The sequence below is a fragment of the Ciconia boyciana genome, chromosome 4, assembly GCF_034638445.1.
Source record: "Ciconia boyciana chromosome 4, ASM3463844v1, whole genome shotgun sequence".
Lineage (NCBI taxonomy): Eukaryota > Metazoa > Chordata > Aves > Ciconiiformes > Ciconiidae > Ciconia > Ciconia boyciana.
In genome coordinates this window covers 71,911,212-72,027,848 of record NC_132937.1, presented here as the reverse complement: position 1 = coordinate 72,027,848, position 116,637 = coordinate 71,911,212, and the positions used below count along the sequence as shown (strand labels likewise).

General features: G+C 44.0%; 5 protein-coding genes across 9 annotated transcripts; 3 read left to right on the top strand and 2 right to left on the bottom strand.

The window, feature by feature from the left end:
* Positions 1 to 299: 299 nt before the first annotated feature.
* LOC140650656 (purpurin) lies at positions 300 to 5,046 on the top strand. The gene is made up of 4 exons (XM_072859287.1): positions 300 to 416; positions 1,897 to 2,033; positions 3,611 to 3,723; positions 4,820 to 5,046. The coding sequence occupies exons 1-4, from the start codon at positions 300 to 302 to the stop codon at positions 5,044 to 5,046; spliced, it is 594 nt and encodes a 197-aa protein (XP_072715388.1).
* Positions 5,047 to 9,325: 4,279 nt separating this feature from the next.
* On the bottom strand, positions 9,326 to 59,042 carry IDUA (alpha-L-iduronidase). Of its 5 annotated transcripts, XM_072859991.1 has the most exons (14): positions 58,630 to 59,039; positions 55,268 to 55,408; positions 24,512 to 24,594; positions 23,738 to 23,845; positions 22,985 to 23,080; positions 22,217 to 22,419; positions 21,612 to 21,791; positions 19,753 to 19,969; positions 18,941 to 19,156; positions 18,197 to 18,318; positions 16,763 to 16,888; positions 16,057 to 16,133; positions 15,162 to 15,262; positions 9,326 to 13,015 (listed from the first exon to the last, which is right to left on the bottom strand). In XM_072859991.1, the coding sequence occupies exons 1-14, from the start codon at positions 58,749 to 58,751 to the stop codon at positions 12,915 to 12,917; spliced, it is 1,893 nt and encodes a 630-aa protein (XP_072716092.1). In that variant the 5' UTR covers positions 58,752 to 59,039; the 3' UTR covers positions 9,326 to 12,914. The 5 variants fall into 5 exon arrangements, with proteins under 5 accessions (XP_072716092.1, XP_072716094.1, XP_072716093.1 ...); XM_072859993.1 differs by lacking the exon at positions 21,612 to 21,791 and having other exon boundaries at positions 58,630 to 59,042; XM_072859992.1 differs by lacking the exon at positions 23,738 to 23,845 and having other exon boundaries at positions 58,630 to 59,040.
* SLC26A1 (solute carrier family 26 member 1) lies at positions 38,096 to 48,620 on the top strand. The gene is made up of 3 exons (XM_072860173.1): positions 38,096 to 38,182; positions 45,113 to 45,760; positions 47,100 to 48,620. The coding sequence occupies exons 1-3, from the start codon at positions 38,096 to 38,098 to the stop codon at positions 48,618 to 48,620; spliced, it is 2,256 nt and encodes a 751-aa protein (XP_072716274.1).
* On the top strand, positions 58,889 to 97,678 carry CHRNA6 (cholinergic receptor nicotinic alpha 6 subunit). Its single transcript, XM_072859996.1, has 6 exons — positions 58,889 to 59,071; positions 88,333 to 88,472; positions 90,336 to 90,380; positions 91,508 to 91,617; positions 91,736 to 92,723; positions 95,553 to 97,678. Exons 3-6 carry the CDS (start codon positions 90,354 to 90,356, stop codon positions 95,673 to 95,675), a joined length of 1,248 nt encoding a protein of 415 aa, XP_072716097.1. The 5' UTR covers positions 58,889 to 59,071; positions 88,333 to 88,472; positions 90,336 to 90,353; the 3' UTR covers positions 95,676 to 97,678.
* Positions 97,679 to 102,320: 4,642 nt separating this feature from the next.
* Positions 102,321 to 115,533, bottom strand: CHRNB3 (cholinergic receptor nicotinic beta 3 subunit). Its single transcript, XM_072859087.1, has 6 exons — positions 115,491 to 115,533; positions 111,529 to 111,680; positions 110,430 to 110,474; positions 104,889 to 104,998; positions 103,781 to 104,663; positions 102,321 to 102,455 (listed from the first exon to the last, which is right to left on the bottom strand). Exons 1-6 carry the CDS (start codon positions 115,531 to 115,533, stop codon positions 102,321 to 102,323), a joined length of 1,368 nt encoding a protein of 455 aa, XP_072715188.1.
* Positions 115,534 to 116,637: the final 1,104 nt, after the last annotated feature.

Here is a 116,637-nt window from a genome sequence, read left to right as displayed (position 1 = left end):
TATCAATTTTACCAACCTTATCCAGAGTCTGGCTTGATTTATAATGTAAAAATATCATGAACTGCAATACTGCTACTGGCAAGCAAAATACTCTTGCAAAGTAATTGCTGTTGATACTCAGTTTTGGCTGGAGTTAGGCACCACAATGATCCAGTTGTTTCTCAGTGGAGGAATTGGTAGTCTACTCAGCATGGAAAGAAACTAGTTTTAAAATGAGGGGAATGTATCTGTAGGCACAGCACTAGCTACCCACATCAACTGCATGAAATAAAACCCCATGCTTGCTTTTGTCTTGCAGAATGAAATACGCACAGTATGTTTTCCTGGCCTCGATCTTCTCCACTGTTGAATATGGCCTAGCTCAGACCTGTGCAGTGGAGTCTTTCTCTGTGAAAGACAATTTTGATCCAAAAAGGGTAATTATGGTTACTTCAACAGTGTATGTGAAGAAGCTTCATATATACACTGTTTTTTCCAGGTTATGGGTTGTGCTAATCTAAAGGGGTTCCTCGCCAAGAAGTTAACTTCTTTTGTATGCTGTCTCTCAGACTCTGTTCTTGTAGTTTGCTTTTCTCACTACTGTTTAACCTTCTGAGTATTATGGTAAAACCAGCCTTGAAAGTCAGGGATGTTAGCCTGTTAGATGTCATCTTCTGTTAGCTCGAAGCTCGGTACAGATCTCAGCTTTGAGCAGTCCCGTGCATGAAACAATTTAGATCCCCATCAGAGAGAAAGCCCAAACACATGCCCTGGGGGACTAGCATCCACCACCAGCCATTCCTGAGAGTCATAGCAAACTGAAAATTTATCTAGTTGGGTGTCCTGAACACAGACTGACTCTTATTTAAACACAGCATTTAATCTGCCTGCCTCTGAGGAGGAAACTGGGGCTAACTTGGTGCTGGAAAGGTCCAGACAGGTGTGCCAGTACCTATTTTGACTGTCCCTCAGCAAACATCACTTCCAGTTGCAGCTGGGGTGGGGCCAGCACTTCCTCTGTATAAGACTGGCTTTGCTGGAAACAAACCCATGTCTGGGGAAAGCTTTGGGAACATTCCAGTTTTAAAAAGTCAAAGTTTTTCTCAGGCTCCTGTATTTGGGAATTAGGGACTCTGTTTCAGGCTTAAGCATGCAACGTGCCAAACAGATCTCATTAGCTTCACTGAAGAATCAAATTTAACAGAGCTAAATTCAGCTTTCCTCAATATTTCTACTAATCATCTTAATTTTTGAGGGCCTTCCTGTCTGTCAGTCACCTGTTTAGATCTTGTTTTCATTTTACTAGACACTGCTCGTACATTTTCAGGGACCCATTTTTTCCTAGAAATTTTCCTCCCCTTCATCTCATTTCATTTCCCCCTGCTGCTAGTCTCCCCAACACATCATGTCCTCTTCATAGTGCACAGAGTCATCACTTTCTGCTTCTCTGGGTAGACCCTTTTCACTGTCAGAGATCAACGGTGACCCCTGGCAGCCACAAGAATGTCTCCAGCCAGCTTGCTAAGCTCTTTGTGGCCACAATTTGGCATCGTTGATGGCATCTTCCATGGAAAAGCACGGGCCTGAATGGGAACAGGGAAGGACCAGCCTGACTCCCAGCAGGCATCTTAGGATGGGAGAAGCTTTTGGTGTGGGATCACTGTGACAGGAACGTCTGACATGACAATGAGTACGTGCACGCAGAAGTGCAGAGCTGCTAGACCCACTCCTCCTGGCATGGAGGCAAGGGTTCATCAGACAGCGCAGCAGGACCTGGGTGCTACATACCCACCCAAACTCAGACTTTCTCCATAGGCCAGGCAATAGGTAGTTAGAAGGGCACTATGTGGACAAAAATGCTTTTGTGCTAATCTTGCCATGGTCATTAATCCAGATATTAATAGTCTTTCATGTTAGTATGCAGGGAAATGGTATGCCCTGGCCAAGAAGGATCCAGAAGGCCTTTTCCTTCAGGACAACATCTCTGCTGAATACACCGTGGAGGAAGACGGCACAATGACAGCGTCTTCCAAAGGCCGAGTGAAGCTTTTCGGGTGAGCTCTCCTGACCTTCAGCTCTAGCTGCTGCCATGAGGTGCTAGAGGAGGGGGGCATGGATGGTGATCTATCCTGAGCACACAACGTGACCGGGTTTTCTTCCTCAAAAAGGGAAGCTCAGTCAAGGTAATATACTAGAAGCCAGAAGTTAGACACTTTTGAGTCCTGGGTTACTTCTCAGCCTGGCGCTGGTCTGGGTCCACCACAAAACTACTGCATAAAGTCAATTATAAAGTCAAATCTTGAATGATGGAGCAGTTAGGTAAATGAATTGCAACCAAGCGAGAGGAGCTAGCGAAGCCTGTGGGGCTGCGAGAGCTGGACAGCTCTCATTTCACTGAGAGGTGCAGTGGAAGGAGAGGAGTGTAAGTGAGCGTTACTTTCACAGATCTTTCAACACAGTGTTGGATGGACTTCTGAGGAAAACGTGGTTAACTCTTGGATGTCATTGCAGTGCCTGAATAGACAGATGGAAGGAAGCTTAAGAGTTTTGCCTGTTGGTCATGGTTACTGTGAGGAATTACAGCATGTAAAGGGATTAAATAGCTTTCTGGGTGTAGAAAGCAAAATCTGGGGCTTCCAGTAGGCTAGCACTAGTTCTGTTGTGCATTAACTACCAAAAACTGTCTAACTGCATGAATAATAGAGTAGAGCAGGTGGCTATGAACCTTTTAAGTCTTAACAGTGCAGCACTCCAGGATATTTTGGGATGGGGAAAATGAAGCTTTGTAGGCATGACACGCAATGCAGTTGGGAAGATTCCTGAAAGGACTCTTCAGAAACCGAGTGGGGTCTCAAGGCTGCTGGGAATTTATTTCTGCAATGGCAGGGTAAAGGGGAAGCGCAGCCTGTGCAAGGAAGGGAATGAAGACCCCTCCACTGTTTCAAAAATCCAGGTAACGCTTGACAAACTGTGCTAAGAGGCAGGTGGTATTCAAAGCAAACAGATGGCAACCAGAGAAGGGCATTAGAGGAAATGGACGATGAAGATGATAGGCTGTCCAGGCACCTACAGGGTTCCCACAGCCTATGTGAAGGCCTTTAACTAGCTTGGACAGCAGAGTGGCTGTAATTATTTCTGTGCTTGTAACAGACGTCCCTGTGCCAATAGAGCTAGGAAGGGTTAGAGAGAGGAGAGCTCACACCTCGCCTCCGCCCGGGGACACAGCAAATGAGCCCAAATGAGGCCAAATGCAGGTCAGCTCACTCTGCAAACTGCTATCAGGGACCCAAGAAATGATGTCCATCATTTTGCTTGGTGGCTGGCTGCTTGTACAGAAATGGGTGGTAAAAAGCCTGCTGAGCTGAAGGAGGGTCAGGGCACTGCCCCAGCTGCAGCGCAGTTGCACAGCAGAGGGGGGGACCAGACAGCAGCAATGCACTGTCAGTGATGGAGCGGGTGTCTCAGATTTGCATTACCTAATGACAAACAGTGACTTTGCATTCGGAAAGGCAATGCCCAGCAGTTGTCCTGAACCATAGCCTGGTCCTTGCCCAAGTCCTGAGTGAGGAACACCCATTGGAAGCTCACATGCCACAGGGTTTTCCCTTCAGTCTCATGGATCTCGTTGCAGGTTCTGGGTGATCTGTGCTGACATGGCTGCTCAGTATACAGTACCTGACCCAACCACTCCAGCAAAAATGTACATGACCTACCAGGGCCTGGCCAGCTACCTCTCCAGTGGTGGTGAGTGAACTTCTCCAGCCCCTGCAGTGCTGGTTGATAGCTTACAGCTGCTCAGATTTGCATGTTTCAGTATATGAGCAGGAAAAACAGTTGAGCTCAAATTGTTCCAAGTAGAGAAAAAGCATCCTTTTTTCGGGGGATGCTTTATCCAAGCAGAGCTTTTTATCTCCACAGAAGGGGCAGGATCCAGACACTCCCCAGAGACCCCACCTATACACCATATATATTAACAGGGAGGATGAAGCTTAGAGGCAATGGGCCACACATGGAGATTTTGTACAGCCAAGTGGGGTGCTGAACCTAGGGAAGCAATACTTCCTGGGCCCCGCAGTGGGCATTATAAAGGTGCTGAGGGTCAGTCATCCTTGTACTCCTCATAGCTAATGGGAGGCAACATGTGGACCCACACCTGCACTCCAGCAGCAAGGTGCAGTTCTCCTCAGACAGACACAGCTGGACTCAACAAAATGGAGCTGTTAACTGAAGTCCCCCTTGCAGAAACCGCTCATGCTGAACCTCAGTTATGCACCCTGCACACCCCATACTTTGTGCCTGAGCCTCCCATAGCTGTGGGACTCCAGCTGTGGAAGTTGGGCAGGACTTGGCCTGCTAATGTGTAAGAAAGTACATTCACTTAGTACTGGCAGATAAGCCAGACCGAAATGCACTTAGTTTAGCGAGGCTGGAAAATAGGAGGCATGTTTTCCTGCGGCTTCTTGTATAGGAAATGTAATCTGTACGGCCAAAATTTAATCTGTGTTCCCTGCCCTCCCATGCTCGAGTGAGAAACATAAAGTGATTTTTTGTCATTGAAAACCTGGAAAGTCCTAGTCCTCCTAATACTTCTAGCTTAAGAAACCAAAGGTGAAAATGCACTGAGCATCATGGGGAACAACATGGTCTCAAGATGCCCTGTGCTTGTCCCAGTTCTTCACTTCACGGTGTGGAGATAAGCTGGATGTGGGAGGTGACTTTAGATCCTTTGGAAAGCTATCCCTGCCATGTGCTGAAGTGATGCATCTCCCTGCAGGATGACTAGGTCCACCTCTGCTCTGTTCTGCCCACTGTGACAAACATGTGTGTTCTGATGTTTCAGGGGACAACTACTGGGTGATTGACACCGACTATGATAACTATGCCATTACCTATGCCTGCCGCAGTCTAAAGGAGGACGGCTCCTGTGATGACGGCTACTCCCTGATCTTCTCACGCAACCCCCGTGGCCTCCCCCCCGCCATTCAGCGCATTGTGCGTCAGAAGCAGGAAGAAATCTGCATGTCTGGCCAGTTCCAGCCCGTGCTTCAGTCAGGTACTTCAGGATAATTAGCAAACCCACTGAAATGGCTGCTGTGGCAGCTTGCAGAGTAGGTGATCGCATTTGCTGTAAATGCAACAGAACTGTAGCAAACTCAGTTGTATTCTTTTAGCAACTTTTTTTTTAATGTTATATCTAATAAGAAAATAGTTGCAAAGGGAAGTCCACACAAGGGAGAGAGCCTGTTACAGGGTGGTTCTGCAGCCTTAAGTTTGCCCTTATAGGAATCCTGTGTGCTGAAACTGGCACACTACCAAAGGAAGATCAGCTTTGTTACTCTAATAGATAGGATAGGGACAGGTGTAACAACCTGGTGTTTCTGCACTTGTAAATGCTTGTCTTGGCCACCCGGATAACAGCATCTTACCTTAGGTCTGTGCACTGTCCTCCAGGAAAGGAGGAGAAGCTGCCCCCAGGAAGGAGCATCCTCACTCTTCTTAGCTCCACCATGACTGGTGTCCTGGGCGGTCTGAGTAGCAGACACGAGGAGCTCTGAGCAGCAGTTCTGACTGTGTCTGCTGGCAGTGGAAGTCAGCAGCTGTGCCACATACATGCGAACAGAGCATGTCTAAAGCCCACTTTGAGAGAACTTTTTTTTCTGGAGGCATGGAAGCTGATCTTCTAGCTCATCTGCTGTCCATGAGATATAGGCAGATAATTTTTTAGGGCTATGCTGGAGGCAGAAATTCCTCTTTGCTGGCAGCTGAGTGCCCACACCCTTCACACACACACTGCCTTGCCTAGAGATTGGCCCTTTACTAAGCCAGGCCTGAAGACCTCGACTTAGGGATTGCTGCAGTAGCACACATGTTCTGCACTGCTGGGCAAGAAATAGCACCTAAACCTTCTGAACGGCACATCGCTGTGTGACCCAGTCCTCCGCTACAGAGCAGGTGCTGGCATCATCCAAGGTTATGGGACTGGTATGGGCATTCCGGACCCATGTCCCTCCGTATTGCTTACTGTAGCAGAGGGAGAGTAGTCGGTTTGTGGGCTCATGCCTAGGTGCTCACGTAAGCTGAAAACTCACGGCTAGCTGGGACTAGCAAAGGCTGCGCAAGTGCTATGCCAACAGACACAGAGCAATGCAAACAGCAACTTTTTCACCCCCCCCTCCTAATCTTGTACTGTGATTCAGAAGTACCCTAGGAAGGTTGTAGCTACAGCTTCACTGAAGACTAAAAGGTTGTTAACGCACTTTGCAAATTTACTTAAAAGGACTAAAGTTTACTTTTCTTTCTTTCCAGGGGCCTGCTAAAAGTACACTTCTGATCCTATCCTTAAGCACAGAAACCAGACCTCTTGGTCTTGCAGTTGTGACTCAGCTAATAAAAAAAGAAAATCATAGTATGGACTAGTGTGTTTTTCCTGAAAAACACATGAAAATATTGGGGGTTTTGTAAACTGTGAACAATACAGTATTGATATGTGAATTTTCAAGGGAATACCTAACGTGGCATTTGTCAATAAATGTTTTTAAAAAAAACACCTCTGGAACTGCTTTTTGTTACCTGCTGTGCTGTCAGGGAGCAGGAAGAGGGGGGCTGCTCACCGAGCGGAGGTGAGATGGCAGCCAAGGGTGAGCCCAGCACAGGTGGGACAGTGTCCCTCCCTGGCACCAAGCAGGGGGAGCAGGGCAGGGGTGGTGACAGGGACAGGTCCCCCAACAGTGCTGATCATCAGACAAATGCGTGGTGACACGGCAGGTCTGGGGTTCACCTGGGAAGTCCAGCCAGCGAGCAAGCGCAGCAAGGCACAGGGCAGGGCACAGGCATGCCTGCCAGGTGGATCTGGCCAGAAACAGGACTGGAGAGTGGGTCAGAGGCAGGGCTACCTGCAGCAAGGCTCCCAAGGGAGCAGGGGCCTGCGCTGAGCTGAAGAGGCTTTGTGGACCATGGCGAAGGGGTATGCGGGTGGAGGTCCCAGCTGAGGCTGCACAAAGCAACAAAGGCTTGTGGGTGGCTGCAGGGCCCTGGCATACACAACGTACCTCTCCCACCAACACTTCTATTTAAATTCTGAAGCTAAGAAATTCTCTCGAACAACAACTCTCAGATGAAGCTGATAGTGTGATCCTTGTTGCCTGGTAATATCTTATAGTTATTTCTGGTAGATCTGAACACTCAAAAATCTCACTGAGTATTTCTAACTAGCCCCTGAATCACAAATGCAATAAAGCAGATGTTCCTTTCAGTAACACTGAGACGTTGCTTTAAATGAGCAGTTACTCACATTTCTAATGGCATAAGCAGTAATTTACTCCCCACTGCCTTCACAATCCAGTCTCCCGTATCTGAGAGGTATAGAACTGAAAGATACAGAACCGACAGGTTTTATGGCCAAGAATTTCATAGATAGAGGGAACCAAAACAATAGTATCCGGACAACCCCATGTAGAAAAAGGGTAACCTGAGTCAGCATTTTTGACAGGTATTTCCCACTGCTCTCAGTAAAATCACATTCACTTTGAATGTTTCCCATGCATAAAACTACCAGTCCAGAACACCCCCAGCACCCTGCTGAACCCTGCAGTTTGTCAGCAACACAGATTTTTACAAGTCATGATTGGTAGCATAGAGGGAAGACCAAGCTGAACAGCCCCCACGCCCCCACTTTCAAAAGGTATGATGTGGCACAAGGTTGACACCGAGTAAAGACCTTCAGAGCACTACACTATAAAACAGCTTCTGCAAGATGCTTGCATAATCTTATCTGCAGTATCCAATGATTATCTACTCTTATCTGTTGGAAGGAGCAAAAAAAAGCACTGACTAAAGACTCTTCTCCAAGGCCAGAGACATTATCCCAGGGATGCAGGGAAGTCTCTCAAGCTTGTGTTTCCCAAGATTTCCAAGTGGGACTCCTAAGGCTCTCAGCCAGCATCGAATAAAGGTGTTCCTTGCTCTTCTGGTCTAGGGAAAGCTACCCTGATGGGGAACAAGATGGTGAACCACCATCTAAAGCTAAGGACAGAAACAGAAGACCAGCAGCAGGCAATGCAAACAAAAAATCACATAGATAGAGACTACTGAGTGTGAAAAAATATCAGCCTTTTGTGCTGGACTAAGTGCAAGGTCAGTGCATTGATTGAATGTTCACCACTTGCCCCACTCTCCCATGAGGAAGTATTGGGGTGGAGATCTGTGAACTTAGGACTTGTATCACAAGTGATTAGACAACGCTAACCCTTAGCTGAAGGAGACTGGCCTTTGGCCAGTCAGACATTCAGACCAACACTACCAGTCCTAGAGAAGTGGGATTTTTAATGTCTATGATCAGAATAACTGTATGACCAGAGCAGATGGGAGTTCTAGCAAGAAGGATCTATATGCAGGACAAAGTGCATCCTTCCTGTGCTTGGTATAGTCTGTCCAGACAAGTTAGGCAGTGAAATCCCTCCTCAGCCACACAAGCTGTGCTTCCAGGTTCGTAGCATTGGAGAACTGGATTCTAGTAGAATACACCATGGAGTTATACATGCCTCAGGAATCTGCCTTGTTCTTGGAGGAACTGGGGGAACACATTCCCATCAGGACCACATGCAGGCCCTCGTCATATGATCTGGTGAGTTAATAAACAGATGGGAGTTACCTCATATCCATTTCTCTCCACTGACTGCAGGAAATGTGAAAGATGAGGTAGGGTAGGGCAGGCAGCTACGACTGTATTCTGATCTGATTTACACTTCTCTTGTTATTCCATTCAGTTCAACATAAAACATCTAGGGTATGTCTGGAGGCAGACGCTTCTGTCTGCTGTTTGAGCTGGCTGATGAGAACCAGTCTATTATTCCTGGTTTTAGGCTTGTGCATAGGTCCCAAGTAATAATTTCTGTCCTGCACAAACTTTCCACTAACAAGAGAAAAGAAAAAGCTGTTTACGAATGAAAAGGACTGTTGTTTTGTCCTCAGAAGGTCCTTTAGTGCTGGCAGAAAGGCTACGACTGCGCAACAGCAGGAGGAACCCTGCAAGGATATTGTCCTTCATACACCAGTGAACCTCCTCCCAGCAAGGACTCTGCAAGTCCTGAGATCTGACGCTATGATATCATGTTGAGTTAGACCAGTTTTCCCCAGGCTGTGGTAACTGAAGCAATCTATGATTTAAGTTCCTACTTCAGCCTTGAAACTTCTTATGGTCACACTCCCTTCATGCTTCATTTTTATGTAATGTTGGAACTTGCACCAGTCAAGCTATCTGTTATACCTTGAGAACAGGCTTTACTTCCCAAGGGTAAGTTATTGACACAAGAGTTTTGAGCAGTCTCCAGAACACAATGATCAGATCCTGTTTTTACAGGGTTCACGTGAAAGATTAAGAACTGGTTTTATTGGGTAGCACAAAAGATGGTAACAAATGCAGTATATACACAATTAGACAATATAAACCACTCCTTTGAAAGGTTTTTCCCTAGCATTCGTTTTAACAAACAGTTGCAAAACTGTTACGTAGCCTCAGAAGAAGGCTTTTGCTTGAAGAGCAGGCAAACAATCTCATCTTGCAGCTGCAGTTAGATTTTCCTATTTGGATTTATGGCCAGCAAGAGATATACCTGAGCGCTCTGCAGTCTTGCTTTGGTTCTGATGCTACAGAACTACTAAGCACCTGCTACTCCCACTTAGCGCTATGCACATCTGGCACTTCTGAAAACTGAAACTGTGAGGGAGAGCTGATCACTGACCAGTAACGGAGGAGATGGTAGAGTTAAACATGCAATTTTGGAAGCCTTATCAGACAGAGTCAGTGACAGATGGTTACAGAAAACCCAAGTTTCCAGTATTAAATAACATTTCTCTGTAGACATTAAATTATAAAAAAGATAAGGGCAGCCCAAAACTTCTGCACTCCGTTGGAAATAAGTTCAAGCCTGGAAATACCAAATTCTCTTCTCTGCTGCAATAGTTTAGACTTTCTCATTGCTTAAAGGAATAAGTTTATAGCAAAGCAGCAAAGAAGAAGAAGAAAAAAAAATATTGCTGAATATTCAAAACTTGTTTCTGAATGGACAGTGCACCATTTTTGGTCAGCTCTGCTTTCCATGCGTATTTGCCACTGCTAGGAAAATATCTGAAAAAGCACTGTGCGTTACACGCTTTGGATGATGTTTAATGTAAGAGCCCTAAAAGAGGGATCTAGTGACAGATTTTCAAAGCGGCTGGACTTGACCCTAAGAAACTGGATTCTGTTTGCAGCTACATGTTAAGCACTGCCCTTGCAAAGAAAATTTCTGCTTTTTTGTGGCTTCAATAAGCAATACAATAATGTATGAAATTTTACCTTGAAACTTTAGAGAAAATAGCAGTCACTGTGTTTTTTAACAAGGCAAAACAAGTAAGCATGAGAATTACAAACCACTTCAGAGAGGCAGCTGCAAGCCTCATGTCTGTCACTGCTGAGAAGTAGAAATCCTGGGCCAGCAGAACTCCCAGCCTAAAATCTTCCAAAAGATGATAACTTGCCCTAAAGGAAATCAGTTGCCATAGGGAGAGACTTCAATACAGTGAAAGAGCAAGTGAATCACCATTCTCTGTTCTGCACCTTTGCAAAAGCCAAACATTCCACCAGGACTCATCAGCTCTGCATCATTTGCCTCATATACGCCATTACCGATCTCACTTATGTGAGGTATAACTTAAGTTTGTCTACTAAATAAAGCAAGGCAGTGATTTTTGATCTTCAATTTTTCATGATTTGCACACCTATACATTTTCTACTACATCCCTGCATAGCAAAATCAATACTCCTCACGACAGCTATGCTTCACTTTTTTTCAAACACCTGTAACTAGTGCATGGTCCCTGGTTTGATAAAGACTGCTATATATTCTGATTGCCAGTGTGGGAAAATTTTAAAGCAGAAGGCTACTCAAATAGGACAACCTATCAGGGTAAACTGTCCTCTCAAGCTCCTGTATTTTCCCCTGCTTCAGACGCACTGAAATCTCTCAAGAACCTATACTTGAATATTTCTAAAAGTCCTTTTTTCTGTGGTTCCACTTCATACTGGCAAAACAATATGTCTTAACTGCTAGATTTTATTTAACTGTGTATTTTGATTCTTCACTTAGGGGCAGTTATAACAACTTTGAAATGTATTTTTACTACCTCCATCCGAGTAGAACTTCTCACTAACTTCTTTGAAACTGAGAAAGTTATCAATTAAGTAGGCACCAGTGGCCCTTTTCTGTTCTGCACAAGCCTTTATGGGTGAGGAACTGGCAGATGAGGATGTGCCAAGCACTCTTTATTCAAACTTCAGTGAGGCAAGAAATATTTCATCTGAATTTTGTGACAAAATGAATCTTTTAAGGCTAACTTTCAGCATAAGCACATAAACAAGTAACCAGAAGGTAAGGAGATACAAGGCATCATCTCATATATACTGACTTTTTGTATATGTTTCTTTTCTGTGCTGTAAAAGTAAGGCCATTTGAGGTAGTTCAGCTCTCTCCTACTGTGCAAACTTGTTTTTTTTGTCTGAGACCTGAATGTTTCATCAAATACGCAGTCTTTGTTGTTATGTTGGTGAGGTGGCTGATGTCAGCAAAGAGAGCAGTAGGGGATTTGTTTGTGAGACAAAGTTGCTCCTCTTACGGAAAACACTCCAGCTGTTTTCACTGGCATTATCCTTCCCTCTACAAGCATTTTAAATGCACAGTTCAAACTGTGCCAGTTGTGAAAAGGGGAGAGTAAAAAAACACCCCTGCAATTTCAGGGAACTTTGCTGTTACATAAAGTGTTTGGCAGCCACAAGGACAGCCAAAGGTGTTCTGTAGCCCATGATCTGGGGCTATCACACACTTGTGCACATGCTTTGCAAAGCACAGAAGCTCAAACTGTTCTTGGTTAATTTCCAAACTGGTTGTCAGTAACAGCCCTGTTACATTCAAGAGTGTGCTCTCCTGTAATATGAAAACACAGAAGGCTCTAACTAGCATTTCAGCTTTCTCCTGGCCACCCAAAGCCAAGCCTCAGCTCATTTACAGTCTGAGAGGGGATGCATGGTAGGGAGAGACATTAGCTGTAAGGGCTGTAGAAGGCCAGGCTAGGTGACAGCAATGGAGAGAAAGAGGGGCTTTCAGGCCTAGAGCCTCCACCACAAAGAGGCAGTGGCTGACAGCCACAGTGCAAACAGGTGACTTGGGCAAAAGCAGAAAAAGCAGGGGAGTCTGCAGGCTAGAGCTTCCTGTGCCTTCTTTCCCTTTGAGGATGAGCTGCTACCCCTTCCTCTGCCTGTGTGAGGGGAACAGCTCTGGCATCAAAGTAACAGCCACAAATGCACAGAGAGCTGGGTGGAAATCCCTCTGTGAGAGCGTGAAGAACCTCATACATCTGAAGACATGGCAAGTGCTCTGAAATAACTCCCTGGAGCATGTGTGACTAACCGGCAGGGAAGCAGGGATCCTTCACTTCATGCTCTGGATGCATGTCACTGCTGTGCGCTCTTCATCAAACCATTATGTCAAGACAGCCTGGCAGCTGAGGCAGGCAGTTCACTCTCGGACAGGTCCTCCTGTTCCTGCTGCAGTTTGTGACCTCTACAAATCCTTGGTTGTCCTGGCCATTAGCTCAGTGTAGAATAGGGAATAATAAATATTTATTCCCATAATTCCTAGTTACCAAGCTGAATCCCAGTCCTACGGCAGCCTCTTATACTTGTACCAGTTGGGTTGTCAGTTGTGGCTGTTTGATAATGCTGTCTTTTGAGCTCTTAAGAGTTAATAGGGGCAGTTGCTTCTAACTTGCATTCCTAACTTGCTTCATCAAGTCCTTTCGGTACTCCCTCCTCAGCTTGGGAGGAGTTTATTTTTCTGGGGAGTTGTCATTTGCAAGGAGCATACACCACTCAGTCACCATCCAGGCACCAGTCTTCAGAGTCACTTGAAAGCTTCAACATACTCCACAGGAAGAGAGGACAGGCCTGCCTTCCCCCAGTAGTCAATGGCACGCACTCTGTAAAAGCCGGAGACTGAGCTTCCTGCAAATGAAAAGGTTAGAAATGGTCACTGTGAAAGGCTGCCACCTGTGGTGCTTGGAGGATGTGGAGCAGGCACTACTCCTATAAAATGTAGGTTTGTGGAATGGGCTGGGGAAGTGGTGAAATCAGTTCTGCACCCTATGTAAGTGTGTCTGTGCCTGTCTAACTAAAAATGATTATAGATTACTCATGGCCAAGTATTGGCTCTTTTTCTTTGTGCACCAAGGACCTCCTCTCTCCTCATTAGGATTTGCAAGTACAGCTACAGGACTGTTGTCCCAGCAGTCCCTTTGGAAGAAGGCTATGACATCTTCTGCAACACACATCTAGTAATTTCCTTTTCTCTGACTTACTTTTCTGCCTGAATTGTGCCTTTGGAACAGGTTCTGTGGGGACAGGATCAACAAAGAAGCGGAACAAGAAGCATGCAGGCTGACTGAAAACCCTCTGCTCAACTCAGGAAGCAGCACCACTTGCTCTAAAGGTATGTGAATTGATGTTCTGTGGCTCTGCTGGTTTTCATCCTTGATCCAGTTCGAAGAACATAGCCTTCACTAGCAGGGTCTTTAACCTCACAAGCAATATGAATGTTTTTTCTCATCTATTTACTTGATTTTTAAGTGTGCTTTAGTGGTTTTTTTTTTTCTAAAAGAAAAAGAATGCTATAAATTATAAGTGAGAAGGAAGCACTGAGCAATAAAGGATGCTGAGATGTGAGGTTTATTCAAGCAGTCTTTTCTTTTTTGTTTTTGAAACAAACAGTTAAAACTGGCAGGCTCCCCAGATGTGCAGCACTAGATGATAATGAATCCTAATTTCAGAGATTTGCCTTAGCCATGATTTACAGTCTTTGCTTACCTGTGTAGCCTTTACATTGCAATAATAGCTCTGAATTTTACTATGCACCCACTGTTGATGCTAAGCCTTTCTCAGGCTATGATGAGCTTGTGTTTCTGGCAAAAACCTCTCTGAATTGCTCTTTATTAGTATCACTTTGAGGCAAGGTCTGTCTGTGGTTCACACAGCTCTGATCAGTGCTTATTAGTAATACTTGTTGGCCAGTCACATTGTAGATTAGATCACATTTGGTTAAAAAAGCCCCAAAAACCAACAAAAAAATACCCAAAGAAACATCACTACCTTCTTTCAGCATTTTTCATCTGGGTATGTTTCTATTGCGTCTAGGCTGTACTTGAGGAGAAATGACCACAGGCTCTGGGAGAAGCTTTGCCTGTTGACAAAGATGAAACTCACTGCCCTCTAATGTGAAACATCTAAAATTTAGGCAGCTAGTCACGGCTAAAGAGAAAGCTCTAGGAAACAGCAAAGAGAGCAGTTTCTCATTGGCTAGGTGTTCAGATAGGACTAACTGTCCTACACGAGGACCTCTTCAGTTCTTACAAGGGAGCACCTCAGTAGCTTAAGACTGCCAAGCCATAAAAGAGTATGGGAACAGGGACAGGTGGCCACAACAAGAGCAGAATTGTGGCCTTCCCCTGGAGCAGCTCAGAACACAATAAATGCAAGACAACCAACCCCTCTGTGAAAGGTGGACACGACCTCCCACTTATTTGTTTGTTGATGCCATATTCTTAGGGAGTCTAACACCTCAAGACTCAGTGGTACAAAACAAGTGTTACCAATGCAGTTTGCTCCTACTGCCCTACCCCAAAAGCGTACAAATTCAGGCAAAGGCATGGCCAATACCTGTGGGACAGAGCCCAAACCTCAGACTTGCCTTGCTATGAGTCTACTACCAAGAGCACAACATCAAGCTCTGGTCATGTGGAGCAATTTTTTTTTGTTCTCATTTTTGCATGCTTCTACACCAGCTACAAATAGAGACAAAAGTGCTGCTTTGCCTCTCAGGGAGCTTTGGTGACTTTGGTGTCTGTGACAAGCAATTTACTCATGGCAATACTCCTAATAATGTCCTCATGACTATTTGTCAATTAGTGCTTGTCCTTGAGAATAAGGCTTTCGCTGAGAACGTGGTCCTAAAGGAAGGGATGTGCTCTTATTTGTGATGGGAGTGTATGTCACTAGCAAGATACATACCTTCAGTAGTTACTAAATGCTGCTTCACACACTCATGAGTGGTACTATTAACATGACAGATTACATAATATGCGTATTCTTGCCTTACCTGGACTGTAGACCCAGAGAGTGAATATTGTGTCTTTGGTGTTAATCCGCTGGTATGTTCTTCCATCTGGTGAGAACTCCACTTCAAATGTCTTTATACATCTAGAAAAGAAAACCAGACAGCTCAGTAAAAACAATTGATAATGTGGTGAGCAATCAAATCCTAATCTCAGGGCCATTTCAATAAAGAAGACCAAAACCAGGAAATACTCAGTTGACTCATTCCTACCAGATGTGGGATGGCATGAATTGTCAGTATTAGGAAGAACCACAGCTCCAACAGCCCACAGAAGAACACCCAGACTGACTTGCTATATTGGCTACTTGCAGCATCACAAACTGTTAAGCATCTTTTACTCCCAAACCAGGGTTATCACAAGGCTGAAGAGTCTAGGGAGACTGGCTTGAAAAGGAGCTAAGTCAGTGCTTCCTGAAGGAGTGTGGATGTATACTGCATTGCCTCTGACAGTTCACCTACAGAGCGTTTCCTGTCTAGTACAGCTTGCTGGAGCAAGGAACTGGAGATTTTCTCTTCCAGCTCACATCCCTTACAGGGATGTGCAAGATCCCATGTAGGCACCTGCTGCTAATATAACGTCTATCATGGATCTTCCTGTCTGCTATGCTGGAGGCAAGTCCCGCAAAAATGCCATTCGATGCTGGTGAGCAACAGGCAGATTCTCTTGCCCAGATCACAAATTAGTCAGGGTTGCTCTCCATAGTTACTGCATGTAGGTCCTACAGTTCACTTTGTCAGACAAATGCACTGTAGCATCTCTCAAGGAGCAAGTAGTCATTAATTTGTGAACTCGTTTCACTTTGTAGGACTGGTGGCAACTTACAGAGTAATGTGCGGGTAACTCAGTTATATCCATTTTATTTTAAAAGCTACTTACTTTGAATTTACGCAGCCATCGTCCCACAACACAATGACCTGCCCCTTTGTGACAGGGATCAAACGAACACCGGTTACCTGTCCAAAGACACATGCCCATGTAAGAAAACTGTACAAACCAATCAGCCAGGTCAGATTTCTGTGTTCATCCTTCCTTACTAATTATTTGCTTTGATTCTTTCCATTGAGATTAGGGGAAAAAACAAAATTCCTGGCTCTGTGGCTTTGTAGCCTATATGTCCAACCTGTCAACCTTGCAGAGGACCTTCAGAGGCTCTGGGCACCACTATGAACATGGGTGGGACTGAATGAGCAGATACAGATGTCTAATCTACGACAGCCATGATTCCATTTTATTTTTAGCTATCAATTATTAACTGGAGAGCTGTTGTCAAGCCTGGTAGCACATGATGTGATTTTTAAAAAGATACTGCACTTTCCAGTACTGCACTATTATTTTCCCACCATGGATAAACTTGCATTTACCTCAGTGATGGCTCCTATCGCTTGCTGTGGAATGCTTTATCTTGAATTATGCTTTGGAGAGCCTTCTCATCAAAGGAGAGAAGAATTGTTTATTTACTAAGTCTTAAATGGTACTTTCAACAAACAATAGGCCCAAATGCTAGTCTAGCTCTTTTTAGTGAGACTTAAAGCAGGAAGCAGTTTCTAATTTGGTGAATCTGACAGTAGAATACAACACATACTTGATCAGGAACAGATCTGGGTCTTGCACAGATATGGATAAGAAAGACTGAGGGAACAGGAAAGTCTTGCTTCAGTGTCAGGATGCCACTTTCAGGAACTGGGAATGGGCCTGTTGCCACTGGGTCCTGTGGAGCCAAGGAGAAGTGCTGTGAATAATCTTTCATTACAGCACCCAAAGGCCAACTGTTACATCAGTGTGAAGTGACTGTGTATTTACTTTGGTAGACTTGGTGCTGATAAGTGGCCTGCAGCCATCAAAGTTCTTCAAGCTGGGAGACTTTTTCTATCATCTCACCTGTTTTCCAGCTCTTTAGGAAACAGAGGGTTTGCCCATCTCACAAAGTGGGTTGATCACAAATGCCCTTCAGGCTCAATTTGTCACTCCTAGTAACCTCCCATGGATGCCTTCCAGGCTAGTGGTCTTTACAAACCACCCCCCTATCCCTTAGCTATGGATTCCCGGTGTGCAGTGAAAGCTATTGCTAGCTACAACAGGCACTCAGCTGGTCTCTGAGGATGAGGTTTCACCAGATGGCCAAGAATATCTAAAACCTTGCTGCTGCCCTGTTGAAGGAAGATCTGATGGCTCCTATAGTATCCTTAGGCCTTAGCAATAGGGAGTTATGGTGACTGGGAAGAGAAGACATAGTACTCTACACCAAAGTCAGAAGGCAATGACCGTCTTGGGCCCCGAAGGGGATAAAGGTGGCCTCCTTTATTTTAACCTATGGGTCTGAATGCAGAGGGAAACTATGGGAAAGGGAGCTAAAGTGACAGGCTGCTCATATATTCTCACATACAGTAAGTAATCTGGGCATGGCTTTTCTCAGTAGGGAGGAGAGGAGTCCTCAGAGAGGACGTACTCCTTAGTCTGCTCTGGCATGCATTCAGAACTGGTGAGGATGAGGGGAAACTGCAGGCCTCCCCATGAGCCCCTGAGAGATGCCAAGTGTCTTCTGCACTTGCACTGGGCAGTTTCCACCTCAGGGAGCTGTTTGTTTTCTGTTATTGAGGGGGGTTCATTTCAACTCTCTAATGTAGCAATTTGGCCCTTCTGTAATATACAAAGGGTCATGTGACTTATCTGGGGAGACAGAACAGAAAGGATCTCAAAGCTTATTGAAGTTTCAGAGAAAAGGTGAAACTTGCTCTGGAGCAACTGCCTCCTTAGTTAAGGGCTGGCCAGTAGCAAAGAAGTTGGTCATCTACATTTAGTCTCTTCTATAACATAAATGCAAAGATATCAGTTGTGTATCATCAGCTACATTTCTCTGCGTGACTGCAAGTGCATATTCATATGTGTACAAGATGTGCATGACTGTGGGCTAAGGAAATTTTGACTACCTGAGCTGATTTCTTGTCTCTTTAGCTGTAGGTAACCAATTCACAAGCACTTTACCCATAAAACTCTTCAAGCAAACACACAGTCATACCTCAGCATTCCTTATTTGCTGGAACTGTTCTGGGGAAGGAAAGTCAGGGCTTCCTAGCTTTTTCCACTTCAGGTAGGGATTGGTTTGGTTGTTATCCAGGTAGTATGTCACGTACACCAGCTCTTTAGGAACACAAATGAAAGAGAGTAAACTCTTTACTTGGATTTAAAGATTAACAAGAATAAATTTAGCAGAAGATGTTTAAGTCTACCTTCTCAAAAGTGATTTCAGCACTTCGGAGCCTGGCTTCCACTGGAAAGTCACAAGGCTAGCACTCTTACAAGGCTCTACAATTTATATTTGCCAAGTTTAAATTTCAAGCTATTACTTCCATAACCAGAATTGAAACCCTCTTATTTTTTGCACAGGTGGTGCACACATTTGTTGGACAACTGCATCAACTGTGTAATCATGTGGTCATGTTGGCTGTCTTGGAGTCATTCCTGTAAGGGAATTGTTGCCTGGCAATATCCAGCCAAGGACACTGAGATTAATAGCTTTCCAAAAAGGCAGCACTTGCAACTGCCATTAAAGGCAGGGTCAAAGTGCAAGCATTAGGAAAGAGCACCTTTCCTAGAAGAGCACCATGATACCTTAGAAAATCTGGGAGTGCCCAAAAGATAGGAGAGAAAGTTAGCAAATGAAACTCACTCTTGCAATGAAAGGCAACTCAGCAGAAGTGTTTCAGCAGATGTTCTAGCCTAAAGATCAATTCTGTGAGCTGCCTACATGATGTTTGTTTACCTCTAAGTTTGGGGAAGTGGGTGGCGTTCAGTGTGACGGTGCTGATGTTGGATGAAGTCCTGTTATCCTCACTTGAATACATCAGTAGAGTAGCTTGCCAGCTGTCTGAGGGTTGCATCTCACTTGGGGTGTGCACAGATGCCAGGACACCAATTGTGCTGTTTTGAGTGCTTTCACCTTCACTGCTATTCACTTCTGCGAAAATCTGCTTTTCTCCTTTAAAAAATGTGACAACACTGTAAGCATCACTGCTAGTCAGTCCTGTGTCAGCTTCTGATACAGGAAGGGTCCAAATATGGGGATCTATAGGTTGAGCTATGTTCTAGCTTATTTTACCAGGTACAGCATTCAGTCAGGCTTATTTTACAACAACAGAGCATGCACATACTACCGCAGTTCTCATGCTTAGCAATTCAGCTAGCAACATCTAAGCATGTAACAGTGAATTAGGATCTTCCTTTAGTATGCTGCTCGGGTCTTCCAGCTGTGGGGATTTCTTAAAGACATTTGTAGCCTGATGTGATGGCACAAGAGGGAAGTACCAGTCAACAAAAAAGGAGTGGCTGGCATACAGAGGGTATAAACAAAGCAGTAAATTAAATCAAATGTATAACAGACTGCCAGGAACATCTCCGGAGCTAATAATTTCTCAGAGGAAATTAAGTTTCATTTTCTTAACACAGCTGGTAAACAGAGGGTAGGAGAAATCCTGCTTTTATCAATGGTGAGATGGCTGCAATAATCTCTCTTAGGCAGCAAGCTTCTAGGTAGAAGAGGTTATTGATGTGCTCTTTAATCAGTGGTTACTATACCTAGCAGTGCCAGCAAGCCCATGACAGTCAGCACTGGTTTCCGCACCATCTGGACATGAGGTGGCTTTGTATTGTTCATCTGAAAACGTGCTGTCAGAGTGCGCTGTGTGAAGTAATGGGGGTAGTAGCTCAAGAAGGCATTGTCATTACTCAGCAGTGTGTAGTTGATGGTGTTGTTGGCTTTGGAAATGAGCAGGTTTTGATGCTGTATGATTACCTGCAAAGTCATAGAGAAGATGGAACTTCACCCTGGAGAAAATCCAACAAACACACAATGTCTGTATTTTTTTTAAATCTTTACAGCATATTGAAAAGAGCTGTCACTCTGCCATTTAGAAAAGTTTGAAGAACTAAACTGTTCCTCAGAACTCTTGGAGAAACTATTCTTTAGGTGATACATTAATCACTGCAAAGTTTGAAGTATCCACATAGTTTTGCCAGTAAAAATTCTCTGAAATAACTATTACTAGTAGTCTGCATAAATTATGAATATATTTCCTTGACTACTATTTCCTTGACTACTGCACTACAAATGATGCTCCTCTGTCTTGAATATTAAATTGGTAATCTGGATTTACTACCGGAATTAAATCTAAATGGTCCTCCAATTCCAGAGTTACTTCATAGCCACTACACGAGTGTCTGAGAGCTGGTCCTGGATTCTGTTCCTCAACAAGTCATTTTACCCACTTGGTGCTAACATGGAATTAGTTCTCCCTGTATTTCACTGGTTGCTCTACTGCTTTCCTGCAAAATGTCAGAGCTCCCAAGCTCTCTCTTTACCAGATTGTGCCTAAGTATCAGAATCAAACAGAACTTCAGAAGGCTGACAACTGAAAAGGTCTCATAATTGTGTCCCTGAAGGAATACAGGGCTCCACCTCCTACCCACCCCAGTGTTAATTTTCCATTGGATGTGTCTTTTTTTCTCCCTTCATATCACCATATCATTATAAACACTGTGTTTGCTCCCACAAACTCCCTGCAATGCAGTCAGTGACTTGCTGCTTTGGAGAAGACTGCTTCTGTATGCAGCCTAAAGGAGGTAGAAGTTTTTGTCTCCACAGGAGCAGCTAGTAAGACCTATCTTGTTTCTGGTGACATACGTGTTCCCAGGTTTGGGAATTACTGCTTTGCACAGGAGCACTTGGACTCTCAGTGCTGTATAAGGTAGTGGCTCACAAAGCAATAGGCCTGCGGTGAGAACTATTGCTACGCAGGGGCAAGAGCTGAGCTTGCTCTGGGGCCATGCTACAATTCCTGCAGGGCAGGAATGCTGAGCATTCTCTTCTCCTGCTTTTCTGATCAACAGCAGTAATTACTAGCAGTAATTAATAAGGCCACGTGTACAGGCATTATCCAAAACCAAAGAATGGGCTTATGCTGAGAGCTCAAGGGACTTCTTAATTATACCTGATGTCTCTTGATGAGACAAAACTTATGAAGGAGCTGGGAAGTAATGTCTCACATAAGTGAGGTGATATAGCAGTAGTGAGATGATAGCAGTAGTATTACATGCAGAGAGAATGTGTGGGTATAGTCTTATCAGGTGGATCTAACTTGGGGGACTGTATACAATATCTGACACATTCTCCAACACTAGGAGACATTCTCCAACAAAAGGCTAGTTCTCAGTTGGTTTTTTTTAGAGGGAAGATGAAGAAAACTAATACAAACTAGATAAAGCTCCTGAAAACAGACTATTCAGGTAAACCCCAGCTGTATCAATAGGGAGCTCTCCTTTTGTTTGATCTATTATTCTAAGTAGCTGCTTAAAAATTGACTGTAAGTCTACTTTTGCAACTGCATTAACGCATCAGGAGACCCTACTGTGACAAGACTGTCAATGAACTGAGTTACCTTTACAACCATAGCTGCATAGGTCACATCAGCTCGCCACAGTTGTGGAATGGACCATCCAACCATTGGATCTGCTTCATCATTGTATATGGCAATAGAAGCAAAATTTGGGAACAGCTTCTGAATTTGTTCAACTGCTTCTACCTCTTGTTGCAAGATGTAGAGAGAACTCCCACCTCCCTGCAACAATATTTCATATCTTCTTAGTGAAAGTGAGCAAACAGTAGTAAACACACAGATATAACATACAGACATAAACACATTCTGAAAACATGTTCCCGGACTCCCTGAGGAGCTGTGGGCCAGACAGTATTAGTATTTTTACCTAATCCATTACAGCATGTGCTGTTTGCATGAGCTCCTCCTAGAACATAAAATGGAAAAGAGGTAGAGGAGTTCTTTCCCCCTGGGAATTAGGCAAAGGCAAATTTGCTTTGAGTTGAAGTCCTGCAACTGAACATCTTCAAAGTTTCATTAGAATAGGTAGCCATGCTTCCTGCTACAGGCTGGACACTCATCTGGAAATCACTTCATAAATCAGAACAAAATGCAACTTGGATTGAACTGATTAAAAAAAGAGCCTTAAACTGAAATCTTGGACTGACCTTCTTATGGAGAGAGATGTAGTCCAGCCTTACACCAGTCTCCCCTGTGAAGAAGTTGGTTCCATTGTAGCAATGACACAGAAGACTCCAGCATATGGGTGACTTGGGTAAGGGGTGGAAGGAATCCCCAGGCCCTCCAAATTTTAGCAGAGGACTGGCTACTCTTAATCCTTCTGAGCAAGCATCATAATAGTTGAGAAACCCTGAAGTCCAAGCAGATGCATATATCAAAGATGATAACTCAACACAGAATCTTGATCTAGAACTACGGGGAGACGTTATAACTCTATTATTGCATTTATTGGCAGGATCTCACAAACTGGGGCTACTCTTTCCTGTGCACTGACAACATGAGAAGACATCAAAACCTCAGCTGCATTCACAACGTTCTTCCAAAAGTCTCGTGAGGACAGGTTCCCAAAGCATGCATCTGTCAATGAACAGTTCTCTCACTCCACCCTTCACCCCCTCACCCCCAGTAACCCTACTTTATATCCAAATAATGAACTGCGTCTTCTTAGTGTAACTCCTGTTCTGTTTTCCCTGTTCTACTATCCCTGTATTTATACTGATGTCCAACTAGGGAACAAAGTGTAGTCAGTAACATGACCTTAGCAAAACAGACTAGGTGTACCTTTCACATTTCTTATCTCTCTTATCTACCTTATTTATTTGCCAGCATCTCTCCTTTCTCACTGTCACCCCTCCACCCACCCCACACACCTGTCTCACTTTACTACACCAGTAAGTGCTCCAAAACATTCTTACCTTTCACTGTCATAGACACATTGTCAAAGTTGTGGTGGTCTGGCTCATTCCACGTTTCAAAATTCCATTTAGCAACATGCTCCAATCCGTACCTGTCTGTAGGAGAGGCCTCATTTATCAGTGAGCTGCATATTCAGACAATCCTATCAACTAGTCACTGATCCAGACAATGGTATCAACTAGGGCTGTAGGTGAGGTTCAGCACCCAGAGCGACAACAGGGTATAAATATTACCTACTTTTAATAATAAGGGAAATGTGATTTTGGTAGTCTCAAAATGATCTCTCATTTTCGATGAAATGCAGTAATGTTTGAAAAAGATGAAAGGTGAGAGGGAGGTGATGTGAATGACAGCCTTGTGCTTAGGGCACTCACCTAGCCTTAATTCAGGTTGAGGCTTCTGTCTCATTAGAGATATCTGAAGCTGGCATGTGGGAAGTATTCAGGTTATCATGATCTAGTGGAAGCTGGTGGTTTACAACCACAACAACATAACAAAGTTAAAAGTCAGTCCTCAGAGGCAGGCCAAATGTGCTACCCAGAACACACTACTCATTCAGGATGTTGGTCATGGATGAGCAAAAAAAGGGGCTATTATCCCATTGTCTGTTCTGGCATGGGTTTTTTCCTGTTCTGTCCCAAAATCCAGGGCCTTGAAATTGATCACAATACACAGAACTTTTTGGGGTAGTTAGAAGGGATTACAACAGAATAAATAACAGGACTTTTTTCTTCTTTTTTTTTGGAACTTACCTATGTATCTGCTGGCCAGAAGTGTAATTAAGTTTCTCCATCTTACTACCTGTTCTTTATCTTCAAAATCTAAAAAATATCCTGATGGATTCCCCATCAATTCAAATCCTAAAAAAGACACAAAAGACTGGTCTCCCTTTTTTGTGAATTCTATCTCTTTTTGATTAACAAAGGGGTTATTGCATTATCTGAAACAAACTTGTTAATGAAGAAGCATCATTAAATAGGCTTTCTTTCCTGTTTCTACATGTTCCCACCAGGAATATTTCAGATTTGAGGTTGCTCACACTTGTTACTTGTCAATGACTATAGTAATCAATACTAATACTTCTATATATATACGTGACACTATATCCTTAATATACTTGATACTATATCAATATATCATAAATTCAGAGCTCAAAGGGAACTTTAAACAGTGGATGTTTGCAGAAATTCAAGAGAAGCTATACCCTAAGAATCTGCTTCTCTGGCCCTTTTAGGTACATGTTAATGGGTACAAAGCTTTCTCCTCTTCAAGAGATCTCATTTCCCAATTCATACATCGCAAACTGTTGTTGAAAGCAATGTAAAACCATTTGTATTGTCTTAATTGACCTAATAGTGTTTTGCTCCCACTGTTTACATTTACATGGACATGAGGTAAAGGCAAGTAGGAAAAGAATGAATTTTTGTCAAAATCAGCTTTAGCAATGTTCTCTGAGAATTTTCTGATGATTGCACAATATGGGCAAACCGATGTAGCAAGTTATGGAGGTAGGGAGCTGCCCTTACCTGGCATTAGCTTATTTTCCCAAAGGCGATCCATAAGGTTATCCAAGGCAGTAAAATTGTACTGAAGTTTCCCATTCATCACTCTGAAGAATACAGGTAACAAAAAGTACAAATGTAAATATTATAGCAAAGGTGGCACTTGGTTGCAGATAATGGGTCAGACAGCTGCCTTGTTTTGGCTCTCAAAATTTACATGTAGCTAGGGTTCTTGGAATTGTACACAAACTTACTTCCTCTAAAGTAATCGGTGTTCACCATACGCAAGTCATGTTTCTTGTCCAATTCATGCCCTTTTTCTATTCCAGCAGCAGCAATAGAAGCAATATAATGAACTTGCTTGCTGGATTTTCAGTTTTTAACAGGATATTAAGATTTCTAACTCATTGCTGAAGTGAAATTTACCTAGACTTTTTTTGGCTAAGCTGTTTTTTCAGTTTCCATTTCATTACTTACTTTGATTACCTGCCTCCATTTGCTAGGCTACCTGGTTTCCACCTTGTCTCATACGCAGCTTCTTAATATTCTCTTAATTTGCAATATGTAATATAGCTTTCTTAGTAGCGCTTCTTATGGGTTTGGGTCCAGCTGAGAAATAACTTTGTATCTTTCAAAGAATGCTGAATTTATGCACACAATGTCTGTAATTTTTACTTCATTGTTAGCATTTGCTTACTATTTCTCCTGTGCTCCCAGGATCTCAGGCTGCAATCCTTTTACCCAGCTTTGAATACATGTGTTCAATGACTTAGGAGCAGCCCCATGATGCACCCCTTTGTATCAGCGAATCTTGCAGGAGCACAGGTAGTAAAATCTGGGCATGCACCTGCATGGGAACACTGAAGTTCTTTTACCCAAGGGATGAAAACTGGCATTTGCAGTTTATCTCTGATACATTTAAGATATGCTTTAAATTTCTGAAAGGCTTTTCTTGCCTGGTATGCAGTGAAAACAAATATAATGTAATATATGGGTCGGTGTATGATTTCCCATAACTTCTGAACTTGTGGCCTGATTTAACTGAAATCTGACAGGGCAGGAGAAGTTTTGCCAGTATGAAGTGCCAAATAGGAATTAAAAATGAACTTCTGTTGACAGCATTCCAGTAGTGTGACTTACTGCCATTTGGCCCAAGCCACAGCCTTGGCCTGGTGCCCCAATTCTGACCTCAGTATGCCCTGAGCAAAAGGCTTTGTAAGCACCCTTTATAAGTCCAGCCTTGGTCATATAGGAGGGCTGATCGGGGTCTTGCCAGCACCTCTCAAAGCTGATTTCTCCAGCCTTGCCAGAGCAGTACACCTAATTCCTCTGGTACACTGCAGCCTGAGCTCTGCCTCTGCTGTCTTGCCTACTCTTTCCTAGGCACCTTGCCTCTGCTTGGGTGGAAAGCTGTACAAGTGAACTGCAGATGCAATGTCCTAGGTATGATGGAAGAGGGAGAGACAATCACTTACAGTTCCTGTAACTGATCAATGCAAGCAAGGCACGCTGGGCAGAGAGGATAAAAAGTGAGAATGGGACAGTCAGCAGACCTGTTAAATCAATGCTGGGCTCTGTGCTGAGATTCACAACTTGTTTCATTCTGTGCTTTCCCATGCGTTTCTGAGCCTCTTAGATTGAGGCTCTTCCTCTGTGCTTCCTTGCCAAAGGAAGGTTCCAGTGAAGAACCTGTAATAGCAATCCCAAACTTCTCAGAGAATTAAGAAGGGCTGACAGAATTGCCTAGTGAATAAAGAGGGGAACTGTGCGATGTGAAGAGGACAAAGTGCCATCAGCATCTCTGACTATGATCTAGAAGAGGAAAACAGGACAGGCAAAACAAAAGTAACGTAAGCCACATCCACTGTACCAGTTCCACCTGTGATGCAACGAAGCACATAATCTTAGCCCCAGCATGATCATGCTCTTTTATCAAAGACCTGAAGCTGGCTCTTCTCTTTTAAAGTATATCCTACCACCATGACAGAAATTGTCATGTCTGCAGCCACTGATGGGCTTGCAGTTCCTGCCAGAGTCAAATGGTGCAGCTGTGAAGGAAGCAAAAAGCAGAAATATATTTATTTACTTTAGTATCCATAAGAGCATTTCAGAAGTTCCTGTTGAACTGAAGAATAGCCATTTGGAACTGGGGGAGGGGGGGGGCGGAGGGGGGAAGGGTTGGCTTAGACAGAGTTTAAAAAAAAAGTCTGACAGTCCTATTCCAAAGTTCAAAGACAAATATTTTGTTGCAAAAGGTAGATCTGCTCCCTCAGATCCATTAACTATTTCCAGTTGTACCCTGTGTTCTATTGAAATATTTGCTTACATGCACACTTACAGTCAGTGAGCACAAGAATGATTAACTCTACTGTCTTGTAAAAACGTAATAACGCCATTTAGATAATAGCAAAGGAACTAGTGTCTTCCCGACTCCAGTCTAAGGTCAACACAGTACACATTTTTCCTCCTGTATCAATTAAGTAAAACATTTAAAATAGAATGCCATTGCTAGCCATGACTGAAGTGACAGTACATGAGATCCTGTGTTATATGTGTAAGTGTAAAGGCATTTCTTATGTCCTTTGGCTGATCTGTCACTTTATGAGAATCTCTTCTTGCTTGCAAATGGATTAGGCAGTATGCTCCTATTAATAAAATGATTACTTGACTGATAGGATTGCCACTTTCTCAGATCTTGATCCTATCCTTACCCATACTACTTTTCTGATGTGAAACTGATGCTTTTTTTTTATAACCTATACAAGATCACTAGAATTTGGGTTGCATGGTTGCATGCCATGTGGTGCCTGGAAACCATGCTGACTGCCATGCGTGAGGCACAGCAGGAACCCCACAAGCTGGTATTATTTACAAACATTCTGCATGGGGAAGATTGGCTCAACTGTCAGGCTGTTACCAGGAGTGCTATAAATATAATTTTAGGACACTGAAGACCAGGTCAAAACTGTTACAGGCATGTGACAAGGTAAATCCCTGACCCAGGATAAATTCACTTGACATTGTCGAAGTTGTTCAAAAAAACTTTGTACATCTGACCTAGGACCTGCCGGTGCAGCATCGCGTACCTATGATCGGGCCGTTGGTAGCAAGCGCACAGACTTTTACAGTCTTCTACCTTTTTTGCCTGCTCCTCTTCTGATCTGTCTGCCCTTAAGTCATGCTTTCTAGACACCACTCTCCTCATTAATGAACACACAGAAGGCTACATCCTTTGTCATTTGAGTGCTTGCCTGACTAGGATTGTTCAGCATTTGCTGTTGGGTATTTCTGATGTGGAGCAGCAATCACTGTCCTGTCTGTGCCTAGCTTTCAAATGTTCCTCAACTGGGCTTTTTCTGGGAAACTTTGCCAGATGAGACCTTCCTCATCTTCAGTCATAACAAGCAACTACACTAAAGCATGTATACTGGCATCCTGGCACTGATGCCCTTATAAGCCCCAGGCCTGAGGCTGCTACACTCCAGAGACTGCTGCCTGCTTGGTGAGGTGTCTTTCCAGCCTTTGTCACGGTCTCAGTTCCAGACCCATCTGTATGTGCTGCCTCTTTGAGGGCAACAACCATGCTGTGAACATGAAGAGCAGTGATGAGTACGGAGGGGAGTCCGCTGGCTGTCACAAAATCTTGTTGCTCTCTTCCTTGGAAAGGCTTGCTTTGTGGGCCATCCTTTGCCAAGCCAAAGGTCACAGGCCCATGTTTAACAGCTTTCCACTGCCTCCCTTCACTGGAGTAAGGTTTTTCCAGTATGGAGGGAAATTCTTTTCAGGTGCATAGACAGCTACTGGATAGCTTGCCAAAGTGTTGTAAGATAATGGTGTGCTTCTTATCCATGCCACTTTCAGCCAACTCCCATTCACGAACGTGATGTCTCGGGAGGGCAGAGGTAAGCTAGCTTTGGCTGTCAACACCCGGCATCACAGCCAGATCTGCGCCAGGTAGCACAGCTGTGGACACTGCTCCATAGCCTACAGCTACAGCTTCCCTCCTGTGCCCAGCATTTGCTGCTTCTCTTCTGTCCTCAGTTGATCCTGTCCAGGGATATAGTTGCATGCCCTGGAAAGCAAGTGCACACACAGACATTGGACCAAATATCTTATCTACAGAGAAGAGAGCAAGAAAAACGTAGGCACGGAGTCTTTCCATTCCAGGTAATCTTTGGTCAAGTATTGAATCTCTGATAACACGTCAAGCTAACTTTATCAAACTTTATTGTAATGTACTGAACAAAATTTCCTGGGATAGGAAGCCTTGTGGCTGACCCCTGTCAGTAGGTTGCAGCCCATTTAGGAACTCCAAGGTAACATGTAGGGACCTTATCGCTCTCTACAACTACCTGAAAGGAGGTTGTAGAGAGGTGGGGGTCAGTCTCTTCTCCCTGGTAACAAGTGATAGGACGAGAGGAAATGGCCTCAAGTTGCGCCAGGGGAGGTTTAGACTGGATATTAGGACATTTTACTTCACTGAAAGGGTTATCAAGCATGGAACAGGCTGCCCAGGGAGGTGGTTGAGCTGCCATCCCTGGAGGTATTTAAAAGACGTTTGGATGAGGTGCTTAGGGACATGGTGTAGTGGTGGACTTGGTAGTGTTAGGTTAATGGTTGGACTCGATGATCTTAAAGGTCTTTTCCAACCTATACGATTCTGTGATTCTGTGATTCTGTAACCATCAACAGAGCTATTCCATTGAAGAAAGCTTTCTCTGGCCTAGGATTGATATGATCAGGAAACATCTATATATGGGAGTAGTGCCTTTCTCATCCTGACATTCTCACTCAGCTGATGTGGCCTCCCTTTGCATTTCTGGTGGACACAGTTACCACACACATCAGAAGCTAAAATAATCTGGCTTGCTATCACCAATGTCTGAGAACAGCCTCTCTTCTGGTAGATTGGCCATAGTGGCTGGCTAACACCACTCCCAAGGCAGCAGAGCCTGCTTACATCCTCACTGGGAGCTTCTGCTGGGAAAGAATGTGTGCCTAGTGGCAAATGCAGCCAAGAAACAGGGACAGAAAATGGCACAAGGTGTTGGCAGAGGAGAGGTGCAAATGACACCTTAACAGTAACAAAATTTTTCAGCAGGGTATTGGCCAACCTCAGACTTGAAAGGTGCACTCCATGAGGGAGCCACCTGCTCCATCGAGGTTTTCTGTGTTACAGTCTTAGAGAGAAGTGAAAGTGCAGTCTAAGATACTACCCTGCTATGGTGTCTGCTGAGATAATCATCATATTACATATCACTATTTGCTAGAGATGCTTAGCTGTGTGGCAGACCATCTTTGTCCGGCTTTGTAAGATGGTTCCTGCAAACATACACTCCCCTGGCCATGGTGCCAGGATGTGGACCAATGGTAACACAATCACTGTTGTTCTGATGAGTGTAAACATGCATGATAATTAAATTCCCCCTCTCAAGAGTAAATCAAGAGTAAACAGTTGTTGCAGTAAGTGACTACTATCAGGAGCATCCTTAGATACAGTGTCCCAAGGAATTGCTTACTACCTTTCTAGAGTCGGTGATGCCATTTTAGGCATCATAAAACTCCAGAACAGACATAAATGCCCATCTAACCTGGAGAGAAGTGCAGCGTCCAAAGCCAAGATATTCACTGGAAAGATGTAGGAACAAACACCGATAAACTATACCAGTTCAAACTCTTGCTGCTACCAGGTGCTCCAGAAGGAACTGTCTTCAGAAGTAACTGCCTTATTTCTTTAGCCAGGAGAGCAGGCTGTTGAAGTGACAGTGAAGCACATAAGCTGTGAGCACAGCATCTTCAAGATGAAGGTCAAAAACTCTGGATAGGAAATGTCAGCAAGTTTATCTTTTCCAAGAGGGCAATTTGTTGCCCTCCAAGTCCCTCTTACAACACAAAAGGATCCTGTCTCCTTGGTTTTTACTTACTTTTGCAGCTAAGAGGAATGAAATGAAGCCAGTTTAAAGTTCAGGCTGTTGCAAAGACCTTGTTTGCTCCAAAAGCACCGTCTACATAAGCTTCTTGTTATGCTGAGTACTTCAAAAAACCTGGACCTTAAAAGCAGGTCCTAAGGGACTGTAAGCACTATGGACATGATACCTCAGAGTATATGAAGGGCAGAATAGCCCTCATTATCATTCACCTTTCCAGAGGCTGCCTTCTCAGCAGTTATTGCTCCAGGTTTCGTCAATGTCAACCAAAAAAACCCTGCTAGATTGGTACTTCAGGTTTAAGCACAAGATCATTAATGGATAACTACGAAATCAGCAGGCTCCTGGGTTATTAATAAATAACACTTCCCCCTTCTGAATTCAGTGGAAGCTGACAATACGGTACTCATTCACACCAGAGCTGCTTCTACCCTGTTCTTGCTCCACTTGCTCTCGCTTCCTATGATCATTAGAGGTACGATAGATCAGCTCCCTTCCATGAAATCCCCATATCCCAAAACAACCATCATGAACACTGATTCTTTCTCCCCAGCAATCCCCAGGCAAAACACAGCCTGTGCTTTTCACACATGCTTTGCAGACCAAAAACGTCATTCAGAGGCATTTTCAAAGTTGCAAGGCCAAAGACTACTGCACCCAGGCTAAAGAACTAGCATGTTATCACTTCCGGGTTTATTTATTAGCATTAATACTTCTCTGCATTTGCTTCTCAGCTATATCATTTGCATAGTGAGGACTGAAAATCTGCTTGCTTTACAATTATGGCACAGCTTCTGCACAGAGGCACAATGCCAAAGACTTCAGTCCATGCTGGGCCCATGCTACACGTAATTCACTCACCCTATAGCTGAGTGGATGACTCAGCCCAGCCATAGCGGGAGGATGCATTACAAAACCACACAGCCAGGCAGCATCCAGCCCTTGCTGATGTCACAGCTTGTCACAGTTAATCCATTCACACAACCAACCAGCATAATACACGTGCAAAAAGAAGGATGGGTATGAATCTTTGTGGTTTAGGAACAAACTGGCTTCAAAAATGCAAAATACAACATCTGTTATTTATTGGAAATCACTGCCTCTTCTACAAGCCAGCCAGGAGGCTGTGCATTCAGCTGAATCTTTTTATTTTTTTAAATACGTAAAAATAGAATTGACTTTGATTTATACAGCATCTTAATTAGCTTCTTTCCTCTTTGAAATCAGCGTTATTTGTCCTTTACCTTGCAAAGCAACTCACAAAATCCTTGTTGTGATCTGGCTAAAACTCACATCCACAGAAGTGCAAGCAAACAATGAATGCTTTCAAGCTGATGCTAATCACAGCCTATGATTTTCCATTTCTTACTCAGCCTGCTTTTGTGAGCACAGTCTCAGTCCTTCTTTCAGCAATGAGCGTGCTGTGTGTGGGGGGAAGAGAGAGAGAGGCAGACAAAGCATCAACAGCTTCCTGTGCCGAGGTGAGTTAGCTTGCTAGGAAAATATTGTTAGACTGTTGTGTCTCTTCCTCCCTCCCTTCCCCCCTTTTAAAACAAATTCAAGCTGTAAAAGAGGAAACAGGCTACGAAAGCATAGCAATTTAGGCAAAGGCATAAGGTATTTTAGTATCTGGCCTCTCCAGACATGCGAACATATCCAATCAGATCATCTAGGCATGGATAATTTAGACTGTTGTAAGATCTTGTTGTGATCCCTTGCTGTGATCTGTTGTGTCTACATTCATTTATGAAGGGAATTAATCAAATAATGATAAGGCAAATCCAGTAGCAGGAAATGCTTTTTGACTGATTCTTCACTACAAATTTAAAGGCTCAGTCAGTGACTGAAAGGTAGGCTCAGTCACTACATGTGAGCTGGGCTGCTAGAGGACACCTTTCTTTCTGAGTTTGATGTATGGAAGTGATTTCCTCCTGCATAACACATGGTTACAAGTAAAATGTTCATTGTGGTTTTATGCTGTACTTGATGATGGAACTCCAAATAATGTCATCTATAAGCAATGGTTTTGGAAAGAGGAGATAGGGAGACTAAATCCATAATGAAGATTAAAAGGTGACTTTTCAGATGCACAAGGAAGAGGAATGATGACCAAGTGCTAAAACTAGCTCGCTTCAAGCACATAACTCCTTTTGGCACTGCCTGGGAAAGCTGTCACTGAACTTTTCTTTCCAAGCAGCAGCAGAACTGTTCTCTGTATGCATCCAGCATTCTAATTCAAGCACCCACCCTAATACTGTACCTTCAGTAACAAGTCTCCATGGTACATACTTGACTTACTGGTTTCATTTCACAGTACTATTATTCTCACTCCTTCATTTTCACGTCTTTATTTTCTGTTTATGCCCCTTCTATTCTTTTGCCTGTTAGCTGTATGGGGAAATATAGTCCAAAAGTATGTGAATCCAACTATAGCACAGGACATAGCTTATTTACTGTTGTGTGATATCACAAAAAAGAGTTTAAATGATTGTCCTCCCTGCTGCTAAACATGCAACAAGAACCAAATTAAAAAATGCTCTACTTAGTCTGCTCTGTACCTCTTGCAAGCACTCAGGCTGCTCATAGCTTCCACTCACATGCTGTAACTGGACCTGAAATTTTGCATTAATGCACAGTGTGCTACTTTTATCAGGTGTTTAACTTTTTCCATCTTATGGTTCTCAAAAGTTGTTTCCACTTGGTGATACCTGTATTGAGGAGTGTGTAATGGGACAACTAACAAACGGTCTAAGAAAAGAAAAACATGGAGCTAAACACTGAAGGTGTGAAGATTTGCAGCTAGACTTCTCAGCTGATGTACTTCTCTAATGTCTGAAGTACAGATAGCACATGCTGTCTGACGAAGTCCAGCTGCTCCTGGATCTATTTGCATGGCAGATGTACTTTCAGGTGTGTCTTTCTGTATCAGTCCTTGCCTGCCCACAGGCAACTGTATGTCTAACTTGAATACATCACTTATTTGCAAAACGAAAAATAGAAGAGGTCTTCACTAAATGACACCGAGTTCATTTCCTAATTTACTGATGTTTAATAACTTATGATGGTGAAAAGGCACAATGAATGTCATCCACTGTCTTGCTCTTAATCTTGCAGGATCTTTGTGACGAATAGTTTCTGAGTATTTCAGAAGTGACAAATGAGCACTATAACCCAATCTGGAAAGAGCAGCTCTTTAAATGGCATCCCAGTGTCTGCTCTTGGCTCTTGAATGTAAAATATAGCAAAACCTCTTACAATTAAGGAGGTAAAACTAACGAATTGCATTTATAGACAGTTTTCAATGAGATGCAAACCTACACGTCTCTCCAAACAGAGAGCTGATAATTCTATTCTGAACCTGGTTTTGGCATTACAATTTAGGGTAGTGATGTATTATTAAATACGGCAGTGACAGCTCTTCAACTCCATGGTCTTCATGTTCATGTATAACCCTTTCTTCTTCTTTCCTCCCGCATCCCAAACAACTTCGACTAATATAAAGAATACCTCCCTTTTCAGTATAAAAGTGCATTATATTCTGTGCTTATGAAACATGAAAATCTACCTCACAATGCAGTAAGAAATCCTCTGTTTTCTTTGCACACGGTAATGGGTTTTGAATATCCAGTTAAGATTACACACGAATGCAAGGAATGGGAGAAGAAGCTTCAGTATTCCTGAGAGACTATCCTTGCTACAGTAAATTTGCCTCTAAGATTTACAAATATCAGTAGTAACGTTCATCCTAAAGCAATCAATAAGCAGGCTCAGGTTCCACAGTTCTGGCTGTTTAGGGATGAAACAACAGGCAGTTTTGTTTATGAGGCAGACAAGCTCAGACATTTTACACTCAATGGCAGCTGAAGGTATGTAAAGTCTTCCTAGACATAAGATTTATTACCCAAGCCCCCTCCATGATGTATTTTAATAAAAATCCTTTTTCAAAGGACACAACTCCATTAATTACCATGGACAGCTCAACACTGTGTGTAAGGACAGTTCCACACGCTGCCTATCCTAATCTCATTTAACACATTAGAGTATTTTTTTGTCTAATTGAAGTAAGTATACTAAACCCCTGAAACTGTTAAAGCTAAGTCAGGACTGCATTTCTATTTGACCTCCACATAGTGCAACTGGCTCTATTAAAACAGAATAGCAGGGATGAGTAAGAAGGCAGAGATTACCAGCCCCTATAATGTAATGATTTTAAGCTTATCTTCTACCTGTAATTACACTCTACAGGACAAAGATTTTTTCCAGTGCTACTATTTATTTATGTTATCTCATTGTAAACACCATTGGAGTAATATCATTGGACAGACCTAAACTATATCACAACAGACTTTCTAATCTACTCTTGTAGAAAGCTGTGCTCCTGAGGAACTGTGCTACTGTGTGCTGATAAGAAATCTGTTGTGGAACTACTGCAGCTACGTTGTGCCTTTGGTAAGTGCTAATCAATTGGTTCTGTGTTTGTGGTGGGAAACAGAAGGAGGGATTCATAATAAAGGACAGTCTTACTCAGTTTTGAATATATACATTTGCACTGAACTTTGAAGATCCCAGAGTTTCTCCTGCAGCAGGGACTACAGAAGATTATTTTTTTAAAAAAAAAGCTAATCAATAACATGTCTCTCCCCTCCCATATACACACCATTTTCAGCTGCACTGGACACTTGCCACAGCTAGAGAAGGAATGTTAGGCATAGCACATAGAGGCTTTTAAAAGAGTGGATGCTTATTTTTAGTGCTCCCATCTTTCCTATTGCACACAACCAAACGTGCTTTTTAGGCACATCACCTGGTCACTATGGTATAAAGGTAAATCGTAGACTAATTGAGGCTTGAGGGCATTTTAAATAATGCAGACATTAGGCTTAAGTGTTTTTTATAATTCACTGAATTTATGAACTTCAAACACTTGCACAGAAGGAAGAACAAGGCTATTACATTTGCACTATGTACTTCTGAAGATCTGATGTTACGGATTGTAACCCAGTAAACACTTTTAACCTTCCCCGTATGGCTAATTTAGCATTATTTTTTTAAGTATATAATTAGATTACCAGATATGAATGGTATGTAGTAATGCCGTGAATTGTTCTGAAATCTTCTGAAATCCTCAAGTAAATGTGCCAACAAAGCCAAATATATTTTATCTCTTTACAGCATTTATTTCATAAATACTTTCAGGTAGATTTTGCTTTTAACCTTTTACAGTTCTTTATCCAGTTAATATTAGTCATCTGTTCATAAGGATAAATAGTAAGTCACACAAAGGAAAATAATCTGTAAACTCTCAATTACTGGTCAATGGTAATTTTTTTTTTTTTTTAAAATGAAGTTTCTATTCTTAAACATAGGTGTTTCATTGTAGCATGTCTTTTGGTTATTTTGGCCAATTACCATTGTTTCTTAAATACACAATTGAGCATTTGACATGGAAAGGCAGTCCTTTTAGAGCTTAGTCCTGCTTTGTTAGGGTCAGTGGAACTCAACCAGGATGCCAGGAGCTGCCCACTCAGAAATTATTGTTGGTCTGAAGCCTTGATGAATGGCTTCATGCTATGGAGTGTGAAACAGCATCTCCATAATTAAAGCACTGATGAACCTTCTGCTGTCAGTACTTCTCTATGTTATGTAAAGCTTGTTCATCATAAAATGTAGTTTCTTCAAAACTAGATTATTTTCACAAGTCCTAGAGGCAGAAGAAGAGACTGCTTCATTTTGTCACTTTTTTCCCAATGTGGAATTGTCCTGTCCAGAGATATTTAGCCTCATTTGAATGGTGCTGTGCCTAAATAGCGTTCACATATTTGAAAATTATAATTTGACATTTCTTTCTTTTAAAATTTCAGGAAGTGTTATTTTTAGGCTAGCTTGAGGCAAAGCAAAGTTACAACCGACTCTATACAGTAGGGGTCAAGTGATAACCTGAACATCCTGTAGTACTCTTAGGAGCCTGATATTGGGAAAAGTGCTGTTGGAGAGAAATGCAGAGAGGTCTCTTTCAAAAAAATGTCAAGTGGGGTAAAACCCAATTATTCTGCAAATTCCAGGATTGCAAATACTAGAAGTTGCAGAGTTTCCAAATATTGGAAACATGTTGTAAGGGAGAACAGAGTAGGCAAGCTCACTTTGGTCCCAAAGCAGACATCATGCACATTTTAAGAGGTCATTAGAGAAGGTGAGTCTTGGTTCTAAGAATTAGGTAGTAAAATGGATGAAAGGACAAATTTGAGAGACTGAGTTTAAGTCATTTTATCTTCAAGAAAGAAATACCGCAGGCCTGAAAAGAAATTAACAGAAGCAATAAAGCCGTTTTCTATCCTGTGGCGCACAAGACCAAAAAGATGCACTACCTTACTGCCACCAGTGCGCAAAATTCATTATGCAAATTAGCGCATTACTGCTTCCCTTTTATTCTAAGAACTATCTTGGGAATGGCAAAGGTACAGGAATGCTTGACAAGACTTTCTACAGGAAAGGGGCAAGAAAGAGGATTTTACTAAGACTTAAATGACCTTCTTTAGCTGTTGGGATTGGAATGTCACAACTACTGTCACCAAGTTTGAGTTCTTAGTAACAGCCAGTAGTTTTAAGAATCCATGACTAGTTTAGCATCACAGAGGTGAGATGTGCTTCCCTTCCACCCTCATGTTGGTGTTTTGACTTTTCATTTCCATAATTTTCATGTTTTCTTTTTATTTTTAAAGAGCAGCAAACAACTTTTTGCACTGGGATAAAAGACGATGTTGGAACCTGGCCCTCTGTAGACATGCTTGTGCACTGCACCCCCCTGCAAGCACTCCTGCAGGGAAGGAGAAACCATCTTTGTCTATCCAGCAACACAGCCTTTTTCAGCCTCACACCTCCTATCTCAGATACTTATCACATGCATGTTCGTGTTCTTCCTTGGCTGAGAAACATACACATCTCCTCATCCCTTAGATTGTAGGCCAACTGAATGCAGTTCCTGTGAGTCCTGGCCTTGTGCCCAATCTGTTAATCTACACTCCTTAGTAACCATTAAGCATTACCTATCACCTTTGTCGAGACGAGGAGATGGATGATTATTTGTCATTTGGATAGGTCTGCACCTATCCAAAGAGCTAAGGTAAGAGAGAGGGGACTTGGTCATTCATATACCTCACAAAAAATGAACAGAAAGTCAGTCTTTGTCCTGCTGATCTGCCTACATTTTACAGTCTTCAGTTTACACAGCAGCAACAGAGATCTTGTGATCTGAATGCGCTGACATATAGGAATGGAACTCTGACCTCCAGCAGTCCTATCCTATGCTCTCAGCAGACCAGTAGTTATTGCAGCCTGCAAAATGCACAAATCTCAGGCAAGACTGCAGTTCTATTCTTATACCTTGAATAGGTAAAATCAAAAGCTAATGCTATATGAGGATGCATAAACCAGATCAAATCTCAGATGAGAAGAAGCTTCAAAGGTCAGAGATGTGCTAGCCTGAACTCAGCATAATTTTTGGATCAGTGTTAGTTAATTAATAATCTTACGCATTATTTAAACTCAAATCCTCAGCGAGTGCTGCATATATATCCCAGTTCTCAGAGCGGTACAAGTGACAACACACTACCAAGCAGCAAGCTCAACATTCCATAACTACCCATTCTTCCCTTGAGGAATATTTAGCTAATAATTATCCTTTATGCAAACAGAGCAATGCCTGACTGAAGACTTCCATTCATTCCAACGTGCAAAACCAGCTGAACATTCCTGTCAAAAAGCTATCCAGGTAAGAGATTTGCCTCCCCTCCCACACCTCTGAACTTATTTGTTCTTTGCCTGTTTTCAAAGGTGCAAAACTGCCTCTTTTCATTTATTTTGCACACTGGTGTTGCTTTTTAAGTTTTGTCATTAATCTGTTCTTCATAAATATTGCTAATAAGGTAGATACTGGGCAAAGGTTTTTAAAACATTTATTCAGTGGCAACTGGTATGGAAGTAATCTTTCCTGCAAACCCTGGCCTAAGAGTTCAAGACCAGCCATTTGGCTAGTTTTTATTTGTACTTAAGAAAAGTGGCCTATATGAAGCTTATCTGGTTCTCAAAGTATTAAATTATTATTAAAACTGAGCACTTTCTTAGTGATTAAATATGAAAGAAGGTTTCCAAAATATAGTCCTTATTGCGTGTAGCAAACCCAAGATACCAAGGAAGGCAACAGGAGAAAACATGAGAATGGGATATCAATTTGTTTGTCTCTACAACAGCTTAATGTGACTAAACAAAGTCCAGCAAAACCAAGGGGCAGAAAACAGCTTAGTGTTAAGCTTTGTGACTGACAACTAAGGTCTTGGAAAGCTGTCTTGAAAGCTTGTTTTAAAAAAAAGACTTTCACTTTGGACCAGCTACCTTTCCAAAAGCAAGAAGTCTGATTTTTAGGAATGTTCTTTGACCCCACAGAAAATGCCTTTTTAGTGGTCATGCCCTAGGACTCTCCAAAAGAATAATGCTGTCTTGCCTTCGAGTGCATGCCGATATTTTGACCAGCACGTTCTGGAACACCTGAACAAAACCAGTCCCAGGAGAACCAGTTAAACTATTTGATAACTTATTTCCAAGGTCTAATCATTCCCAAAGATGATCTGATGGGCCAGCTTTAACAACAGCTGCTGGCTGACTGTGTGAGTTCTGTTGTAGCCTGCTCATCACCTCTGGGATTGTTACATGTCGGTGGCTGTCATCTTACTGACTGGGACACTGGGCTGAGAATCCTTGGGAAAATATGAATTGAATCACAGCTGCTGGTGAATGCAGGCATTTGAAAAAGAGCCTAACTTGCCTTGGAAATCCTAGATCAATTTATAGTTGGAAGTAGAAGTTGTGAATTGGAGATTTTAATTAGAAATACACAAACCTAAAAGATTGCTTGACTCTCAGAATAACTCCTTAGTATAGCAGTGTTAATTTGCAGAGGACGTGGACTAATGTTCTGGGTTTCCTGACTCATAAAGACCAATAAACTGTAAAATTTTTTCCTCTTTCACTTTTGGATTAGCGTAACATTGAAACTCAACAGGAAAATGCTTTGAAGCCACAATATTTTGCCCAGACATAGTAAAAGACTAACTGAGCCCATCAAGTTTCACATAATTTTCCTAAAAAGCACTGCGATGTTCTTTGCCTATAGCCTGAAACCTTGCTAGGTCAGTGTTTAAATAAACGTTTTTGGTTGCTGGCACCTTGCTTAAGTCTGCTTCCAAGTACATCTAGGTCCTGGTGCTCTAAAGCTGAAAATACCATAGCTTGTGCAAGACAGGGAGAAACATTCGTTTCACTTGTTCTGTTTTGTCAGTTGATCCTTTCTAAAACTCACAGGTTAGGTTGACATTTCTAAGTAATTCTGCACAACAAAAGCAGATTAATAAATCAAAGCAGCAGGTGCTGAAGCAGTATTGTATTATATTATATGCATTTCAGGGGATTTTATTTCAGACTAGTCAGGTCCCACAGACTAAATGTCTTCACCACATCTGTCAAAAGAACCAATTGCTGGCTCAGGTTTTTATGCCACCAGGAAGGGTCAGCACGCACTGGGGCAGAGCTTCTGGGTACCCTCCTTTGAAAAAAGTCTGGTTTGCAAGCATAACACACCTCTGTACATTGAATCTATGCACCGTAAATGAGGCTAACAAGGGATTTTTTTCAAAACTGTGTAAATGCTCAAAACCAGAATAGTAATATAGTCATAGCTGTTAGAGACCAAGAGAGTCTTCTTACAGGCAGAAAATGTTCCTGGTATGAAAGATGAGTAACAAACATGAACAGTTTAACTCAGCACCTACAAGTGTTTTAAATCAAATGCTTAGCTAAACTCATGTCTCTCATATTTTTCTGTGATTTTTGCAACAAAAATACTATGAAACTTCAGATGATAAATACAAAACCTACTCTTCCCACATTAGTTTTTAGCTGATTCTTCATTGTTTGAACATAGAGAAAACTGCAAGCATCACTTGGCTCAATCTATATAAAGGGCTCTATCCTAACTTACACTTGCAATCACTGTTTCAGCAAGAGCGAGTGATTCTAGTATGGAGTTGTAATACGCTGTCTGACTTCTGTCCCAAATACAGCATTTAAGAGATCTCCTTAGCATCGAGAGGCAGGCTCACCCTGCCTACTCCCTCTTGGGCTTTCTAGAGATACAGCTTCAGATTTTCTGGTGGACAATCAGGATGGGGAGACAAAAGGATGCATCAGAATCAAGTTTTTTGGGGTTGTGCTGTTTCACAAAGAACAACTCATCCAGCCAGAATGGTTATATGTGTACCAGCAGAAACTGCTTGCCAAGGAATCTGCAAAGAGAAATCCCACTGAACATGTCGTGATGAATGTTTCCCCCCCTGCAGAGAGATTTTGTCAGGTCAGTGGCATGGTGAAAGACAGGAAGAAAGGTGGGACTAAGGCCAGCTGGAAAGTCAGCAGTTTGTTTGGCTTGAATGGTTCTTTGCTTTGTTTCTCTTTTTCACAAGATAAACTGAGTCACTGCATTTAACCTGAAAGGAGTGGTTCAGGCAGTTGTTCTACTCAAGCAGCGAAAACAAAAGCTTTCTGCTTTTGCTCATATGGTCAAGCGCAACTTGAAAAAACTTAAGTGTGAAGATTCCAAACATCAAAATACAATTAAAAATAACCAAGACTACTTTTCATTGTAGTGAGATGGATTATACACGTGTATATGAATGTGCGTGCAAGTAACTTTCACTTGTATTAAACAGTTGAGAATGTTCCAATACCAAAGTCAAATGTAATGGATAGACATGTTCTAGGCTATATGCTGCTTCATCTGCGCATCCCTGCTAAGAACAGGTCTTTCAGCAAGTGATGGGAAGCCTTCACTTGAATAAAATGCAAACATCATGTTCTGTGAAACTCTGGGGGGTGAGGGAGAGCCTGAAATAGGGGCAGTCCCTTTTCTTATAAACCACTTAGTATGGGCTGAGCTGAAAATGGGTCAGTTTGGCAAACTAGTAGAGGAATCTATTTACTGACACCACTAGGGCTCCTGAATATCACTCGAGTGTTACCACTGTGGAACGATGGTGTTGTATCTCAGTGCCAGAATCAGAAGGCCAGAGTCTACTCACGTGCACAGGAGTAGACAGATCTGCTCTCCACCCTTCTGTCTTTGCAGATGGCAAGAGCATTGGAAGCTCTCAGCTCTCTGCTAGGCTGCACAAACGTACAGGGGATAGCATGCAGCTATGGTGGAATCCCATTTTCTTCAGGTGAAGCAAGTGAGTTATTACTGAGCTACAGGCATCACAGCCTGAGAATTCTTGGGTTACACAGCTGAAAAATATTTTGCTGGTAACAATGTCCCTTCCATTATTTGGTGTGGCTTTACTATGTTCTAAAAGCAACAATTAAATGCTAAATATTAACAGTTTCTGGAAACCAATAACACCTCGTTTTAGAGCTGAATGTTTTACAGCTAGCATGGTCATTTGACATGGATTCTGAAAATGTATCTAGCAGAATAAATGGTTATTTACAAGAAGGAAACCCTTATTTTCAGGAGAAAAAAGAACTGAAGAAACTGACCTCCTGTCAGCATGTGGCTGTGTTTTAGCTTGAATGTATTTATTCCACCAGGAAGGTTTTTTTTACCTTGGTCTAAAATGCATTCAAAAGTGCTGAAAAGATACATGCTTTATAATACTACATTTTTTTTGTTGGCTTTTACAAAAAGCTACTATTCTGATTATCCAGTAAGGCAGTACAGCTGAGATATATTACTAAATTATCATTCATACACAAGATCTCTTAACCGATTTCCAGAGAAATTATATTCCAATAATCTTATGTATTAAAAACTATTATCAGCCCTCAGGAAGCTGCACAGGCAATGCATATGTGTGAATTTTAATAGGTTTTTTTTGTAAATACAAATTTACTTGCAAGTAAATTGTGTGAGTTTAGAGAGAGGCAGACAGCAACTGTACAATTAAATATATGAGCCTAGTGTACAGAAGCCAATGCAATCTTTTTTATGCAGCCTATCAAAAGCACTCATTGGATAGTAAGCTGCCCACTAGCTCTTAAGTATGTAGAACAAGGGCACTGCATTTATTTCTTGGCTGTCTGAATTAACTTGGCTGTTAAGAAGTGGGTGGCATTCAAATAGGACTTGCTGTCCTCATGCACAAGCCTCTCACTCTCCAAGGTAATTCAGGTAAGACAGGAAGTGTTGGTGTTTTGCATCTTAAAAATTAGTGTCTTTTATTACAGTAGCTAGCATTCTGTATTTGGTAGACTTTAATCATATGCTCTTAAGTATTCCTCTTGGTGTTGTAACTTCTTTTATCTTTTCTCTCACCTTTGCATTCTAACAAAGACTAGATCCAACCTATTTCCCATCCAAGCAGATCTTGCCTAGCATAACCATGCAGTACATTAGAGTCTAAAGTAAATTTGGCATTACTGATAAAAAAATAGCCATCAATCTTTCTAAATAATTCCATTAAATTGTAATTAATTTTCCCTTATGATGGAAATAAACCTTACTTACAAACATCAAGAAACTTACACAGTGGGAGCTAAAAACTGCTTAAAGTAATTGGGATAGACAGAAATCTACTGATTTTTTAAAATATATTTAGACTACTATGCAGGTCATTTTCAACTTGGACAATCAATCCACACATCTCTAACAAGAATCTCTTTTCTGCCTTTTACCAAATTATGAATTATGTACCTGTAACACTTAAACATCCTGTTTCAAGTTGTGGTTAAACTTTCCATGGCCTTAGAAATCACTCTGTGTCATTTAAAATAATACCTGGGAACTTGTCTAAGACTTTTGCACTAGTTACAGATACATATCTTCTTATTGTTTTCAATTTGCTGGCAAAAGGTATTTGTTAAAAACTTGAAAAAAATTTCTAAGCAGGATAGACAGAAGACTTTATAATAAGCCACCCTCTATTTGGAGTGCTACAGATCAAAAGCTTACAGGCTGTTGGTAATCTATTCTTTTCTTATCAGTTATGCTTACAGTTGGACTCATAAGCCTGTTGTTTTTTCTCATCTTGGAACTCTACACTTTAACTGGGTGTTACCAAACATTAACAAATCAAAATACTCTTAACAAAATAAAAAAGTATGAAATTTACACAGAGAATTATGATTTCTGTCACTAAACGTACTATTAACTATTAAAATCATTAAAATGTACCAACAGAATACTGTGCCAGTGAGTGTACTTCAAGTTTTAGGAAACTGATGGGTATGGCTTCTGTCTCTAGATACTGAAAGAGGAAAGAAACAGCTTTTACTTGTAAATGAAGACAAGCTTTGACATTATATTGCAATGTCACACCTGGCACCAAAAAGCTTTGTTGCAGAGATCTGGCTGTTTATGACACTAGGAGAGGCTGCACTTGAGAAGTTCTTCTTTCCTAGAGATTCTGTGTGCTGTTGTACTAGCACATACTCACTTCTTCTAGGTCAATGAGTCATTCCCAGTACATATATATGGGCATCCACTCTGGAAGTGTCTTCTTTCTTTCCACTGCAAACCAGAAGACAGGATTTGCCACTTGGCATAGTCTGTTTGACATCTTCCACCTTCCTGCTCCTGTTTTTATTTTTAAACTGTTTAAGGTAGGGCACTTGCATGTTACACTGTTTTGCCTCTTAGTCATGTCCCCATCTACTCCCAAATGATTAGCACTAAGCTAATTTCAACTTAATTTGACAACTGAGCAAAAATGCAGAGACTGAGTTTGGTGAAAACAGTTGCGTTCATAGAGGCAAGAGACACCAAAAGCACCTCCACCTGGAGAATACAAATTTTCCCAGTCTTTATGGATCAGAAAACTGACATGCAGGAGAACCATAGGAAGCACCGCTGTGTTTGTTCTACTGCCCACAGAATTACTTGTTATATCTTGTTCCCTGGAGAGCAAAGCTAGGGTAACTATGGGTTTAAACCCGAAAATACTAACATGTAGCACTCTTCTGAGACAGTAACAGATTCCATCATGGTGCATGGTCCATACATTGCCAAAGTGGTATTTGTGAGGAGATGCTTATTAATTAACAGAAGCTGCACATCAAAACAATCTAAAATTCAACAGGTTCATGCTACGTAGCAGCTTCTAAGAGTCCATCAATGGTTTGTGTACACATTTTTGTATAAGACTAAATTGTTGCTCTTCAGAAAACTCTGCTTTGCAGGTTCTACTAGCAAAATCTTTCTCTTGTGCATTGAGGACAGCTGCAGTGACAGATCACTATACCACATGTGAGTTCCACACCAATGACTACAGGATGCACTATTAGAAAGACCATAGCCTACCTTACTAGTATATGTTTATTTCACACCATTAAGTGCTGCCTCTGATCACAGAGGTCTCTATGATGGAGCATTTGGAAGAGCTGATGGAAATATTTGTTGTACAAAGAAATGACTAATTTAACTCTTAGTAAAACAAACTGGATTCAACCAAATGTACTCTTAAATGTCTGCAAGAAAGGGTTCAATCTGCAGATTTATTTCTTAGTGTTATGTGTCACTGGAGCCCTGTGGTGGTGTTCTTGTTGGGATGATGCTTCCTTAAAAGCACAATCAGGTGATAAACTTTCAGTGTTAAGCATCTCTGCTAAAAAAAACTTCATGAACTGCAACCTAACAGCCATTTTCTTCACATTGCAGGAACACACACATGAAGTAAACACTGGGACAATGGAAAGACCACTTGAGGCTACCAGGATGGAAAACAGCACCTCCTGCTTTCTCATGGAAAGAAAGACTCGTGTCAAGATTAATAGGAAAGAAGTCATGCTAGCTAAGCTGAGGAGGAGCTGCTCCTGCACCCCAAAGAAGCTGAAGAACTTTGTCATGGACTTCCTTCCTGTTTTACGATGGCTTCCCAAATACCAGTGCAAAGAGTACATTTGGGGGGATGTTATGTCTGGGTTAGTGATTGGGATCATTTTGGTGCCCCAAGCAATCGCATACTCACTGCTGGCAGGTCTGAAGCCCATTTATAGTCTTTATACATCATTCTTTGCCAACATCATCTATTTCTTAATGGGCACATCCCGTCATGTCTCAGTTGGCATTTTCAGCTTGATAAGCTTAATGGTAGGACAAGTAGTGGACCGAGAACTTCTCTTGGCTGGGTTTGACTTGAATGATGATGCCCCACCAGCCTTGGGTGATGGCTCTCTGCAGAATGACAGTCAATCCAACACCACTGCCTTCAACCTTACAATTGCAGGGATGAATGTTGAGTGTGGGAAAGAATGCTACGCTATTGGCATTGCTACAGCCTTGACATTTGTGGCTGGAGTGTATCAGGTAAGTGGTTGCTGACATCCAGAGGCAAGGTATGAAGTTCCTAAAGCTTCTTTGCATGACCTAAGCTTTGGTTTGACTCTCTTTCAATAAGAGATGCAGCATCAGTTCACTTGAATGACTTTGGACTGTTTTCTCCACGAAGCCTAACTGTAGGCAACTCAGAGAAAGCATGAGGTAGGCAGTTTTCTTAGCTATTAGCAAGCACAGGTAAAACAAGAGTCTTCTGCAAGACCATTAACATTGTTTTGATACTCTACTGCCTCTTGGCCTTGCTGCTTTCATGGGACCATGAATCCAATACAGATCTTACCATGAGGGAAATTCACAGGTAGCCATGTACTTCAACAATGAAGAAATAATTCTGTTTCCCTAGATACCTTAATAAAGGTGCAGACCCACTCACCTGCTTCTACACGGGTTCAGAATGGGCTGCTCAGTGTTTTGCTAGTGGGTACTATTATGTTGTACCAAACTGCTGTCCAAAGACAATTCAGAAGCAGAAAGGATAAGAGGGGAAATAGATTGACTAACCTACTTTTCTGACAATGGCTGTGCTGGACTCTTTGAGATTTACCAACGTGCTGCCTGTCACAAGGATATCGAGATAACATGGAAGCACGATGAACATACTTACCTATTTATATATGAATTAAGAAAGAGCTAGCTATCTTCCTGTTTACTAAGAAATTTCAGGTCACATTTATGAACAACAAAATGCCCTTGTGAAGCTGTATTTTCCAAAGCCATCAAAGGAAGGAGAAGCAACTAGTTAAGGACAGTATCCTGGGATCTGGGAAAGTTTGTGAGCTCTTCTGCAACTTCTGACCTTAGGCATGCCGCAAAGGCTGTCTGTGCTCCACTTTCCCTTCTGTTCATAGGGCTAAAATTAAAAACTGTTTCATGTAACAGTGCCACTGAAGTAGGGAACTTAGCTGTTGTCATTCAAGTTCTGTTTACAAAGCAATGGCCGTAAGTTTTAACTTTATTCACTTTAAGAAAGGAAAAAAGAAAATTGGCTTTGGTATAACAGAAGCACTTTTGGATCCACTGCTCTTTTGCACAGGAAATAAAACTCAGACAAACCACTTCAGACCAATGTTTGATTTACCCTGTCTCAAACTCCTCATTCACTTCTTGGTTTTGTAGTATCCCACAACAGTAAAAGGAATAGCATGTGTTAAAAGCAGACTGGAAACATCAAAGGATAATTCCTGTTTTAAGATTCAAATACCAAAATGCTACTTGCCTCTAGCTAGTTCTCTCCCATCTGTACTTAATTATTTGCAGCACCATTAAAGGCTCATCTTTTTTTTTTCTTTTTTTTTCTGTGTCTCCTCAGGTTCTAATGGGAATCTTTCGCCTGGGTTTCGTATCTATGTACCTATCTGAGTCTGTACTAGATGGCTTTGCAACTGGTGCTTCCTTAACCATTTTAACTGCTCAAGTGAAGTATCTGATTGGAATAAAAATCCCACGTAGTCAAGGACATGGGATGCTTGTTATTACCTGGATTAACATTTTCCGGAACATTTCTCAGGCTAACCTTTGTGATGTCATCACAAGTGCCATTTGTATCGTGGTGCTGGTCACTGCTAAGGAACTGGGAGATCGATATAAGCATAAGCTGAAATTTCCTCTTCCCACAGAGCTGGTAGTTATTGTTGTGGCAACACTGGTGTCACACTACGGGAAGTTAAATGAAGTGTATGGATCCAGTGTTTCTGGAGCTATTCCAACAGGATTTATTCCCCCCAGGGTACCACATTTCAACTTAATGCTCAAAGTCGCTGTAGATGCTTTGCCTCTTGCCATAGTCAGCTTTGTCTTCACTGTATCCCTTTCTGAAATGTGTGCCAAGAAATATGCTTACACCATCCGAGCCAATCAGGAAATGTTTGCTGTGGGGTTCTGCAACATCATTCCTTCTTTCTTCCACTCTTTTGCAACGAGTGCAGCTCTGGCAAAAACACTCGTCAAAACATCTACAGGCTGCCAGACTCAAGTCTCTGGAGTAATTAGTGCAATGGTGGTTTTGCTGGTGCTGCTCTTCTTGGCACCTCTCTTCTACTCCTTGCAGAAGTGTGTCCTGGCTTGTATCATCATTGTCAGCCTCCGAGGAGCCCTGAGGAAGTTCCGAGATGTGCCAGCACGGTACCATGTGAATAAGGTGGACACACTTGTTTGGGTCGTTACCATGTCTGCGTCTGCCTTGATCAGCACAGAAATAGGGTTATTGGTTGGCATTGTTTTCTCCATGTTATGCATTGTTGTTCGTACGCAGCGGCCACGGACAGCCCTGCTTGGTCAGATCCAAGACACCAGCTTTTATGAGGATGACTTAGAATATGAAAATCTCTCTTCTGTTTCAAAGGTCAAAATATTCCGTTTTGAGGCCCCACTTTACTATGCAAATAGAAACTACTTCCTAAAGTCTCTGTACAGATTGACTAACTTAGATCCTAACCTAGAAGCTGCTAGAAGGAAGAAATGTGAGAAGATGGAAAAGCAGCATCTGAAAAAGGGAGATCACACAACTGCTAATGGACTGGGCATTGGAGAAACCACTCTGCAACTAGTTCCTAAGCAAATTGATTTCCAAGCCCTTGTTGTAGATTGCTCTTCCATCTCATTTTTGGACACGACTGGCGTTAATACGCTAAAAGAAATCCTGAAAGACTACAAGGACTTAAACATTTCTGTTCTCCTGGCTTGCTGCAATCCATCAGTGATAGACTCTCTGAAAAGAGGTGGTTACTTTGGGAAAGATTTTGGAAGTATGCAGGAAATGCTCTTCTACAGTATACATAATGCTGTGCAGTTTGCAAAAGACCAAAAGCTTCCAGCAGATTGCTCAGTTTAATCAGTTTAATCCTTCCTTGATGATTCACTACAAAAGTGACAGATGGGGAGGGGCAGCTCGCAATAATTAAATTATCAGACACACTGTTGACTGTGTACAGCAATGGCCCTACAAGTCATTCTCTCCTGAAGAGCTCTGCTGTTTGTCCAATGCCACATAGAACAGCCACTGGGGATGCAGTCCAGGACCAGGATGGAACAGGTTGGATTATTACCTGCACCTTCACTTTAAAATGCAGGCAATGTGCAATCGGGCAGTTTGAGACAGACTTCCCACTTGTGCCATGAGCATGTGTGACCCAACATATACATCATGAGACTGTTCTGCTGGAAGGTCTGCCCAGAGTCAGCTGACTCTCCCAGTGGTTTAATGGCTGGTTTGTGTTAAGGGTGCTAAGCCATCTCCATGAAAATGCAATCAATCTAGCATCTTGGACACATAATGGTTTAAATTCTGGCTTGCAAGGCCCTGCCCCTTCCATCATTCTAGGTGTGCTCCTAAGCAACTCCCACTATTTGCATACAAATAAAATGTATAAAATGTTGTGGAATGTAGCATGTTTCTCCACCTTGATTACATAGGCTTAATGACACAACCTGCCACAGGAGAAGAAACCATGATCCATCACAGGTTCCTCTCAGAACCATCATTTCCAAAAATTACTGCTGGAGTCACCTGTGTTATTGGCTTCAATCTGTGGTAATTAGTTACTGAAGGCTGTGACACCCTTAATGATGCTGGAAGAAATATGATTCTGATGCACACTTTTGTAACTAGTAAGAGGATAAACAGGATTAAGAAAAATTAATGGCTTTAACTGGCAGTCACAGAGTTACCCAGGTAGTTGTATCATCCTGTAAAAATAAGTTGCCTCTGGTCAGCAGATGCAATTCCAATTCAGGGACACATAAGGACCATCAAACATAAAACCTCAGAACTGTGATGCAGCACAGCATGTTCTTCCTATAACTGCCTGCCTGAGTGCAAAGAGAAACAGGAGAAAAGAGAGTAAGGTGGGAAGGTAAATCTGTGATCTGCCTAGAAGGGGATTGATGGGTCAGTCAGAACTGCCTGGCTGGTCTTCTCTGATGCAAAGCTATTGAAGCTTTACAGTAGCATACCTGGGTGAAGTAAAGGGAGCAACGCTTTGTAAGTTGTGTATCCCCATATGCTGGAAAAATTCCACCACTGTTTGTACATACTACAGACGTTTTGAGGGTTTTTTTCTCCTATCATATTATTGTTTGATTTGAGGTCCACTAAACCATGTTTTCCAGGCCTGGGTTACTTTCTATAATAATTTGCATTAACTGCTGTTCATTCTGCTTTGTGTCAAATGATACCCCCAGAGTCAGTTGTGTTGTTATATATGCATGTTCTCTCTTTACAAATAAGCATAGATTTAGATTTTGATTGTAACAGTTAGTTCTCAGTGTTCTGGCCCACGGCATTGGCAGAATACCCTCTCTCATACTCAAGCTTATAATTATCTGCATGAAAGGTGCACAAAAGGTAGGACAGCTGCCCTATCTTTCTCTCCTTATTCATGGCTAGTTCACACACAGCACCAAGCATGGAAGGAAATTCTATCACAGCTGTGCCTCTTACAATTAGCAGACTCTAGAAATAGGTTCCATGTATGCAGAAGCCATTTCTCTGCTGTGCCGTTTAAAAAAAAAAAAAGGTCAGATCAACACATCATGTGACTTGCTTATTTCAACTTTTCAGGTCAGTGAATGAAAGAACCCTCAAACTGAGGTTCCCCAGGTGCCCCAGAGCCTGTCTGGCTCTCAAGAACAAATATTTTGTTAAAGGAAAAGCAGTGCATTCCCAAAAGACAAAATAAAAAATGTCTTCACAGGGATTGAGAATAGCACAATATTAGGTAAGTGATTCAACGGTGACATTTTCATGCACTCATAAAAAAGCATATCAGCTGCACACTGTTAGTACTGCCAGAGCAGTAAAACCTGACAGAAATGTCTGCCAAGAGATTAAAGGATTGACCACTGGTAGCATTTTCGTGCCATAAAACAATTTAATTACATTATTCTTTAAATAATGACTTGGTATGACTAGCTTCTTTCTGTCATAAAAGCAAACGGGCAGAGCCCAAGGACAAAGCATTGCTTTGTGTCTGCTCTTGTTTGTAACCATTCTTAAAATCAGGGAATCTCTCTTTCAAAGGTTCTGCCAGGGCCCAGCGTGAGGAAGTAGGTTTACAGGAGTTACTGCCAGACAATACCAATATAGACACTCTTAGGCTGTTGTGCCAAAGCAAGCTGTCGTTGGAAGTCAAATAAAATTGTTTCAGTATAAAAGAACACACATCCCAGCAATCTAAACTTCTTTTATCTTTATGGGTCAAGCTACCAGCCTAGAACATAAAGGAAAAAATGCAAAAATACCCTTAACTCTAGATGAATCTCATTTTAAAAGAGAAAAAAAAGGAAAGAGAGATTCCAATGGAAGGTGTATCCTTGCAACAGTCTCTGACAAGAAATGAAGAGAGGCTGCTCTTCTCTTATCCAGCAGGCAAAGAAATTAAGAGTCAGAAGTCTCTTTTTCATCATATTTATTGTAAGAATGGCACCAAAGGATACCTAAGCAAAGAAAACTTGGCTATGCACAAGAGGAGGGGTGAGTTTTAAGACTTCTACTAAGAAGAAACTATTGACCAGAAGAAACCATAAGAACAATTTTCTGTTTCACTTTTATTGGCAGAGCTGGCTCACAATCAAGATGTTGTGTTGGACAGTGTCAAACACAGCAGGGAAACAGCTTTCAGTGTTGTGATGTAGGGATGCTGGGAGACTGTAAATTATTTCTAAGGATTATGCAAAAGGTAACTAAAAAAGCAACCCTTTTTCTGGCACGTTTATGTTTGCTATACTGCATTATACCAAGATTAAGGGTATGAAGATTAAAAATGTTAAGAACTGATGATTCTCTTCTCTCCTGTTCTACCAGGAATTAGGTACTGTGCCTTGGAGCGGAGCTGGGGATGGACTTGTAATTCCAACTAGGTTAATACTAATGTTGAAATAAAATCATTATATGCCTTTTAGGAAATGTTATATCCATCATGTAGATTGACTATATTTTTGTTAACTGTGGTGCCTTGTATAAATCATGTATCCAACAAACTTTAGTACTGCTACATAAGAATAGGAAAGGGTTCTTAACTTGCAGACTGTGTGGGTCCCATGGAGCTGGGCAAAGAGTTGGGAATCTTCACCTCAAACTCTCCTGTTGACTAGTGCAGCCTGGCCAGAATGTGTGATCTAGGTGTCAAAATGGCTGTATTTATTGGCATTGGTAACTAACAGCCAGGGAACTGTCCAGTCCATGAAAGACACTTTGGGTTCCCCCATAACCCTGAATGTTTCTGTGTCACATGACCTAGTGACAAATGTATGCTTTTGGTTGGAAAATAAAACTAGCAGTTCTTTGAAAACAGTTTGCCTCGTGGTATCCTTTCACAGGTGGTGAAATAACAGGATAACTTGGAATACAGAAAAAGATAAGAGGTGGGTTTGCTGTCCTAGAAAAGGGTTAAAATTCAGGGATGCACTCAGCATTGGGGCATTAGAAGACATAATAAGAAAGACCATTATAGAAGTGAGAAGGGGAAGGTGGCAGTCTTTTATTTGAGCATATCTGCTTCTTGGGAGGAACATTTATGGCACCTTTTTACAGACAGCACAACTGTGAGGAAAAGCAATGCCTGTATCCGTTAGCCTTCCACAGTGGTGGTATCTCCTAACCTTCTGTTTTCTGTAAGTGCTCTTCTTCATTCAAGTACCTACCATCACCTTCCAAGAAGTCTTCTCTACCCACCAACCCCATGAAATAACACAGTTTTGCTGTTACAGGGTTCTCACTCAAAATCTCTTTACATCATTCCGGAAACTACTGGTTCAGGAAGAGAATCGCACATGCAGAGAATTCAGCATCAGCCTGAACTCCTCCTGTTCAGACTTGCATTCTTGGCCCTGTTGCTTCTTTCAATCCCAATGTTTGTCTGCAGGCTCCATGTTCTCTCCCCTTCCAAACTATTGCTGCCACTCAGTCCACTGGTTGTCCTTCCACAACTTAAATGTCTTGTGTCTTTGACAAATGCACATTTTTGCAAAATGAGCAGTTTTAGCTTCGTTCTAAACAGTAGCGAAGTTTCTAATTTCTACATATCAAAGCTGGGCTAAATATCAAGGCTAGTGGGTTAGAATCCTACCCTTGAAGCACCACAGCTTTTCTGGGGCTTCTTGCTTGGCTGCTAAGTTTCCATGCTCCTAGAATTTTGATTGTGTCAAGGATTGTGTCCCACTTTGAAGGACTCAGTGCCCCACTCCCTACAAAGGCTGAGCAGATTCCATGACAGATGCATTCCTTTCCCTCAGTCATCTGGAAAGCCCAATCCAACACATGGCACAGCTGAAACAGGCTGCCAGGAGGGACTTTGGCCTCTGAGTGTAGATGTGGCTAGTTTCTTTTCAAAGGTACTCACCGATTTTTCTGCAAGTCAGTTGGTTACAGAAACCTGAAAGACCCAAGCCATCTCTCAGGAGAAACCTCTGAGATCTAAGACAGGGACTCCAGTGGTGGTAAGCAGTGACAGTTGTCCTTGCCCCTGCTGAAGCTGGGTCACTGCAAGAGTGAGTACAAAACCCATAGCCCAGTAAGTGAGGGAGACACAGCACAGGAAAGGGTATTTACTGGGAAACTTCCACAGGGAAAGATGGGAGGGAGGAGCTGTGTTACCTGCTATATTCACAGATTATATATATACAGAGGCAGCTCTGGGGTACAGATGCAATATTAATCTGTGTGCAGGACTTCTGAACACCTTCCCAAACAAACCTACATACACAAGCACACCCCAATAGCTAGGAAGAAAACTTCTCCTGTTCCCAGTGTACACCCTGAAACCCACTACTCCTCTGCTCACATCCCATTTCCAGAGTCTGAGCTCTCCTTCGCCTTGTTGCTTCCCCAAACCTACAACTGGTAAATTCCCATCCTCCTGCGTCTGGGACAGCAGATACAGTAATGATGTGGATTGTAAATACGCTCAGCTCAGCAACAGCCTGAGCCAGGCAGAACTTCAAGAGCTATTACAAATTTTGATGGGGTTTTTATGGTTTGTCTTTCCTCACAGACCAATCACTCCTGTTCTACGCATCTGTATTTGCTTCTTTCCACCAGGAATATTGGTATGAGTGTGTTTAAATGGGATTTGAAAGGTGAGGAATTCCAACGTTGTCCTCCTGAAGTCTGACATGTATTTCCCTAGAACTAGAAATGCTATTGTGTATATGAATCCTTTTGGAAGAGGGTATTAACTGGTATTAACTAAAGTCAACCTGTTTTAGTTGTCACTACCTGTCACTTGATGCAGCACACAAGTGGGTTCAGGATGCAAAAAGAAACTCCCAAGTTAAGTGGAAGGAAGATAGAAGTAGTAATAAAATAGTGGCAGCTTTCATTTGGACTTCTCAGTAAGTCAGGTTTGTTTCAGTCCTTGTGGGACTTTTTTTGCTGTATCATGTCTCCTAAATTAATGGACAGAAAAGTAAGCCATCTTTCTAGTCCCTCAGCACTGTTCTTAGAATGGCTAATGGTTAGCAAAGCATGTAACACGATGGGTGAGAAGTCTTGTTTGGGACAGTATAGCCACCTGAAATGCTTTGGTAAGGAATGGACTGAATTTATGCCTATCACCCTATTCCATCCCATTCCTAGCTTTTGCCAAACACTCATCTAACCTGGAAAGGGAGCATAATGCTGTGACTTGAATATTAAAAGCAGACCTACAGCCTGGGGGAGCTCTAGGTACACATGTGGACAGCCGGGATGTAGACAGGAACTGAACGCTCAAAGTCTGGCTTCTCCCAGCAGCCCTTCTCGGTACTGAGTAGTTGATGGTGTTACTGCACTAAGACCAAACTCTGCTGGACTTGAAGGAACAGCAATGATGACACCCAGTATGAGTCTTGAAAACAGCTGGAAGGACTGTTGCCCGGAATCCAGCTGAGAGCTCTCTCCATAACACTGGGTGTAGATGCCTTGACTGCGAAGCAGAACTATTCCTTGCTTAAGGAACCATTGGAGACTCCTTTGGAGCTCTCTTTTCGAGGTTGTGCCAAGCAGTATTTTAGAAAGGATGCACCCAGTTAAAAAAAGCTGCACTAGAACCTTGTACATGCAATGGTCCATGAAACCCATTTCTGCTAGCCTGAGCCCTCTTTGGAGGTCATGGTACAACTCAGAATCAAGATGTTGAGGCCTGGACATGGCAGCAGGGGAGTCGTGAAATGACTGTAGCATATGACCTGAGATGGCCTTGGTAAAACTTGACCAGCACACCCACAAGACTCTTCAGATGAAAGAAAGCCTTAAACTGCTCCTTAACCTGTTGTTAGGATGTAATGCATGCAAATTAGCCCCACCGTTCTCAATATAAGCTCTCTCTTTCTTAATCTCATACACCCCAAATTGATTCCTCTCCATTGGCACCTACCTGACTTCCAAGGAAGCAAAGACATGCCCAGCTTGCAATTATACTAAGATAAATATCAAAGTGAGCACCTGTTGGACACTTCCTTGTGTCACATTTTTCTGGATTTTGACTTGAGGTGTTTGCTTACCTGAGAGCAACTAATTCCAGTAACCAGTGAATTCGAACTTGTTCAATGCCGCCATGTGGAACAGAAGAAATGTATGCAAGGTTCACCTCTTGGTCTTTGCTCAGGTCAAATAGGTCAGCACGGTTGTGAGGTAAAGGAGGGCTTCAGGAAAGGAGGGACAGAAAAGAAACAACACATTGCAACATTAACTAGCAGCTCCACTGGGTATCCAAAGATCCCTATGCTAAGTCCCTATACCACCTGCAAGATCCTCCCTGGCATGAGGAGCACTGTCTAACATGAGATGAAAGCAAAATGGAGTTGCAGGTTACTTGGAGCTAACTGGCTACACAAGTAGTTTGGCAAAGTGGAACACAACTCGGGTGCATCTCATTGCTGTGCTCAAAGGAAAGTATTACAAGCAGTCATTGCTGCACAGATAGCTACCTCAGGCAGCAGTAGCCTGAAGAAGCCATACAATGGCAGTCATCTTGTCTCCGAATAACTAATGGTAAGGGAGCTCAGTGTCTTTTAGGCTTCAGAGTGGAAGCCAGACTTGCTGTGGTCTGTAGTAAGACAAATATGGGCTTGATCTTCCTGCTTAAGTCCATGCAATGACATCAACTCTTGCTCTGCCATGGAAGCTACACTTGTTAGAAGCAGAATTAGACCCTGAGAGCCTCCACATTCTTTGGCCATGTTCAACTCACCCGTAAGCATAAGGAAGCACAGGAGTATGTGGTTTGATTCTGCAAGCTGTTTAACCTGCTCACAGCTATACACCAATGATCATGTTAACATGACTTTGGTGTCTACTTATGCCACCAAAATTAACGTAACACTGGGGAAAATTTCTGCTGCCTCTATCTCCACAGATAAATAGCTGCAAGATGGAGGGAGATCTCACCCCCAAGCTCCACAAGTCAGAAACTTAGAGCACTGCACAGTTCAGTGGGTTTGGGCATCCTGCACATTAAGCCTCCTGGTAATATGCAAATTCTGAGTGTTAAAGCATTTGTATTACAAGAAAGATAAAACAACATTGTCCCCAAGGTTTGGTAAAATACTTCCACGTGTCTTCACATTGCAAAGAGAGATGATTCATGCTTTAACTACTGACTGTATATTAACTGTGAACAACTAATATAATTTATGCTTTGCCTACTGTGATCTGTCTCCTCTGATAGGTGGATCAGCTCTGTGCTGACTGTAACTCTGCTAGGAAGAGTCATACCATCACCCTCTCCTCGTCTATCCCCCTCCACATATTCATCCCACCTCCAAGGACCCCAATGAATGAACCTGCTACTGTATAAACATCTGTGCACAAAGGCGGAAAAGCCTGACCCCCACCTGGACAAGAACTTGATGCAACTTTTGTCCTAGCTAGGACACTGCCTATCTATTACCCCATCTCCCACATCCTTATCTGAAAGTGCAAGTCTTGACACAGGTTACACCCTTGTAGTGCTTCATACAAATCAGCCAGCACACGTGAGCCCCTCTGTGCAACTTCACCAGCATACAAGGCACTTAAAAATCATCTCCCTGAGATTCCTTCAAGTCACACAAGTGAGACTGAGAAGCTACCAATTCCACTCTTACTAAAAAATGTATCAGCCATTTGGGTCTTTTTAATTGTTTCAGTGGATAAGGACAATGTTAACTGTCAGTTTTTGAAGGAGTGCTTTACTAGTACTCTGAGACTCAAACCTGCTTCAGTTCAAGCAGTGGCAAAGATGGAAGTCAAGGCATAAAGCATTAACATATTTTTGCTTAGTCCATGCTGAATAAACACTCTGAAATTCACACTCCGCTAGAGAGAAATCTAGCAGAAACCATGATGAGATAAAAAAGAAAGCTGGCAGAACAGTGGCGTTTGTTAGTGGTAGTATCAGGATCTGTCCTTTCCTGTTCTGAGTGGAAAGTGCCCATCCAAGAGAACATCAAGTCTCACAGTCTGCCAGGCTTTATCAAGTGCTGATCCACAGCTGTGCATTTGCCACCCTGTCTGAAACTGTGATGTAGAGAAGAAGCTTTAACAACTGGAACCCAGTTCTGCCACAGTGTGAGCTTTCAAGGGAGCTGGGATCCTACAGCCTGAGAAATACTAGTGTTGGCCAGGTGCTATAACTGAATAGCTGCTGACCCATGGAGAGCCTCTGCCCCTGCTGCTGCTCTTCTGCCTTCCCCTCACATGCTTTTCATGTTTGCAGCTTTCCAAAGTTTCTTTCACACAATTAAAAGCATGGTGTTTCTTGGGCTGCAGTTTAAATGGATAAAACATGCTATTTTTAAGGCAGTTTTGCATTAATGTTTCCTAACATTGCAAGCAAAAATTAAAACAAAAAATGAAACAGCAAGAGAAAAAAAAATCCAGACAGCCCAAGCATTTCTGTTCATCAGAATGTATTTTAGGTCCTCTTCTCTTCTCCCACCAACATGGAAAACTAACAGAAAATTTTTCAAGTTTTTTCTTAGACTACCTTTATGCATTATACAAAAAAAGTGCACGAATTCCTTTTCATCCAAAGCACATGCTGCTGATTCCATCCCTGTTGCCACACTTTTTCCTACAACTGTAATTTAATCCACTGTATGCCTAAATGAAGGAGGTCATTATCAGTTTAGAGTAAGATATGAACATGGCTGTGGAATATACCGTCTCTTGCTTTTGAGCCTGCTAGAAGCCTTCACGTATCTCACAAAACTTGAAGGCTGTTCAAGCCCAGCTAACACAGCAAGACTAGGCTTCCTCTGAGAAGCAAAGCACTACCAGGACACGAAGCGGTGGAGCTGCGATTTATGCATGCTCCCACCCATCCCCCTGGCTTAGACCAACCGGAGTCACTGGCCACATCAGGAATACAGTGCATGTTGAAAGCGTCTTGCAAGAAGAACAAACGCCTAGAACCAACGGGCAGGGAAGCTTTTCCTGGGCCTGTTTAGGGACCATGCTAATGGAAACGCTGAAAAGGAAAGGGAATGCGTTCAAGTATCAACATATGTGCTGTGCTGGGGAAGAGGATGGACTTCACGTGTTCGAGGGCCCTGGAGGCAAGGCAGCAAGTCAGAGAGGGGATGTTGATCGCCCTGATCTTGTGATCTGCTTTGTTTACATTAACTGGCCACGTCCCACGACCAGCTCCACGCAGGTAACACGCAACAGGCTAAGCAGCAAAGGGCAGCAAGGTGCCGGGCCCTCTGATCCCGCAGCAGCAGGCCCGGAAAAGCCAAGGTTCCTCCAGAAAGGCCGCGTCCTCGCCCCCTGGGGATCCTTTGCTTGAGGAGGGCTAGAAGGAGCCGGCTCTCACCCCGGCTGCTCCTCGCCAGCGGTGCGTGGCCTACCGGCGGGCACCGGCCGCAGGGCTGTGCGCGCTTACCAGAAGCCGGTGCTCCTCCAGAAGTGCTGCAGGGGCCGCCCGGCGCGCCGGACATCCACGTACACCACGTACAGCGCCGAGCCCGCGCCCAGCTGCACGACCAGCCAGAGCAGCAGCCCCATGGCGGAACGAGGAGCCGAGCCGAGCCGAGCCGCCGAGGAGCCGAGCCGAGGAGCCGAGCCGCCGAGGAGCCGAGCCGAGCCGCCGAGGAGCCGAGCCGCCGAGCCGAGCCGAGCCGCCGAGGAGCCGAGCCGAGCCGAGCCGAGCCGAGCCGAGCCGAGCCGCCGAGGAGCCGAGCCACACCGGCGCCCACTACCGACGCGCCACGGACGCGACGCCAAGCGCCCGCCCGCGGGGCGACGGGAATGGCGGCTCCGGTCCCCAAGGGCTGCGGCCAGCCCTGTGGTGCCGTATTTAATTCGCTTCGGGAAGCGCAGCTCAGGTAATTCGGGCAGTGACGTCTCCGTCTGAAGCCTGGGCGTCTCGTACGTCTTTTGCTGCTGCCGCTCTGGCGTATAGTGACCGGGAGTTACTTCCCTGAAGTGGCTGCACGGCATGCAGTTACTGCTGTTGCATTTCTCTTACGCACCACGCGAGGGAAGCATACTCTTATGCTATTGTTGTGTCCTCGTGCTCTGTGTTGACAAACCTTCAGGAAAGAGGAGTATGATGTAGTAGTGCAGGTGATCAAAACAGCCTTCCCCGACACAACGTATTAGCAGGACTGAAACTATGTCCGTTTGCTCAGTCTAAACATATTTATTGATCTCAGTATGGCAAAGAGCTTTAAATGCACTTTATAATAGAGAGGCTGTAGATTGACTTTCTAAGTGCTTATTTCTCATGACCCGTATCTGAGGGCTGGGTTTTCGATGGGGGTGGGACTCTTCCTTAGGATCCCTCTCTTCTATGTATTGTGCTGCCTTCAGGAATCTCATCCAGCCTTGCCAACTGCAGGAATAATGTGGGGAATTGGGCCTCACTTCCACATCCCCAAATACCGCAGTAATATCTCATTTTGTGTTCATCAGGTCTGATTAATTGGTGTCATGGGGTACTCTAGTCTGATTTCCAATAGAGGGTTTGGATTTACCAGGGGAAGTGGTGGGCCCCTATAACAGTGCCCACACCAGGGAAACTGCAGAGAACTGCCAGGCAAAGAGCTGGGCTGCAGATGATCTCCAACAAGAGAACAAAGTGACAACTGTGTTCATGGAAATCGAGGCTAGTGGAGTAACCAGTCCTAGTGGAGCAACCAAAATTTGCCCCAAAAGCTCTGGTATTTCAGACCCTTTCAGCAAAGCTTTTCCTGAAGCAGTTTTGCCAGAGCTAGCAGAGGGGAAGTCAGACAGACATTTACTCCTCAGCTCAAGAATATTGCAACTAGGAAAAGACTCTGCACAAGCAAGTTTATGCCATGTGTAATCCTGCTTGTGGCAGGACGTTCCCTGGCTCAAAGGAGTGGCAAACTGGGACCCATCTCTAAGAAATTGCAAAGTGGCTTGGTTCTGATTGCTGATGTGTTAGTCCTGTGTTTCCAGCTTCACCTGCTTCTTGAGGCCTTCAGTCACTATGGAACTTCTTGTGAGCTTGCAAGGCTCGCAGCCAAAATTCAGGCAACAGCATTACATTCCGGAGGCTCAGGTAGGAATGATGATCTGGCATTGTAACTTGACTCTGGCAAGGGGGATTTCCCTAAATTCCCCAGGGCTGCTCATGTGGTGGCTCAGCTCCAGTACTCCAATGCCTTGGAAGAGCAGCAAGGCCCAAGCTGAGCTCTATTGAGGTTTCCATGCAGGATATTTAAGAGATTGCCTTTAGCCTTACAGGAAATGCCAGTTTGGCAGCCAGGGCTTCTGCAGGGGGATACTTGTTTCCTCTGAACTCTCTGTTTTCTGAGAAGATGTGAGGAAGGTGTTGAACAGGCAGTGGAAATGCAAACTCAAGTGGGATCTGACAACCTGGGGGCAAATAGGCAGGGAGGTCAGCCCTATGCTGCTAGCTGCACCCTGAGCTGGGGCAGCAACTGCTTTTGGGGTGAGTGCTGCTGCCTCGTCTTCAGTGAGGGCTGCAGGCATTTTTCCAGCTGGAAAGGATGGTGCATGGGGGGAAGGACCGCACTGATGATGCCTCTCTTGTTGGCTTCCCCTCCAGAGGGATAGGTTGGAGGAGATAAACACCTGACTACCAAATGTCATACTGTGGTTTGTTGCTTACTAACAGCAACCCTGCACCTCGCTGCCTTTAAGCATGGAGGGTTCATTGCAAGCAGGCACAGATACCAGCACCTCCAGCACGTAGCTGCAATGGACATGGAAGCTATCCCTTGCAGAGGAGCCAAAAGCTTAGCCCCCAACCAAAGACCTACCAGCAAATTTCAGCAAAAAGATATTTACAAGGGAGAAACCCAATGAACCACATGGTTTCCTACCACAGACTGTCCCTGTTGGCATCATGAAGGCTTGAGCCCTGGAGACCACCCTGACTTTCCCTCAGGGACTGCCAAAATAGAGCTGTTGCGTTTCAGCTTGGCTGATTTTAAAGTCGCATCTGGAAGACAAGGTATCAAACCAAAATTATGTTCATTTGGCCAGGAAACCTTGGCCCTTCTTAGACACGATATCAGGCATGCTGTAGAAAGTTCTGAAACGCAACAGAGCCATGGATGCAGATGGCGCTCTCTTGGCATTTTAAAGAAGTGTCTGTCAGAGCTCAGAGAAAGACTCTTCCCCAGGAGTCTGACAAGACCATGATCTCCAGAGCATTTCCGAGAAGGTCCTTCTCAGAGATTCAGGTAGTGGCTAAAGAGACTGTCTCCCTTGTTTTCTACAACTTCCCCCAAGTCATGGGGAAGTGCTACATCTAGCACATCAACTACATCAGACCAGAAGTTGGGAGACAGAAGATAAGACAAAACCCCCGCCAGAGGAGAGACAGAGAACTGGAGGCATATCTGCAGGTTTCTCTTCCCGTGTCTGAGAAAGCAGCTAACAAGATTTTTCAATGTACTTCTGAAAAACTGCAATTCCCAGCAGAAAATCTTTCCTGCTCACCACAGCTGCCCTGGTGCCTCCTGCCAGAGAAAGAAAATGCAGCAGAAAGAGTTACCTGTTCCCTGTGAAGGAGCCTGATATGCCTCTGTTCCTAAAACATCTGCAGGGATGCTGCAGGGAGAGCAGCTGGGGCCAAATGGTTTGCTTTTTCCCAACCAAGGTAGCCAGCTGGACCAACGTGTTCCTGGAAGCATTTGCAAGCCAAATGCCAGGCTGCACCGGTGAAACCCAGTGGCCTACTCTGCAACTCTCCTGAGCCTCTTCTCCCAGGGGCAGGGCAAATGTCAGGGTTACCACAGATAACCTCCAGCAAGCAGTTTTCCAGGTGTAAAAGTTCAAACACCTATGTCCTATGAACCTGTGAACACCTATGAACTCCTCTGTCCAGCTTGCTATGAGCATAGTTCTAGAGACCGTCAGGCAGAGCCCTGATAAAGACCCTAGCCAAGGGGAAGCTCCCTTATTGCCTTTGACTTTCTGCTCATCCAAGGGCTGGGAAGTGCCCAGCAGGAGGTTTTCTGTGGGGTGTTTTATCAGGGAGGTTTCCCACAGCTGACATTCCCCACCAGAGGACACTGGGGATTTTACAGCAGCCTCCTCCTGCCTCTTCACACAGACCAGCAGCTCTTTGTGTCCTGAAGCATTCCTAAGGAGGCACACGGGCACAGGAGATGATGGGAGAATGGAAGGGAAGTAGCAGGAGAGCAGCACTGTGCACTGGCCCTTTCCAATATGCTGAGGCTGACCCTTCCCAGCTACCTGGCCCATGTAAAGTCCTCCAGTGTCTCAAGCTGGGCAGATGAGAGATATAAAACCTGTTAGTCCGGAGTTGAGTCACTCCTCACAGAAAGGCTGTGCAAAGCATTTGGCCCCAGCTGCTTTCCTTGCAGCATCCCTGCAGATGTTTTGGGAACAGAGACATATCAGGCTCCTTCAGGCATACCAGGGAGCAGGTAGCTCTTCCTGCTGTGTTTTCTTTCTCTGTCGGGAGGTACCTGCACAATACGGAGGAAGCCAGTGCACAGCAAATTTTTTGGGGGGGGGGCTTTTCCATTCAGATGCCTCCAGATCCTTCAGCACTTAATTGAATTATAAACTTGGCCTCAAAGAGCATCTCTGGAATTGCCAAGATTGATTTGTCACATAGCGGTTTTAATCATGCCACATGGCAGGAACAAGAATTTTGCTATAACATATGGAATCTAAAGCCTAGGAAATAATCCAGACCATGAGTTCTGCTCTTGGCCCTGGGAGGAAATGACAGACAGCTATCTGGATATTTTTTGTAGTAACTAAGCACTAATAATGGTTAGGCATTCCAGGGCTTAAGACAGCTTTTGCTTCTTGGATAACTTCACATTCCCACATGGTAGCAGCTGGTCTTTGGGCAGATGGACTCAGCTGAATGGTCTCAAGTTTCATGTCACATCTAATCCAATCTAACCAGGGTTCCTGCTAAAAGGACTGGTCCTGCTCTTCTTCCCTGCCACTGCTTGCCTGCTCCTGCTGTTTCCCATGTGTCAGGTCTGACAGCAAGGCAGCTGAAGGGAGGACCATTCAGCTGGCTAACTGGGTGGGAAGCAACTCCTTTTCTGGGTCAGTTTGTTTTCTTGTGGACTGGTAAGCTGCAGAGACATGGCATTGTGTGGCTCTGGCGCCTGGTAAACAGAGGAAGCACAGGGACAGGGGTGGGAGAGAATGAGACCAGCCTTGACTCAACTGCCTGCTGTTAGGCTGGAGAAGGCACAGTACAAAATTGTGCTCCAACTTGTGCATCTCCATAGCTTCCATAGCATGGGCAGCCTTTGTAAAAAGCTAATTCTGAAGTGATCTTGTTGCTTGCAGGAGTCCAGCAAGCTGTATATGCCCATCTCCACCACCTACTTGCCACTGTGCTCGTAATTGCCTGCAACATACTAAAGGTATCTGTTGATCAGACATAAATATCTCACATCAGGAGTCTTACCAGCAATGCAGCATGGATCTTAGTGGAGCATTTCTTATGGAGGGCTTGTTTTTAAAGCTCAGCTTATGACAGTGTTGCAGCTTTTCCCCAGGACCTGGTGGGCTTTGTGAGCCCCGGGATTTCCTTCCTCCTCTTCATTGATTCATCCCCAGCCCTTGGGATGAGTACTTGAACTGGATGTGGCCTGCAGCTATCTGTTGCGTTTCCCCTCAATGAGACAGTCTTATGCTGCTTCAAGACCTGCAGTACCTCTCGCCCTAGGTTTCTGCCAACGGGCTGTGTAGATTGCAGGCAGACATAATGTCTGCTCCCTGGTGGTGATTGCCTTTGCTGGTGCTTGCTTTTCTTCCAAAGCAGCAGTGATCAGCCCCAGCTAGAAGTAGGATGTGGTGCAGGTACACTGGTGCTCTTCTGAGAGGCACTTAAAAGCTTGAAGGTGCCTGGGACATAATCATCCTAGCGTTGCATGGTCACCGCTTTGGGATTAGCAAGGGTTGATCAGTTGGGCAGGAGAGAACAGGGTGCTTTACGCCCCTGTACAGGGTGGGATGTGCCATTTCCCCCCCAGGGGTTTCAGATTTTTCAGTGTCTGCTTCTTTCCTAGTGCCACACCATCACTTTTTTTCTGACTCCCACTTTTGGTCTAGAGATACAATTATGACGAGTTTTGGAAGTATTTTATGCAGTCGACTGTGCACTTTGTAGCTAAGGTGCAGGTCCTCTGCACTCTGAGGACATCCGTTGCTGGTGTGCAACATAGTCTGGGTAGATGCAAACAGCCAGACTCAGAGTGATGAAAATACTTCTCAGCCCTTCGCAGGTGCTTTCCTTCTCATTACTTGGTTTACCTAAGATGTGATTAGGAGGTCTTGTTATCAGCTCTGCAGAATACAACAAATTTAACAAGTATTATGGGGATGCTTGCAATTCTAGACACCATCCATGTGCATTACTCTAGTATCCCAAAGCTGGATACATTCAAGGACAGGATTTGACATCTCCCTGCATTGGTGATACCTGTCATTCCACCCCGGGCTTTCACCCAAGTGTATATAGCCTAGGGTTGCTCAATAAATGCTTTCTCATTTTTCCAGGGACATGGACCTTACCATCCAGCTGTCGTCTCCTAACCCACCTTGATTCAACATGACTCAAGGGGGTTGCTTTGCTGCAATTCAGCACTCTACATCTATTTTTGTCTTCAGATGTGACCTGGTACATATAATTCTGTCATTAGAAGTATTAGGCCAAGGGCTTTACATTAACCTGACAGTGTGTTGTCTCAGGGCTTGTCTTGGCCTGAGCTTGTTTTAGCTCTGCTAGTGATTGTTTGGTGGTTGGGTGACTGTTGCCTAAATTTTTTCAGCTTAGCTCGGTGAATACCATCGAGGGTAAAATGTTTCAGGGTGCAGCAAGGGCCAGCTGCTCCCTGAGGCAGAGGGAGACAAGGTGGCTAGCAGGGCTGGCAGGGGCCTCACCAGCCCCATCCACTGCCTCTGAATTGAGGAGCAGGGCAGGCACAGACTGGCAGATGTGGTCAGGCCAGAGTCCAGATCATCACATCTGGACCAGGCAAATTCACGGTGACAGGACAGCTCCCAGGTCAAGCTGGGAAGTCAGTCTATACATCAGGGTCCAGATCAACAAGGTCCATGGCCAGATGTAGGCAGTGCTGAGACGAGAGCTTCTACAAGATAGCTGGGACAGGGGTTGAAGGCCCCAGGCTGAGCTGAAATGGGGCTCCTGGCCCATGGGCAGAGGCTGTAGGTGGGGGCCTTAGGGGAGGCTGGTCAGGGCCATTGAGGCCTGTTAGTACACTCAGGCCCTGAATAAACACCTGTCAATACAGACAGTCATTGCATAGTTCCTTATGTTAACTGAAGCTGGGGGAGGTTGTGTTGCAAACAGCGGCAACACCTATGTTTTGTCAATGGAGAGGATTACTGTGAAGATGCAATGTTCTTCCTATGCTGGGTTATGTACTTCTTCCTCAGGAGTATTGTGGTGCTGGGTTTGATGCTAGTGTGTGCTCTCTCTGCACTTAGCCTGGGAGGGAAATAAATCCCAAAGATTTTACTGCTGGTTGTAAAGTTCTGGGTTTACTCCACTGTCCCTGAGCGAAGAGCTACCCTTTGTCCAAGTGTCAAAGTTTAGCTGGGAACTAATGAAAACAAAGCAGACTTTATTAAGAAAACATACAAAAATATCCCCAAGCAGGGCTCAGGCAACCACCCTAGAACCACCACCAGCCTACCTTTGGTGAAGACACTGGCATGCCAAGGACTTAGTGTGATATCCACTTTCTGCTTAGGGAATGCTTATGTCCTCCCTGACTCTTAGGACTTAGAAGGACAATGGTGGGCTAAACATAAGGGCAGAGAAAAGGGATAGATACTAGGAATTTAATGTATATCAGTCTTAATCATATTTTCAGGATGTTGCTATTACTGTAACTGAACTAATGATAGCAATCTCCTGTATTTTAGTTAGACTGTGAAGACCTTAATTAGACTAACGATAAATTCTGAGCTCTGCATATAATCTGTGTTCCCTTTTGCCCATAGCAAAATTTCGTTTATAATGTCGGGAGAGTGTTGCACAGGTACCAGAAGGAATAGCATTGATGTTACATAGCAGTCACCTTCTATATGTCTATTACAACTGTGGTCATATATAGGAGAGAGAGTGCTATGTTGGCTAGCTGAGGATTATATGCTGCCTTGCATCCTTCTCACAAGCCACCTTATCTCCTCAGTTTCCTCTTTGGCTGCATCAGCTCCTCAAGGCAAAAATTACCATCTATTTTTATGGTATCCCACATAGTCAGTTCTTTTTCAACTCCTTTAGGTCCTCCGGTGGAATTAGGGTTTGCATGTATTTACCTATGGTCAGAGCATGTTCCACCTCTTGCTTTGAGGAAGAGAGGCTGAGGGTGGAGGAAAGAACAGATTTATCCCTCAAACCTCAGACAGTCTTTGGTAGTATCATTGCTCCTAGAACTGGCATCAGCACAAAGGGTAGACCGGGGGTGGGGAGTTGATTTCCACAGCTTGCTCTGCCAACAGCTGAAACATTGGAGGAGTGTTTAGTGAACTTCTCCAAGTCTCGTGCAGAGGTAAAAGATTTACCTTTTGTTGCAATCTCTATTTACAGGGCTTCCTTAGAAGAGCACATTCAGTGTCACCTCCTGTTCTTACTCACGTTCTCCTTGACTGGGAGCACCTACAAGGCTTTTCCTCAAATTTGTGATCGTCTAGCACATCTTGGGCATCTTGTGAACATATGTAGATGGTTCCCTCCCATGTCAGACATGACAATTTCCTGGGAAGCCTTCTGGGCAATATGTTATTTTTCAAAACTGGCTCTGCTGGGTGTCACAAAGATGAAGCTGAAAGCAGGGCTCTGGCCTGTTCTTTTTACTTCACTTTTCTGCTCTGCTCAGCAAAGCTTACTCTGTACTTATGCACAAAGCCTTTGAGATATTCATGCAGAGTAACCTTGAAGTTAGAAGGGGAAAAACACAACTCTTTCTCACCATCACCTATGCCTTTGGATGGGCAAAAATGTGAATGTCCAAGAGCAGATAGAGGGCCATGTGGCTTCAGAAGAGCACAACTGTCAGAAGCTTGGTTCTGAATGTGGGGAGGAAAATGTGCCTACCAGGATGGAAGAGGAAGGATTCATGCCTGTGTAAGGACCTGGCAGAACCGTGTTGAATTAGCTTTCATTGGAGACCTTCTGCTAGGGAACAGGGTAATTTCGGTAGCAGTGCAGCAGCAGAAGAAGCTGCACGGCCTCAGAAGTGCCACGCAGAAGCGCCCATCAGAAGTTTTGGGTCTAGTTGTAGGAGGAAACCACACTGTCTGCAACTCTCTGATTCCTTATGTGCCCTGGGTCTGAACAGGAAGGGGTGGTGAATCTGTTTTATCCTCTGTCAGCACCTTTCTTCTGCATGAGTGGGAATAGCTAAAGACCAGAAGGGAAACTTTCAAATTCTGTGGTCCAACAGTGGTAGTGCTTTGTGCTACCATTGAAAGAACATTAACCAGTGGACCTTTCACAGCATTGAATTGCACCTCATGGTACTAAACAAGTGGAGGTTGAGTCCAGTCACTTGTAGTTGGGCAGGAGGAAATTCTTGAGCTATCGTTACAGTTTCCACATGCTCCCAGATGCTACAAGATTTGTGTCAGCTGTTTTGCAGCGGATCCAGGAGGGAATATTTATTATCTATATATCTGTTCTTAATGGGTTAGTTAATTTATCATTTGTCATAATGCTTGGTAAAGAGAATCCACCAGACACATTTTTTTTGTGAATTAAAATTAAAATTGTCTGTATTTGATCTGACAGCAAGTTTTGGAAATCTGTGATGCTGGTTGCGTTAATATCAATGATGGCTCATGACCGGAACTTTAAGTTCAGATTAGATGCCAGTCAACATATTAATTAATGCAGGTTTGGAAGCCTGCCCCCAAAATGGAAAGGCACAGGATTTACACATTCTCACTTGTTTGTTCCACAGAACATGGATTGTAACTGACGTTTTGTGTGGGCTGTGGAGAGGCAGAGGCAAAAATAATAACAAATCACAAAGTCCTCTAGAAAAATCAGAATGGCTGCTCTTTGAGTCCTTTGAAAAGCTTTCAGTGGCTCATTTTGTCTAAATAAGTCAACCCTTCTGTACTCAATTAAAACTATATCTCCTTTACAAAGCTATTTGCCACTTTGACACCAAGTGTAGCCTTAACTTCCATGTTAGACCTGCTGTGGCCATCGCATGAGCTCATGAGGCAACCCATTAGAAGCTCTTCCAGTTAGGAGCCATGGCAGTAACTGAGAACATAAGTACCCTCCCAGCACTGTGCTTGTGAAGCAGGTAAAGAAAACTAAGGGCTTTGGGCCACTACCCCTTTCAAAACAAGGAATAAAGATGTTTTCCTCTGACATTTGATCTTCTCAGCTGTAGGTCTGTATTGCTCATAATCAGTCAAGAAACCAAAGTTCAGAAATAAATGCTCTGGCTTTCATTCCACCATTGCTACAGCAAACCTATGGTTTGTCTCTAATCCCTTTTATATCCATCTTGTATAAGCCCTAATTAATGTTTAATTCCTTACCAAAGTCTTCCATTAGGGATTCACTTTATTTCCGGGAGGCATAGGGCCATCACAACTAAGATGTATCATTTGTTTGACAGTTTTATGGTTCAGTAGGAATGATTTGCAGAGCTGTCCATCAGTATCTTCCCTGCAGCTTTTCAACCTTTCTATTTTAGTCATGAACTGAAGAACAGAGGAGAGTAACAGGCCACTAAGTGATACTTAGAAACTGAAGGAATAAAGTTCAGAAAAGCCACTGGAAATACTTTCCCTAATGATTTATTAATTTATTTTACTTTGTTTTGCAAAGGCTTAGTGCTAGTGCATTAGAAGAGGAGCTGTGCTTCAGAGACATCTCCTCAGCAGTGCAGGACTTGCAATATTTTTGTGTCACGGGTTTACACAGTTCTCCCTATCAAGTAGTAGCACTGTCACTTCTCTGAAGCTGGGTAGGGGATGACAAACACGTGTGTTGCCTTAGTGTGGGCTTGACAGTGCACTATGGAAGGCTGGTAAAAGCCTTTTTGCACTCTGCAAGTGTTTGGTCATCATCTGGTAGGGCAACAGCAGGAGAGAAGGGAAGAGATGTCAACAACTTCAGCTGTTGGGCAGCTCTGCAGGCACATTGCCTTGCAAAACAGGAACAAGTCTGTACCCTTACCCCTCCAGGGCTGGACAATCTCTAGGTGTGTGTGAAATGGTTGTGCCTCTCCTCTGTGCTCCCCAAAGGTCTCTTTACTTGTATACAATTCTCTGGCATATCCCCTCTCCTGCACTACCTGGCTTAGACTCGTAACAGACCTTGTATCTTGACAGATTTACCTGTGGTCACAGTTGTACACAAGCCATAAATGAATGGTGATGGTTTCTGATAACCTTCACATTTCATTGCCATTCCAAATGACAGTGAGGGATATTCATGCCAGCATTTCATACAGCTTCCCCAGGAAGACCTCCCTTCTTCTAAAAGAGCAATGACCAGTCCCAGGGCAACAGTGTCTTGCCAGCTGCTCCACCATTTTATACAGTGCTCTCTAGAGGCTTTTTGTAATGGCAGGAGGAGCCTGCTAAAACACAGAGTGCACTCATGTGAAAAGAAAAGCTTGCAGCTCAGACTTGTATTCATGCTTAGCCTGATACAGAATGAGAGAAACAAGGCCTTAAAAGTATGTGTGGATAGCAGTACCAAGGCTAAAGCAAGATGGACTTGTTGGGTTGCTTGAAAGATTGTTCCTATGCTTGCCCGCAGGTTTCAGTCCAAGAAGAAGGTGTAGGTTATATTTGTGGGTAGATAATTCATGGGAAGACTTCCCACGCAAGGTTTTCCCATTTGCACAGTGGTGGAGTGGATGTGCTCAAGTTAACTGAGTACTCATTTTCAAGGAACAGGACTCTTAAAATAATACATGTTAAAACTGGCAATTTTTGAAGTTCAAACAATATATTAAAACAGAACACAAGGTCATCCAGCTTCAGAGGTTTGCAGATGCTTCCTAAATAGACCTTGTGAATTCTTTTGCACAGTTAGACTTCTCAGTTTTAGTACTTTCTGAAAATGAACTGTTAAACTCCTTGAACTGGAGTGCAACTGCTTTCCTCCAAAGTCCAAAGCAGCTTTAGCAGCTCAACAGACATGAGTGTTGCAGACTCATTTGGGATTTTATGGGCATGTGCTTCCGTACCATTACACACTGTGATGCAGCCTAATCTGGACAGGACAGAATCATCAGAGGGTTTCAGTTAGCATAGTGCTTCAGTTTCAGGTATGCCATGCACTCTTAGGGCCTTCCCAACCTATCAACATGATCAGTAAAAATTTATATGCATGCACACACACAAACACACAGCTATATACTCCCTTTTTCAAGGGAGTCAACTCTCAATTTCTTGTCAGTCAGAGGCTGCTGTCTGAAAACAGGTCTCCTTGGAGTGATGACATCCTATATTAATAGTTTTCTACATGGTGGCTTCATTTTTCTTCATGGGGCATATTTTGCTGCTCACAGATTTCTATGTTACTCCTCACCATCTGACCAAATGGGTGAGGAAGGATGATTTTGAGGGAAAAAGGGGATGCAGAGGAGCAGCACTGGAATCTGTACTTTCTAATCCATATCCTCTTCTTTGGCTTGTATTTTGCAAACTTCAGCCATACTGATAAGATTTCTTCAGAGTCATTGGAATTTTGGGGTTAAAGGTGGAAGGATGAAACAAATTATAGAAATGATAGAAACAAAATAGAATATTTTTGATAGCTTTTTATGTGACAAGTAACAAAGTATTCTGTGGGTACAGGCTACCAAGGCAGTAAAATCTAGAGACGTTTATCAGACCGGCTTTAAATATTAATTATTTTCCCCTCCCAAAATTAACCATTTTCTTTTCAAGAGAAATCACTCTGAAAAACACAAATTAGTATACTTGAAAGATTTCTACTAGCCATAGAGGTGGCCAAGGAAAATGAAGTGTCTTTGCAAAAAATGTGTCTCCTTTCCATTTCTGCCTTCTTTCAAACTTTGACCTTGCCTCAATTGCAAGACTTCTAGCCATCTCTAAACTAGGGGATCCTGTTGGCTGAGCCAGCAACATTTTAGTTCCAGCAGATGTTAGCTGTCATTGCTGCTCACTCCTCATGCTCACTCCTCCCTTTGCTCTTCCTTGTCAAGCTGCAGCTCATTGACAATGTAAAGATGTTAGACAAGCACCGACACGCTCTTGCCTGTCTTGGTGCTGGTGTTTGACATGGCACCAACTTGCTGTGGTGCCCAATGGATCACAGTTGCCACTTTGTGTCAACTCTTGCTCTTCATCATGTTTTGCCTTAATGTTTGCATTTGTGGCCCTGGCATTTTACAGCTGAATTTACACCCCTGAAGCCTAGGGGTGTCCTGCCAATTATATTTGCCTTCTTCACCGCTTTTGATGCAAAACTGCTGCATCTTTTGTAATATGCATGAATGACAGTTGAAATCTGCCTGGCCTGCTCTGCACACTCCAGCTCAGCACAGGCTTCAGCTTTGATTGTGACTGCATATTTACATTCCTCCTTATGCAGGTAATGGAGGCTGATTTAAGGTGCTTTTAATAATGTGCTACTGGATGCTCTGCCAAAAAGCAAATCACAATAGTTACAGCGCTCTGCTCCCCAATTGTATTGCTGATTACTATCATATGTTTTGCACCAATTTTTAGATATATTTTAGATATTGTATATTCATATAGATGAGTCATGAGCTCAATTACAATATATGTACAATATCACAGCTACAATGCCTTAAGGCACATAGCACAGAAAGCTAACAGAGGACCTGCTGCACAGCCTCTGGAGGCCTGCAAAGGAATTGTCATGTTTTTCCAGACTTCTATCACCCAGTTTTCTCCTTAAAGAGAAACAAATGCTTCTCACTGTTCATGTAATCTGCCCTAATTATTATCCGTCTGAACATCTTCCTTGTTACTGTCTACTTTGCAAATTTTAGGGGGTGTCAGGTGGTACGAGCATACAGCAAATGGAGAGTCTGTGCCAGTCTCAGAGTTTAGAGAAGATCTAAGAGGCAAAGCATTGTTATCCTGTTGTGCCTGATGAAACAAGGGGAGGAAAAACGGTGGGATCTGTCTGGCCTAACTTAAGCTTACACAGAAGGCAGAGTGAGCTAATCCCTGCAGAACAGGCTCTGAGGCGTCCCTGTTCTAAGTCAAGCTCTGCAGTCGCAAATCTTCTTCCACTGATAGCAGCGAAAACCTTGAAATGGACGCTTAATTTCTGAATAGCTAGAGTTAGATAGAATTAATCCCACATTAAGCAGATTGTCTACTTCTGCCTGAAGCAAAAATAGGAGTATCTCAGCTCTGCCTAAACCTAAGGCCACATCACAAAGAATGTGGCATGGCAGCTGATCACCAAACACTCCTGTCTAATCCCAAGCCTATGCACAAAACTTGAAGCCTGTCCTCTTCAGACAGTGCCTTGTGTCGTGGTTTAACCCCAGCCAGCAACTGAGCAGCACACAGCCGCTCGCTCACTCCCCCCATGGTGGGATGGGGGAGAGAATCAGAAGAGTAAAAGTGAGAAAACTCGTGGGTTGAGGTAAGGACAGTTTAATAGGTAAAGCAAAAGCTGCGCACACAAGCAAAGCAAAACAAGGAATTCATTCACTCCTTCCCATGGGCAGGCAGGTGTTCAGCCATCTCCAGGAAAGCAGGGCTCCATCACGCGTAATGGTTACTTGGGAAGACAAACACCATCATTCCGAATGTCCCCCCCTTCCTTCTTCTTCCCCAGCTTTATATACTGAGCATGACGTCATATGGTATGGAATAGCCCTTTGGTCATCTGGGGTCAGCTGTCCCAGCTGTATCCATTCCCAACTTCTTGTGCACCTGGCAGAGCATGGGAAGCTGAAAAGTCCTTGATTTAGTATAAGCACTACTTAGCAACAACTAAAACATCTATTGTCAACACTGTTTTCAGCACAAATCCAAAACATAGCCCTGTTGCCATGAAAAGCCGAAATCAGGACTCAACAGTTGGGATGACTATTAAGCAGGTATTCTTTATTGCAGCGCTGGGCAGCACTGGGGATCGCTGCGCCACAAGTGCTCCGCCAGGTTAGGACAACACATCAGTTCATATACAGAAAAATCACACATATTCATCAGATTTCCTGAAAAGGGCAGTTTTATGGTGATGAGTTCCCAGAATTCATTTACATAGTCCAAGCATGTGCAGTAAAATTAGGGTTAGGGTCTTTTCACCCTCCCGGTGGTCTTCCATATTCTTCCTCACGTTGTGCACTAGTTGAACTTTGGGCTTCCTTTCTCCATATATAGTCATTGAGTCAGCTCATCAGTCCTTCGGCCTTGGAATGTTACAAGGGGGTCGATTTAAGCTAGTTCTTTGGCACAATCGTCCTGAGTTCCTGTTATCAGTGATTTACTTAGGAAGCCTAACGAGCTTGCTCAAGGCCTGCTTAGTCCTATCAGGTAAGAAGTCACAGGAAATGTCCCACCATCAACTCTGCTCAGCAGGTAACCAAAACTGTCTTTGCAGGGGAAGAGAACAAAAGAGAACAAGGATGCGAGTGAAACTAAAAAAATGCAAGTCTATGTCTTAGTCAGGGATTGTCAGAGATTTAACCCTTTCAGCCCCATACTAGCTACTATGAAGAAAATTAACTCTATCCCAGCCAAAACCAGCACACCTTGCTCATAGTTAATAGTCAGTGGCAACACTTGTGTAACTAAAGCAGATTATGTTTTTAATTAATTTTTCCACTTCCTCCCTCCTTCAGTCACAATGCTTATTATGAGGTTGCTGTTATTCTCCTTTCTTCCTTCCAAATGCTCTTCCAGAGCACAACAGAAAAGGTGGTTTCTGACCATAATGACATCAGGCTTTCTCCTTACACTTTTTGGCCAGAGGCACAAGAGGTATTGATGGCTCAGCCTGTCCTAGAAACGTCTGAACTCATAAGGTTCACAAAATCATGTATTAAATGAAGTCTACAGATCTCTGTAGCTGTCAGGCAGTCATTTAACAAAAATAAAGCATTGCTACGTAAAGAAGAAAGACGATCAGATTTGCTGATGGCCTCCATGCCTCCCTCACTAATACGAAGTCCATAGGAGAGATGGACAAGTCCACCAACCTACCAAAAGCAAGATCCTACCACTTGGCTGTTGTTAACCTGAATGCACCCATTTGTGCTTTCAGTTACAGAGTTACTGTTTTCTTAAGTGGGATTGCTCCTCACATAGCAGAGGACAGACTTTTTTTCTTTCTTTCTGAATTACCAGAAGATTTGGATCTTAATTTGTCATGCATTTAAATGGGAATGGGCAGCTAGTCTCCTTTGGCAGCCTTGAAGTGCTCTCCTTCCAGATGCAAACTTAGGCCAGCCTCAAAAGGTTAAAATATCGTAACTCAGGCATACCAAAGTAACATGTTTCAGGACCACTGGAGCTTTGGTCACTCACACTGCAGTATCTTTGTTCTTTGCGTCTCTGCAGATGGTGATTGATTTAAATTCTGTCAGTCCCACAGCTGTCTTTCTCAGTACATGTTGTTTGAGAGCCAGCAATTAAGTAATGAATAAAGTGGATTAAAAATATTTTCAGCTGAAGTCTGTATTTTTGGCTAAGTAGGTCTGTTTGCAGAAGGATGGCACATTTTCTAAGGGTAAAAGAGTCTTTTCCCTGCCCTTCATATAAATCAACTGAAAACTGAAATATTTCACATAGGAGGTATGTCATGATGAGATTTCATGGGAGATGTCACTTGGCTGCTTGCTCTTCTGAGGCTGCTGTATGTCACTACAGTCATAGCATGCTCCTCTTCTCCTTGCCAGGAGCCCTGTCAGGGAGTTTAGGTTGGCCAAATACTTCTTTTCCTCATTTTTCATTTTTTACCTAAAAGGAAATTAAAATGTCTTGTGAAAATGTGCATGATTTTCTGACAAACTGTAGAAATGGCTCAGAAAAATGGCTCTGGGCTATTTAAAACAACACTACTAAGACATGTTGGCGCAATCTGAGTACAAGTTCCATGGCACAGTGCACACTCAGTTTTAGCACTGGGATAAAAATTTTCTCTTTCAAAGAGGACAAAATTCACCAGAGACTTGCACCAGTTCCTTCTGGAGAAGAAATATGTCCCCTGAGAAGAATTCTGACCAAAGTTCTCAGCTGATGGGAAATCCAAGCACACTTAATGTGCTTTATTGCATGTCAAGGATCTGACATCAGTGCTGCTCTAAACCTGCATACTTTGATAGGTTTTCATGGAGTCAAAAGAAAAGCATTTACACAATTTCTCAGTTCCACATGGAATTTTAACAGGACTGTTGAGGTCTGACTGACTAAATTCCTGCCTGTTTCCATCATTCATTTTGCTCCAAAATTTCTCAAGATTTTGTGTCTTTAGTTTTTGCCAGAAGGGCTCCTGCTAACCAATTTCCAGTGAAATCTGTTGAAAAACAGAAATAAGGGCTGAGTTTCAGGTGAAATTATGATTGTGAATATGCCTGATTGTCCAGGAAGTATCCCTTTGTGGTTAGTGCCCTGAAGTCCACATTTTCCTGTTCAATTTTTGTTGACTCCCATGATTGCTTAGTGCTTTGGCTGTTCCAGGTGTTGATGTGACCACTGAGATTTTTTTCCTCCATGCCTTGTCTCCTATGCCAGTGTAGATATTGACTCCTTTGAAGATGGGCTGCTCTGTTTGTGCAGAGCTCATGCTCATGCGGAGTCGATCTTTTTGACACTGGAGTATTTGGCTGCCCCTGCATTACAGGACTGCATCTTCATTGCCCACTGGCTTTGAGAAAATCCAGAAACCTTTAGTGACAGGTTGGGAAGATAGGTGGAGAGAAATATTGGGTTCTCTCAGACACAAACCTTTTTATTACTACTTTTCTTATTCCAGAGTGAGGCTATGGTCTTTAGGAGCAGAAAGAGAATAAACCAGGTTAAAAAAATAACATCAATACTTACTAATCAGAAGGGATCAAAACTACCCACAAAACCGAGCACAGAGAATCCCAAACAAGATAGTTTCTTCAAAAGCCACAGGACACTAAGGGTGAGAGCGTCTCACAGACTCTGAAACGAACAGGATTGCTTAACCTTCCCAGCTCCCTGGCTCATTTTAACAAAGATGGGAGAGTAGAGTTCATAATTTTTTTCTATTTTTGCTCAGCTATTTTCCATTCATTTGCACTGAATATGGCAAATTCCCACACAAACTTTTAGAGGTATGTCTTAAATATATTGAGCCCTTACAAAATACTACAGCACTTCTCTTGCTTCCAGAAGGATATCCTTTTCTGTCTTCAAGAGTCCCCTTTACCATGTGCAAACACCCTTGCATTGTCCATAAAAATGTTGTAATGCCCTGGGAGATGTTGGGGGGCTAGTCATGAAGACTTTTTAAGAGAAACATTTGTAACTCATTCCAGTGTTGCAGAATAAGGAGTAAGGACTGAAGTCTTGACAACTTTCAAACAAAGTTTATGGCCTCTTTATGATCCATGGAGAGGCTGTGTCTTTCAACATTTTCATCACCTGGGAAAGTGTTTCAGATTTCAGGCAGAGGTACTGTAGGTATTTTTAAAGGGGCGTTGGTTTAGTTTTATTACAGGTGAAGTCTGAGAAGTGAATGTCAGCATTCCTGTTGACATGGATTTTTCACCTCATGCATTTACGTGTTCTCTCAAATGGTGCTTTTTTGGTATTGGCTGGGGTGCCAGCTGGGAGCTAGACTTTCAGAGTGTCCAGTGCATTGTTAAGGCTTTCCTCTAACATCAGCAAGGTACAAGGGTTTACTTAGGTGTCCAACCTGACAAAAGCTTTTCCCTCACTTAGCTTCTCTTCAGTTTCTGTCCTCTGACAGAAGATTAGTGACAGAGGAATGTCAAGCTGCCTGGTCTAGATGTGGTGCATTTCTGAGTTCTCTATCCCAGGTGGAATCTGACATTTAATGAGACATGAATGGACACAGTGTTTATCGCCATGTAGTCAAGCATTTGTTATCTCTGCTGCACTGGGGCATGTGGTGGGCAGGAAGCTTCCCGGAGATACACCTATGTTGAGAAGATTTATACTGCATCTCTCTCTTCTGCTTGTCCAAGTGTTTGGTGTTCTTCCTACTCCAGATTTTGGGATAAAAATTGGGAGAGGTACTGTATTTTACTTACTTCCTGTCCGAGGCTTTTATTTTCTATATATGTTGCTAATGGTTAAAGCAGGAATAGAAAAACTGTTCTTTATTTCAGCCCAGCTTCCTGTTCAAACAATATTTATGTTGTCACATATTTTTTTCTGTCCACTCACTGACCCCTCCAAAGGCCAATTTATAGTGAATTTTAAAGATAATTAAGTTTCTCTAAATTTGGTGTGAATCAAAAACTGCACAAAGGGAAGAATCCAAATGAGATTTCCACTTTACCCCATCTGAAGGAGCAACAGACAGACTATATATCTCATTTGGAAGTGGCCACATGGCCAGTCAGCACATATACATTAGTCCACTAATCGGCATACACATAGCTCCTGCGTTGTTTCTACACATGCTGCTTCGTACCCCTTAGGGATCTAAAAGGGAGCAGGAGGAATGGTTAAAGCTGTTGAGGTTTAGGGAAGTTTAGAGACAAAAGATGCATGCACAAGAAATAAGGTTTCATTAGTCCTCCAGCTCACAGACCAGCTCATTTCCCTCATGATAACTATGATCATTTTTTTCAATTATTAGTATTTTTTTCCACACTAATTAGTTTAAGGGCTCTTCTTTTTTTTTTTTTTTCCCCCCAGTTTCCAGCCACAAAGTTCCCCATGGATTTTATTATTTCTTTGGAACACACCCATGAATTTGCAAAAACACTTGTTAAGTTTGAAATCTTAGTCCACTAGAATACGTCCTCAGAGAAGTTATTCAGCCAGCATATGAGCATATTCATGAATTGTCACATCAGCAAAAGCACTGTTTGGTGTGCTTCATCTGCGTGGCTTTGTTCACATGGTGCTTGAGGTACCTGCTCCTTGCAATGGTCTGTTATTTAATGAACTCATACGAGCTAAAACTGGGCAGTTGCATTGTCATTTTGAACAGCCAAAACTTCAGTTCATTCTTCCAAGAAAGAAATGTGGATGAAGAGGAAATCTGGCTTGATGCCTATACACAGACAAAGCCACATTGTTCCCCAATAATTATTTTCTATGGCCATCATACTGCTCCCCATTTCCAAGCAACATTCTCTGTTGTGCTAAACCTTCTAATAGTCTTCTTTTCCTTCATCCCTTTTAGCCTAGGAAATTTCAGACCTTCAGTCTGGGACTCTTTACTGCAGTCATATTCCCATCACTGTCTTGCTCAATCTGACCCTGTACCTTTCATTCCAAGATGCCTACCCTTTCCAGTCATCATACTCACTCATTGCTATCATATTTCCCCTAACAATATTGCTACTATACCCGTTATCCTCAATACAGGAAGAGGACATTAGGAGAGCCCCCTACACTCACTGAATCCAACAATCCGTCATTTCAGGGTATTATGTCATAGCATCCCTTTAAGCACTTCCATTTACACTTATGCTTGATTTGTTTTTTTCCCTACTTACGAGATGCTAAATTTCTTAGAAGAAAAATGTTGGCTATACTAGCATCCCTGGAGGCACTGCAGATGTCAATGTAGGATTCGGTGGCTTCCAAGAGATCCTACTCAAGGTTGTGTGGTCTTTATGTTGTTTATGTTACCACAACTATGTGCATAAACAAAGAGATTGTGTGCTGGTCTATCTCCATCCCTATCTCTATCCCTTCAGAGTTGCTTCAAAATATGTCTTGTCATTTTGAGATTAAGGAGAAATGGCATATATGGCAAAGAGGTCAAAAGAAGGTATAGAAACATCCAATCCACCCCTCCCTACAATGTAAAAGTAAGTTTGCACCAAAGAAAGGTATTTACATTAGTGAAGTGGAGGAACATGTATTTTACATGTTGAAAACATACTCCCAGAACTTGTTCCTTTAGTAAGAATGCTAGAAAAGCCAAACAGAGATGACTGGTTTGGGTTTTAGTTCTTTGAAATGGATCAGATTTTATCAGCCTGTGTAAATCTCCGTCAGGTTACAAGAAGAGTTGGTCCAAGCTGGAGGTCACTGAAGCTAAAAAAAGTGATGCTATTTGACCCCATATGTACAACGGAAGTTGCTTTGAGGATGTTGCCATCAGTGATGCTTTAGGTTATAAAATATGATCTTTGTGTTTTACTCTGGGTACTGCAGCTGGTTAGCAGGCAGCATCATGGGAACAGGCATCCCCATTAATGTACTTGGCTACTCAGTGTGTAATGACTGCCTGACTTACCAGATTTTATAGCTTGGGCAACAGCGGGAGTCTGACAGAGGTATTGTGGTTCAATCTCTTTAAAACAAAAGAAAAAGGAAGAAAGGACTCTATCACAGAGGAAGCTACTGAACTGAAGAAATTCTACGCTCAATATGTGGAAGTGCCCTAATCAATGCAAGCTACAAGGCCTCTTCCCACCCATCATTTAAAATCTGACTAACAAAAAAATGTTTTAATATAAATGATCCTGAAGCACAAGACATTACTGTGCACATTTGCACACAGTAGCCACTGAAGTTCCATCCTCACTCATGCTTCATACCTCCTGCACTCTAGAAGCCACTGGTCAGTGCTCATGGATCAGAGAGCAAATGCTGTTGGCACATGAGGTCCCAGAGCAGGAGAGAGGCCAAAGCCCGGGGCTTGCACATGGGTGAGATCCAGGCTTTGCTGCAGGGAGTGCAGGAGATGAACCAGCTGTGTGGATGTACTGCTCAGGGTGTGACGCTTGACAAGCTGGACTGTACTAACACTTAAGCAAAGGGTAATGACCTGGAAGCGCTACTGTGATAGCTGAATGTCTGCCAGCAAGGCAGTGAAAATTGGATTCTTAATATTCTTCTGATAAATGCTTTATCAGCCTGGTTTATTGTAGTGATATCCAGGAGTCAAACAAAACAGGGGATCCCAACTGCACTCAGAGCTAACACAGGTTAATAGGAACCTTGTGCCCTGATGAGACTAATCAGCACAGACAAAGCAGGTACAGCATGTGAAACGTCAGAGCAAACAGCGATATAATGCTTTGTTCTTCAGTGCCCCGGGAAGAGCTGTGTTTCTCCACTTCCCTATGGCTCTCACTCCACAGAGGAAGAATAAAAAAAGGAATGGGGAAGTGCTGGTGTTGGTATTGCTTCTATGCAGCTGTAGGAAATTATACTGGGTCTCTAAAGAACTTAGGGTTTGGCAGGCTGGTGTCACCAGTTGGATTTCCGCGTCAAGCATTTATGGAGAAGATATGCCAGATTTCACATAGGTGGAAGTGCATGGCTCTGCACATGTATGCACATACAGGAGAGAGGACAACATATTCAGAGTTGTCTGAGAGTGAGGGTGTTTGTGCACGTGTCTCGTGTGAACATGGGAGGTGCTGCTTCAGCATCTGTGCAAGCCGATACATACCTGTGCTGTGTGCTGTGTGTTTCAGCGTTGGAACACTAAGCTGTGGCAGGCAGACCAGGCTTCAGAGGACAAAACATTAATGGAGGAAGAGAAGGGGGAGCACAGAGAGAGAGAGAGGAAGCAATCTCAGATACCAGGGTAAAGAGGAAGAGGAGGGAGGACTAGAAAGACAGAGGTTGTAGCAGGCATAAAGGGAGGAAAAAGAACAAGTAACAGGAACAAAAAGGAGTAAGAGAAGGGGGAGAAAATTTACCACTCTTCTCTCCCTCCCCTGTCTTCCTCATCACCTCTTGATCCTCTGGTGCTTCGTCCACCAGAGGAAAAGAGGCAGGAAGATGGGTAGGTAGAGAAGCTAGGAGAAAAAAAAAAGAGAGGGGAGAAAAAAAGACAGAAGGAAACAGGTTTGGAGGAGAGCAGCAGGTTGGGAGTGGAAGGCTTTGCGGTAATTGGCGTGTTTTCAGCATGGGCAGATGCAAGGTGAAGGGGAGAGGGAGGAAAAGAACGTGGGTGCAAGGGGACAGGCAGAGGCTAGATCACTGAGGGGTGACACAGGAGATTAGGACAGTGCCATGATGAAGTGATGGAAGGATAGCACAAAAAGGCAAACACTAAAAGGACTTAAAGGTGGGGAAGGTGAGAGGTGGAACTGAGACCTAAAGCCCATCAGACAAGCATTTGCCTACTGAATTGGGGGAGAGGGGGTAGGGCTGGGGGAATGCAGTTCAGAAACCAAGAGCAGGAGAAACCAAGACAAACAGCTGAGACAAAACACCTCCTGGATGATGTCAGAAGGGAGAACGTAGGGAGCAATGATTCACTCTGCCTTAGTAATAGATCAACACTTGTTAGTGAAGGATAACTGTGACAACACAATTAATGGATTCTGAAGTTTTGCCTCCAGAAGGTATAAATCTTTGTGACCATTTCACCCAACTACTTGTGTGAAAAATATCTTTTGGTGATTTCCACTTTGAGCCCAGTGCTTGCTGAGACAGAGCACTTCTCTCAGAGGTTTGTCCCAGAGATGGCCTCTGCCTCCCTGCCCAAGGTCTGCAATGCCTTGAATGGTTAAAAAGCCTGCTTTATTTCTACTGTCAGCTGGAGTTACTCCTGACGAGGGATGGCAGCTTAGCTTGAAAGACCTGGAAGCTGACAGCCTCCAACTGCCGTGAATCAGAACAGAGCATTCTAAGGTAAAATGTCAGTGTTCACAAACAGCTGAGTTGTCCATGCAGCACAGGCACAGAAAAAGCACTAGTCCCAACAGCCTCTGCAAGCTAAACTATTCCTTAGTCACTCGGAGCCTGCCGTGCAGCTTCACGTCCTAGCCTTTAGAGCTTGTCCTTCATTTGCCTGCTCAATTAAAGCGTCTCCCACTCTCAGAAATCTCGCCTCTGTCTGTAAGCTTTACCAAGTTCTCTCTGTACCTCAACTTAGCTAATGCACAAGCTATCCAAGGTTGACTCCAGAGCTGTCAGTAAGATGGTGGGATACTTTCACTATCCCATTACAGTTTCCTTCCTCTGGCATCATTTTTATTAGCAGTAGGAGTCCCATGCCCAGGGAAGCACTGTGTGTGAACACCCAGATAGGAGTGAGCTGTAGCTGAGTTGATTGCTTCCTTAATAGCTGTCTGCCTGCAAAAGCGGTGAGTAGCAAAGTAGACATAACATGCAATGCTGCTGAGATCCCAGACATCTTCACATCTTTCAGTGCAGCCATAACAAGCAAATGTACAGGTAGCCCTGAGCAAGAAAACAGTGAGAAGCGGCTCATCCCCCCACAGTGCTTCTAGACCAGCAATGGAGAGGGGAACAGGTGCCCCTAGGTGCAAACTCACTTACCTAGTGGTAGTTGACAGGGCTGGGAAGTGAACTCCCACACTGGTTTCAGTGGCTTTTCAGCAGGTGGTCAGGGCATGAGTGTCTCACCGTGGAAAAGGTGTTTGTCACAGCCCCAGTGCAGGTGAACCCATTGCACTGTCAAAGCCTACAAACAATTCAGATATGGCTCTCCAGGAGTGAACTACTTGGCTCTAGAGGGAAAAATCAGCCATTCAAACCTAGGCCTGACTCCAAAAGTCAGGATCTGTCATTAGGATTGCCAATAGCACCAGGGCATGTGCCTTCAGCCAGAGTTACAGGGCACACAGGCAACCCTCCAAATGGGTCCTGATGTTTTTTTCACAGTCAACACCATGCAACTTTTACAATGTCAAGCTCCAGTGGTGAAGTGCATCCATGTGCTAGAAACCTTTATAGTAGGCAGATTTTGTGCGTCCCTGCAAGCTGCTTGTCCTCTTTTGCCTGAGCCACCTCACCTGAAGAAAGGAGGCCAGAGATTTTGCTCTGGGTCAGTATGTTCTTGGAGAGTAAAAGCACATGTGAAGGGACTAAATCAGCCTCTTCTTCCACACATGGATGGCAAAGGAAGAGTGAAAGCCTGTCAGTATGTGCTTGCTGTTTGAGCCTGGCATGTTGACGCCTTCCTTGGCCGGTTCATGTTAGATTCAATTGGGTACCTTCCTAGCAGCAATGATTCACAAACTTTTTGCTCCAGTTCCAGCTGGCTTCTTTGTCGCTGAGGCTGGTCTCTGTGGACTCTGTATCTGGATGCCTCACCAGCTGCTTGTCATGGCCCAGTTTGAACTCTGCCTTCCTCTTCAGCCTTTCCCAAAGGCAGCATCCACTCCAGCAGTCCTACCAGCAGGGCAGGCGTGGCACAATCCCTCCTGCCGTCTGCTCACTGAATGATTGGTATTGCTTCCTAACTCAGCCTCCCCGGTCCCTTCCTCCCCATAACAAAGGAGCTCTTTACCTCAAGTGTGGCAGTAAGGATCACCTTGCCAGCTGGCCTACCATTGCTCTCCTTCTCTCCGGAGGGGAAATGCACTCGTTACCCTCACTTCTGAAGGCAGTTTAACCGAGGTATGCGTTTGCAGGTGTGTTAACTTCTCACACCCAATTGCCTGGCCTGTCCATTTTTTGGAAGAACAAAAGGTTTGGAAATGTCAAAACATTTTAATTTTGGGTCAGTTTGTTTTCAAATTGCACCTGACTGTTACCCTATGTCATCTTTCTACAAGCACTGGACTTTAACAGGAGTACATATGCCATGACTACGGCCAGCCACAGGCATCCTGTGATGCCGCATGGCTCGTAATTCTGTTAGCCGCAGTGCACCATGGGCAGCATATATTCAAGGAGGAAGTATGAGCTTCATCAAGTAAGGTAAGGGAACTGCAAGATTAGGGACCTGGACTGTTAACATCATTCTAACAAACATTGCAACTTGGGAAAACCAGACACAAAGCAAAATGTTTTTTGTGGTTTTTACTTTCTTCCCTGGAAAATGTTTGCAAAATGGAAATTTACATGAAAAATCACGATGGTGAAACCCACATTTTCATCTTAAAATCATTTGTAAGGAGAATTCATATCTAATTTCAGCTTGGAGATGCCTCATAGCCATGCCTTGTGTTCTCCACTTACAGCCATGTTTAGTTTGCTGCTGCTTTTGAGAGTGCAAGATGACTCCCAGCCCCCCCAAACACTCTTGTGGTTTGTTTTTATTGTTTTCTTCTCTCTCTGCTCAAGGCTTCCTGACTCCGGTGAGCTCTGGAGTAGGGCTTCTGTAGGTAATCCTCCAAGTGTGCCTTTTCATCCCTCAAAATTTGCCACGGGCAACTTTGTCCACTTCAGATGTCTTCTCTATGCAGGCAACTCATTCCTAAGTCTCTTTCTTCCAGACAGACCTCTTCCCTTCTATCCATCTTTTAACAATTTATGTAGAAGATAAATTGCTTTCTCATCCTGAGCTGCAGCATTGCCTCTGTGTTCTACAGTATGAAGGGCATCCTTTTTCTGTTCATGGCTTTTCTCTTCTCTCCACACTTACACAACAATGTAACTGCCTGGAAATCAGCAGCATTTCTGTTTTGATCAAATCATTCATCCAGTCACTCAGACTTGTTCATGCTGGATTGAGCACACATAAAGGAGATTCCCTGTCCGAGCTGCTTTCTGGGAGGCTGGATGGCACCAAGTAACCTGTGGTGCCTTCCACCCCTCTGCCATTAAACAGGGCCCTCAGTTTCTCAGACTCTTTGCCTACAGATTCTTTTCAGGCATTCCTGTGGCAAGGACATGCATACTGAACGCTTGAGGAGTGAACACACATTAATCTCTACAGGCCCATGATCTCCAGTTTCTTAACCCCTGTGATTAAGTGTAACACTCTTTCCCAGTGAACTTGGCCTGTTAGGTACTTTGGTAACAGCACCTGATGTTTCTCCTTTATTCTACTGCTCTGTTTCCACACTAGCAGGATACTGGCACAGGAATCACTGCACACAAAAAAAAAAAGATAGAAGAATTGATGTTGTGAGCTGACTTGTCTGTCAGGAAAAAGCTTAGCATGCTTAGTTGTTCCTGTCAGATGGCAATAATAAATCTACTTGCTGTAGAGTTATTCACTCAGAATACTATCAAGCAATCCTATGACATGATGCTGTGCTTATTTCAAGGTTCAGATGGTTTCTGGTAGAGGTGTTAAAACCATATAGCATCTCTTTCTCCTGCTGCAGAATTAGTCCTCAGCCAAGAAACTGAAGTTGTTCCATCTCTGCATATTCTGATGGGCTCACTCAGGTGAGCACCAGGCAATAGCTAAAGCACCTGCTTTTGGATGAGTGTTCTTTAACCAGTGGGTGGAGGGCTGAGTGAATTCCTCCCCCTGCTCCACGCTGGCTGCCCTGTGTCTTGCCTTCCTCTCTCTCCTGCACTCTTATACATTCCCCAGAGGCAAGGGTGCGGGTGACTGGAAATGTGAAAAGTCACCTGATAGGATGCTGCCCGACTCCCTTCTCTCTGCACAGCATCAGCTTTCCTCGCCTGGTGATAGTGGAAGCAACTCTGCAAGGCTTTGCTCTGCTCAGCAGACTGCAGGGTTTGCTGCAAATGCAAAACTGACATCCATCTGTGTACCGCCTACTTACCGTCCAAGGGGCTTGCATGTCTTCTTGCCTTCTGTTTCTTTCCCCAAACCTCTCTTCTCAAAAGGAAGCTCTATTCTGCTGCTAGCAATGCATCCTGAGAGGTGGCTATGGTGGTGTTACCCTGCTTTCTGTGTGTGGGCATTCGTGTTCACATCCTTGATTAAAGGTAGGCTCTCTTCAATACTAGTCTCTAAAATATTCTCTAGTCACTGTCTCTACTTCTGTTTTCCTGGAATGAATTCAATGTAAAGCTTCTACCAGCTATTTCTAACCTAAAATCTGTAACATTTCAACAGTATTTTAAGAGAGCTAAAGCAATACTAATTTTCACACATAAAACTCTTCATTTTGGTTTGATTACTAATTGAGGAACTGTTTCTAGCAAAGAATGAAAATGAAATAGGAGTTCTAGTAATTTCATTTGGTGCTTGAATTTTGCAATTGCTTAAATAATGCAGGCTAAAGATGTGCACGTTCGGTACTCACACCTTCAAAAGTGAGAACTTGATATATTTTAGTTCACTGTTATTTGTGATCTATGGTTAAATATGCTGAAGTGATTTCCATGCACACGTCCATTGAGGTTCAGCAGGATTTTTCCTTTTAAGACACTACATCTTTTTTGAAAGTCTCACTTCTGCTGATGACCAAGACAGGTATGAATTACAGTGCTTGTGTTTAGCAAGGCATAAGGCATTGTCTTAAAGCAGCACCAATGGGATGAGAATCTGTAACTGAAGTATAAAAATGAAAGGCCCAAACACTTGTCTGTTTCCGTTACTTTATTTTAAAGCATGTGTCTGTTAAGAAGCCAGTAGGAAAATTTCAAATGAAACATGAATTTAGACTCACCGGCTTTAGTCATGAGACTTTGGTAAGAAATTCGTGTTCTCACAGTAGGGTACTTCTGGTCACAGTGAGATGGATGATGATGAGGAAATCTGAAAAGGAAATTCCACTTTCCTTTTTGAATGGCACAATACATGATATACAAACATCCAAACTTTACAGACATTCATGTATCTTCTCTGGATGATGCTAAAAGGATGAAACAAAACATCAAGTCATGGAAATTTTACTAGAATTTTCTTTCCATACATGTAAGTCACCAGTAACCAACATTTCAGCTTTTAATTGTGATAATCCCCTGAATCTGAGCATGTTTTGTATCACCTTAGAGGCAGAAATGTCATTTTTCTCAAAAACAGGGGAAGGATGGCCTAAGCATGAAAACAGTGCAGTATGCTGAGACTAAGCATCTCCCTGTAGGACGTCTGTGCAACCATAGGCCCTTGTGTTCACGGAAGGAAATGTAAATTGCAAATTTATGTCCTATGTTGTGCCAGAGACCACGCTGCCTGACACAAACGCCTTCTATGTTTAATAATTGCAGCCATAAAGGCTTATCATGATAGCTTTCCTGACGTGTTCTAGTGCAATCTGGGACTAATACAAAAACTTATGACCGTGTATCTGAAAAAATAATTTTTCCTCAGTTGTATCAGTAATATCTTTGTCATCATCATACAGCTGCGCTCAATATGAAGAGCAATTTCTAAATCTTTGCCTTACAAAGTGTTTTGAATTTAAGTGCTGAATTATAGTAGTGCATTGAAATAGCAAGGTTATTCAAGAAAAGTATTTTTCTGAGCCCATGTCTCCACAGTGCACATGATTTAATATTTCCTTTTGAAATCAAAGTCTGTAGCCTTTAGCACTGTGAAAATAACTGTTTCAGGTTTGGGCCGTATATAACAGATTGAGAGCATTCTTCTTGACTCTGCAGTGAGGCAGCTCAGTGCCTGTCATATACCTTTTTCCCACTAAGCCATCCGGTCTGTCTTGCATTGACTGGGGCTTACAGCTACGATCTGCTTGTTCCCAAAGAATGGCTCTGTATTACAAAGATGCATGCTAATCTGTAAGAAATTTTAATATTTCCACTTTTTTTCCTCATAGAACTTAATAAATGAACTTCCTTTCAGAGCAAAAATTGTGCTATCTAAAGAGCTGAAATAGCAAACTGAGCAAGCTGAGGATAAAATGTAGTCATAGTTTTTAAGACTAGGAGGCATGATTATAATCACCTAATCAGAGTCCCTGACATAGATTTTGATCCAATAGTTGCAGCCTCAAGCTTTTAATTTCTGAGTAAGTAGCTATGCTTTTCATAAACACTCAGTTTTACCGTAAAAACTTCCAACGATTAAATCCACCACATTTCTACTTTTTCTATTTCACACCACCTTATTTTACTTTGTTCTGATATCAGGGTGGGCTAAATGGAGGCCCATAGGCTAGATACAGCTTAGGAGACGTTTGCATTCAAGCCATTACCTTACACTTTGAGGAGACGGAGAGCAGTGGGCAGCATCCTGCAGTAGAATGCTTTCGACTGACAGCATACTGGCAGCCCTCTTCTCTCTGTACTCCTGTGTCTTGATGCATGGTCACAATCACAGGATCCAGAAACATAGCATGGACTAGTATGTTATCCAGCACCTTCTTTCCTTCTTCCTTACCTCTGATATAGCTGTCCTTTATCTTTACCAACACAGATACCACAGCCTGCGAATCAGAGGAACGGTTGTTTCACAAACTCTTCTCCCAGTATAACCAGTTCATCAGGCCAGTGGAAAATGTGTCTGATCCTGTCACAGTGTATTTTGAAGTGGCTATTACCCAGCTTACAAATGTGGTAAGACTCATTACAGAATACTGCTGAGATTTGGGGATAGTTGCAAACATGCGCAAATTGCTAAAGCAGCAGATGTAATTGTGATGGTTGCACCTACAACTCTCATAGCAGACATTGTCATGTGTGCATATATGTACATGCTGAGACCTTTGCTGTTCTTTCTGTCAGCCAAGTCGCTCCAGTTGCCCGAACGAGCAGTTCAAACTACAGATTCATTTGCTTACTCTAGTGTCAAATCCCTCTGCTCTGGGCAGCAGCCTCTGGCACCCAGAGTAGCAGTACCAAATGTTCAAGTCCACTCTCCCCAGGGCTAGCCCATTCCAGAGACACCTGGTTGTGTCCACGTTGTGTAGCATGTGGCCTAGTTCTCCTGTGGGGCCAGTGTCATTTCCCAGTGGCCCTAAGACATAAAGCAGTCTTCTTTTTTTTGCATGCTTTTTCAGTCTGTCTGTTCTAAGATAACATAAGAGACGTGCAGCTTGCAGAGTGGTGTTTTAAAACATGGAGCTGGGGATGAATGTTGTGTGTTCTGGGATGCACTGTATAGAAGGGAGAGTGTGTCTGAAGTGGCAGACGTGCTGGGCACGGCAGAGGGACTATGGAAGAAGCAAAACCAGATCTTAACCCTTGCTGAAGTCTGCTCTGTGAAGCAAATGATCCACAGAACAGAGGCTCAGTTTTGATTCTGAAGGTGCCTAGTTGAGTCCATAATGAAGAGACAGGCAAACAGCGAGGAGCAACATTCAACAGCAGCCAGGGAGCTAAGTTATCTGAGAGTATACCTGAAGGCATTGTAAGTCCTCATAGTAAAGACAATTGTCACCTTTTGGAGTTCCTTTGTCAAAGTATTTTGTTTCCATGTTACAGGTAGCTTGGCAGGTTTCAGTAGTTCTGTCTCACGTTGCAGCCCCTGGCGCCCAGTGCTGTCTCTGGAGAAAAAAAGGACAATATGTAATATGTAAATCAGTTGGATTTTCTCAATAAAGGGTCATTTTTACAAGAACTTAGATAGTTTAACCCATAGATGGGAGCCCTACAGGCCTTTCAAAATGATCTTTGTGCTTAATCTTCAGTACGCAATGTTGAAAATTCATCTACAACATTTTCTACCTTTGGCTTGTAAATATCTTAAATTTTTTGAGTCCACATGCTTAAAAACTAAGAACTACCCAAAGCAATATTCTTGCAGATATTTTCATTGTGAATGCCAGCCTGCATTCATAAATATACATAATATGAGTCTTTCTAAATACTTTTAGGCTGAAGGCTCATTAGAACAGGATCCAATCTTTTATTTTTTTGTCTCTTGCAGCACCTTCCTGATTCATCACTGATGGGAAATAGCAATAATTGACTGTAAATAGAAGGTCTCAGTACAACAGTGACCTAATTTAGTGGTGGTTGAGTGCATCTGCTTTAGAGGTTTGCACAGAAATACGAGAACACTGTGGTACAGATGTCATTTTCCTTGAATCTTGACCAGTACTGTGTAAATAGAGCTTTTTAAACACTGAGTCCAACAAAACATGTAGCCACCAGCAGAACCTTATCCCTCTGGTACTGGTCAGAACAATTGTAAGCTTTGTGTTCTCCAGGTACTCAGGCCCCTGGCAAAATAGTGCAGCTCTTTGTATGTCTGATATTTGTGGGGCATAATTTTTCAGTAGAGCTTTAAAAATTTTTCAGTAGAGCTGCACGTGACTGTGCAGAATATGTAAGCCCCCTGAAAACAGCCAGAAAAAGTCTGCTATGAGTTCATGTGGAATTCAAGTTGCCATTTTTATCAGAATAAGTTTGTGGCTGTCTCAGGATACTGTAACTGATTTATGGAGTGAAGATGTGCATGCCTTTGTTTCTTTCTAGGATGAAGTCAATCAGATTATGGAAACAAATTTGTGGCTAAGACACGTAAGTGACTGCATTGCATTTCTGATGCATTTTGCATTGATATGATGAAATGTGTTTTACCTTGTAAGCTACATCTATAGAATAAGTGCTTGTTTTCTAACAAGGATGTTAAAGGTGTGAATAAGGACAAGCTTCATTAACCAAAGACACATTTGAAAAAGTAATTTCTTTATTCTTATTTCCAAGAAGTTACATCTCCCATCTCTCCTGTGTGGTACATTCTCTGCCAACTTCATGATCACTGGTTTAGCTGGTAAATCTACCTGGATGTTCCCATTAGAGTGATTAAATATGCAGCTCTGCAGTCCTAGGTCATCTCCGTATTGAAGATTCCAACGAAAACATTTATTAGCAAACGGAACATGCCTCCATTTTTCCTGATGGTTTTAGCATTTATACATAGACGAAGATCCTTAGATAACCTAAACTGCTGAGAACAACAAGCCAACTTCCACCGAAACCAGTTTCCTTCAGGCACTGATCATGGTCCCCACAAAGCTTTCTGTAAAAGATACCGTACTTATGGTCAGGACCTTCAGGGTAGGCTGCAAGAGCATGGAGCATGCCCCATGATGGGGCACTAGACAGCAATGCAAGAGAGCTGCTGGGCATCCCTTGCTGCCCCTGACTTGGTAATTTGCTGCCCCTGTGGAACCAATAATGTCCCCTGGCAGCAACTGCCTGTTAGTGTGCATATGTACCTGTTTTCTTGTTAGGATGCTGGTCTCCTTTGATGCTGGCCTCCTTTACCCTGCAGGGTGCACTCTCATGGCAGCAGCTGCAGCAAGGGCTGTATTTCCTCTCTGCAGTGGGGAGGTAACCTTGCACAGGTAAGGGTCTATGCCGGTGTAGCAAGACAGAGGAGAGATCTCAGCATGTCAGCAATGGATAACAATTGGCATCCCATCCCCTCACAGAGGAGGGAGTAGCAAATCAATGTGAGCAATATTCATATATGTCCAGTGTTTCTCCAGGTCATGGCCTTGTTCTCTTTCAGACCATTGTCTCCTTCTACACATGCTGCACTTTTGGTCTTTATCATAGCCTGTCATTTTACAGAAAGATCTGAGAAGCAGGTATTTGCTGATAATACAAGGTTTTAAAATCCTTGTCCGTTCTTCTTTCAGATTTGGAATGACTACAAATTGCGATGGGATCCCAGAGAATACGATGGCATTGAATTTGTTCGGGTACCAGCAGATAAAATTTGGAAACCAGATATTGTCTTGTATAATAAGTATGATGAACACTTTTCCATTTTACACTTTCTCTCAAAAGTGTCCTCTTGCAGTGTCCATGAAAGACATTTTACTTTCATGGTAATTTTCTTTTCTTTGTCTCATTTGTCTTTCTAGTGCTGTGGGAGATTTTCAAGTTGAAGGCAAGACTAAAGCCCTCCTTCGCTATGATGGAATGATCACCTGGACCCCACCAGCTATTTTTAAAAGCTCCTGTCCTATGGATATTACCTTTTTCCCATTTGATCATCAGAACTGTTCACTGAAATTCGGCTCATGGACCTATGACAAAGCCAAAATTGATCTTCTGATCATTGGATCCAAAGTAGATATGAATGATTTCTGGGAAAATAGTGAATGGGAAATAGTTGATGCTTCTGGCTACAAACATGACATCAAATATAACTGCTGTGAAGAGATCTACACAGACATAACATATTCCTTTTATATTCGAAGGTTGCCAATGTTTTACACCATAAATCTGATAATTCCCTGTCTCTTCATCTCATTCCTGACTGTGCTAGTTTTTTACCTGCCATCTGACTGTGGTGAGAAAGTGACTCTTTGCATCTCTGTGCTCCTTTCTTTGACTGTATTTTTACTGGTGATCACAGAAACAATCCCATCCACCTCTTTAGTAATTCCTCTTGTAGGTGAATATTTACTCTTCACTATGATATTTGTGACTCTGTCAATTGTCATCACGGTGTTTGTCCTGAATATACATTACAGAACTCCAACCACACACACAATGCCCAAATGGGTAAAAACTGTCTTCCTTAGCCTGCTCCCCAAAGTCCTGTTGATGCAGAGGCCGCTAGAACAGCAGAAAAAAAACATTTCCAGAAAAAACAAGAAAGGATCAGCCAATACGTCAGGCAAGTCAAAGCACAGCAAACACAAAGATACCAAATTACACAAGCAGCAGCAATGCAGTCACTGTGATCAGGCAACTGAACTCACTACCACCAAAAGAAGACGATCAAGCCATCAGTCACTGAAATGGATGGCAGAGCACATGGACTACTCCCCAGAAGTGAAGGATGTCATTAGCAGCGTTCAGTTCATTGCAGAGAACATGAGGTCTCAAAATGAAACCAAAGAGGTAAGGGAGGTAACCACCCAGCTGCGCATGGGGCCACACTTCCAGCAAGTGAAAACATGATCTAGGAGGGCAGCCCAGAGGAACTGGAGTTGTTGGGTCTAGAGAAGAACATTTGGAGACCAGTGAATGGGTCAAAGTTTCCTACAGAAAAGGAGGAGCTAAACCATCCACTGGGGATGGAACAAGAAAAGTGATCTCATCTGTTCTTGCTCTATCCCCAGTGGATAATTTAAGCAGCAAGACAGTTTTAGATTAGACATGAGGCTCACCCTTCAAAGGAGAAGAAGAGGAGCTTCAGCCTGTTGCAGCCATGTGATCAGCAGTGATTCAGGCAGAGTTGATCTTGCCATGGGCCAGGGGATAGACTAGATGGGACCTTTCAAGGTGTCTTCCAACCCCACTTCTGTAGATCCTCAGAAGCAACCCTCTTCCACTGCTCACCAACTGCTCAGCCCTGGTAAGCAGTGACATCTCAATACGAAGTGTGCTATTTGCCAAGCAGGGTGCTTTTCTGTGTTAGTAATGGAACAAGCAAATTTGGGAACTGCTTTTTAAAGAACAGGGCTTGTCTAGCAGTGCAGTAGTTGATCTGCAGAAGAACTATTCTCAGCCAGTGATAAATCCGGTAAAGATATTCCTTTCAGAATGCTGTTTGTACTTAGTTTCAGTCTGGTGTGTTCTGATTTTTTTACAGTGATTTGACTAATTGTGGCTGCAGCAATACAGTATTTTCAGCCATGACAAACATATGTTGAAATAAAAATTGAGTTTTGGGGGAAGACAGCTGAATAAAAACAGACAACAGATGAATAAAGACAGATTTAAAAAAGAGAGAGAGAGGGGTTTAAAAATGAGGCTTGGCATTTGAACTAATGGATTTGCTTGTGTGAGGTTATAAATCTTTCATCCTGACTGGGATTACTGTCATAGAAAATTATGCACATTGGAATTTAGAGAATTCTGGGGCCACGTCCTCAGGTGTAAACACAAGCAACTAAAAGCAGCTCCAGGAAAGATTATCTGACATCCCCCCACACCCAGACCTCACAAGGAATAGGAATTCTCTGAGTCTTCAAGATGTTTTTAAAAAGTGTTTAGAACCTAACAAAACATATATCTGTGATCTGTCGTGAAATGTTTGCTTTTGGTTTTGAAGTTTTTTAGATGCTCTATGACGGCAAAATCCATTTCAAAATTAAATACTTCTGTATTTGTATTGGAAAACACAAACACTTTGCGAGGAAAATGTTGAGAGGTATTCTTTCTACCAGAATATTTTGCTGAAATCAGCACAAATTCATGCAACTTCTGTGCAACCCAAAAATTATTTTTTTCCCTTTTTTATGTCCTGCAGAAGAAGTTTCATCTGAAAACAGAGTCCATAACTTTCTGAATAAAGGGCTACAGTTAAGGTGACTGAATGGTGACTGCATAGGATGAGCGGGCAAACATGCCAGCCCAGAGCAAAAGATGGGAATCTATCAGCACAGAGGAGGACGAGGATTGAGCTGAGCCTTGCTTAGTACCTATGCCCTTAATGTTTTGCTTGACCCCAACATTTTAGACCTGCTCTCACTGCCACACCAGCTGCATAAAACATATCCATGTACCATATTCAGCTGATTTCTCTGATGCACTCCAAAAAAGAAGAGGCTTTGCATGAAGCAGTCTGAATAAACATGCCGCCTTGATTATACAGCTCATGATAAGTCTTCCATTGCCAGTTTTGCTGATTTGCATTTTGCAAATCTCTCCTGCCACATTAAATTGTACTCTTAGTCTGATGTGTGCGTCAGCAGCTCTGTATCTTACCTTTCAAAACATACTAGGGATGGAAAGCAGGGTTTTTCATATGAGAAAAATCCTCTCTTTGGGGAAAAAAAGGGGTTTGTTCTCAGGCAAGCACTGAGGAAATGATTCTTCAGGCTGCTTCTGCTTCAGCCAGACATACAAAGCTGTATGGGTGATATCATGCCCTAGTCCTTTATAAATAAAAGCCCTTTAAAAACTGTGGCAACATTTACAGCAGCTGGAGTTCTTGCTGCATTTTCTTTCACAAGAAGTACAGCAGCAGCCTCTGGAGGAAAACATCAAGAAACTGGGAAAACAAGTGGAAGATCCCTCAGCAGAGAGCTCTTAACCAGTCACTAGTTTTATATGAGTGAACATTGTTCTGATACAGTGGTCCTTGTATCAGTTTAAAGGACAGCAACTTCATTGAATGTGGTTCTAAGGTATATCTCTCAGACACACAAAATCCACTCTGGCCTGCTTAGCACATGACACTGTGGTTTGCTCAGTCAGGGCCCTTGCTTTGCTATAGTCCGTGTGTCCAGCTGTCCAGTTTGCTGGAATCAGTGGGGCTTGATTGGAGTGACAGTGTGGCAAATCAGGCCAGAGTAGCAAACTGTCTCTTGTGTGGGCTGTCAGGATAAATCCTTTGACAGGGTCTGGTGATGTGTGGCTATGGTGATTCTGCCTGCTGTTAAATCACCCCACTCTGCACCCACTACATGATCAGGTCCTATTTGTTAATGTCATCATAGCTACAGCTTGCTAACAGACTTGAATATTTAGAAAAATTCAGCAGACTAGGACAGTGTTGAATGTTCTCAGCCAAAAGTGGTAAATACTATTAGAAAATCAGCCCCCTCCAAAGACATTTGAAAACTCCAGCAACTATAAGCACAACAAGCAACATTCTTGACTGTGTGTATGTTCTTCCTCACATTCAAAAGCACAAGGGACATTTCTACTGTGTCATGTCAACTCACAATTGCATGTTACATTACAGGTAGTTTATCCTTTTCATTTTTTTTTCTCTTGCAGGTGGAAGATGACTGGAAATACGTAGCTATGGTGATAGACAGAGTATTTCTCTGGGTATTTATAATCCTTTGTGTGTTTGGGACTGCAGGGCTCTTTATCCAGCCGCTAATAGCAGATACATAACTTGATCCACTGCTTTTTATCCACTTTTGTTCTTGTTTCATTTTTGATTCAGAACTGTCCCCTATATTTCTCTCCTCTTACATAACCCCTCAGCTCATCGCCTCCTCAGCACCCAGCCACAGAGGAAAGGAGAAAGAGAGAGAAGGGTCCTCTAGGAAAGCAAACAACCCCAAAATAGAATGAGAAGAGGACTGAAAATGGGAGATGATCATGTGGTCTTTCTACAGTGGAATGCCTGGGATTTTTAGAGTGCCTGCCTGTCTTTCCCTCAGTGAGATCAGCAGTAACAACCACACTGAGGGTCACAGGAGCAGATTGAAGTTACTGAGCTTTTCCCTTGGTTTCAGTACAGGGGGCTATTAGGACAGTTCAGACACTTCTGAGTGCATTGCCCAAAGAGGACTCTACCTGGCTTCATTTTTATCTCCTGATCATAACTCTTCCTCAGCTTTGAGTTAATTTGTATTTCCTCTCTATTTCTCTCCTTGTACAACAGCTAATCTTTGGTGTGGCACTTAGATGAGGTACCACAGCCCTATTGACTGGACCAGTGCTCCTTATTGTGTTATTGTGTCAGGGCAGCCAATAATCAGTAAAAAAAGTACAATCAAACCAATCCCTTGACCCTGTAACATTTTCAATACAATCTAAAATAAGGGGTCTCCATCTTCTGCAACATATGTACACAAATGAGGGTCCCAGATCAACAAAGCACATGTTTATGTTTATGTTTGAAGTCAGACAGGTCTTAAGCACTTAATCATAGTTGAAGAAAAACCGACTTAATATTTTGCACTGCATGTAGCCTTGCTGACATCATTTGAAGCACCCTAGAGTCACCGAAGAGGAATAACGTGGATTGGATACACTATGGATAACCAGACAAGACCTGAACTATCCGTGGTTACGATGTAAGGCATCCGCATTGGAAATCTACATGCTTCTAAGACTTTTAAAAACTAGTTCATCTGCCACTTCACTTTGCATGTGACCAAAGTCCCCTTTACTTCCTGATACTGAATACCAAGACCTTGGTGAGCTCCAGTAGGATTTCCAAGCCACATTTCTCTCGTCAGGTTAACAGTAGTCCCAGTCCACAGGTTCTGCTCTGAAAACTTGCTTGCTCAGGCGCACACATAAGCCCAACAGGGAAGGGTTTGTCCCTGAGTAGCTACTTACCACAGACAGAATTGGCTTGACAGCATTGGATTGATCTGAGTTTTCCTGTGTTTTTAAAACCCAAGACCAGCTTGGATTACACACATCCCGGCAGGAGAAGGCTGGCTATCATGAATCCTATGCAAAGCTGGGCACCTTGGTCTGAACAGCTCTGCAGCAATTTTCCGTTTGCTGCTCCTGATGGGTCAGTGCTGTGTGTGCAAACTGTACTGTACGGACTCCTCCTTCGGGGCTGAGGTTGCTGCTATGTAACCAGGTTCCCAATCCTAGTGCGCTTAATCCTGAAACACTTCGTAGATGTGCACCTGATGTGGTTTCTATATTCTGTGGACAGTTTACCCTCAGGTCCCCTGTCTGTTTAGATTCCTGTTGGTTTTGTGCTGAAGGATTCTTCTCTAAAAGGCACCATTCCAACTAAAGCCAATGGCTTCCAGAGTAAAAAGCCCTTCTCTCTTATAGGAGGCTCTAAATTTAACTGTACAGTGTCAGTGCAGTGTTTTCAGTGTCTGCCATGTGTCAGTCTCTGCTTTGAACATTACCAAACCTTGGAAAGTATGACTCTCTGTTTCTGAAGTCCCTGACTGGCCTTTTACTCTTTTTTGATGCTCCATAATAAGGAGAATAGGACTGAATAAATGTATATGTCAGAGATAAAGGTGGCATGACAAGAATATAATTGTCTTAATCCAGTAGTTGAAATATGTGAAGTCATGATGTTCTAGAAGAAAACTGTATTTTCTGCAATCGCCCCGAATGTTGCATAATTATGTAGCAACTGACAGACAGATGTATGAACAAGCATGGTTTGTTTTGTCAGCCTGTCAATTAAATACCACTCCTGGGATATACTTTCTTGAAGAATTTGTATTTTTTTTTAAATCCCTGCTGTACACTGTGTTTAGAGATGCTACTAAATGGCATTTGCTCTGCTGGCTCTTTAATCAGAAAGGAGGGGAGGAGAAACAAAGGGAATTTGAAGAGGAGAGCTGCATTCTGAGCCCAAAAGCTTCATTTCTACAGGAAAGATATCTGACTGCCAGCATTCACTGTTGCAGTCTATGACCATACAAACAATGAAAATATTATGGTGGAAGGTGTACTGCACTGGTGTCTTAAGCATGACAACTACTACCCCACAGCCAGTAAGCTGACTTCAGCAAAATCCCTGGGTTTTTTGCCAAAGGATTCACAATTGTACAGCTCCTCATCTCCAGTTAGGAAGCTTCCGTGCCCCAGCATCAGCTCCCTGAATTTGTAATTTACAGTACTACACATCTCTCTGTCTTGCCTCTGGACCTCAAACACAGGGTTTGGACAGTTTAGCTTGTCAGCCTGGTATCATAATAAAGGAAGATTTACGAAGTTATGTTCTGTCTCTTTCTGAGTGTACTATTTCCCTTTCCTTCCCCCCACCCAGTAACTTTTGGATCCTTCTTTTGCCATTTTCAGCTGTGTTTCCACATTCAAGACTGGGAGCCTTGTGTAGTCCTGTCAGCTTGGTGGAACTAGTTGGCTGATTAGAGAGAGTGGGGGTGAGGGACATGACAAGCATCTCACCTTGGAGAAAGCTGCAGGAGGGGCCCACCTCTGAGCAGACATGGAAGAACCCACACAAAAGTGACATTTTTGCTTGGCCCAGCTCTTTTTGGGGGACCTTCTAACTGAAATACCAAGAAAAGTTTCAACCAGAGCTGGTGCCATCCCAGACACTGAGTTGGGTCGCATGTCACACACAGCCACAGGAGAAGTAGCCATGTTCACTGCAGGGCACACAGAGTGGTGTGTCTATTCTCGCCCCCTCAGCTTCAAAGCTGCATCAGCAACGCCCCTTATTATATGTCCCAGTGATACGAGTAGCACTGGCAGCAAGAAATCTCCTTTCCTTGAGAGTGATGGCATCTATGAATTAATTTTAAAAGCACAGAAGCAATTTGACAGCTTGACTAGCTCATTACATTCTCTTCCCAAGGGAGACCATCTTTCCACTTTCCCCCCACTAAAAGGCCCAGAGGAGTTTGTCATATTTGTCTCTTGGTGAATGGATGATACACATGGTCCTGCCAAGCATTGCCAAGGCCCTGGCAAACCAGTGCCCAGAAATCAAGGTAACACATGTTGAGGCAGCAGTAAGGCAGAGGGTTGCTGGGTTTTTTTAAGATTTGCAATTTGCAATGTTGTCATCCACAGGCAGAACCCATGGAGGAGAGGGAAGGAGCCCATCAGAGGACTGTCTGTCCAAATGTCCTCCCTAGTTGTGTTTTTCAGTGTCAGGCCAGGCTGTGGGAGATGCTGAATGCATTTGTGGGCCAGCAGCAAAGACATTCAGGGAAGCTCAGAAACAGCCAGTGCAAGGAATCGGGCGGGAGTGTCGATCTGCTTGAGGGTAGGAAAGCCCTGCAGAGGCATCTGGACAGGCTGGATTGATGGGCTGAGGTCAACTGTATGAGGTTCAACAAGGCTAAGTGCCAGGTCCTGCACTTGGGCCACAACAACCCCATGCAACGCTACAGGCTTGGAGAAGAGTGGCTGGAAAGCTGCTTGGCGGAAAAGGACCTGGGGGTGTTGGTTGACAGCCGGCTGAATATGAGCCAGCAGTGTGCCCAGGTGGCCAAGAAGGCCAATAGCATCCTGGCTTGTATCAGGAATAGTGTGGCCAGCAGGATCAGGGAAGTGATTGTGCCCCTGTACTCGGCACTGGTGAGGCCGCACCTCGAATACTGTGTTCAGTTTTGGGCCCCCCACTACAAGAGAGACATTGAGGTGCTGGAGCGTGTCCAGAGAAGGGCAACAAAGCTGGTGAATGGTCTAGAGAACAAGTCTTGTGAGGAGAGGCTGAGGGAACTGGGGTTGTTTAGCCTGGAGAAAAGGAGGCTGAGGGGAGACCTTATTGCTCTCTACAGCTACCTGAAAGGAGGTTGTAGTTAGGCGGGTGTTGGTCTCTTGTCCCAGGTAGCAAGTGATAGGACAAGAGGAAATGGCCTCAAGTTGCATCAGGAGAGGTTTAGATTGGATATTAGGAAAAATGTCTTTACTGAAAGGGTGGTCAAGGATTGTAACAGGCTGCCCAGAGAGGTGGTAGGGTCACCATCCCTGGAGGAGTTCAAAAACCTTGTAGATGCGGCACTTCAGGACATGGTTTAGTCGGCATGGAGGTGTTGGGTTGACAGTTGGAACAGATGATCTTAGAAGTCTTTTCCAACCTTAATGATTCTATGATTCTATGATTCTATTATTCTAAGGAAATAATGAGTAGTGAGACTACACATGTAGCAGTCCCAGATGCAGTGCTAGGAAGACCAGAGGCCAAAAGCCATACCTGTGCAGTGTTCATACCTCTCCCACTCCAAGGGCCTGAGCCCTGCTGGCCTTTACCAGCATAAGCCAGAAGCAGCAGCTTGGCATCAGATGCAGCCACGTGAGACACAGCCATGCGTTGCCTGCGGGTGGGCAACCAAAATGTCGCAAGGTGAGGACAGGACCATCTGCCAGCTAAATACCTGAAGCACTTGCCCAGGAGAGGATTTTGTCATCTGTCATGGCTAACAGGCAGCCCCTGGCAGTAGTTCTCAAAGGGAAAACCTATCACTAATTGATTTCAAGAGTCTGTAAATAAGGCAAAGAAGAGTTTCCTGGCTGTTTTCCTATGGATATTTCACAGTACTGGCCAGGGGAACAAACTGACTTAAACAACACAAGAGAGGAGCAGCTGGTAGTAAGGTCAACCTGTTAAGAGCTTGATACCGGTGTCTTATGTTAAGATATCTATCTACATATGCTGAACTAAATGGGTCTGTTCTAGGTTCCTGCAATATAATAACCATATCTGAATGCTCCCTCCTCAAACTCACACACAGAGCTAAAAAGTTACGAGGACTTTCCAAGAATGTGACAACACCTCTGTTTGAATAGATTTGAGACAAGGCTTTTAAAATGGGCTACAATCTAGAGTCTGTTGACAACAAAGCAACAATAAAGCCCAGCATATGAGCACTTTCACCACAGGAATCATTTACTAAATACATCTTTATTAATAATGATTGCACAAGTGAACAGAACTTTCTGCAGTGACACAAGATAGGATGTTATTAACTCACAGGGGTCTGGTGTGCATGCATAATCCAAGCACAAGTATACCTCTGTGTATTTCTAACACCTTCTAACCTCCATCCCTAGGGAGAAAGTTTCAAGGCTTGTTAAAGCTTTAACACCAGATTCACATTTAGATTGTCGAAAACTGGATCTCCAAATCCCTTGGTAGCCTTGAAAACATCTGCAAGTCCTGAATGGGATTTTCTAAAGCACTCCATGTTGGCAAAACACTGCCCCAGCAAAAGTGGTGAGAGCTTCTGTCAGGCCTCATTTACACTTTTAAGAGCTGTTTCTAATCATGCAGAAGGAGCCCATGTAAATGAATCACAGGAATGAAATGGAATGAATTGCCTGGGGAACATGAACAAGCCAACACCCAAAGATGTATCTTCCCAGTAGCCAGGCCACCCCACAGCTTTCAGGAGAAACTCCACTTCTGCACCAACCACAAGTTTCATTTGCCAAAAATTATGTCTGCAGCTTCCCTCCAACTGAACTGTTTAGGAAGATCACTGTTGCTTATGGAGTGGCATAGCCACCTTTCTCCATGTGATATGCTTCAGGTGATCTTCCACTTCCGCTTGTGAACTAGCAGGTGCAGGAGTCATAGTTTCTAAATGCAGAGCATGGGGAAAATTCTTACTTGTTCAGCCTTTTGGTATATTACAGAGCAGCAGGCAAAATTGCAAATAATACTGAAAAGTGGGTAACACCTTGTAGCTTCCTGATGGCCAAGAGGAGAGACAAAGTGTGCATGCCATAAAGGCTGGTAGCAGGTGGGCAGAATGGTAAGTTCTGCCACTGTTGAGCTGATACTGCAGCAAGGTGAGGCCACAGGGTCAAGGATTCGAACATCCCATCTAAAAGGTATTTGTACTTATTCTGATGCACATGCTGAGTGATTGCTAGTTCTGACACATGCACAAAGCTATCTGTAGAAACTTTGTGGGTTTTACTTGGATGTGTAGATAAACTGATTTGTGTTCTTACAATAACTTCTTTTATAAAGTAGCATTTTAACTGACAGATCTGCTTTGTAAGTATAATCATTGTGCCAGAAGTACCATTTCCAATTTTAACTAATAATCTTGGCTTTTATTGTAATATAACCAAGCTACTAGTAAAATACTTATAACCCAGTTGTGCAACCCCAGTTCACTTTAGGAATCAGCTGTGCACCAAGCCCTTCTCTGATCTCAGCCAAATCTGTAACTGGTAGAGTTGTATGAAGACAGAAAGCACTAGTCAACACCCGCTGTTCCCATCACCTTCCCTCGTTCTTGCTGTTGCTTCCCATCCTGTACAATAGAGACCAAGCTCGAAGGCACCACCATCCCTTGGCATTGTACTTGTTGAATGCTACTGTGGGAGCATTTTCTACAAAGTGCTGTTCAGCCACATCTGTAACGCAGGGGTAAAGATGAGAACTGAACCTGTCACTGACACCACCAGAAATAACCACAGGAAGATCCGATCCAGGACTTGAGCTACAAATTTCCAGTCTTGGACAACCTGGGAAGGAGAGAGGGAGGACAAACAGAAACAATAATGAGCCCAGTACTTTGTTGATACTGCTAAATATATTTCAGCTCAAAAAATCTGTTTTTAAAATTAGAAGTTCGTAGTGTACTGTATCCTAAAACTGACACAGATCACCTTTTCAGCACCCATAGCTGTGAGTCACTCAAAACACCAAAACAATTCCATAGTTTTACACACATGGTAATCAGACTTCTTTCAGCCTGTGCAAAAGCTTTTAGCTAAGTGCGTATGTGAAAGTTTACAGACTGAAGCTTGAAGATGGCTTTATAATGAACTGGGTTTCTTTTCACAGAACTGCATTTCCCTTGCAGTGCCAGGACTTGGCTCTAGCACAGCACTTCAACACAGACATTGCTTCCAGCACAACTGGTCCCATTGGTTTGTGTTTGCTTAAGTGCTCTGTTGGCTCAGATTGTGTGCATTCAGAAGAGGGATTTTGCATTGTGAGTACTAGCACAACCCTGCACACACAAAAGAGCTATTTATAAAAGCAATTCAAGGGACTTTTTAAATTAAAAATTATTTGAGCTTCAAACAGAAGGCTTCAGTCATGCACACTATATGCTCACATACTGCATGTTTGATTTACTGTTCATCTTTCTGCTGAAGTCCTCTCAGCACAGTTTGAACAAAGCCCTGGCTTTTGCTAGGAGTGTGCTAACAGAAGTTCTTCTCTTTCCATATGCTGCTAGGTGCATCTCTGCTGTCCTACCCTCGCATGAGATGCGTTCTTTATGCACACAGTAATTTGCCATTTTAATAGCCAGGTGGATTGTTGGGAGGAGGAGAAAGATGGTAGTCAGGGACTAATCTGAACTGATGTTAGTGAAAATCTAGAAGACCTCCACTCAAAACAGGGCAGCTACACTGTGTACAGTTGCTGGGAGGCCAAGACTGAGACCTAGAAACTGCCATAGAGCCTGCCTATAAGCGTTGTGAAAGATACACTTTCAGAGCATGTGACAGTTCAGAGTCTTTCCAGATTCATGTCTATCCCCCACTTAAGCAGGACCAGGTTATTCAAATAATCCCAAAACAGGAATTCCTCCAGGAGAGGCTGCCATGGCCTCTTGCAGGGACTGAAGAGCAGGGACTACCACAGCACAATACAGTGCTCCTTGAAGCAATGCGTCTTCCCACAAAACATTATTTATCAAGGAGGGGAAGCTCCCAGGACACATCTCAGATGAGAGCAGGAAGAAGAGGCAAAGGGAAACACATGCAGAAAAGGCAGGAGCTTGGAAGCCATTGCTGTCAAGGAAACTGTGATCGCTCCTTGCCGTCCCTTCACCTACCTGTCTGATGAAATGCTCCTTTTTAACGTGCCTGGAAATGTATCGAATGGAGTCAGCTGCCTTTTCCAGAAAGGCAATAACAATTTTCTCTCCGTCTTTTGCTTGCTTGTGTTTCTGCTTCCCCGGGAAATTTGGTTTCAAGGTGGTTTCCTTTTCTTCAGTCTCTGAGAAGGAGTAACGATCTACATGGCCCTTCATGCAGAGCAGCCGAGGCAACTTCTGGAGGAAGAGTCTTTTAACCCAGGGAGCCATGGGATGGTAAGTTGCTGAGGAGCGGTGGTGGACATTGATAACAAACACAGTCACGATGATAGAAAGGGTCACAAAAATCATGATGAAGAGCAGATACTCACCGATCAGAGGGATGACTTTGGAAGAAGAAGGGATTATTTCCTCAATCACTAAAAGGAAAACAGTGAGGGAGACTAGAACTGATGTAGACAATGAAAGCTTTTCTCCTTCATCTGAAGGCAGGTAAAACACCAGGACAGTTAGGAAAGACAATCCCAGGCAAGGGATTATTAAGAAAAGAGTGTAAAACAGCGGAAGGCGTCTCAACACAAAGGAGTAAGTGACAAAGGGGTAAGAGTACAGCCCATCCTTCCTGTTGCCTTTCATACCTTTGGCATTTAAGATCTCCCACTCCCCATTATCAAAGAAGTCTTTCCTGTCTACATTTTCATCCACTAAAATCAAGTCAACCATACTGCCGTCATATGTCCACGACCCAAACTTCATGGAACAGTTCTGCCTGTCGAAGGGGAAGAAGGTCACATCCATCGTGCAGGAGCTTTTATAACTGGCCGGTGGCGTCCAGGTCACCACTCCATTGTACTTCACTATGACTTTGGTCATCAGGGATCCTTCAAAACGTCCATCAGCACTGGGAGTTGGACAGGAAGAAACAGTACCAAGTTCAGGACTATGTTTGCCCCAGTCCTACCCCCTCCCAGCTCTGCTTTCTACCCATCACCTGGAGCACAAGGGAAGGCAACATTCATACTGCCTAAAGAAGCAGCCTTCTGACAGCACACACAAGCTTCATGGTGGCTGACATGCCTTGTCCAAGCTCTGCCCTAAGCCTGGAGCAAGGAGCCATGCTACTCACTTTTCAAACAAAACAATGTCGGGAAGCCACAGGGACTCAGAGGGGACACGGATAGCGGTGATCCCACCATATTCCTCTGGATTCCAGGAGAGCTTGTGGTCGATCCATTCCTGTAACAAGCCAGCAGAGCCCTCTGCCAAGTCATACACAACAGCCTCGTTCTTCCTCCCACCACCTGCCTCAGAGGGACTGCATTGCACAGCGCAATGGCCAGAGCTTGGTGTAAGACTGCTCAGCTGCAGAGAAGGTGCCAGGCAGGCACGGCTGGGAGCTGTTAATCACCACAAGCACTGCCCCTCCAGCCACAGGTGGGCCCCAGCAACCTACCCCTTTGCAGGCAACCTCAAGGCAGGCACTCCTGGAGACCACTTGACTCTCACCTCACCCACCACCCTGCCCAGCCCACCTGAGGGTAGTCCAGAAGGAAGGAGCCACTTCCCTTTGGTATGGCACCTCTTCTTCCCTCTGAGAACCAGCCCACGGTGTTTTCGGCTGGCACTGACCCCATAGAAGAGCCAGGTGGCATGGCTACTACTACCCAAGTGACAGAGACGTGGCCTTTAATTACTTTTCAGTGGAGACCTGGCTTTTTTTCAGTGAACAGAATACACTAATTGTCATGGTTTAACCCTAGTCGGCAACTAAGCACCACACAACTGCTCGCTCACCCTCCCCCCCCGCAGTGGGATGGGGGAGGGAATTGGAAGAGCAAAAGTAAGAAAACTTGAGGGTTGAGATAAGTACAGTTTAACAGGTAAAGCAAAAGCCACGCACGCAAGCAAAGCAAAACAAGGAATTCATTCACCACTTCCCATGGGCAGGCAGGTGTTCAGCCATCTCCAGGAAAGCAGGGCTCCATCACGCGTAATGGTTACTTGGGAAGACAAACACCATTACTCTGAATGTCCCCCCATTCCTTCTTCTTCCCCAGCTTTATATACTGAGCATGACGTCATATGGTATGGAATAGCCCTTTGGTCAGTTTGGATCAACTATGCTGGCTGTGTCTCCTCCCAGCTTCTTGTGCACCTGGCAGAGCATGGGAAGCTGAAAAGTTTTTGACTGGTGTAATCATTACTTAGCAACAACTAAAACATCAGTGTGCTATCAACATTATTCTCATACTAAATCCAAAACACAGCACTATATTAGCTACTAGGAAGGAAATTAGTCCTATCCCAGCTGAAACCAGGACACTAACATCTGTACACTCTCCTTGCAAACCAAATAATTGTTCTTTCATCAGAAAGACCTGCATACTATTGCAGGAAAAATAATGCGATGGTATTGTAAAGCATTTGGTTACAGTCCTGTAAGAGATAACACTAAAAAAGCAAAAGCAGGGGGAGTCCTGTCCATTTTCATCATGCTGAACTCCAGAATAATTTTTCTCTCCTCTTTTTGTTTTTCAGATGGGGAGATCCTAGCAAAGTGGCTCTAGCAACCTGGAGATTTCCACAGAGATGCAGTGGAAAAGCACCTCTCTGATTCCTGTTCATTATTGATGGGGGCTTTCACTTGCCCACAGGAATAGCAGCAAGAGGAAGCAAGAGCTGTAGACTGAGGTCAATACCCAGAAGTGCAAGATGAAGCACTTTCCATTAAGCTCCAGCACTAAGAGCTCCCCAGGGATGTGGGGGCCTCAGCCTTCTCTGGGCAATTTCCTCCATGACTTAAGAACAAACCAAAAAGCAATGTTCTCTGCTTCTTCTCCCACCATATTGTTTCCCTCTTACTTCTTCGATTCCACATGCTTTTCACAGCTATACCTAAAGACACTTGGTTTTGCAGTCCTTTACAGTGTGACAGGAACCCAGAGCCTCAGCAGAGACCTAAACACAGACAGTGAGAACAAGTGTCTTCCTCCTCCAGCTACAGGGAAGGGATGGGGCCCAAGGTCATGGGAAGGTGGCTCCAAGACCCCTCCTAAAATCTGGCCCAAGGCACAAGCAAAGGAGGCAGTTGCCCAGGGTGGTACTATGGCAGGATTAATAGCCCCACTACCTGCACCAGAAGGGGTATGGACCCACCTTCTGAACTGCCCAAATGGCTGACGTCAGCTATCAGGCACAGCCCTCCACCCCTGGCTCCTCCTGCTGCTGAAGGAGGGATGGGAGCTGTTCAGATGTGGAAAGAGAAGAGGGGTCATTGCTGCTCTTAGCCTCAGAAGCAGGGGCAGAGCATACCACTTCTAGCCTGAACTTGCCTCTGTGGATGGGTATCTACCAGATGTTTCCAGCAGCCTGGGCTGTTAGGTGGGCACAGACTCACGTGTGTCCTGGACACCTCCTGTAATAGGTGCAAGGGGGCTTAGGCTGGAAACATACCTGTTATGCAAGAGGATAGCCAGGGCTGACAGCAGCAGCCAATGCAGTCACCCCGTAGCCTGCACTAACACAACAGAAGCAAATACCCTGTGAGCCACTTGGAGATATAATCATCCCTCTGGAGGGGAATTGGAGCAGCCCCTTGGCCTGGGTTATTTGCTGCATCTGCAGTACTCCTCCCTCCCCCCTGCCCTGCATTGATTTCTCTCCCAGCTAAAGTGCTCTTTCATGTCTGCAAGGCAAATGGTTGCGTGTCTTCTTACTAGAGCAGAAAATAGATTGTGTGCAGTCTTTGAAGATGAGCAGTTTAAAATGGGAATCTCCCTATGGGCTATGCTGACACAAACTGTAGCAGCAGATGCGAAGGGTCCTTCCCTCTCTTCTCCCTTTCTTCCAAACTGTTCCAGACCCTCCCATCGCTCTCCCCTTCCTCCCATTCTGCCAAATTCCTGTCTCTGGGCTGTCATTCAAGTGCTTAACCCACAGCAAGTGGACCAAGAAACACTGGACCCAGATTCTTGACCCTTGCTAGTAGACTCCATAGTTTGCCCAAACCCAGATACTTTCTGAGCAACCACTAAAAGCTCCCGTGCACCTTGTGTGTCTGCTTCTATGCACATCATCAAGTTGCACCATCTTAAGCATCTGGATGTTTCAGGTAAAAAAAAAAAAGAAAACCCTTGGATTTAAGCTTTGCTCACCTAAGAAAAGCCAGACTCTTGCAGAGAAATGATGATGGTGATTCCCCCTCAACCTCACACACCCAGGGTGAGGACCAGACTTCCCTGACCTCCCCAGCTGCTGCAGAAGGACAGGGTCTGTGTCATTAGAGAGTTCTGGTTTGTTTTAGTGTTTTTCACTTTCCCCTACCCAAAAGAAAAAATTCTTTTAATTCTGCTTAGTTTTATGGACCTTTTCCTAGCTGTTGTGCTTATGCACTCTAATAATCCCCTAAGCACTGGATTGCACATGGGACCAGTTCACACTAAGCCTACAGGAATGCATGACTCCCAAAGCAGGACACCTGGGTCAAGCCACAGGTATTTAGTGCTCAGCCTGACCTCCTGGGGACATCTGCATGTGTGAAAATCAGAGCCTGTGTCTCACTTATTTTCTGCTCCCTTTGCGTTTCATTTGGGCCTTGATGTTCTCAGCCCTTCAGATGGAGAAGGGGTATTAGAAACAGTAACAACTCGTGAGAGCCCAGCTCAGCAATTCTGAAAATCACAGTGCTGAGTTACCCTAGGGAGCTGCCCTGGCTAAAACCTGAGCACAGTCTCCAAGCGCCTCCAGAGAAATCAGCATGTCTACAGTGCAGACTCCTGGGTAGGTCCTTCTTTTAGCCACAGCATGAGGCAGAAGGATCAGATAAAGTGGCTTCCCCCTCATCCTCACCCTGCCCCACACCCAAGAGGCAATGAGTGGATGGTGGCATGTCCCAGCATGTTTGGAGTAACCTGCAGCAGAACCTGGTTTCCCACAGCAAGAGTGGTGACACAGGCTCCAGGCTATGACTCTGGGGAAGTCAATGCTGCAATACAAACAGGATGCTCAGCATGGATCGGCTAACCCAAAATATCCCCACACAGGTTCATGCAGCAATGGAGAAAGGATTGGTAGGTGTCTGTCTGCATTAGCACCTCAGGCCTAATACCCTTGGGCAGCCTGGATGTGCATTTGGCCTGCTAATGTGAGTCAATACTTCAGGTCCCTCTCTTCTGCAGTCACTGTAACCTGGATGAAGATGTCACCCAGCCAGAGGGATGAAGGCTGCCCCAGGGCATAGGAGTCTTTGCTGTGCTGGATGGAGCAAGCAGCCAAGTCTTCCTGAAGAAGAAGGAGATGGTCAGACCCAGGAACATTCTGCCAAAGGTTGCAAAAGGCTGTAAAATCTTTCTGGGGACGCTTGCAGGAAGAGAGAGAATGAGTAGGGTGAAGTGGGTTGATTTCACACATGCAGACTGCAGGGCCTGGACCTGCAGCAGGAGGTGGGTGCTGCAGCCTGCAAGGAGAGAGGGTGGGAATGGGAAGAAGGCAGACAGGGGGCAAGGGGTTACCTTTGTAGGAGGGCTCTGCTGTCTGCCCAAGTGGCTACTCAAACAGAGTAAGGAAGCCAAGATCTGGTCCTGTGCACATGAGGGGCTCTGCAATTGCAGCTGAAGGTGGGAAAAATGTAACACTGCAGCTCTTTCAGGGAAGGCTCTCAGCAATGGGATTCAGATCAGCAGCAAATTTCCCCAGCAAAAGGGGAAATTCCTGTCCTCCCTGCAGTGGGGGGAAGTCTGAGCTTCTCCTTCTGAAAGGGAGAGACCATCACTGCATATAGTGTCCATACGGCCTTTAGGGGTCCTGCTCCACCCCGAAGCTCACACTCACTGCAGCACTACAGGTACCAGATTGAGAACAAAAACTGACCTGCATTTCTCCTCCTCCAGCCCAGCAACCCCTGGGAACCACCTCCCATGGCATCATTTCAAGTACGGCTTGGATTTATGTCCTTTGCCTAGGACCAGCTGACATGTTTATAGATACTCACATGGCTGAGAGACTTAAAGTAATTGTCACAAGGTCAATAAACTGGTGCAATGCAATCTAAACCAAATGCAGTGTTCCTCAGGAGTGGAGAAGAAAGAAGACCTAACAGTTCAGCTTGCACCTTTACCCCACTTGTATAAATTATTGTCACTTCCAGAAGGAATTATGTTAGAGAGATCTGATTAATTTGCCACAGATTTTAATTTTTGGGGGGGTAACATGCTGGCGTCTTCTTTCTCTTTACTTACGCTGAAGAAGAAATCTATCCGAGGCACTGCTCTTAGCTCGGGCAAGAGAGACAGTACTGGCGTGACCTCTAAGTCTGAGACAGGATGGTCCCTCAGGGCACACACAGCATCCCAGGGACAGCCATTGCAGTATCAGGAGATGTTGCTTCCCTGAAATACAGCTGGCTTAAGTGCACAGCCAGGGTGCAGGAGAGGAGAAGAGGGTACCCTATTTCCTAAAGGCCCACCTGCCTGCCTTTCTGCACCTTTATGCATTTGCTGAAGGGAGAAGAGTAAAGTAAAAACTTCAGGCAAGGTAACATGGTGCTGCTTTTGTCTGGCCACTCGACACCACAAAAGGGGATGTCTGGTGCGGTGGGCAGCAGGCTGGGATGGCCACTCAGCTCAGCAGCCCCGCACTGTAAGGGGAGGTCTGATTTGGTCTAATTTACCTGCTTCAGCCACACGTTGGTTGTCATCAGCTGATTCTTCTCATCCTAGGGTGACACAAGGTAGAGAGGATTGCAATACCAAAACAGCCAGCAGAAACAGACACTATCCTGCTGAATCCAACCCTGTGCTGAGCAGAGGAGATTCCTACGGTCCTGTTTCCCCATGGGCCTGGGCTCTTCAGTCAGTGTTGGGGGAAGCAAACTGACTTTCTAGGTGCTGTCCCTGCTCTCGCTGGGAGCTCCTGAGGCTGGAAAACTGAGGTCTGGCATTTCACAGCAGCCTGAAGGACTCAGATGCCAAAGAGCAGGGAGGCAGCAGGGCTCAGCTGGCAAGTGGGGCCAGGACATACATGGTTGTGGGCTCACAGGATGGGTCATCTCCCCACACTGCTCAGCTTGGAGTGAGTTTGGGAAGATACAAGCTGAAACATTGTCCTGAATATGTAAATAAAGCACAAAATTAGAGTCTGCCTTCCATGGCATAAGGGGATGCTGCCAGGGGCCAGGGGATGCAAGGAGCACACTGTTGTGTGGGTACCTCTGGGGCCAGTGCAAATGCCACCATGCATTGCAGTGATGGAGGGGAAAGGGAAAGGAAACTTTCCATGTGGGCAAAAACATGGGGTTGTCTGTTTTGCCTCTAATGTCTTATCTGAGTGGCCAGCTGGGTCAAGATATGAGCTGCCTTTGGCCTGGGTACAAGCTCACTTAGAGTGAACAATGTCCAACCAGCTCTACCCTTCCTCACCCCTGTCCTGTAGCTGCCTTGTCATTAAATTGCAAGCATAGGCACCAGGGACTGTCTGGCATGGGCTGCCTGATTAACACCTGATGCAATGAGGCCTTATTCCCTGAGAATAGCGGGGAAAAAGGACCTTCAGGTTTACTGCAAAACAAACGAGTCTTATGACCTGTGCTGCGCATGGGGCAGGAGGTCATGCCACCAGCACCGCATCACACTCAGCGTTTCGTTGCCTGACCATCACTTTGCATTTCATATGTCAGAAGGCAAAAGCCAATGGCATCACCATCCTCCCAGGTGGATGCACGACTGTCTATAAAAGAAGGGATGTTTTACCAAGCGCAGCGCAACACTTACCACATCCACAAGCTGTGATATCTTTAAGCCAAAAAGGACTTTGATGGTGTCGTTGGAGTTTTCCACAGGGCGGACCCATTTCTGATAGCCTTGAAATAAGTGCTTAAGGAGCGCGTCCTCATTTTCAGCGATTGAACTGAAGGCAGCCACATCTGGAAGAGAGCAACAGAGAGTGGGGGCATGCCAGAGAGCAGACGTGGAGAGCGGCACGACCTGAAGAAGTGAGGCAGAGAGATGATATGAGACAAAATCGCCTCTGGGCAGCTCTTGTCAGTACAATCTGTAGGAATTCAGATGCACAGACTCTCAGCAGAGCCAGGGCGAGGGGAGGGCAAGAGAGGGGGAGTGAGGGGAGGGGAGGCAAGACAGCCCAAGCACAACTCACACACCAAAAAGTCATCAGACCACAGCAGGGATGACTTTGTACTAGGTTTCTGTTTTCTGTGGCCTTTTTGTCTTGAGTCAAAGTACTTGCCCAGTCTTTCTTATTATTCTTTAGAAGATCCGCAGGCTCAGGGCATCAGGTACTCTCTTTCACTCTTGAGTAGTAAATATCCAGCCTGATAAATGCCACCCTGAGAAAGAGTGCTGGTTTTTCAGATACCTATGGTGTACCACAGAGAGCTGGGGCCACAGGGGAAACCTGGTCACTGTGGGGCAATCCCTGTCTGGCTGGCTTGCAACTAGAAACTGTGAGCATTTCAGGGCCCAGGGATTTCACTTGCACTTGGTTGGTTTCTATGGCCTCTCTGAGATGGAGGCTGCCCCGCACAAGGATCGGGGTGGTGGGATTTCCTTGCTGGAAGCTACAGGGCCTGTAAGCCAGATCTGAGGGAGCCTCATGCAGTGCTTGGAAATGAATCCTCCTTCTGGGTTTAACCACGAGATAGCAGCTAATTGTTGAGAATGCTGAATTCTCCTAGTTGGGGGGTGGGTTGGGTGGGCAACAGCATTGGCAGAGCAAAAAGCAAAAGGAGCTCCTCTGGCAGCAGGAGGAGCTGGATGATGCAGCCAGGGCCAGGTCTGCCCGCAGCCAAGCATGGAGCCATCATGGTTGGTACCTGCAAGACTTGGGGCTCTCCCAGTCCCTGGCACCAGGCTCCCCCTTCCCCTTGCTACCATGAAAAGGGAAGGGCCCTTCAGACCCTCCATCCTTTCCCAAATGCCAGCCCCACTCTCCGTGATGCTGAGATCCTGACATGACCTCCACCTCTTCCCTTGTGCGCACACACAGCACCCAAGGACAAGAAGGATTTCACCTCCCTTCAAAGGCACCATGGAGGAAAAAGGAGCTCGTGCCGATCGGCCCTGTGCTGCGGGGTCACAGCTAATATTCCTGTGCCAGCAGTCAAAGGGGACGTCACAGGGCGCTGCCCGGGTCCCTCCTGGTCCCCTCACCACCCCTGCGCACCCAGCCCCAGTGCGAGCAGGACACCTCTGCCTGGATTGACAGCCATTAGGTGCAGGAGGGTCTGCAGGCGGAGGGTCGCGGCCAAGGGACGGTGCGAGGACCGGGCAATGGACCTGGCAGAGCAGCCCAGCTGAGGGGCTCACACATGCTGTGCAGCAAACATGAGAGGTGAGGCAGCCCCCAGCAGGGCCCCTGTGCCATGGGGAGAGAGGAAAGGGCATCCGAGCCCAGCAGCCCCTCCAGAGAGACAACCAGAGGCAGAGGGTAATTCTCTGCCACATGCATGGAGGAAAGGCCATGACCGCAGACCACTGTCCATGTCCGTGTCCTCTTCCCCCAGCAGCTGCTGCCCATCTCCTGGGCAAGACCGGCCATGCATCCTCCTCTCCCTTGGCGGGGTCTGTGTGAGGCCATGGGCAAGGGAGACCTGGCTGGAAGCGGCACAGCTGAAGGACTGCCTGAAGCAAAAACCTGCCCACACACCAGAGCTTCCCGTTGGACAAAATCGTTCCCTAATGCAGTCTGGATTCTCTCAGGACAGCACAAGGTTCAAGCAGCACTGTCATCCCCCGCTTCCAGCCACAGCAAATGCCCATTCCTTTTTGAGAAGCTGTAAACTCTGAAGCCTAATGATTGCCACTCACAGGGTAACAATTAGTTTACTGCCAGATGTTCTAGCACAGGCTGTGCTTGTCCTCTGTTGTTGGACATGCAGTTGTGGTGGGGTTACCAAACCCTGGGGAGGTGGAGGTCAGCTAGTCAGAGGGAGCTTTCACACACCTTTCCACCTGCTCTGCACCACAGCCAGGGATGGGCTCATCCAGCTGTTGATACAGTTTATAGCAGCATCTGTGGCCACCCTGTGTCTTGCTGCTTTGTCACAGGCCTTTGAGGTCTGCTGTTACCAACTGGGAAACCACAAATGCCCCTTCTGCTTGCTCCAGGGTTTATTCTCACACCAGGGCTAACCCTAGCTCCACCACAGCAAATGGGGGGCAGAGTCTGGGGTCTGTCCTAGCAAACTGGATTGCCTGCCCAAACATGCCAGACAAGCATTGCATCCACAACCAAAGGAAGAGAAAGAACGCATTTCTCCCCCCTCACTACCCGCAACCTCAGTGGTCCAATCCCCTGACACATAAGAGTCTCTGCAGAGACCCCGGCTCCCAGCCCTTTCGTTTTCCCTGTAGGAGGTTGATAGGGGTGTGTGGTTGTTAAACACAGGAAATTTAGTGGGAAAGCCATTGAATAGAAAAACTCCACAACCCCAAAACCCGCAGGATCAAAACCAGCTTTGTCTTAATGCTGGAAATACATTACTCTGGGTTTCACAGAATCATAGAATCACAGAATGCTTTGCATTGGAAGGGACCTTTACAGGTCATCTAGTCCACCCCCCCTGCAAGAGCAGGGACATCTTTAACTAGATCAGGTTGCTCAGAGCCCCATCCAACCTGTTTATTTGAGTATAACTCCTTGCACACACAGAGGCAACCACACACCCCACAGGCACAGTGTCCGTGGCTGCGTATGAACTCCCTCATACGAAAATGGTGCCGTTTCACAGCCCATACCTCACATGAAGTCCAAGGGCCCTAATGCTCCATAGCATCAGGGTATAGCAGAGAGGTGGTAAAGCTGGTTTTGGGGCTGTATGTGTTGATTCTTAGCTGCTGGGGAAGCCACAGGAAAGAGTGAAAAAGACTTGCAAAGTCTCACAAAGAAGAAAGCCAGAAGGAACAAGATTCATGCCTTTATAAGACAGCCTCAGTACTTGCAGGAGACAGTTTAAAAGCACAAGTTTTTAATGAGAAGGAAGACATATGAAGCAGGAAAAAATAGCCTAACAGCTCCTTTGATCAAGCCCCATCTGATGATTAAGTTAGATAAAGCCATGGAGAAAACACTGAACAAAGTGGCACTGCCTTTGAAAAAACAGAGAAGCGGCCATAGGACAGATGCATCCCTGAATTTACCATATGGTGCACAGAGAAGGCAAAATTTGGGGAGCTCCCTGGCAGGTTACCGCATGTACAAGTCACTGAGCACTGTTTGCCATCTCCCCTCTCCCCCACGTTCCTGTTTCTCTCTGTGGTCCGTGCCAGGAGCAGTTCCCCACAGGCACAGGAGCAGGAGTGCTGGGGCAGGGAGTCTGCTAAACAAATGTGCAAAACATCCCGAGAAATACAGACAGGGTACACTTCGCCTTTCATCAGTTTGCTTGAGGCATTTCAGTTTTCCTCCTGGTGATGGAGATTCTCCCGTAACTCTCTTTAGCAGTGAGAGTCGAGCTTAGGATTTTTTTGTTAACTTCCACCCAGCGACCACCTCCCACCCCAGTTATTAAAATCTTATTGCCAAACTGGCTGTGGTTGCAATACAAAGGCAGCAGCTGATACAACCCTCTTTTGCTAGTCAGACAGTGTTAAGAAGAGGACAAAGGGAAGCTAGCATCCTACCTTGTCCCAGTAAGCAGCAGCTAACTGGCCAGCAGAAAAAAAAATCTTGAACATCTGCAGCTCGGCTTGGAAGAAGAAGAAATCGCACTTACCTGAGTGGCTCAGACACAGCGCAAAGAGCACTAGGCAAAGCATGGGCACCACCATGGCTTTTCCTTTAAATCTGATCTTTTGTTTTCATAAGCAAATCGGTCTCATCCTAGTAGGGGACTAAAACAATCTAGTTAAAAATCAAGGGAGACAATTGAGTCTGCAAGGCAAGACAGCACCTTTCGAGCCTTATCTTGCCTCATTATGACGGTCCATAAATCACACTTCATTGATTTTCAGTCAGCTGTCACATCCTGTAAGCCTAAAACAGGGCTCTGGGTCCTAAACTCTGACTGATTTGTTTGTGGCAGTATTTGGGTGGCTATAGCCACTGCGGTCTAGGAGTAGAAGTGAGGCAAGGTTTTTAAGGAGGAGAAATGTCTTTTATTATGCTGCCAGCTACAGCCAGGGAAAAAACAGGCTGCAGATCAGACCCAAAGATAGATCACATGCCTGAAAGATTGTCTGTTTGCTCCAGCTGTATCAGTTGGTTTAATGAAAGAGGCAGCCTCCCTACAGACATAACTTGGCTTATTCATTTTTCATACTACACTTGCTGTTTTACAGCTGTAAAACAGATTTTGGGAGGAAAAAAACAGTAAGATATAGGTGGGAAAACAGGGCTGATTTCTAAATTTGTATCTCAACACTCATACACAAAACATCACAGACCACAGCACAGAAATGCTTGCACAGTACTATCTATTGGCACAGCTCACCAGAGTATTTTGCCCTGGGGCCTTGTGCTTAGCAATGAGAGGGATGGGGCCTTTGATTATTTAGCCAGTTCCTCTGTAGGTGTCACTCCTGCCCAGCGACACCTCGGACAGGGCTCCTTTCAGAAGCTGCCTGAAATTGCTGATATCAAAAGGGAAACTGGTTGTTCTTTTCCTGTCTCCCTGCCGCTCCTCTGCCAAGGGATCTCAGGATCTTCTCGGTTTTCTTCCCAAATGAAAGTCACTTTGCCATCTCTCTCCAAAGAGGAGCTTTTTCCCCAAACTTTTCAAGTTCAAGGAAGAGTGGTGCAAAATTCTTTTAGTTTGCACCTAGACGTGAAACTGTCCCTGCTTTGATTTATTCTTTCTGGCTATTCTTTCTCTCTCTGTGCTGGCACAGTAATCCCACACATTTGCTGCAAACAAAACCATT

Coding starts and splice junctions, on each gene's coding strand:
- CHRNA6 (XM_072859996.1), top strand. CDS start 90,354: ATGGAAACAAATTTGTGGCTAAGACAC. Junction 90,381..91,507: donor CAAATTTGTGGCTAAGACAC/GTAAGTGACTGC, acceptor TTCTTCTTTCAG/ATTTGGAATGACTACAAATT. Junction 91,618..91,735: donor GATATTGTCTTGTATAATAA/GTATGATGAACA, acceptor TTGTCTTTCTAG/TGCTGTGGGAGATTTTCAAG.
- CHRNB3 (XM_072859087.1), bottom strand. CDS start 115,533: ATGCTTTGCCTAGTGCTCTTTGCGCTGTGTCTGAGCCACTCAG. Junction 104,999..110,429: donor CCAACGTGTGGCTGAAGCAG/GTAAATTAGACC, acceptor GGCTTGTTACAG/GAATGGATCGACCACAAGCT. Junction 104,664..104,888: donor GACATTGTTTTGTTTGAAAA/GTGAGTAGCATG, acceptor TCCAACTCCCAG/TGCTGATGGACGTTTTGAAG.
- IDUA (XM_072859991.1), bottom strand. CDS start 58,751: ATGGGGCTGCTGCTCTGGCTGGTCGTGCAGCTGGGCGCGGGCTCGGCG. Junction 21,792..22,216: donor ACATCTCTCTCCATAAGAAG/GTCAGTCCAAGA, acceptor ATATTGTTGCAG/GGAGGTGGGAGTTCTCTCTA. Junction 13,016..15,161: donor TCTCTGGGTCTACAGTCCAG/GTAAGGCAAGAA, acceptor TTTCATTTGCAG/GAAGCTCAGTCTCCGGCTTT.
- LOC140650656 (XM_072859287.1), top strand. CDS start 300: ATGAAATACGCACAGTATGTTTTCCTGGCCTCGATCTTCTCCACTGTT. Junction 417..1,896: donor ACAATTTTGATCCAAAAAGG/GTAATTATGGTT, acceptor CTTTCATGTTAG/TATGCAGGGAAATGGTATGC. Junction 3,724..4,819: donor CAGCTACCTCTCCAGTGGTG/GTGAGTGAACTT, acceptor CTGATGTTTCAG/GGGACAACTACTGGGTGATT.
- SLC26A1 (XM_072860173.1), top strand. CDS start 38,096: ATGCAAACAGAGCAATGCCTGACTGAAGACTTCCATTCATTCCAACGT. Junction 38,183..45,112: donor CCTGTCAAAAAGCTATCCAG/GTAAGAGATTTG, acceptor TTCACATTGCAG/GAACACACACATGAAGTAAA. Junction 45,761..47,099: donor TTGTGGCTGGAGTGTATCAG/GTAAGTGGTTGC, acceptor GTGTCTCCTCAG/GTTCTAATGGGAATCTTTCG.